Source organism: Malus domestica, chromosome 09 (genome assembly GCF_042453785.1).
Source record: "Malus domestica chromosome 09, GDT2T_hap1".
In the NCBI taxonomy this organism is placed as follows: Eukaryota; Viridiplantae; Streptophyta; class Magnoliopsida; order Rosales; family Rosaceae; genus Malus; species Malus domestica.
Window position 1 is genome coordinate 17,933,444 of NC_091669.1, and position 140,622 is coordinate 18,074,065.

The window sequence follows — 140,622 nt, forward strand, 5'->3', positions numbered from 1 at the left end:
CGTTGCATGATCTCATTATTCCTTGCTTGGTTGCTACTTAGAAGGTGTTTCATCATTTAGTTCCAAATGCTATAACTCATGCCTATTTCATTCAAAGCATGCTATTGATTTGCATAACACATATTCAAGATGAAGTTGTGTAGTGACCACCAAAGCCAAATTGTCGTGCCCCTATTTCATTATGTGTTTAAGTTTAACCCCGTTGAGCCTTGTTAAGCCTATGTTCTTTGTTAATCCACACTATCCTTACCTAACCTAGTTTTAGGACCATCCATACCCTTGTTCTTGAAGCATAGTAAAGCATGACTTAAAATGAACTCTTTTTTTTATCAATGCATTGCAGAAAGCAAGTGTGGGGGAAGTGATTCTTGTGTGTGTGTGTGTGTGTGCCAAAGTCCTTAATAAGGCACGGGTAGAAAAGAAAAAAAAAAGTGAAAAGAAAAAAGTTTGTTAAAAAATGGTCCAAAACATTGAATTTGGCCTTAAGTGTTGCATAAATCTTCCCTTTGTATTTAAAAGTTGATTATGCATTCTAAAGTGAATTCCAAGTGTCTATTTCATTGCTTTGCTTGCTATCACTTTAAGAACGTTTGTTATTCTTATCCTTTCTTTATTAGTCATTACCCCCAAGCCCTGTTACAACCCTTGACTTCAATCTTGAGTGTTATGTGTTTCAATTTGTGGAGTTCGAAATTGGTTGAGCATATGGTGTCACTGGTTCTCGCATCTAAGTAGTAGCATTTCATTCATGAGATCATATCTAAACATGCTTAATAACTCCAGAAAATTGCTTTCTTTGTTATAACATATGTGAGTCCTAATCTTTCGTGTTTACATTAATCTTCTCACATATACTAGTGTAGGGTATATAATCAGAAAATGTGTGTGAAAATAGAAAGTATCTTGTAAGAAATTGAGCAAATTCTCTAAGGCATGTTACTACATTCAAAACATCATTTTAATTGGTTAATTGTGAACTAGTAAGTGGTGACTGATTAAGTATGTGCTAGTGTAAAGATGACCAAAATCTGTGGGAATGATGATTTTTAACATGTCATGTTTCATTAAAAATCCCTGAGGCAAATGTTGGAAGGTCTAGGTTGTGTTTTGTTTGTGTCGTTTGTTTTGTTTTGCTCGAGGACTAGCAAAAGCTAAGTGTGGGGGAATTTGATGGGAGCATATTTATGCGACTGAGTTAGCTTGTTCTCATGCATTTATGTTGTTAATTCTTAGTTAATTATGTATTTTAAGCTATTTTTGTGTGTTTGTAGGTCCATAGGCCTTATGAAGCAATAAGATGCATTTTGGTGCATTTTAGAGCAGTTTTGGGCTTGGAATGAATAGCACATGCATGGAGCAAGGTGGATGGACGAAATTGAAGACTAAAGAGGCTAGGAATGTGTTAAAGAGACAGAATAATTAATGTAAAAAGGACAAAGAGCTCAGCCACAAAGGCATGTCACTCCACCATTCACCTTTCCATAATTGCCGTGCACCACCATTGCACTCCCTTTGGATTCCTATGCCATGCATCATCATCCATGTTCCCTCCATTAACTCATTTGTTGCATCATTCCACCTCCCTTTCCTTTCTCTACCATGTGCACAATCATTCATGTTCCCTAGCTGCAACACCACTCCATTTTACCCCCATGCTTTGCATCATCACTTCACTTTCACCTTTGAATCATTTCAAACACCACTCATTGCACTCATTTGCTACATCATTCCTTGTTCCCTCCATCATTTCAAATTCATGCATCATTACATTGAATCATTGCACTCAATCGCTACACCATTCCTTGTTCCCTCCATCATTTCAGATTTCATGCATCATTACATTGAATCATTGCACTCAATTGCAACACCACTTCATTTTACCCCCATGCTTTGCATCATCACTTCACTTTCACCTTTGAATCATTTCAAACACCACTCATTGCACTCAATTGCTACACCATTCCTTGTTCACTCCATCATTTTAGATTTCATGCATCATTACATTGAATCATTGCACTCTATTACAACACCACTCCATGTTCCCTTCCATTGCCATGCACTTCCTCTATAAAAGGAAGTGTGTGTAACATAAATTTAGTTCATACTTGGTTAGATCATTCACTCCCATTTCAACACAACCTTCATCCAAACACATCCATTCATCTTCACATCCATTCCTCCATACAAACAAACCTTCAAACACTCACCAACACCTTGTGCCGTAGCAAAGGAAAGGAAGGAAAATGCTTGGACGTGCTTGCTGTCCAACTTGGATCATTGGAGCGTTTAGGTGTTTTCTTTCTCTTGTTTTTAATGTTTAAATTCATTTCCTTTCGTTTTGTTGTAAATATGAGTAGTTAGACCCCTTTTGGCTAGGGGTGATTTCAAGGCCATGATTATGTATGCAATATAATTTGATAAATTCCAGTTATGAACTCTTGAATCGTGAATGCAATTGGCTTAACTATTTGATTGATAACTTATTTGTATTTGTTAATTAATGGTCGACACTTAATTGGCATGCATAAATCCGTTGCTAGAATATAAGGAAGTTTCACATAATCGTTACAAACTTATATTCACATGTAGTGAAGGTCGCTTATAAACGATCGCGTTAAGTTCGATTCCTAGCATGAGTGACATGATGTCATAGTTGCAAGTGCTTTGTCAATGCTTATGATTTTCATTAAACGTAATGATCTTTGATAGTATCTCTATTATGATGTCATGTAGGGAACTTTTGAAGAATGTTTTGGGTTGTCGAATGATGTCATCCAATTCAATAAAACAAGGAAAATCTGAGAGTTAACTAGTGATGTCACGATTAATTTGGGGCATTGTCATTCATAATTCAATGAAGTAATAACTGGAAATTAAGTTATTTGCATACATGTCATGTGTGGAGAAAAAGCCTCTAGCTATCCCATCCACCATCTTATTTCTCACATTCTTTTTACAATCTGTCTAGTTTTTCATACTTGTTTGTTTGTTTCAACTTCATCCAAATCAAAACCCCCATTTTAGTTTCTTGTTTCAAAGTGTTTCAAATCTGTTTTAGTTTGTGTTTTTAAGTGTTTTGATTCAAGTAAAAGTCAATTTTGGTCCAAAGTCATTCCTAGTGTCTAATTTAAGTTTATTTGGTTGTTTTAAGTTGTTTTGAGTATTTTAAGTTTGCTTTGAGTCTTGTGAGTCTTGTTAAGTGTTTTTAAGTTTAGTTTTATGTTTTTGAGTTAGTTTAGAGGTTATTAGCAAGCCATTCTAATCCCCGGTCCAGAACGATCCCTACTTATACTTGTACTACAATCGTCAACGATCATTTCATTTCGATTCCAAACCTTATCCAATACTGCATAGTGGATCAAAATCTCACGATTCTCGAGATGTCGGGTTGCTTCATCTAAGACATCACCGTAATCTATAATAACTTTATGTTTTGGAACAGATGAGTGAGCAATGGTCAGATTCAAACTAGGGTCACTATTTTGTGTCGTTTTCCTCTTCTGGGGTTATGAATCTTTTGAACCATAGGGTCTGCCACAGTTCAGGGTAGAAGTAGATGATTGGCTAGCCGCCAATGTACCAGGCTGCGTGGAAGGTGCGGCCTCCCTATCTTTGGGGACGGTTCGATCTAACCAGGTGCTATTTCGGCATACTCGAGGTCCATTATCCTTACAGGTGTGTTTATAGTAGGTATATGTGATCTTGTCACCTTCGCTACAACAGTAAAAACATCTGTCTATAATTCGTCGCATTTCAGTCTCATACTGGGCAGTGAGGAGATTTAAATGAGACATAATGGGAGTATACCACAACAATTTGCTATGTTTTACAGGAATGTTAACATGCTTATCTCCCCCCTAACGACGGGAAGATTGTCACATCAAAGTGACAATCCACAAAACGTGCAGTAAAGAGATCTTCTGTAAAGGGCTATAAATAGCGAATAATTGATGGCGAATCATAACCGTCATAGATTCCCATTTTTCTCTAAAAAACCATTTTGGTACGTAGTGGCGACGTTATTGGTACATATACCGCGCACCCAAACATATGTAAATGCAAGACGTTAGGCTCGTATCCAGTAACCAACTGTAACAGTGAATGAGGTTGCGTAGTGATGGGCCTCAGGCAGACCAATGTAGCTGCGTGCAATATTGCATAGCCCTAGGCAGATGTCAGCAGTTTGGTTCGCATAACCAAAGTCCGAGTTATCAATTGAATGCGTTGTATGAAAGCTTCTACCAAGCCATTTTAGGTGTGAACATGGGGTACATGATGTTCAACTTCAATCCCAACTGACATGCAATAGTCGTCAAAAGTCTATGACGTAAACTCTCCAGCGTTATCTATTCGAATTGACTTGATCAGATAATTAGGGTGGTGAGCCTTAAGCTTAATAATTTGTGCTAGGAGTTTTGCAAATGCAACGTTGCGTGTGGATAATAAGCAAACATGTGACCAACGTGTCGATACATTAACCAACACCATAAAGTCCACAAATATCCCCTTGAATCCTTTTAAATCCTCTAAATCCTCTTAAGAAACTTATGAGGGTTGTGAATAATCTTTGTAATTGAGGGTTAAGTATTCAACTTCCCTAAAGAACAAGCTTTGCATGGTGGGAATCCAACGTAAGGAGGTAAATGATGCCCATGTGATGATTTGAGGATATGACGCATCATGTCACGTCCGGGATGTCCTATACGGTCAGGCCAAAGCAATAAAGTGCTACGGATTCCCGCCATGCACATGTCAAAGCAGTAAATGATGCCCATGTCACGTCCGGGTCGGCCACATGGTGGTTCTTTATGTTGCAAATGGTTGTGATGTTCAATCCACTTGGGAAACGTTCCAGCTTCTTGTCAATACGTTTCTGGCCATACTCGTAAGAAGGGATACAAAGAAATTTAGATCCATTCTCTTTAGTGGTTTCAATATGATATTGATTATCTCGAATGTCTCTAAAACCCAACAATGTTCTTCCGGAATGTGGAATATGGAGGCTTTTTCAATGGTTAAGACATTACCATTAGACAACATTATACGAGCCTTTCCATATCCTTCAATCAGGTTGGATGAGCCTGAGAGGGTTGTCAGATGTGCTTTCTTAGGTACAAAGTTAGTAAAATAATGTCGCTCACACAATGTGGTATGTGTAGTAGCATTATCAGCCAGACAACTAACTTCCCTACTAGACATGCCTAAAATAAATTGATTGAATTGGTCACATGCATAAATATAATTCCATTCATTCAATTAATCAATTCGAGAAATAATATCCATAAAATAATTATCTATAATTCAAAACAAACCAAAACCAAACAAATTATTATAAATACTTAGAAAAATTGTCCAAAAATTAAACCATAAACCTAAAAAATAGAGGGGTTTCAACCATACCTAGTGGGTTCGGCCAGTGGCGAAGTTAGGAATTGTCGGGAGGAGGGGCGAACTTAAAAGGAGTGCAAAGGTTAACAAATGACAAACGAACGAGGGATAAAACATCAACTGTTGCTAACTTTCCTTGGCATGATGTGAGATTTAGGTTGACAAGGGTTATTTTGGAGATAGTGTCTACGAATTGCTTCGCGATAATTAAGTGGATAATCAACCATTCGATGTCTATGTCCAAGGTCTTATAGTATTGTTTTATTACGTATCTGTATAATGGAAATAAAAAAAAAATCTTAAACTCTTAATCCTAAAGCAAACTATACTAATATGACTAATAACTAATTAAACTAACAATTCAATTAATCAATACCAAAAAATTCAATTCAACTAATCAATATGAATAAGCATATACATTATTCAATAATTCAATTAATCAATCAATAATCAAGAATTCAACTTTTACCGTAAACAACAATTTCATTCATCAATACTCATAGAATTGATATTGATTATCACTAATCAATAATCATATTAGTGTATTATCCTATAATTATATATTAATTAAATAAAAATAATCAATTAGAATTTGAAATAATATAAATTTAGAAAATAAAAAATTTACCTCAAATTTGGGAAAGGGCTGCTGGCATGGCGTTTAAATGCTTTATAGGATTATGGCACAGTGGAACACATTTGAAAATTGAACGGGTTGGATGGGAAAGGCGACAGTGGTCCCCACTCAATATTTTTTTTCACATAGCAAGTAAAACAATGCCGTTTTACTTTTAAAATTAAAAAACAGAAGCCTAGCACTGCTCGCAAGGAGCAACTCAGCAATATGAACAAACAGAACAACCACCATGTTTTTCAGTTTCCGGCCTCACCAGTTTATGACTCTCCTAGGCATGTTTTCTGATGAGCGGAGGGGCAACCGCCCCTCCTCGGCCCTATGTAGCTTCGCCACTAGGTTCGGCTAGTAAAGGTAAAAACACCCTAACAACATGTCTAGAAGAATAAAACTTATTCATCCAAAGGAGTTGATGCCTCCTAAAAATATGATATCTTTATGGATGTAGTAGCATCTTCAAGATGTTCCACATGGGCAAAGTCAGACTCATGACGGGAATGATACTTGGCAATTTGGTGGGGGGGGTAGCTCTGCATTTGCGTGACCAAAGATCCTTTGATCCACATTGGTAGCACATGTCCATTTCATTGGAAGCCAATTGAACGATAGCTTTTCCCTTGTTCTTGAAGTTTGGGGACTTTGGGGCAAATGGTTAACGCTTCTGGGTCAAATTTCCTCCTTTGGGTGGCCCTTGGCTCTGTTGACCTTGGGCCCGTGGTTGGGCTTACCGCCCATTACCATGGCCACGATGATGTTTTCGTCGTTTGTGGTTGCTAGAATTGGTCCCATGCGCTTTAGGTACGGCGTTCGAGCTAATGGGTCGAGCTTGATGATTTGTCATCAAAAGTTGGTTCTACTTTTCAGCGAGAAATAAAACAGAGATCAAATCCAAAAATTTGGTGAACTTTTATGCCCTATATTGTTGTTGCAGGACAATATTGGTGGCATGGAAGGTCGAATAGGTATTCTCCAGGAGATCTGCATCTGTTACGTCCACATTACAAAACTTAAGCAGTGATCGGATTCTACAAATTCAAAGTTGTATTCATTCACAGACTTAAAGTCTTGGAAGTATAGATGCTGCCAGTCATGTCTTACTTCAGGCAAGTAAATGTCTTTCTGGTGATAGAAACGGTCGGCCAGAGCAAGCCAGATGGTGCGTGGGTCCTCCTCAGCGAGGTGCTCGGTCTGCAGTGCATCATGGATGTGTCTTCAAATGAAGATTATTGCAATAGCTTTTTGAGCTTCATCGATGGGTTTGGCATCGGTAGGTGCCTCGGTGGTGGCTCTAATACCCTTTGCAGTAAGATGGAGTTTCACATCTTGAACCCACTTCAAGTAGTTTCTTCCAGAGACTTCCAGAGCGGTGAATTTGAGCTTGTTCAAGTTCAACATGTCCCTAAAATAGAGGCTACAATAAAACATGGTTAGTCATAAGGTAATTCATAGACCTCGAGTTCTATAGACATGTATTGGTTTAATTTAAGCATGAAACTTACAAGTTTCACGTGGCATAAATATGGCCGTCACGTTAGCTCTTAACTGATCAATGGATGGAAAATGTAACAGATGTATTATATTGAAATAAATCCACCTCTCGCAATCGCCCACCTCTGCAAACAAACCCAGAAACCTTCCCCTATCACCCCCACCCCCCGGCGACCTACCTCATTCTCCTCTACTCTCTTCACCTCCCATCCTATCCAAAGACCCATCACACCCTACCTCCACCTCCCCCGCTTCCATTACATTACAAAAATACAATCCCAAATCAATGTCAGAAACCCTAATTCAAAATTTCTAGGCAAGATGTATTTTGTTAACAACACAAGGGTATGATGGAGCTCCTAACAAACTTTGATTAATAACTCCAAAAGCCCTCCTAGTTTGCCCAATTTGCTGCTGTCCACGAATAGTCCTCCTTTATGTTAGTCGAAAACCGAAAAAAGTCAGAATCTTTGGAAAATTTTAACTCTCAAAATCTAAATGCCCAGATTGCAAAAAAAAAAAAAAAAAAAAATCATTTCAGTGATTTATTACCTCGCATATTTATAGGTCTGATTAGACTAGAATGGTTCTCATTAGAAACAGCCATCTTTGAAGTTTATGATTTCCTTAAGGAACAATCAATCAATCAATCAATCAAATCAAACCCCGAGCAAAGAGGCTAAGAATCCTCAGTCACCTTAAATTTCTTCCCTCCAAGAAAGCCTATAGAGAGATAAAGAGAACAGAGAGAGAGAGAGAGGGATTGAAATCTCTGCAAAATACCACTTGTAGCGGGGGAGGTGAGAACTGGAAGGATCGGTGGAGAGGATATCGTGCAGAGAGGGAGGGCTTGGTAGAGAGGAGATCGTGGTAGAGAGAGAGCGGAGAAGGACCCACTGACACTGCCGCTGGTGCGTCTTCTCCGAAGAGGTGGGGTGGGATGGGGTAGGTTTTTGGATGGGATGAGAGGTGAAGAGAGTGGAGGAGAGGTAGGTGGGTCGGGGGGGCGGGGCGAAGTTTCCTAAATATTTATTTGCTACTTGGCACAAATGTAGCAACTACATCAGCTCTTAACGGATCAATGGATGGAAAATGTAACGGATGTATTATATTGAAATAAAATAGTACGTAAGGTATGAAAGTGAAATGTTTTGAAGATATTGTATGAGGTTGTAATAGACCTTAAACCTGAGGTGATAAAGTGTAATTTACCTAATTTTATTTTTTTATTGATTTAAAATATATTTTCTTTAACGGATAATGAGTCATATTACCTGATAATATTAACGGGTCGATTTCGGATCAGGTCATATTACTCGTTTACTTTAACGAATGTTACACGACACGACCCATATCGGATGTGTTACGAAAACGACATGAACACGAATGTCATGTCTAGCTAATAGTACCATATATATGCACTACCTCTCTATTCTAATAGTGTTTTTTTTTTGTTTTTTTTTATTACTGTTAACCCTAAAAACTACCAAGCCTATGTGGCGCGCAGGCCGAGTAATCTATGAGCTAACTACATCCTTCGGTTGTGTGCGGGGCGTGCCAACTCGTCGGCTGAGCTCGGTCGAGGAGTAAAATATGTGATGTTGCGTTGGGTGTGCGGCTGACTTCTGCTTCTTGTAATTGCGGCCGAGGATGAAACTTGTCTCGGCCTTCGGGTTCTAGAGCCTGAAGACAAGGCTGCTAACTTAGCGAAGTTCAATATCAAATTCGGCTTCCAATGTGCCGAATTTAGTAACTCGTAACACCTCACTTCAACGAGAAGGCTGATAAGATGACCTCGACCAACAAGGATTCGAAAATCATTCTCGACCGAGACTTGGATAGGTAACCAATCGGCCTCGACGCAGTGCTGTTTATGCCAACTGAAAATGCTGCGAGATCGGCTGATTCTACAGCGACAATGCTGTTTATGCCAACTGAAGATATCACCGGTTGCCTCCACAGTGCTGTTTATGCCAACTGAAGATGTGTCAGCGAAAAAGAAAAGAAAAAAATCTCAAGGTTGTTGAGAGAATTTGTACAGGGCAGTTGTGTGTTGAATTGGAGGTCCCTGATGCGTTGCTCATGTGTCTGTATTTACCTTTGCACGGTCTAATAATTAAGTAGAGTTCATCTGCAACTCAAACTAATGCAATTGATCTGTGCCGTAGGCTAAGGCCTATCCCCCCTTTTTAGGCTTGGTATCACATCACCACAAATAAACTAGTTTATCTCCATAAAATAAACAAGTTTATATCCATGTAATCACCTCACCAATCAAATCCATCATGTATATTTCCCCTAACAAAGACCACATGCATGCATGATGATCCCTTCATCAGCTTAAACTCTAAAAAACAATTGATGAAATTCATCATCATATCTCAAGACAAGGCTACGTGCTTCAACCCTGTCCATGAATTCAAAGTCCATTTGAATTGTACCATCCACATCAAATATATCACATATTAAGTTTAAATATCATAGTTATTATTAAGAGATAATATTATGGTTAAAATCACAATATCATTCCTCAATACTAACTAAAAATCATTTTAACCACTTTATCATTCACCGGTCTAAAATCCTTCTCATTCAATGGCCTCGATTGCACGGGCCGATAGTGTAAAAACGGGTTCAAACAATTACAAACAATATTTTATACTAATTTACATTAAGAATAAGGTTTGAACCCTATCGTGATACAGTGTGTTGAATAAAATGAAATTGTAGTATAACACTGGAGTGGATAAAGTGTTATGTTTTAGTATTGTTAGTTGTACTTATTTGATTGTCATATTTTGTGTTTCATAATATATCAGCCTCATATATACCCTGTTGCTTATGCATATATAATTAAGAAAATGAACGAAAACAGCTTGAAAATTTTAAATTTTAATGATAATGATAAAATAAAAGGTAAAGTTAATAGTACCAGAATTGACTTTTTAGTGTAAAAATATAGTTTTTTTTATTAAAGTAAACAATATCATAAACTTTTCGTTAAAATTCCTATAATAATTACAATCTTAGTGTGTGAGGCTAAAATTTGAATGTGCCCATATCATATTCTCATTCCAAAAACAACAAAAATAATATATCAAGAAAAACGTGGTTAAAATTGTCGAATGAAATAAATAAAATTAAATTAACAAAAAACATGAGCAAGATATAATGAGATTGTAGATGGGACAATTATAATATCTTCTTGTTATAGATGTCCTCATATTTTTGTTTTGTTTGTGCGTTCTTGCTTTTCTTTCAGAGACGTGCTGAAAGGACCCAATGAAAAAATGAAGCGACAAGTAGCTGCAAAAGCATTGAGTGGTCCTTGTTTGCTTGCCGATCTTTGGTGGTTTGTGTTGATTGCAGTCGATTTGGGTGGCAGGCAAGATCAGCAGGGCAGGCCTCTGTGTAAGGATGGTACATCCACATGAGAAATATTGCATTTTGATCCAATGCTACATCACATATTTTATACAAATGATGACAAATTTTATTTTTTTAAATTATTAATTTTTTAATACATATATTTTATTATTTCTATAATGACATATAGTGTATCATCTTATGTACCGATCACATTAAAAAATTTCTTTATCTGCATGATGCATTAGATAGGATACAAAAAATAAAACAAGGGTAAAAAAAATTTAAAAAATTTTTGAAACACAATCACGTAACGTTATTATTGTATTTAAATTTTAACCTATAAATTTGCTTTTATTCGTATATATGTTTTAAATTGAAATCTATCATCAACTATGTTGATAATTGATACTTATTATAACTTATACCACGTAGAATAATTTATCACGTGATTTATGTTTTCAATATCTATAAAAGTTTCTCTGACGTACAATAATGCTAAAACAAATCAGACAAAGAACTAACACAATGTAACAATCAGCCACGTAAGGGAGATCCTTGAAATGATTGTTTTTTGGGGAAAAATGTCGGCAAATGGATAAATCCAGAAACCCTTTGTCCACAGGCATCCAATGATTGCTGCAGAATTAGTTCAATTCAATGTGGGAATTCCTTTATTTTTCAGGCAATCTTTAAATATTTTCGGGCACGTTTGAATGATGGATTACAGGTTCAACTGTTCAAGCGATCGTAGATATCTTTGAATTAGCAAGAGATATGCTTAATGTTAATCCTTGAAAGAATTAAGAATTAAGAGAGATTTGGCAAGATTATACAAATTGTCAGAAATATATGCAACTCGATTAATATAACATATAAGACTAAATTCGGCAAAGAAAAAAGATTAATGTAAGACTAAATATGGGAACGTGGTAGGCGCGTTGTGTATATACATACAGATAGAGAACCTTATCTTTTTATATGCGGCTTGTTATGCATGCATGTTATATAATTATGCAGATAATATCATCTCTTTTGACGTCTCGCCCTTCCATTTTAAGCTTCTTATTTTTAAGGGAAATACTTTTTAAACACTTGTTTAGCCTTCCACATAACTCTGTATAATTTAGATTATTGATTTTGTTTGACTTATACAATTTGATGATTATAAATAAAAAAGTGTAGGTGAGAAGCTAAAAAAAAGTGTGAAAATTACCTTCATTATGTGATGGAATTCTATTGTTGTGCATCGATACCCTTCGTTCTGTGATATAAAAGATGCTTTAATTTTAGGCTTTAATAAGCTCTTATCATTACCTTTCAATTATATTATACATAACTTTTTATGAGTGGTGGGAGAGGGTATTGATGTGATTTACATAAAAACAAAGGATAGTTTACACTAATTTATACTACAAGCAGAGACATATTTTGAACATGAAACGCAATGGATTGAAGAGAAAGATCATAGCCACCATAGTTGTGTTAAGAATATTCAACTTCCAATCTTTCTATTACAATGAAAAGAATGGAAATTAGTAAATTCCTACATCTATATTTATTTGGAAGTAATTACCTCTTCATTTTTATTTTACTTTAGTCTTTTTTGTAAGGAAAACTAATGAAACTGACTTGAAAACTTTGAATTTGAATGATAAGGACAAAATAAAGGGTAAAATGAATAGTACCAGGTTTGACTTTTTAGTGTAAAAATGTGGTTTTTCGTTAAAGTGAACATTACCGTGGGCCTTTCGTTAAAACTCCATTTTTTGTAATGATGTATCTTATTGTATGCAATTTTTTCTTTTTATTCTGAAAATATATGCAATATTTTTATTAATTTTCTACTAAATCTTTTACAACTATGCAATTCTTGCCACTTTCTTCGGGAGCATTTTTGCTCACCACTGTAACTATAATGTATGATCACTATACATCTAATAATTTATCATGTGTTATTTTACCTTACTAGTTTTCACATTAAATGTTACTTTTAAAAATTTTAAAAAAATTTACTAAGATTAAATAAACGAACACCTAACAAATAATTAGATATATGATGAGTATACACTAAAGTTTGGGGCGATAGCAAAAATGGAATGGCATTTGGAGAATTAAATAATTTACGAATATTATTTTCAAAAAAGCATATGCCAACCAATTATTATTTTCAAAAAAACATATGCCAACCAACAGTGATATCTTTCTTGGGTAAGTAAACAACAACATATATTATTACTATTTATGTTACGTTTTGCACATGGAAATATATTATTACGTTATTACTTGTAAGTCCTTTTGCCTTTTGAAGTTTTCTGTTTGGTTGCTTTCAACTTTTCTTGCATGAGTAGGTCAAATAATTGAAATAAAACAGAAAACTGCATTTATTTTAACAAATAATATTATCTATATTAAGAGGGAAGTGATTAGTTTAGCCTTATAATGAGTTAATAATAATGTGGTTCAAACTCGTCTTTGGTGAGAATCGAACTTAAGACCTCTCGCTTACAAGTGAAGAGGAATACCACTAAACCGTTGTACTAGGTGGCCAACAGAAAACACCGTTAATATTGTAACATTGATGTGAAAAATGTGAAACGTGGGAACGTTAATGAAAAAGAGACTCACAAAAGAGAAATGTTAAGAAGACTCTTTCAAAGTGAGGCTCTCTATAACTCCCAGTCACCTCACAATTTACCATCAAATCTCATGCGAATATTATAAAATATTGTGTAAAAAACATGGATAGCAAAGAGTTCATAGAGAATCCCACTTTGGAAATAGCTCCTTAGCATTTTTTTTAACAAACGATATTATCTACATTAAGGGGGGAGGGGAAGTGGGCTTAGCTTCATAATGGGTTAGCAATAATATGATACAAATTCACTTTTGGTGAGAATCGAACCTAAGACCTCTCACTTACAAGTGAAGAGAAATATTATTAGACTGTAGTACTAAGTGGCAGCTATCTCATTAGCATTTATCTTCACAAATTTGAAAAACATAGGGCCCAACGCCCTAGGACCACGTGCACCTATAAAGGCCAGTGTGCAGGACCACGCACACATTTGAAAAATATTAAAAAAAAGAGCACATCACGGGCACATTTTAAGTTTATGGTTATTATTATTAACTCTGAGAAATATAGCTATGAGAAAATGAATAAGAAGAACAGAAGCTTAAGAGACGGAGAGTTTCTGAATTCTTTGTATTATTCTATCTAAAACTATTACAAGTGTTTACATTGTGTTATATAGCCTCTCAGCATACATGGACTATTACAAAACTACCCCTTTGTAACTAACTCTCTAACAATCCAAATGGCAGTTATAACCAATCAACAGAATAACAGATAACAATGGCTAATACTCCCCCCTCAAACTATGCTAGGTTTCATCTAGCACAGTTTGGAAAGACAAAACACAACTCTGTGCCATTGTACAAGGGAATTAACTCGGGACTGAAGTACTGGAAATTGCAGATTGGGATCCTAGGCTCAAGTTGTGACAATGCTTCACAAAAACAGGACTATGTAATCCTTTAGTTAGGACATCAGCAACTTGCTCTTCTGTAGAAATGTATTGAACACGCAGATCACCTTTTTGTACTTTCTCCCTCACAAAGTGATAATCAGTATCGAGATGTTTGATCTTAGAATGAAAAACAGGATTCGAACATAGAGCAAGTGCGGACAAGTTGTCACAATAAAGAGAAGGAGGTGAGGGAAGACACTGATGTAGATCTCTAAGCACTGATCTAATCCAACAAACATCAGCTGCACAGTGAGCTATTGCCTTATATTCTGCTTCGGTTGAGCTTCTCGAGACAGTGGATTGCTTTTTGGACTGCCATGAGATAGGATTAGAGCCTAAGTATACCACATATCCGGTAATTGATCTCCTAGTATTAATATCTGCTGCCCAGTCTGAATCTGAATAGGCAGCTATAGAGATATCTTCACTTTTAGTATAGTTCAAACCACAAGTGAGAGTACCTTGTAAATACCTCAGAATTCTCTTGACCAAATGAAAGTGTGAATCTGTTGGACTTTGCATAAACTGACACACCATATTCGCTGCATAAGCTATATCAGATCTAGAGAAGGTTAAGTACTGTAAAGCTCCCACCAAGCTTCGATAGAGAGAAGGATCTGTCATTGGTATGCCTTCAGATTCAAGCAACTGAGTATGAGGTTTATAGGGTGTAGATGTAGGTTTACAATGTTCCATACCAGCCCTTTTCAACAAATCTCGTGCATATTTAGACTGGTTAATGAATATAGATCCATCCTGATTGTACTGGATATGAAGACCAAGAAAATAGGTAAGTTTTCCCATATCTTTAAGATCAAATACTGCAGCAAGGCTTGTAATCATTGATTGAATCTTTGAAGCATTAGAACCAGTCACAATTATGTCATCAACATATAATAGGAGTAGAATAACATCCCCATGATCTTCTTTGACAAACAAACTGGTATCGGATAAGGATGTAACAAACCCCAAAGTAGGAAGATAGCTAGTAAACTTTGAATTCCAAGCGCGTGGAGCTTGTTTCAAACCATAAAGCGACTTTAGTAATCTGCAAACATGGTTTGGATGTTGTGAGTCAACAAACCCCTGAGGCTGCTTCATATAGACTTGCTCTTCTAACTCTCCATGTAAGAAGGCGTTTTTAACATCTAGTTGCCTCAAACACCAACCAAATTGAACTGCTAAGGCTAAAATCATTCTGACAGTGGTATGTCTTACCACCGGACTAAACGTTTCAAAATAGTCCAAACCTTGCTCTTGGCTATACCCTTGTGCAACTAGCCGAGCCTTATACCTAGAAATTGATCCATCAGGGTTCTTCTTAATTTTGTATACCCATTTGCTTCCCACTATACTTCTGTCAACTGGAGAAGGAACTAAACACCAAGTTCCTTGTGCCTTTAAAGCATCAAACTCATCCTGCATAGCTCTTTGCCATTCAGCCTTGACACTAGCAATTTTAAAATTTTTAGGCTCCTCTATATCAGCTATATCAGCTAAGAATGAAAACCCGCTGGAAAAGTCATCCATAACCCCCAAAGAAGCAATCTCAGGAACAGTTGCTAAATATGCTGCATAATTTTTTCTGGAAAGTGCACCGGTTTGTAGCCTTGTCTGAATTGTAGAACTTTGACGCACATGAGTAGTTGTGGTTGTATGTCCTATACCTGATGGAGAAGAATTTGAAGAGAGTGGAAGTATCACCTGAAGTTGGTCGGGACTAAAGACAGGAAGCAAAGAAGATGTATCACTTGTTATGGAAAGAGTATGGCCCGATGTACTGTGACTGTGCGAATGTCCTGAGGTTGAACTTAATGTCTCAGATTGATCAACTGAAGACGAAGCAATTCCATCATTCCCACTGTATATCTGAGTAACTTCAGGAGGACTAGGAGTATGAGTAACAGGAACATGAACCAAAATTGGAGAATATGTAGCCTGTGGATTATCAACCTGTGCATGAACTTGTTTCTGTAACCTGTGTTTACCAGGGAACATCATCTCATCGTGTAAGACATGTCGAGAAATAATGCATTTCTTGGACACTAGATCATAACATATGACACCTTTGTATCCTGAAGAGTACCCGAGAAAAACACATAATGTTGATCTTGGTTGAAGCTTATTAGAATTATAAGGCCTAAGCCAAGGAAACACAGCAGTTCCAAATGTCTTCAAAGATGTTAAGTCAGGAAGTGTCTTGTAGAGCAGAGTATAAGGAGATACCATAGACAGAGATTTACATGGCATTCGGTTGATAAGAAATACTGAGTGAGCACAAGCAAAATACCAAAACTCCAATGGTAAACCAGCATTAGTGAGTAATGTAATTGAAGTTTCAATTATATGCCGGTGTTTTCTCTCAGCAATTCCATTTTGCTGAGGAGTATATGGACATGACAGCATCTGAACAATCCCTCTATTATTCAAAAACTTTGTAAAAGCACTACTAATGTACTCTCCACCCCCATCAGTTTGTACACACTTGATTGTTGTTCCATACTGATTGAATACAAACTGATAAAACTTTACAAAAATAGAGAAGACATCAGATTTATTACTCATTGGAAATACCCAAGTGTATCTTGTATATTCATCAGTAAACAGTACATAATACCTATAACCATCAACAGACTTTATAGGAGACGGTCCCCAAACATCAGAGTGAATCTTATCAAACGGAGACAGACACTTTTCATTTCTCTCAGGAAATGGCAATCTAGACATTTTGCCCTGTATACATGATGCACAAACACTCTTCATATCATCTGGTTTATATGCTCTACTACACTTTCTTAACATACAAGAAAGTACTTCATTTGTAGGGTGACCCAATCTTTGATGCCACATATTTGACTTCACCAATTGTCCAAGCAAAGCTGTTGTAGTGGGAAATGTAGACTGCACCCCTTTAGCATTGTGAAACACTGGAATCTGAAACAACTCCTTGGGCCTACTCTTTCCGTGATACAGGACCTCATTTGTCTTCTTGTCCTGTAAAAAGAAGTTGGACTCATCACAAATAAACCAACTGTTGTTATCAGCATATATTTGTTTAACAGATAACAAACTTCGAGCAATCTTTGGAACATGTAAAACATGAGTGAGTAATAAGGAATGATCCTTCGTATGAAGAGTAGTAGAACCAGTATTTTTTTATTGATATACTAGAACCATTACCAATAGTAATTGTCTCATTGCCTTCATATGGAGCAACCTGTGCCAAGCCATGAACATCAGCAGTCATGTGATGAGAAGCACCAGAATCCACGATCCATGAATCTGTAGGCATAAACTGAGATGATTGTTGTGCATTCATAGCAGTTATGGAAGATGGAGGAGATTGACTTTGATACGAGTAGTTGCTTCTGTGATGACAGTTAAGAGCAACATGACCCTTCTTCCCACAAATTTGGCACTCGATCAAAAAACCAGGAGTTGAATTGGTGTTGTTCATGTGAAAACAATTTACTGCTGTATGACCTCGTTTGTTGCAGATTTGACATTCAATTACTACATTCATCCTTATGTCTGTATTGCCCGACCAACCACTGTTATTGGAGTTCTGCCTATATCCTCCAGAATTGAAACTCTTCCCCTTGTAACCATTATTGGACCTATAATTGTGTTGACCCTTGGAATTCGAGCCATTGAAAGGTCTAAACCCAGAATTTGAACTTTGATTTCTTGTATCTGAATGAGAACCAGAATTTCCAAAGAAACCAAAACCATATGGTACAGGAGGATAAAATCCGTCAGGAGGTTGTTGTGTAGAATAGAACTGAGAGGACTGCATATTAGGTTGAAACTGTGATGACAATGGATACTGCAATGTCCCATTAAAAGGAACCCGTGACAAAACACCACCAGTAGAACCATAAATGTAACTATGATTCTGTGGATTAGAAGAAGAACCATTGACCATTGAAGATCCGGGATTTGTACCAGTCCCTTTCACATACAAGGCTGACAAACTTTGAGACAACACATTGATTTCACCATCAATTTCCTTTTCAGCACCAAGAAGTTGTGCTCTGAACTCTTTGAGAGTAATTGATGACTCTCTAGCAAGAATAACCGTTCTGATTATTGCATATTCTTTTGGTAACCCAGCCAATCCTGCAATTATAACATCATTGTCCGAGACATACTCCCCTGCAGCACTTAACTGCTCTCTAATATTTTTCAATCTCAGCAAATACTTATCAATTGAGTCAGTTCCCTTTTGTATAGTATGCAATTCAGTCTTTAGATGATTCACTCGTGATTTTGATACAGAGGCAAACCTATCGACAAGATTCACCCAAGCCTCATGAGCATTCTTGCAGCCAAGAACATACTCCATCGCTTCATCAGACAATGTGGCAAGCAAAAGACTTAACAAAGCCATATCAGTTGACTCCCAATCAATATACGCTTTAGTAACTTCTTCAGTAACTCCAAGATCAGTAGTCAAAACAAACTTCGGGGGACACACATCAGTGCCATCAAAATGACCAAACAATTTATACCTCTTTAACACAGCTTTAAACTGAAATGCCCATTTGACAAAATTATCATCCTTCAATCTGATAGTAAGCATCCCCAACAAATTTTCTACTTTAACAGTCGGATTAGTCATCTTAACACAGATCACAAAGACACACAATTCCAATTATGTAATGAACAGGAAGAAATTAACACTCATTGCAATTGAAACAGACTGCAAGACTTCAAAGAGACTGAAACTCTTGATCAAGAAAGATCGATACTTCCCAAAATGCACAAGAAAAATACCACTGTTCGAAGAGACTGAAACTCTTTCCCAAAATTCACAAGAAAAATACCACTGTTCGAAGAGACTGAAACTCTTTACCAAGAAAGATTGAAACTTTCCAAAACGAACAAGAAATAATGAAACTTTCTCAAATATGCTAACTGCACAAGTATTTCTGCATCACAACCTTATGAACATTTGACTATACAATCAATCAGTAAAATTTCTCAAACTTTACACCGAACACTGTCTTCAAGAATCTCAAAAAACAAAAAACCAATACCCATGATCAAAATTAGCTCCAATCACCGAAAGAAAAATATCACCTGAATCAAGCTCAACAATCGAGGAACACACCCAACTTCAATAGCCTTCCGTAACCTTCAGAATCGCACTCGAGCCCTTCGAACTTGTACACAACAGCTTCAATCTTCCAGAGCAGCGGAAAAAATACCAAGGATCGGCACGGCGACGAACCAAACCGGCGATGATACCATATTAACTCTGAGAAATATAGCTATGAGAAAATGAATAAGAAGAACAGAAGCTTAAGAGACGGAGAGTTTCTGAATTCTTTGTATTATTCTATCTAAAACTATTACAAGTGTTTACATTGTGTTATATAGCCTCTCAGCATACATGGACTATTACAAAACTACCCCTTTGTAACTAACTCTCTAACAATCCAAATGGCAGTTATAACCAATCAACAGAATAACAGATAACAATGGCTAATAATTATAACAAAATTTTGTCAATTGGCAAGGTGGTGTGCCACACAATTACCATGATGAGGAATATACGCTATTGAGCACTTAACAAACTTAGTCATCAACTCCCTAATATCAGAAGTAATAAAACCAAGACTTGTGAGTAATCTATAGTTCCTCCTTTGCAAGCTTCAACTGCTTTCACCAAGACAATTTCAAACTGGACCAAACTACATCCAGTGTGAATAGCAAGCTACAACCTAGCTCTTATTGCTAATAGCTCCACCTATTTCACGGAGTAGATCCCTTGGAACCTCCACACACCCGTTGCTCGAAACAAGCCTCCATCACCACGAAGTACTCCTCCCCCGCCACCATTCTTGACCTCCAACTTTGCCGCGCCATCTACATTTAATTTAAACCACCCTTCACTAGGTATCATCCACCTATATGCTTGCGGCTCCTTAACATGGCTAGGGCTGCAATTAGCCTCTTGGAACTTCTAAAGCCAACACAACGCCCGTTGCAGTACCTCTAAAGGCTCAGCAAATGTCCCCTCCCAGACCAACCTATTATGCTCCATCCAAAGCGCCCATATCAGCATTAATATTATATCAATATCTACCCCTTGATGTAGTATTCATATTTCATAGATGCGTTTTTATCATAAATGGTCCCTGTAATTGACCATCATCATCAAGATGGTCCCTGAAATTGAAAATCAATCAATATAATCCCTGAAAATATGTGTCGCAAATCAATGTGGTATTTTTGTCACAATTCTGTTAAAAAATCCATTAAGTGCTGATGTGGCCCATAAATGGGTCCCATAAGATTTACGGGTGTTATCACAAATGGTCCTCGAAATTGACTCACACCATCAAGATGGTCCCTGAAATTGACTGACACCATCAAGCTGGTCCCTAAAATTGAAATCGATGAATGTAGTCCTTGAAAGTAGGTGTTGCAAATCAATATGATGCTTCTGCCACAATTATGTAAATTTTTTGTTATGTGCTGATGTGAGTATAATAATTAATTAAAAAAGTTGTCTGAATACTTTTTTGCACAATAGAATTTTTTTTTTGTAATAGGACCTACTCCTAAGAGAGATCCATTCCATAAATTCTCAAATGCACAAGGCTTAACCAAGGTCTAAGATGGGGTTTGAAAAAGTTTTCAACCAACAATAGACGCACCTTGGTTATAACCTCATTATCTCAATGCAGACATCGTCGTTTTTTGAGTCACCAGACCACATGGAAGCGCCGAACAAGCTCCCCAAGATTAAAGTTATGAGGATGATGATCCCCTAAATGCTAACAGTCATGTCCCATAAGTTGTTGCCAATTAGCCAAGCCGTCACCAAAGTTGATCTCGATCCAGGTTCAATTCGGTGAAGGGTGTCGAAGTGTTTAAAGTTGGATGTGTTGGGATTTTATTTTAGAGAATAGACAGCGAAGGAGGTAGAAGAATGTAGACTGTGATTAGAGGTGATTGTACGAATGGGATTTTGGGTTTACAATTTTTTATTAACAATTAAATTATTAAACTTATTTGTAATTTTTTTTTAAATTTAATTAGGCTTGTGTGATCCAATTATGTGTCACATTAGCACATAACAAAATTTTTGATAGAATTGTGCCAGAATGACTACATTGATTTGGGACACTTATTTGAGGGACTACATTAATCGATTTTCAAATTCAGGGACCACTTTGATGTCACAGGTTAATTTCAGGGACCACTTTGATGTTGTGGGTTAATTTCAAGGACCATTTGTGAGAAAATAGGACATATGGGACTAATTTATGTGCCACATTAGCACTTAATGAAAATTTTAACAAAATTGTGATAGAAGGACCACATTAATTTGCGACACCTATTTTCAAATTTCATAAATAGCGAGTTTAATACTAATTTATTCTCCCATCTTTTAGTGTAAATATATCTTTACATCATAAAAAAAAAAAAAAAAAAAACTTATCCTTATAATTAATTTCAAAAACAACTCGGGGTCTTGTGCATCTTAACCATTGTGATTCCTGAATTTTATTGGAATTGGAGTTTGATCCCAAAACTAGAAATTTATGAGTATTGAATTATAAAGTTGAAGCAATATTCCTTTTAGATGACACCAATTAAGTGGAAAAGTTCAAGCACTAATATTCCTCCAATTTTCACTTATTGTACACCAGCATAACTAAGGGGCACCGACGTAATTATCCCTAAAACCAAAGGTCAATGTCTTGATTAAACCCTATTTCAAGAAGGAAACTTATCAATCTAATGCAACGTAGTCTCCACTCACCAAAGTCCTCACATACCATGGAAAGATTGCCAGGAGTATTACTCTTCTTTCTTGCCATATTTTTCTCAACAACTCAAGCTTATGAGCCACTTATAAACCACCAAATCCATCTCCTCAGGCCGAAATCCGGGGCGGGTGGCAGCAGCGTTCCCGGCCTGTCTTGCCTGAGTTGGCGTTTGGCGGTGGAAGTTGGGAACATTATCAACTGGAAGACTGTTCCGGCACAATGTGGAAGCTACGTTGGGCACTACATGCTTGGGCACCAGTACAGGAAGGACTCAAAATTGGTCACTGATGTGGCTTGGCTCTATGCCAAGAGCCTCAATCTTAAAAAGGATGGCAAGAACGTTTGGGTCTTTGATATAGATGAAACCACACTCTCTAATCTACCGTATTTTGCTCGTCAAGGATTCGGGTAAGTTGCTAATTGAGTAAATATTACCAAAATCGTGATATTAATTTTCTTTCACGCAAGTAATTTCTTTAACGTTTATATAATACATTCAAATTGTCAAATATTAAATTATAATAAAAATTTTCAACAAAAACTTGTAGTAACCAATGATATATTATTTTTATCGCCTTCATGATAGTATTCACTATTTTATTAATGTTGAAATAAACAATAATAAGGACCCTTCACGGCCGGGTTTTGCTTTATTTTTTTTCTGTAAGGAGGACCCCAGGATTGCATAATGCTTGTTTGATAGATAAACGAATAATGAAGTTTATATACCGCAAATCGTTTGATTAATAAAAGAATAATAGTGTATGACATCGGCGGAAAACAATCGTACTTATATATCTTAATGCGGATTCGACTACCACTGATTCTCTCATTTCTCATAACAATTAACTGTTTAACTTACTAGCAGTATAACTCTACTAAAAAATATTGTATGAACTCACTTATATGTTAATAATGTGACCAATAATGTGGTACCTAAGCTCTAGCTAGTCTAACTAACGAGAACTTTTTTATTGTGACGAAAATACAAGTGGTACATCATGTGTTATATTATATAAGTGGTGGAAAATTTTATTTTTTAAGTTATTAATTTTTTAACACACATATCTCACCATTTGTACAGTAACACGTGATGTACCACATCGTGTACCGGTTACTCTAAAAAATATCTTCTAACTAACAAATAGATTTCAAAGATTTTATTAAATATAAAGCATGAGGATGCACATGACCCAACGCATAATATAAAAATAAGGGTAAATTACATAGTAGCCCCTCAGGTTTGAGGTCTATTACAACCTCATACAACAACTTTAAAACATTTCACTTTCATACCTCCAGTACCATTTTATTTCAAAATAACACCTCCGTTAGATTTTCCATCCATTAGTCTGTTAAATGCTGACGTGACTGCCACATTTGTGCTGATGTGGCTGCCAAATGTGTGCCACGCTAGAAGAAAAAAGCTCATCTATCACGGTGAATACCCGTGATAAATTGCAATCTACCACGGACACTGTGCCCGTTAGTATTCTGGATGTGATAAAAAGTCTCAGTTTCTACCACAGGCTATGTCCGTTGTCAAATGCAATATAACCACGGATTGTACCCGTGGTAGATTGAGATCTAACACCACATGCTATGACCGTTGTCGATTACTAATTGACCACATCTAATGCCCGTTATAAATTATTTTCCAAAATTAAAAAAAAAATATTTAACAAATATATATATATATATTGATTTATTTATTTATATATTTTAGTACAGAATAATCAACAAAATTGCATATTTACTACAATATAATAATTACATAAAAAAATACTTGATAATATTATAACATAATTTAAAAATACTTGAGTTTCCAAATGAATACATAAACAACAAAAGTCATAAAGTACTATCCATGTAGTGCCTAATGAATACATAAACAACGGAAGTCATAAAATACTATCCATGTAGTGCCAAAGTACCATTTTCTAGTCTAAGTACGAACTAAAATTACTCTCCAACTCAGACGTACTTTGATGGCCAGGCAATTGTACTAGATATAGCATCCTCCACGACACGAAATTCACTTGTAGGGCGGTACAAAGATATATTCTCCACTCTTACCCAAACTTTCCATCAATCAGGATCAAGCACCATGTGATGAACTTTCACCTCAGGATTTGTTGATTCTATTTCTCCAGTTGCAACAACTTGTCTATTTCCGAGCCAATTTAGTAACTTGCATGAAGACCCTCGTAAAATACCAACAGGTTTAACTAGCATAAAGAAACCAAATAAGAACATCAATTTCAAATGATTAAGTTATGAAACTATTTAACAATTATTATCAAGCGTGTGTTACTACCTGAGAAGTGGCTTTAGACCTTTCTTTTCTCTTAATGCTGTCTCTTTCTATGTTTGGACTACTTCTCTGTGACAATCGAACATGGAAGACACAAAATTCGAACAACTTATATCAAAATATCATAAGTTTCATAAGCTAACTATTTAGTACTTGTTCTCGTATACTTGGGAACTAGCTTTGGAAGCTTGTCTAGAAGCATCGTCAGCTTCTCGTGCACTTCTTCTATCACATTGTATCTAATAACAAAACAAAAATAGTTGAATTATCAACATCTGCTATGTCTTAATATATTAATTTGTACACAGGAATGGCCTCACAAAACAAAAATAATTTAATTATCTAATAACAAAACAGAAATTTGCTCTGCCGCCGATGGAGCCACAAAGAAGGAAATTGGCCGAGCAAAAGAATACATATTGAAACAACTGGGATTAGAGAATGGTTAGTGGAGATGCAAACAATACATGCTGGGGACTTTATGGTGAAATTTTTTTTGTGAAAAAGGTAGAGAAATTCATACAAAAAGACACATAGAAACCATCTTCTTAGCAATCAATATTATATAAAAAAAAAAAGTGAACAAGCATTTTCTTTACAATGTTTACACTAGTATAGTCGAATTTGCAGTTTCAATTGATCGAAGTATTACTACTGCATATCTTTTTTCCTTATATATAACTGGTTCGTGCTCTGTGTGTGTGTGTATATATATATATATATGCACGTGTATAAATAGAGTAAAGCAGAACGTAAACTTCATGGGCAAGTCATCAAAATCTGAACAAATAGTTTTCAATTCAACAACCACAAATTCAAAAAGCATTCCAGCCGATGGCTACATACCCCAATCGCAATCATGCATATACAAATCACAAATTCAAAACCCTAGCTCCCAAATTAACCAGCTCAAAATCTGAACGAAAATTGAATTAATTTAAATTAAAACCTGCTAAGAATAGGAGTGCCGACCCTCGCAAACAGGGCTTTCATCGAAGTTCTTAGAGGGGTACTTGGCGGAGACCATGCCGACCTCGAACACCAAGTTGTCGCCGCTCGACCGGATTCCCGTGATCGACCACCACTGGAAGAAGGCCCGGACGCTGATGCCGTTGATCTTGGCGATTTATGACGATTCGAAGATGAGGGGGAAGGGTGGATGGATGACGAGTCGATGAGGAGAAGAGATGAGGGTTTGGTGGGTTGGTGCAGAGGAGTGGAGGGATATGGGAAGGTGGGGGAGATAGAGGACGATAAAAAAGGATTGACGGTTTCTTTTTAGGGTTTTCGTCCAGTTTCACGTGAGGGGAAAATAATTGGGATTTTAGATTTTAATATCTTTCAAAATATTAAAAAAAAAACAAAAAAACATCCACCACGGGCCAAGGGCGTGGTGAATTGTCAAAAGGTGGTGTGTGGTCGTTTGAAGTAACCACTACGAGCATATCGCGTGGTGGTTTTGATATTCCATTATGGGAATAAAAACCGTTGTAAATTATTCACTTTTAACAACGGGCCAGAACTTGACCGTGGTGGATTAATGTTATCTACCATGAGCTACACTCGACCGTGGTAATGAAATAGTTTCTACCACGAACTGTTGATGCCCGTGATGGAATTGATGTGGTAAATATGATGTTATGTACTTGTGGTGGCAAAAAAAATAATTTTTTAATTTTTTTTAGAAAAAACCTAAATCTTCTAAATAAATTATAAAACCAAAAAAAAAAAATCAAAATAAAAAACCATACAAACCCAGAAACCCCCTAACCCACTTCTCCATCTCCTCCCTCTTCACCCTCCCATCCCATATCCCCGCAACACCCCCCCAACCACCAAAAACAAACCCAGATCTTTTTTCCCCCACCCCCCACCTCACAGAAACTTCATTCCTCTTCCTCACCCCCTCCTCCTCCTCTCTTCTCCCTCATATTCATCTTCTTCCCACTGCAACCCAGCCCACCCCACCCCCACCTTCCCCGAGCGCACCCGCACCCACCCTATTCCCTCCTCTACACACCCCACTACTTAAATCCACACCCATTCCTCTCATTTTCACCTCACGAACCCGACGATGGAGGACGGGATCTGGGTTTTTTTTTTTTTTTCTAGGTTGCAGGTAGGGGTCGGGGGAAGAAGATGAAGATAGGGGAGAAGAGAGGGGAGGAGGAAGGGGGGAAGACGAACTGAAGGGGTGTATTTTTTTTTCTGGGTTGCGGGGGAAGAAGATGAAGATGAAGATAGTCATCGGAATTCTTCATCCAGTTTTGGTCCTTCTTGTACTCGACGAGCTTCGGGTGAGGAACATTGTCATACCATATCTAGAAACAGAGAACATCACCAATACATTATTGAGTGAAAGTAAACAGAATAAGCCAACAACCACTTCACACTTCCACAAACACTTTCCCATAAAGGAAAATCATGATTTTTTTTTCTCGGAAAATTAAATTCAAAGCCAACTGCTTCAAGTATCAAATCCAACAACGAATGGAATCACCCATCTTCTTCATTCAAATCAACAAACCCTTTTGAGAAAATCCAAGAACAAACCAAATCACCCACCTTTTTGAATCAAATCAACAAAACCCATTTGAGAAAAACCAGAAACAAATCTTACCAAAGTACAAATCTCACCATGTCCCTGCTCTGAGGCCACGGAACCGGCACCGCGGGGGCGCTTGGGGGTAATGCCGCTCGCGGTGCTCCATATGCCGGCGCGACTTCAACGCCTTGATCGCCTCGGAATTGTCCAAGCACGGAATGTAATCGACGGCCACCAGACCCGTACAGAGGTTCCAATTGGGAATCCCAAAAACAGGGAAAATGGGTTCCTCCCAAACGAGTTCGTCCCCTTGGGGTGGCTCTCCAGCAGGGTTGAAGGGTGCGGGAGGAGAGATGGGTTGGGAGGAGGAGGGGGAGGTCTGGAGATCGGAGTAGAAGAAGAGAGGGTAATGGGCGTTGGTGGTGGTCTTGGTGAAGAGGAGGATGGTGATGCAAGCGAGTGGGAGTAAGAGTGTGAAAATGAAAGGGAACTTTCGTTCTTTGAAAAAGCTGGGGACTGAGATTCCCATTGTTGTTGGTTGATAGCTCTGTGTGTAGAGAGAGAGGAGAGAGGGGTTGCGGGGAAATGGGGTGGGTGCGGGTGCGCTCGGGGAAGGTGGGGGTGGGGTGGGCTGGGTTGCAGTGGGAAGAAGATGAATATGAGGGAGAAGAGAGGAGGAGGAGGGGGTGAGGAAGAGGAATGAAGTTTCTGTGAGGTGGGGGGTGGGGGAAAAAAGATCTGGGTTTGTTTTTGGTGGTTGGGGGGGTGTTGCGGGGATATGGGATGGGAGGGTGAAGAGGGAGGACATGGAGAAGTGGGTCGGGGGGTTTCTGGGTTTGTATGGTTTTTTATTTTGATTTTTTTTTTTTTGGTTTTATAATTTATTTAGAAGATTTAGGTTTTTTATAAAAAAAATTAAATTTTTTTTTTTTTTTTTGCCACGGCACACATTTGGCAGCCACATCAGCACAAATGTGGCAGCCACGTCAGCATTTAACAGACTAATGGATGGAAAATCTAACGGATGTGTTATTTTGAAATAAAATGGTACTGGAGGTATGAAAGTGAAATGTTTTAAAGTTGTTATATGAGGTTGTAATAGACCTCAAACCTGAGGGGCTACTATGTAATTTATCCTAAAAATAAAGTAGCAATACATCAAAGAAGTTGATCATCCAAATGGAAATTTTGCTAAAAAGCAAAACAATAATTGAGAGATCTTAGAAATACAATCTTTTTAGATAATGTAGATTATTGGAACATCACGTGATGAATTAATTAATGAAGAAGTTTGTTGTTGTTTGGTAGGGTTTAATTAGCACTCATAGTTTAAATAGAATTTTTGGGAATTAATATTTTCAGGACGAAGCCATTCAATACCACTGCATTCAATGAATGGGTGTTGGAAGGCAGAGCCCCGAGAGTCTTCAGCTGTACAAGAAATTGTTGAAACTTGGAGTCAAGGTCGTGTTCATAACAGGTAGAGAAGAAGATCAGAGAAGTGTCACAATCACCAATCTCAGAAATGTCGGATATCGCACTTGGGAGAAGCTTGTCTTAAAGTAAGCATCTACCAACGAGTTAACTTAACACTTGACGGATAGTGGTTCAACCCTAATTTTTTCTATTTCCGCGTGTATACATCTTGACCTACTTTAACTTATATCTTGCCTATTATTTAACTTTTCATGGAAAAAATCAACCTAAATGTATTTGTGGTCCTCCAAATGGTTCCTAGCAAACATACATTTTTGTTGCTTTATTGCAGTTTCGAGGAGGGCTAGTGTTAGAAATCAAGCGCTCTTCTGGTCCTCCTTATCCAAATTCGAGGATTCTCTACCTCATATTCTCATTCCTCCGTCATAACCCTACATATCTATTGACAAATGATTCATAGCAAAACTACATTTTATTGTATTGTTTTTATTGCTGTCTAAATTTAAGTAACATTTTTGGTTGCAGGGGACCAACTTATTCTGGTAAGACATCATACGAGTATAAATCAGCAGAGAGGGAGAAGCTTGAGAAAAGTGGATTCAGAATAATTGGGAACATGGGCGATCAATGGAGCGATATATTGGGGACAAGTGTCGGCAACCGGACCTTCAAGTTGCCTGATCCGCTCTACTACGTTAGTTGATCACTGGTTTTTCGCTTTTCTGCAAGTGTTGAATAATCAATTGAGGTTTTAATTGAATAAATAAGGGGGGAAAATGTCAATGTGCTGCATAAATGGTACTATAAGTGAAATTTGACCAAATGTAAGCACTTTTTCTTTTTCCTTTTCAGGAGAAACTGTAGACGAAAAAATTATGAAGCGCACTTAATTGTTACCAACGCATTTAATTGTCATGAAGCACAATTAATTTTCTAGAAGTAATCTCAAATGGAACTTTAAAATGAACAACTAGAAAGCAAATCATGCTAAAAATAAAGGGGGAAAATGTCAATGTGCTGGATAAATGGTACTCTAAGTGAAATTTGACCAAATGTAAGCACTTTTTCTTCTTTGCTTTGAGGAGAAACTATAGACGCTTTTCGTTTACCTGATGTAAATGAGTTTGATTATATTGTTAGCAACGCATTTAATTGTCATGAAGCGCACTTAATTTTCTACAAGTAATCTCAAATGGAACTTTAAAATGAACAACTAGAAAGCAAATCATGCTAAAAATAAAAAATTCCTCTACATTGAAGGATATAAAAGACACAAAAAAAAAAAAAAAAAAAAAAAAAAAAAAAAAAAACAAGACAAATCACCAATTAATTAAACAGTTGCAGTTAACCTTTACTATCCTTAGTACAAAATATACCTATGAAGTAAATACAATCTTTCAATTTTTATACATTACTGCCTAAAGTATTAAAATGTTAACATTATAAGTGACCATTGCATCTCATCGTGAACACGAATAAATTATTAATGTGACAAATGCAGAGCCCATTTCTAGAATCTAAACCCAATCATACCACAATGCAACTCAATTTTGGTTTGACACAAGTCGCACTCCTAAAGTAAGACCCGCTCCGATTTAAGGTTAAATACAGTTTAAGACTTGAGCTTCTTGTTGGACCTAAATTGAGCAAGAAAACATATTCAACCTTCTCTTCTATTGAGAGCTATTCTTACCGCCTATGTGAGTTTACAGATTCAAAAAATCAATCAGCTACCAGCCCTTGCTAAGCAAGGGTTGGTGGCAACCCCGGTTTCCTTTCGATTTCCTTTCTCTGTGTGTTTATTAGCCTAATTTTCCTCCTATTCTTCTACCAAATTTTCTCCGACCCCAAACCTCAACTCCTTCGTCATAGATCAGAAAGGCCCCAATTTCAACTTTCCTTCTCCTATTCTCCGCACTATTTGTTCAATTACATGTCTTCAAACAATTAATTTTCTTCCTTTCCATTATGGCTTTCTCATCCCTTTGTTTCCTCCATCCTACATCCTTTCCCCTTCTTCTGTTGGATCCATCACCTCTTGACCCACATGCACTGTGTTTTGTCGAAGATCTATGAGAGGGTGTGTAGAGCTTTGGGCTCCAATCTTGGTGATGGATTGGAATTTTTCCTCTAATGTCTTGGAGGTTGATATTTTGCTTTGTGCTTCCTTTGTGATTGGGCATTCGTTTTGTATATGTGTTAATAAGCAATGAATGATGCCTTTGACCAAAAAATAAAAAATAAAAATTGAGCAAGAAAACAAAAACAAGGATACAAAAGTGTGGTTTGATATTTTTCTAAAAGTGGATTGTACACCTACCATGTATGTAAATAATAAAGGCCTATATGGTAAATAAAAGAGGGATAAATTACATGAAATTACCTTAACTATAAGTCGAACTCTAATTTCATACCTCATGTTTTAAAAATTACAATGTCATACCTCATTTTACGAATTTGTTGAAATGTCATATCTCTGTCAGTTTTTCTGTTAATTTTTTTATTTAATGATGACGTGGTTTGAGGTGGGACCCACTTCCAAGCCCAACTAAATTAAAAAATTAATTAAAGATTAAAAAATTTAAAATAAAATCATTTGAATATTTTTATAAAAAAAATATGGAACCCACCCTACAAACTCATCAACCTCACCCTTCTTCCCTAGTTCACCCGTCTCGCCCAACCCTCATTCACCACCAAAACCAGAACCCACTCCCCCACCGCTGCCCTCACCCGCCAATCACCACCCTCTCTCATTGCTGCTCTTCAACCCAAATTATTCACTACCTATTATTTTACCATTTCATTCCCCAATTTTGTAATTTGGTCAAACAAATCAAATCCCGGAATTTCACAAACTGGGTGTAATCTGTTGCTATGCCCCTTTGACACCTCTGCCACCACCACTAGCAAATCCCCGTGCATCCATCTTTTTCTTTCCTTTCTATTTTGAACACGTGGTGGCGTGTTCGTCAGTCTTTGCACATACAATTAGGCGAGCATCATCTTGGGCAACGACACTGGGGACATCTTGGGCAATGGCAATAATCTTCTTATCTTCCTAAACTACCATAACCAACAACACTTAATTTATTAAATTATATATAATGAATTGATTGAATGAAAAATTTCAGTAAAATCAACAAGAAACAAACTTGTTTGTCGGATTCGGGTTTAGATTCGAATTCAGAGCTAGCATCATCTTTGGCAACGACACTAGGGATTGATCGTTGCTGTAGGGCTTTGGAGATCTTGAAATCGATGGAGGTGGCTGCGCTGGAGTTGGGGTCGAAGGGACAGCGGGATCAATCGGGTTTGGGGTCCAGAAGAGGAGGTGGGGACGATTAATAGAAAAAATGACGGAGGATCTGACATTACAACAAATTCGTAAGATGAGGTATGACATTGATATTATCTGCACTAAGAGGGAGGGGATGAGTTTAGCCTCACAATGAGCTAGCAATAATGTGGTTCAAATTCACTTTCGGTGAGAATCGAACTTAAGATCTCTTACTTGCAACTGAAGAGGAATACCACTAAATCGTAGTACTAAATATTTGTAATTTTTAAAACATGAAATATGAAATTGTGATTCGACTCATAATTAAAGTAATTTTGTATAATTACCATAAAATAGTGATTTCAATTGTTAAAGATTTGAAAATTGTAAATGACTCAATCTCTTTTTGAAAATTACATAAAGTCTTGACAAGTTAAATCACGTGGGTCTCACATGACCATGAATGTATGCAGGAATTTTCAAGCACTTATAATCATATACGTTAGGGCCGGGCATTGTTCAGGTTAAATTGATTTCACAAAAAAATTGCGACCAAACCAATGACATTATAATAGTTTTTCTTTCTTTTCCCTTTTTTTTACAATATTGTTAGCCAAAATTCAACATGTCGTCAATCTTCAAAATTTCACTAACATTAAATTCAACATTCTTATCTAGTTACCGCCGCTTGAAATTATGCTTCGTACCGAGGGTTGGATGTAGGTATTTCATAAGTGGCACAAGCCAATGGCGAGGAAGGCAAGCCGAGAGCATCAGAAGTGGGGGAGACCTGCGGAGGGATGGGTTAAGTGCAACTTCGATGGAGCTTGGAACAATAGAAGTAACCGGGGAGGTTTTGGGGTGGTGATTCGAAATCATTTGAGGGAGTGTCTTGTCGCTGCTGTTGGGCCTATTGAGAGGGCAAACTCTGCATTGCATGCTGAATTCTTTGTAGCTCGTAGAGCTGCAATATTGGTGGGCACCATTTGTACAGTGGAGGGGAAAATTCAATTCGATGGATACTCTGCGTTGGTGTTGGCTTCCACACAGGGGAGTGGGGACGACAACTCTGCCTTAGGTCCTATAATCAGTGATCTGGGATGCCTTCTCATGGAGTGGTCGATTCGGTGGTTAGTCATATTCAACGAGAAGGGAACTCAGCAGCCTATCAGCTTGCTCGGTTAGGAATTAATAGTGCTCATGAGGTTATGTGGTTTGAGGAGCCTCTAGATTTGATCTAAGATATACTTCTAGAGGAGGGGTTGTAATTCTTTTCCATTGTTCATTTGAGGATAGTTTTCTTGTTGTGCAAGACATTTTTTTCCTTTGACTAGGTTAAAATCTCCAGCAAGGTTTTATCAAGGCCCATTATGCGCACTATCCTCAATCTGTACGAATTCTAATTTACTTAATGAATATCGTACCTTCGCTTCAAAAAAAAAAAAAAAAACCATTTTTATTTCAACCAGTAAGAAGATACATCTAAAATAAAAACTCAAAACTACAGCCGAACCAATTTATTTTACAATTCCATTCGATTTTCAACCATTTGATTATTCTTAAGAAACACTTAATTGTACCAATGGTTTCTGAACGTTACTCCTAGTTTAATTTTGGTATCTAAACTCTCATATTAGTTTTTTAGTCTTCGAACTCTACAATGTGTTGTACCATTGATCATTTTCATTAAAGCCATCATTTTTTTTTGTTAAATTTAGGAGTATATTAGGAACTTTATCCCACGTCACTCAAAATGACAAAAAAAAAAAAAATCTAATAAACCAGAATTTTTTTTTGTGTGTAAGAAAATGGAATACATAACCATTTTCTCCGTAGCTTAATATGTGATTTGTTAGTTATTTAAGTCCAACCATAGTTCGATCTCCTTTGAAATCGCATTGCCTAATATTTACAAGTTGCTAAAGTCCAACCATTTTCACTTTGTATTTTTATAGTTCAATTTTCATTTGTTTTAAGTTTTAGATATTAACTAGATAGTGATGTCCGCGTGTTGTTGGGGATTATAAATTGGATGGATAATTATATTTCTAACATTGCAGTATATAAATTTTAATTAATAAATGTGTGCAAAGAAGCAATTTGTCATGATATAGTGAATATTTGCTAAACTATGCCATGAGATCGTCTCACTGGGGATGAAAAGAAATTTATACAAACAATTAGAAATCATATAACTGTAAATGCCAAGTCCTGTGATCTAATGGTTAAAAATTATGTAAATTGTATTATCTAATGGTTAAAGATTATTAGGCTAATTCAGATTTATAACATTTGAGGTAGAAAATAAGAAATTGAAATAGATATTCACTTTTTAACACTCGAAAACTTGCAAGCCAGTGGCTCCAAGATGAAAAAAAAAAAAAACTACATAAACCCAAATCAACTAAGTTACAAAACAACTAAATATGCAAACAACATAATAGTCTGTGTAGTGATCTAGTTTTTTTTATTTTGTAATTAAATTTAATCTAAAATTTTTGCCCAACAATGGAACCATCAGAGATTGTGCAACAATAGTTTAGTAAACACCATACGAGAATGGGGATAAATTGAATACTAATACATACACATCTATCTATATAGTACAACTAAAAGAAACTAAACATGTAACATAATTTCTTACATGTTAGTGGAGAAATTAAACCCTAATATGTTAGTAGAGAACAATTTCTTACATGTTTCAATTTATCCAAAAAAATGGTTCTTACACGTTTCAATATATCCAGAAAAATGGTTCTTTTTCCTTATGAATATGGCATGGACACCTGCAACACCCCTATAGAAATGAAAAAAAACAACTTGAAAAATTAAAGGGAAATGATTAGACCCAATACTCTTTGATGAATTCCAGCAAATTGAACTGGGGTTCAGATAAATTAGCAAGAATAAAAATAGTGCATTCAAATACATGAACAAAAGATATTAGAACAACAAAAAAATCATGAGAATTCAACTTTGCAATAAATTCTGGATCCCAAAACTAAATGAATTATCCCTTCTCTATTTCCTTAGCTAGCCACCACTCTCAAAATTCCTCAACCCCTTATATCTCATAATGATAAACACATGCATGTCCATTTCAACTCTTAAAACCGAAAGAAATGTTAGGGTTTCTTAGTTTCTTACCCAAATCCACCAATTTGAATCAAATCTCTGCAACATAGATGTGCAACTATCAATGGTTCTTCTTCTGCGTCTTCTTCAGAAGAATATAACTAACTGTATAAAGGCTAAAATTGTTCCTTAATACCATTTGGCATCTGCATCCAAAATATTGAAGAAATGAACTTAATGATTATGCAATGCAAGTGTGATATGGTTGATTGGTGCTTGATGTGAAGGACATTCAACCACATTTTAAGATGCAATTTGGACCAAGAAATGAGAATGACAAATAGGTGCTATGATGTGCGAGATTATATAACTGCTGAAATTTTGGATTGAAGGAAATATAGTACTTACATAGAGAAAAAGGTTCACCTTGAACACTCCATATCCAGTGAATGAGAAACTCACTAAGAAAGTTGCAAAGAAAAGATTAAATGGCATGAACTCAACGGATTTTGTTTAGATCACCAAATTTTGAAGAAAAAAAGGGCATGAGTGAGAACAAATTCAACCATCTAAGAACAATTTGAATGAGGATCATTTGACACAAAGTTATGATGACAATCAATGGCAAACATACATGAAAATTAGTGAAGCAGTACTCAAGTATCCAACGAATAATTGCCTCCCATTGTAGTCCAAGAACTTAAGCTGACAAAGACAATGGACACCAATAGAACAAAAACTGCAATTAATTAACAATGTCAACATTCTCATCTACAATAAACATTTTAAAGAACAACAAATAGTTAGTAATGCAGAGTTGTAAAAGGTACCTTAATAAGAAGAGATGCAAGTAGATTACCTTAAGAGCTCTTTCAGCGTAAGAAATGAAAATGCTCAAGTAGGCTAACTAGAAAGCAGTCCAACTGAATTAGAACATTCAACAAAATTATTTTGTTAACTTTTCCATGATAAATCTGTTAAATGTTCACCTGGAATAGAACATCAAAGATTCAACAATCAGTAGGGAAGTGCAAAATATTGAATATTAATTCAGTCCAGGAATTAAAAATTTCATAAATGGTTCTTAAATATTGAACACTAAAAATTCAAACATCAAAGATAACATATCTGAACAATGAAAGATCAAGTCAATTACGAACCCGAGGTTACTACAACATGAAGCACAACCACTTTGCATTACTCATAAGAGAAATACAAAATTTTAACAAAACCCCATTAGTCAAAATTGAAAATTTCATAAAAAATTGAGAAAGAAACACAAATTTACTGATAAAATTCAAGAATTTTAGTCAAATCCAAAACACAAAAATCCAAATTTCATAAGAAAATCAAGAAAAAAAATATTAAAATTACTAGTAAAAATCAATAATTTTTTTTTTTTTGTAAATATATCTTATGAGAATTGCAGCATTGCTTTGTGAGATATAAAGGAGGCAACTTTGGAATCAAAAGTATCAACTTTGGCCGCGACGAACTCGTCCTCGGAACTTTAGAAACCCAAATAAAAAAAAATCAAATTTTCAATCTATAGACGTAAAATTATAGCAGAAATCGATTATATGTATGTACATAATTGTATCAATAGATATACCTGTGAAAGAAACAGAGCAGATGACCGACTGAGAGGAGAGAGGTTGATTTGAAGCTGCTAAGAAAAAAATCTTCAATGGGGTCAAACTACCTCTCTAAAAATGAAACAGTCCCTACAAAATTCAAGGCTTGAAAATAAAATAAAATAAAATATAAATTCAAAAGAAATCTGAGAAAAAATCATGCCGTCAAACAAATCTGAGAAAAAAAAAAGAAATAAATTCAAGTTAAAAATTACTTGCCCACAAACCCAAACCACATCCCTAAACATTACACACCGTAAAACTCTAGAAATCACCAGAATTGAAAACCAGCGCCACTGGGATCATTCACACGGTGACAAACTCCGATCACTCTCACCGATATTCACACCAGTCATGACCTTTATCTTTCATAAGGAAAAAAAGATCAATATCATTAAAGTATTGTGTTATAGTCTTATAGATATCCTCTGCAGTTAAAAAGTGCATAAACTAATAACTAACTAATCATCAGAGAAAACTGATCGAAATATGATTTTGAAGGGAGATAATAGGCATATCTAGAAGAACAAAGAGCTCTTAATTGGCAAACTAAATTATTTTATTATGATATTTTTGGCTGGTTAAATGCTAACATGTATGTAGTAGAATTAGTTACTTCATTCTAGACCATATATATTGAACGGAAAAAAAGAGAGAAATAGAGAATTGCAAATAAACTTCTACAGAGGGCCAGATGACTCACCGTGAATTCAAAGCCGCTTGAAGAATTTTCTTCAAATCGAGACAGGATTTGCGTCAGGTCGTCACCGTTGACAAAGAGCGTATGAAATCTTCTTCGATATTGAGACCTTACGAAACTTAGTGTCGGGTACGTCTTTGACAGAGTGCTTCTTGACCTCGAACTGGAGCTGGTGACCACTGGGGAGTTCGATGTTCTATTTGGCCAAGAATTTGGAGCTTCAAAGAGAAAGAAAAGCAGGAAAGTTAAAGTAGATGGAGTTGACGAAGGGTAGCTAAATCAGAGTTGAATGATAAGGACAAATGAAGAACGAAGGGTTTCTAGTGATCATGCTTTCTGGAAGCGACTAGAGATCGAATAGCCTCGAATAGCCTTTTCGTCCCCTTTCCCTCTCCAAGATGGCCAACACGTGCGGAACAGTGCTTTGTCGTACCAGAAGGTGCAGCGATGATAACACAACTGCCTTGCGCAAATTCTCTCAACAACCTTGAGATTTTTTCTTTTCTCTTTTCGCCGACACACCTTAAGTTTGGATAAACAGCACTATGAAGGCAACTGGTGATATCTTCAGTTGACATAAACAGCATTGTCGCCGTAGAATCATCTGATCTCACAACATCTTCAGTCGGCATAGACAGCACTGCGTCGAGGGCGACTGGTTATCTATCCAAGTCTTGGTCGAGAAGGATTTCCGAATCCTTATTGGTTGAGGTCATCTCATCAGCCTTCTCGGCGAAGTGAAGTGTTACAGTTTATTGGGCTCGGCACATTGCACGCCGAGTTATTTTATGATTGGATACTCTCAAGTGGGATTTAAAGTTTAGCACTTCGACGGCCGAACCACGTTTACGTTAAGACTTATATCCGCTTTGAATATTTGTGCCCTTACACTTTGGTGTCGATTCGGTGTGAGTTTACTCTGACGAATACCATCACTGTGACCGAATCCAACAACGACGATCTGTGAACTTCGTAAGAATAGTAGCCTTGTCTTCAGGTTCGAGAACTCAAGAGGCCGAGACCTGTTCCTTCCTCGGTCGCAATCGCAAGACACAGAAGTCAGACGTGCACCCAACGCAATATCAACACATTTTACTCCTCGACCGAACTCGGCCGACGAGTTGGCACGCCCCACATTCAACCAAATTATGTAGTTAGCTCATAGATTACTTGGCCTGCGCGCCGCGTAGGCTTAGTAGTTTTTAGGGTCAACAAAACCCAAATAAAAAAAAATTAAATTTTCATTCTATAGACGTAAAATTATAGCAGAAATCGATTATATGTATGTACATAACTGTATACATAGATATACCTGTGGAAGAAACAGAGCAGATGACCGACTAAGAGGAGAAAGGTTTATTTGAAGCTGCTATGAAAAAATTCGTCAATGGGGTCAAACTACCTCTCTAAAAATGAAACAGTCCCTACAAAATTCAAGATCTTTCATCCGAATAATCCCTACAAAATTCCTACAAAATTCGTCAATGGGGTTAAACTACCTCTCTAAAAATGAAACAGTCCTTAAAAAATTCATCAATGGTGTAGTTCGATTGATGTACTAGGATTTCATCCGAACAATGCTCGATCTCCAAGCCTAGACAATATCAAGATCTTTCATCTCAAATGCTGATTTCAAGTGATCATCAATTTCCTTAAGCTTTGCGGGAGATCCGATGAGGTTCATGTCGTCAACATAAACTACAACGATCGCAAATCGGAAATGTGACTTCTTTATGAACACGCATGGGCATAATTCGTTGTTCACATAACCCTATCTTGTTAAATATTCACTCAGACGGTTATACCATATTCGGCCGAATTGTTTCAATCCGTAGAGTGATCTCCCCAATCAAATAGAGAAAGTGTTCTGTGGTCTAGAACTATTTAAACCAGTCAATGGAAGTCCTTCTGGAACTTTCATGTAGATTTCCGTATCTAGATCCCCATAAAGATACGAGGTTAACAAGTTCATAAGCTGCATATTCAGTTTTTTGAAAACTACCAAACTGATAAGGTAGCAGAACGTTATGATGTCCATTACAAGGGAATACATCTCCTTGTAATCAATCTCAGGATGTTGAGAAAAGCCTTATACTCTCTATTTCTAGCCTTCTGAAATTAACAGATTTAGGGGAAGAGCGCTATGAAGCGTGCTTTGTATCGCATTATTTCATTATTCACATTACGCTTCCTCATGAAAACCCATTTGTAGCCCACAGGCTTCACATGTGGTGGGGTAGGAGTTATAGGTCAAAACACCAAAGCTAATCAAGTTCAACCTGGATTGCTTGTTTTCAATTTGACCAATTCGTTCTACGTCGGCATTCAATAACGGAATGTGGTTCTATGTCATCGCTAAGCATGATGTCAGTAGTTACTGTGTACGTAAATGCATCGTCAACGATCATCTCATTTCAATTCCAAACCTTATCCAATACTGCATAGTGGATCAAAATCTCACGCTTGGAACAGATGAATGAGCAATGGTCAGATTCAAACTAGGGTCACTATTTTGTGTCGTTTTCCTCTTCTGGGGTTATGAATCCTTTGAACCATAGGGTCTGCCACAGTTCAGGGTAGGAGTAGATGATTGGCTAGCCGCCAATGTACCAGGCTGCGTAGAAGGTGCGGCCTCCCTACTTTCGGGGACGGTTCGATCTAACCAGGTGGTATTACTGCATACTCGAGGTCCGTTATCCTTACAGGTGTGTTTATAGCAGGCATATGTGATCTTGTCACCTTCGCTACAACAGTAAAAACATCTGGCATGCTTTGAAGATATATAATTCGTTGCATTTCAGTTTCATACTGGGCAGTGAGGAGATCTAAATGAGACATAGTGGGAGCATACCACAACAATTTGCTATGTTTTACAGGAACGTTAACATGCTTATCTCCCCCTCTAACGACGGGAAGATTGTCACATCAAAGTGACAATCCACAAAACGTGCTGTAAAGAGATCTTCTGTAAAGGGCTATAAATAGCGAATAATTGATGGCGAATCATAACCGTCATAGATTCCCATTTTTCTCTAAAAACTCATTTTGGTACGTAGTGGCGACGTTATTGGTACATATACCGTGCACCCAAACATATGTAAATGTAAGACGTCAGGCTCGCATCCAGTAACCAATTGTAACAGTGAATGAGGCTGCGTAGCGATGGGTCTCAGGCAGACCAATGTAGCTGCGTGCAATATTGCATAGCCCTAGGCAGATGTCAGCAGTTTGGTTCGCATAACCAAAGTCTGAGTTATCAATTGAAGGCGTTTTATGAAAGCTTCTATCGAGCCATTTTAGGTGTGAACATGGGGTACATGATGTTCAACTTCAATCCCAACTGACATGCAATAGTCGTCAAAAGTCTATGACGTAAACTCTCCAGCGTTATCCAGTCGAATTGACTTGATCAGATAATTAGGGTGGTGAGCCCTAAGCTTAATAATTTGTGCTAGGAGTTTTGCAAATGCAGTGTTGCGTGTGGACAATAAGCAGACATGTGACCAACGTGTCGATACATTAACCAACACCATAAAGTCCACAAATATCCCCTTGAATCATTTTGAATCCTCTGAATCCTCTGAAGAAACTTATGAGGGTTGTGAATAATCTTTTTAATTGAGGGTTAAGTATTCAACTTCCCCAAAGAACAAGCTTTGCATTGTGGGAATCCAACGTAAGGAGGTAAATGATGCCCATGTGATGATTTGAGGATATGGCGCATCATGTCACGTTCGGGATGTCCTATACGGTCAGGCCAAAGCAATAAAGTGCTACGGATTCTCGCCATGCACATGTCAAAGCAGTAAATGATGCCCATGTCACGTCCGGGTCGGCCATATGGTGGTTCTCTATATTGCAAATGGTTGTGATGTTCAATCCACTTGGGAAACGTTCCAGCTTCTTGTCAATACGTTTCTGGCCATACTCGTAAGAAGTGATACAAAGAAATTCAGATCCATTCTCTTTAGTGGTTTCAATATGATATTGATTATCTCGAATGTCTCTAAAACCCAACAATGTTCTTCCGGAACGTGGAATATGGAGGCCTTTTCAATGGTTAAGACATTACCATTAGACAACATTATACGAGCCTTTCCGTATCCTTCAATCAGGTTGGATGAGCCTAAGAAGGTTGTCAGAAGTGCTTTCTTAGGTACAAAGTTAGTAAAATAATGTCGCTTACACAATGTGGTATGTGTAGTAGCACTATCAGCCAGAAAACTAACTTCCCTACTAGACATGCCTAAAATAAATTGATTGAATTGGTCACATGCATAAATATAATTCCATTCATTCAATTAATCAATTCGAGAAATAATATCCATAAAATAATTATCTATAATTCAAAACAAACCAAAACCAAACAAATTATTATAAATACTTAGGAAAATTGTCCAAAAATTAAACCATAAACCTAAAAAATAGAGGGGGTTTCAACCACACCTAGTGGGTTCGGCCAGTGGCGAAGTTAGGAATTGTTGGGAGGAGGGGCGAACTTAAAAGGAGTGCAAAGGTTAAAAAATGACAAACCAACGAGGGATAAAACATCAACTGTTGCTAACTTTCCTTGGCATGATGTGAGATTTAGGTTGACAAGGGTTATTTTGGAGATAGTGTCTACGAATTGCTTCGCGATAATTAAATGGATAATCAACCATTCAATGTCTATGTCCAAGGTCTTATAGTATCGTTTTATTACGTATCTGTATAATGGAAATAAAAAAAATCTTAAACTCTTAATCCTAAAGCAGACTATACTAATATGACTAATAACTAATTAAACTAACAATTCAATTAATCAATACCAAAACATTCAATTCAACTAATCAATATGAATAAGCATATACATTATTCAATAATTCAATTAATCAATCAATAATCAAGAATTCAACTTTTACCGTAAACAACAATTTCATTCATCAATACTCATAGAATTGATATTGATTATCACTAATCAATAATCATATTAGTGTATTATCCTATAATTCTATATTAATTAAATAAAAATAATCAATTAGAATTTGAAATAATATAAATTTAGAAAATAAAAAATTTACCTCAAATTTGGGAAAGGGCTGTTGGCGTGGCGTTTAAATGCTTTATAGGATTGTGGCACAGTGGAACACATTTGAAAATTGAACGGGTTGGATGGGAAAGGCGATAGTGGTCCCCACTTAATATTATTTTCACATAGCAAGTAAAACGATGCCGTTTTACTTTTAAAATAAAAAAACAGAAGCCCAACACTGCTCGCAGGGAACAACTCAGCAATATGAACAAACAGAACAACCACCATGTTTTTCAGTTTCCGGCCTCACCAGAGGGGCTTAGGACTCTCTCCTAGGCATGTTTTCCGATGAGCGGAGGGGCAGCCGCCCCTCCTTGGCCCTATGTAGCTTCGCCACTAGGTTCGGCCAGTAAAGGTAAAAACACCCTAACAACATGTCTAGAAGAATAAAACTTATTCATCCAGAGGAGTTGATGCCTCCTAAAAAATATGATATCTTTATGGATGTAGTAGCATCTTCAGGATGTTCCACATGGGCAAAGTCAGACTCGTGACGGGAATGATACTTGGCAATTTGGCGGGGGGGGGGGGGGGGGTAGCTCTGCATTTGCATGACCAAAGATCCTTTGATCCACATTGGTAGCATATGTCCATTTCATTGGAAGCCAATGGAACGATAGCTTTTCCCTTGTTCTTGAAGTTTGGGGAATTTGGGGCAAATGGTTAACGCTTCTGAGTCAAATTTCCTCCCTTGAATGGGCCTTGGCTCTGTTGACCTTGGGCCCGTGGTTTGGCTTACCGCCCATTACCATGGCCACGATGATGTTTTCATCGTTTGTGGTTGCTAGAATTGGTCCCATGCGCTTCAGGTGCGGCGTTCGAGCTAATGGGTCGAGCTTGATGATTTGTCATCAAAAGTTGGTTCTACTTTTCAGCAAGAATAAAACAGAGATCAAATCAAAAAATTTGGTGAACTTTTATGCCCTATATTGTTGTTGCAGGACAATATTGGTGGCATGGAAGGTCGAATAGGTATTCTCCAGGAGATTTGCATCTGTTACGTCCACATTACAAAACTTAAGCAGTGATCAGATTCTAGAAACTTCAAAGTTGTATTCATTCACAGACTTAAAGTCTTGGAAGCATAGATGCTGCCAGTCGTGTCTTGCTTCAGGCAAGTAAATGTCTTTCTGGTGATAGAAACGGTCGGTCAGAGCAAGCCAGAGGGTGCGTGGGTCCTCCTCAACGAGGTGCTCGGTCTGCAGTGCATCATGGATGTGTCTTCAAATAAAGATGATTGCAGTAGCTTTTTGAGCTTCATCGATGGGTTTGGCATCGGTAGGTGCCTTGATGGTGGCTCTAATACCTTTGAACCCACTTCAAATAGTTTCTTCCAGAGACTTCCAAAACGGTGAATTTGAGCTTGTTCAAGTTCAACATGTCCCTAAAATAGAGGGTACAATAAAACATGGTTAGTCATAAGGTAATTCATAGACCTCGAGTTCTATAGACATGTATTGGTTTAATTTAAGCATGAAAGTTACAAGTTTCACGTGGCATAAATATGGCCGCCACGTTAGCTCTTAACTGATCAATGGATGGAAAATGTAACAGATGTATTATATTGAAATAAATCCACCTCTCGCAACCGCCCACCTCTGCAAACAAACCCAGAAACCTTCCCCCCTCACCCCCACCCCCCCAGCGACCTACCTCATTCTCCTCTACTCTCTTCAGCTCCCCTCCCATCCAAAGACCCATCACACCCCACCCCCACCTCCCCCGCTTCCATTACATTACAAAAATACAATCCCAAATCAATGTCAGAAACCCTAATTCAAAATTTCCAGGCAAGAGGTATTTTGTTAACAACATAAGGGTATGATGGAGCTCCTAACAAACTTTAATTAATGACTCCAAAAGCCCTCCTAGTTTGCCTAATTTGCTGCTGTCCATGAATAGTCCTCCTTTATGTTAGTCGAAAACCGAAAAAAGTCAGAATCTTTGGAAAATTTTAACTCTCAAAATCTAAATGCCCAGATTGCAAAAAAAAAAAAAAAAAAAAAAAAAAAAAACCCATTTCAGTGATTCATTACCTCACATATTTATAGGTCTGATTAAACTAGAATGGTTCTCATTAGAAACAACCATCTTTGAAGTTTATGATTTCCTTAAGGAACAATCAATCAATCAATCAATCAATTAAATCAAACCCCGAGCAAAGAGGCTAAGAATCCTCAGTCACCTTAAATTTCTTCCCTCCAAGAAAGCCCATAGAGAGATAAAGAGAACAGAGAGAGAGAGAGGGATTGAAATCTCTGCAAAATACCTCTTGTAGCGGGGGAGGTGGGAGCTGGAAGGATCGGTGGAGAGGATATTGTGCATAGAGGGATGGCTTGGTAGAGAGGAGATCGTGGTAGAGAGGGAACAGAGAAGGACCCACTGCCACTGTCGCTGGTGCGTCTTCTTCGAAGAGGTGGGGTGGGATGGGGTAGGTTTTTGGATGGGATGGGAGGTGAAGAGAGTGGAGGAGAGGTAGGTGGGTCGGGGGGGGGCAAAGTTTCCTAAATATTTTTTTGCTACGTGGCACAAATATAGCAGCTACGTCAGCTCTTAACGGATCAATGGATGGAAAATGTAACGGATGTATTATATTGAAATAAAATAGTAGGTAAGGTATTAAAGTGAAATGTTTTGAAGATATTGTATAAGGTTGTAATAGACCTCAAACCTGAGGTGATAAAGTGTAATTTACCTAATTTTATTTTTTTATTGATTTAAAATATATTTTATTTAACGGATAATGAGTCATATTACCTGATAATATTAACGGGTCGATTTCGGATTGGGTCATATTACTCGTTTACTTTAACGCATGTTACACGACACGACCTATATCAGGTGTGTTACGAAAACGACATGAACACGAATGTCATGTCTAGCTAATAGTACCATATATATGCACTACCTCTCTATTCCAATAGTGGTTTTTTTTTTTATTACTATTGACCCTAAAAACTACCAAGCCTATGTGGCGCGTAGACCGAGTAATCTATGAGCTAACTACGTCATTCGGTTGTGTGAGGGGCGTGCCAACTCGTCGGCTGAGCTTGGCCGAGGAGTAAAATATGTTGATGTTGTGTTGGGTGTGCGGCTGACTACTGCGTCTTGCAATTGCGGCCGAGGAAGGAACTTGTCTCGGCCTTCGGGTTCTAGAGCCTGAAGACAAGGCTGCGAACTTAGCGAAGTTTAATATCAAATTCGGCTTCCAATGTGCCGAATGTAGTAACTCGTAACACCTCACTTCGCCGAAAAGGCTGATAAGATGACCTCGACCAACAAGGTTTCGGAAATCATTCTCGACCGAGACTTGGATAGGTAACCAATCGGCCTCGACGCAGTGCTGTTTATGCCGACTGAAGATGCTGCGAGATCGGTTGATTCTACGACGACAGTGTTGTTTATGCCAACTGAAGATATCACCGGTTGCCTCCACAGTGCTGTTTATGCCAACTGAAGATGTGTCGGTGAAAAAGAAAAGAAAAAAATCTCAAGGTTGTTGAGAGAATTTGCGCAGGGCAGTTGTGTGTTGAATTGAAGGTCCCTGATGCGTTGCTCATGTGTCTGTATTTACCTCTGCACGGCCTAATAATTAAGTAGAGTTCATCTGCAACTCAAACTAATGCAACTGATATGTGCCATAGGCTAAGGCCTATCCCCCCTTTTTAGGCTTGGTATCACATCACCACAAATAAACTAGTTTATCTCCATAAAATAAACAAGTTTATTTCCATGTAATCACCTTACCAATCAAATCCATCATGTATATTTCCCCTGACAAAGACCACATGCATGCATGATGATCCCTTCATCAGCTTAAACTTTAAAAAACAATTGATGAAATTCATCATCATATCTCAAGACAAGGCTACGTGCTTCAACCCTGTCCATGAATTCAAAGTCCATTTGAATTGTACCATCCACATCAAATATATCACATATTAAGTTTAAATATCCTAGTTATTATTAAGAGATCATATTATGATTAAAATCACAATATCATTCCTCAATACTAACTAAAAATCATTTTAACCACTTTATCATTCACCGGTCTAAAATCCTACTCATTCAACGGCCTCGATTGCACGGACCGATAGTGTAAAAACGGGTTCAAACAATTACAAACAATATTTTATACTAATTTACATTAAGAATAAGGTTTGAACCCTATCGTGATACAGTGTGTTGAATAAAATGAAATTGAAGTATAACACTGGAGTGGATAAATTGTTATGTTTTAGTATTGTTAGTTGTACTTATTTGATTGTCATATTTTGTGTTTCATAATATATCAGCCTCATATATACCCTGTTGCTTATGCATATATAATTAAGAAAATGAACGAAAAGAGCTTGAAAATTTTAAATTTTAATGATAATGATAAAATAAAGGATAAAGTTAATAGTACCAGAATTGACTTTTTAGTGTAAAAATATAGTTTTTTATTAAAGTAAACAGTATCATAAACTTTTCGTTAAAATTCCTATAATAATTACAATCTTAGTGTGTGAGGCTAAAATTTGAATGTGCCCATATCATATTCTCATTCCAAAAACAACAAAAATAATATATCAAGAAAAACGTGGTTAAAATTGTCGAATGAAATAAATTAAATTAAATTAACAAAAAACATGTTCAAGATATAATGAGATTGTAGATGGGACCGCGCTTATTTAATTATAATATCTTCTTGTTATAGATGTCCTCATATTTTTGTTTTGTTTGTGCGTTCTTGCTTTTCTTTCAGAGACGTGCTGAAAGGACCCAATGAAAAAATGAAGCGACAAGTGGCTGCAAAAGCATTGAGTAGTCCTTGTTTGCTTGCCGATCGTTTGGTGGTTTGTGTTGATTGCGGTCGATTTGCGTGGCAGGCAAGATCAGCAGGGAAGGCCTCAGTGTAAGGATGGTACATCCACATGAGAAATATTTCATTTTGATCCAATGCTACATCACGTGTTTTATACAAATGATGACAAATTTTATTTTTTAAATTATTAATTTTTTAATGCACATATTTCATTATTTCTATAATGACACATAGTGTATCATCTCATGTACCGATCACATTAAAAAATCTCTTTATCTGCATGATGCATTAGATAGGATACGAAAAATAAAACAAGGGTAAAACAATTTTTAAAATTTTTTGAAACACAATCACGTAACGTTATTATTGTATTTAAATTTTAACCTATAAATTTGCTTTTATTCGTATATATGTTTTAAATTGAAATCTATCATCAACTATGTTGATAATTGATCCTTATTATAACTTATACCACGTAGAATAATTTATCACGTGATTTATGTTTTCAATATCTATAAAAGTTTCTCTGACGTACAATAATGCTAAAACAAATCAGACAAAGACCTAACACAATGTAACAAACAGCCACGTAAGGGAGATCCTTGAAATGATTGTTTTTTGGGGAAAAATGACGGCAAATGGATAAATCCAAAAACCCTTTGTCCACAGGCATCCAATGATTGCTGCATAATTAGTTCAATTCAATGTGGGAATTCCTTTATTTTTCAGGCAATCTTTAAATATTTTCGGGCACGTTTGAATGATGGATTACAGGTTCAACTGTTCAAGCGATCGTAGATATCTTTGAATTAGCAAGAGATATGCTTAATGTTAATCCTTGAAAGAATTAAGAATTAAGAGAGATTTGGTAAGATTATACAAATTGCCAGAAATATATGCAGCTCGATTAATATAACATATAAGACTAAATTTGGCAAAGAAAAAGGATTAATGTAAGACTAAATATGGGAACGTGGTAGGCGTGTCGTGTATATATATACAGATAGAGAACCTTATCTTTTTATATGCGGCTTGTTATGCATGCATGTTATATAATTATGCAGATAATATCATCTCTTTTGACGTCTCTCCTTTCCATTTTAAGCTTTTTTTTAAGGGAAATACTTTTTAAACACTTGTTTAGCCTTCCACACAACTTTGTTTAATTTAGACTATTGATTTTATCTGACTTATACAATTCGATGATTATAAATAAAAAAGTATGTGAGAAGCTAAAAAAAAGTGTGAAAATTACTTTCATTATGTGATGGAATTCTTTTGTTGTGCATCGGATACCTTGTGATATAAAAGATGCTTTAATTTTAGGCTTTAATAAGCTCTTATCATTACCTTTCAATTATATTATGCATAACTTTTTATGAGTGGTGGGAGAGGGTATTGATGTGGTTTACATAAATACAAAGGATAGTTTACACTAATTTATACTACAAGGAGGGAGATATTTTGAAAATGAAACGTAGTGGATTGAAGAGAAAGATCATAGCCACCAAAGTTGTGTTAAGAATATTCAACTACCAATCTTTCTATTACAATGAAAAGAATGGAAATTAGTAAATTCCTACATCTATATTTATTTGGAAGTAATTCCCTCTTCATTTTTATTTTACTTTAGTCTTTTTTGTAAGGGAACTTTAACAAAAAAAACTTCTGGTACTGTTCACTTTAACGAAAAATCACATTTTTGCAATAAAAAGTCAATCCTGGTACTATTCATTATACCCTTTATTTTGTCCTTATTGTTAAAACTCAAAGTTTTCAAGCTTTTTTTCATTAGTTTTCCTTTTTTGTAATGATGTATCTTATTGTATGCAATTCTTTTTTTTTATTCTGAAAATATATGCAATATTTTTATTAATTTTCTACTAAATCTTTTACAACTATGCAATTCTTGCAACTTTTTTCAGAAGCATTTTTGCTCACCACTATAACTATAGTGTATGATCATTATACATATAATCATTTATCATGTGTTATTTTACCGTACTAGTTTTCACATTAAATTTTACTTTTAAAATTTTAAAAAAAATTTACTAAGATTAAATAAAAGAACACTTAACAAATAATTAGATATATGATGAGCATACACTAAAGTTTGAGAACATAGCAAAAATGGAATGGCAATTGGAGAATTAGATAATTTACGAATATTATTTTCAAAAAAAGCATATGCCAACCAATTATTATTTTCAAAAAAGCATATGCCGACCAACAGTGATATCTTTCTTTGGTAAGTAAACAATAACATATATTATTACTATTTATGGTACGTTTTGCACATGGCAATATATTATTACATTATTACTTATAAGTCCTTTTGCCTTTCGAAGTTTTCTGTTTGGTTGCTTTCAACTTTTCTTGCATGAGTAGGTCAAATAATTGAAATAAAACAGAAAACTGCATTTATTTTAACAAATAATATTATCTACATTAAAAGGGAAGTGATTAGTTTAGCCTTATAATGTATTAACAATAATGTGGTTCAAACTCGTCTTTGGCGAGAATTAAACTTAAGATCTCTCGCTTACAAATGAAGATGAATATCACTAAACCATTGTATTAAGTGGCCAACAGAAAACGCCGTTAATATTGTAACATTGATGTGAAAAATGTGAAACGTGGGAACGTTAATGAAAAAGAGACTCACAAAAGAGAAATGCTAAGAAGACTCTTTCAAAGTGAGACTCTCTATAACTCTCAGTCATCTCACAATTTACCATCAAATCTCATGCGAACATTATAAAATATTGTGCAAAAAATATAAGATAGCAAAGAGTTCATAGAGAGTCCCACTTTTGAAAGAGCTCCTTAGCATTTTTTTAACAAACGATATTATCTACATTAAGAGGGGAGGGGAAGTGGGCTTAGCCTCATAATGAGCTAGCAATAATGTGATACAAATTCACTTTTGGTGAGAATCGAACCTAAGACCTTTGACTTACAAGTGAAGAGAAATACTACTAGACTGTAGTACTAAGTGGCCGCTATCTCTTTAGCATTTATCTTCACAAATTTGAAAAACATAGGGCCCAATGCCTTAGGACCACGTGTGCCTATAAAGGCCAGTGTCCAGGACCACGCGCACATTTGAAAAATATTATAAAAAAAAAAAAGAGCACGACACGTGCACATTTTAAGTTTATGTGTTGTAAAATCGCCGGTGTGTGTGCAGTAGAATAAATAAACAAGACATAAAATTTACGAGATTCCTCTACAGTCAGTGTGACTGGAGTACATCCTCGGGGCACCAGTGATGCTTTCATTATAATATGAAATAATAAGAGTACAAAGATAACTCTCTCTATTATCTCATCTCCTCTTCATCTCTTCCTCTTCCGTGAGTCTCCCCTCTTCTTCACCTCTCATTCATTTTATAAACAAAGAGAACAATATTCACTTTACAAAATTTCCACAAATGAATAGTAAAAATAATGTGAATAAATAGTAGGCCTAGCAAACGGGTCGTGTCAGTCGTGTTCGTGTCGTTTTCGTGTAACACCTGTTATCTTAATGGGTCGTGTCGTGTCACACCTGTTATCTTAACGGGTCCTTAACAGGTCGGATCACTTTACCCAACGGGTAAAGTGACCTGACCCGTTATGACCTGTTAAGAAAAATATTTTTTTTTTCCTTAAATTTGCACATACCACACATTATCACATAAATATTACTTTAAAACATTAAAACACATTTGTCGTTTAAGTACTACATTTACACTCGAATATAAGAGCCTCATAAAAAATACATTCATACACTACTAATCTATTACAAATATTAAATGTGCAAGGATATGCAAAATGAAAGCGTTTTTGTTTTCAAGGTTGTGAAGCCTTTCTCAAAAGTTTAAACCTTGCCAATGGAACTCAATGCTTAATGAAAGTGACCCACTAGTGTGTTTATTCGTACTTTCATTAAGTATAACATAAGATTTTGTGGTATCCACTAGTGTAAATATTTTAAATTGAAGATTGAATTCATTCATTGTATTCATAAAGGGTCAAGGAGTGTAGTTGTAAAAAATCATCAAAATCAGAGTTAAAATAACCGTTAAATTGTGATTTTTCGTTTATAACCGTCGAAAAGTTTTGTCCCGTTACTTAATCTTTAAATGTTTGTTTTTTGCAATTTTTGGCGTATGCGATCTCGAAGGATATACAAACAAGTATGATAGTTAGATCGTTGAAACTAGTTTCGTAGAATGCATATCCCATCAAAACAATAGATTCACTAACACTTAAGGGTTTATTCTTACTTTTATTAAGTATAACATAAGATTTTGTGGTATCCACTAATGTAAATATTTTAAATTGAAGATCGAATTCATTCATTGTATTCATATAGGGTCAAGGAGTGTAGCTGTAAAAAATCATCAAAATCGGAGTTAAAATAACCGTTAAATCGTGATTTTTCGTTTATAACCGTCGAAACGTTTTGTCTCGTTACTTGATCTCTGAATGTTTATTTTTTTCAATTTTTGGCGTATGCGATCTCGAAGTATATATAAACATGTTTGACGGTTGGATCGTTGAAACTAGTTTCGCAAAATGTGTATCTCATCAAAACAATAGATTCACTAACACTTAAGAGTTTATTCATATTTTTATTAAGTATAATATAAGATTTTGTGGTATCCACTAGTGTAAATATTTTAAATTGAAGATTGAATTCATTCATTGTATTCATATTGGGTCAAAGAGTGTAGCTGTAAAAAATATCAAAATTGGAGTTAAAATAATTGTTAAATCATGATTTTTCGTTTATAACCGTCGAAAAGTTTTGTCTCGTTACTTGATCTCTGAATGTTTGTTTTTCGCAATTTTTGGGCGTATGCGATCTCGAAGTATATACAAACATGTTTGACGGTTGGATCGTTGAAACTAGTTTCGTAGAATGTGTATCCCATGAAGTTCAATGGGGTGTGTGTGTATATATATATATATTTATTTATTTATTAAGCAGATTTAAATCTATTTATTTTGTATGTATAATTATTATAGTTTTTAGGGGTATAAAATTTAATTTAAAATTTAATATATATATATATATATATATATATATATATAACTATTATAGTTAATATTTTGGGGGTATAATTATTATAGTATATATAGTTATTATAATTATTATAGTTAATTAAATATATATATATATATATATAATTATTATAGTTTTTAGGGGTATAAAATTGTTAAATTAATATATATAATTATTATAGTATTTTTTAGGGTTATAAAATTATTAAATTAATATTTTGTTTATCGTGTATCGTGTTACCCACGTGTATACCCGAACCAACCCGTTATCTTAACAGGTGCTTATCGGGTTACTCGATAACGATCTGTTTCGTTATCGTGTCGACCCGAACACCTGTTAATTTCGTGTCGTGTCGTGTTGGGTTATCGGATCGTGTCAGGAATTGCCAGGCCTAATAAATAGTAACAAATTATTCATGTGGGCCATCCACATATTATTCACAACATTATGGTTATTATAACAAAATTTTGTCAATTGGCAAGGTGGTCTGCCACACAATTACCATGACGAGGAATATATGCTATTGAGCACTTAACAAACTTAGTCATCAACTCCCTAATATCAAAAGCAATAAAACCAAGACTTCAGTAATCTATAGTTCCTCCTTTGCAAGCTTCGACTGCTTTAATCGAGACAGTTTCAAATTGGACCAAACTCCACCTATTTCACGGAGCAGATACCTTGGAACCTCAACACACCCGTTGCTCGAAACAAGCCTCCATCACCACGAAGTACTCCTCCCGCGCCACCATCCTTGACCTCTAACTTTGCCGCGCCATGTACATTTAATTTAAACCACCCTTCACTAGGTGTCATCCACCTATGTGGTTGCGGCTCCTTAACATGGCTAGGGCTGCAATTAACCTCCTGGAACTCTTGAAGCCAACATAACACCCGCTGCAGTACCTCTAAAGGCTCAGTAAATTTCCCCTCCCAGACCAACCTATTATGCTCCATCCAAAGTGCCATATCATCATTAATATTATATTAATATCTACCCCTTGATGTAGTATTCATATTTCATAGATGCGTTTTTATCACAAATGGTCCTTGTAATTGACCACCATCATCATCAAGATGATTTTTGACATTGAAAATCAATCAATATAGTCCTTGAAAATAGGTGTTGCAAATCAATGTGGTGTTTTTGTCATAATTATGTTAAAAAATCTGTTAAGTGCTGATGTGGCCTATAAATGGGTCCCATAAGATTTACGGGTGTTATCACAAATGGTCATTGAAATTGACTCACACTATCAAGATGGTCCCTGAAATTGACTCACACCATCAAGATGGTCCCTAAAATTGAAATTGATGAATGTAGTCCTTGAAAGTAGGTGTTGCAAATCAATATGATGCTTCCGCCACAATTCTGTAAATTTTTTGTTATGTGCTGATGTGAGTATAATAATTAATTAAAAAAGTTGTCTGAATACTATTTTGCACAATAGAATTTTTTTTTTGTAATAGGACCTACTCCTAAGAGAGATCCCTTCCATAAATTCTCAAAGGCACAAGGCTTAACCAAGGTCTAAGATGGGGTTTGAAAAAGTTTTCAACCAACAATAGACGCACCTTGGTTATAACCTCATTATATCAATGCAGACATTGTCGTTTTTTGAGTCACCATACCACATGGAAGCGCCGAACAAGCTCTCCAAGATTAAAGTTGTGAGGATGATGATCCCCTAAATGCTAACAGTCATGTCCCAGAAGTTGTTGCCAATCAGCCAAGTCGTCACCAAAGTTGATCTCGATCCAGGCTCAATTCGGCGAAGGGTGTCAAAGTGTTTAAAGTTGGATGTGTTGAGATTTTATTTTAGAGAATAGACAGCGAAGGAGTAGAATAATGTAGACTGTGATTAGAGGTGATTGTACGAATGGGCTTTTGGGTTTATAATTTTTTATTAACAATTAAATTATTAAACTTATTTGTAATTTTTTTCAAATTTAATTAGGCTTGTGTGATCCAATTATGTGTCACATCAGCACATAACAAATTTTTTGATAGAATTGTACCAGAATGACTACATTGATTTGAGACACTTATTTGAGGGACTACATTAATCGATTTTCAAATCCAGGGACCACTTTGATGTCACAGGTTAATTTCAAGGACCACTTTGATGTTGCGGGTTAATTTCAAGGACCATTTGTGAGAAAATAGGACATATGTGACTCATTTATGTGCCACATTAGCACTTAATGAAAATTTTAACAAAATTCTGACAGAAGGACCACATTGATTTGTGACACCTATTTTTAAATTTCATAAATAGCGAGTTTAATACTAATTTATTCTTCCATCTTTTAGTGTAAATATATTTTTACATCATTAAAAAAAATTAAAAAAAAAACTTATCCTTATAATTAATTTCAAAAAAACAACTCAGGGTCTTGTGCATCTTAACCATTGTGATTCCTGAATTTTATTGGAATTGGAGTTTGATCCCAAAACTAGAAATTTATGAGTATTGAATTATAAACTTGTCACAATCTGAAGCAATACTCCTTTTAGATGACAACAATGAAGTGGAAAAGTTCAAGCACTAATATTCCTCCAATTTTCACTTATTGTACACCAGCATAACTAAGGGGCACCGACGTAATTATCCCTAAAACCAAAGGTCAATGTCTTGATTAAACCCTATTTAAAGAAGGAAACTTATCAATCTAATGCAACGAAGTCTCCACTCACCAAAGTCCTCACATACCATGGAAAGATTGCCAGGAGTATTACTCTTCTTTCTTGTCATATTTTTCTCAACAACTCAAGCTTATGAGCCACTTATAAACCACCAAATCCATCTCCTCAGGCCGAAATCCGGGGCGGGTGGCAGCAGCGTTCCCGGCCTGTCTTGTCTGAGTTGGCGTTTGGCGGTGGAAGTTGGGAACATTATCAACTGGAAGACTGTTCCGGCACAATGTGGAAGCTACGTTGGGCACTACATGCTTGGGCACCAGTACAGGAAGGACTCAAAATTGATCACTGATGTGGCTTGGCTCTATGCCAAGAGCCTCAATCTTAAAAAGGATGGCAAGAACGTTTGGGTCTTTGATATAGATGAAACCACGCTCTCTAATCTACCGTATTTTGCTCGTCAAGGATTCGGGTAAGTTGCTAATTGAGTAAATATTACCAAAATCGTGATATTAATTTTCTTTCACGCAAGCAATTTCTTTAACGTTTATATAATACATTCAAATTGTCAAATATTAAATTATAATAAAAATTTTCAACAAAAACTTGTAGTAACCAATGATATATTATATTTATCGCCTTCATGATATTATTCACTATTTTATTAATGTTGAAATAAACAATAATAAGGAACCTTCACGGCCGGGTTTTGCTTTATTTTTTTTCTATAAGGGGGAGGGACCCCAGGATTGCATAATGCTTGTTTGATAGATAAACGAATAATGAAGTTTATATAACGCAAATCGTTTGATTAATAAAAGAATAATAGTGTATGAAACTCGGCAAAAAACAATCATACTTATCTATCTTAATGCGGATTCGACTACCACTGATTCTCTCATTTCTCATAACAATTAACTGTTGAACTCATTAACAGTATAACTCTACTAAAATATATTGTATGAACTCACTTATATGTTAATAATGCGACCAATAATGTGGTACCTAAGCTCTAGCTAGTCTAACTAACGAGAACTTTTTTATTGTGAATTCGTGACAAAAATACAAGTGGTATATCATGTATTTTTATATAAGTGTGAAAATTTTTATTTTTTAAGTTATTAATTTTTTAACACGCATATCTCACCATTTGTACAGTAACACGTGATGTATCACTTCGTGTACCGGTCCCGTTGAAAAATCTCTCCTAACTAACAAATATATTTCAAAGATTTTATTAAATATAAAGCATGAGGATGCACATGACCCAACGCATAATATAAAAATAAAGTAGCAGTAAATCAAAGATGTTGATCATCCAAATTAGGCCTGGCAAACGGGTCATATCTGTTGTGTTCGTGTCGTTTTCATGTAACACCTGTTATGTTAACGGGTCTTGTCGTGTCACACCTGTTATCTTCACAGGTCCTTAACAGGTCGGGTCACTTTACCCAACGGGTAAAGTGACCCGACCCGTTATAACCCGTTAAGAAAAATATTATTTTTTCTTAAATTTGCACATACCACACATTGCCACATAAATATTACTTCAAAACATTAAAACACATTTGTCGTTTAAGTACTACATCTACACTCGAAAATAAGTGCCTAATAAAAAAATAATACATACACTACTAATCTATTACAAATATTAAATGTGCAAGGATATGCAAAATGAAAAAGTTTTTCTTTTCAAGGTTGTGAGGTCTTTCTCAAAAGTTTAAACCTCAATTTACAAAATCCTCGATTTATATCGATCATCATGAAATTGTATTGGAACTTTGGCTTGATCTCAGCCAATCCAATGGTCATCAATTTTTTAAATTTAATTAAATATATATAATTATATTATATAATTATTATAGTTTTTAGGGGTATAAAATTGTTAAATTAATATATATAATTATTATAGTATTTTTTAGGGTTATAAAATTATAAAATTAATATTATGCTTATCGTGTATTGTGTTACCCACGTGTATACCCGAATCAACCCGTTATCTTAACAGGTGCTTATCGGGTTACCCGATAATGACCCGATTCGTTATCGTGTCGACCCAAACACCTGTTAATTTCGTGTCGTATCGTTTTGGGTTATCGGGTCGTGTCAGGAATTGCTAGGCCTAATCCAAATGGAAATTTTGCTAAAAAGCAAAACAATAATTGAGAGATCTTAGAAATACAATCTTTTTAGATAATGTAGATTATTGGAACATCACGTAATGAATTAATTAATGAAGAAGTTTGTTGTTGTTTGGTAGGGTATAATTAGCACTCAGAGTTTAAATAGAATTTTTGGGAATTAATATTTTCAGGACGAAGGCATTCAATATCACTGCATTCAATGAATGGGTGTTGGAAGGCAGAGCCCCAGCTTTGCCCGAGAGTCTTCAGCTGTACAAGAAATTGTTGAAACTTGGAGTCAAGGTCGTGTTCATAACAGGTAGAGAAGAAGATCAGAGAAGTGTCACAATCACCAATCTCAGAAATGTCGGATATCGCACTTGGGAGAAGCTTGTCTTAAAGTAAGGATCTACCAACGAGTTAACTTAACACTTGACGGATAGTGGTTCAACCCTAATTTTTTCTATTTCCGCGTGTATACATCTTGACCTACTTTAACTTATATCTTGCCTATTTTTTAACTTTTCATGGAAAAAATCAACCTAAATGTATTTGTGGTCCTCCAAATGGTTCCTAGCAAACATACATTTTTGTTGCTTTATTGCAGTTTCGAGGAATTCGAGGATTCTCTATCTCATATTCTCATTCCTCCGTCATAACTCTACATATCTATTGACAAATGGTTCATAGTAAAACTACATTTTATTGTATTGTTTTTATTGCTGTCTAAATTTAAGTAACATTTTTGGTTGCAGGGGATCAGCTTATTCTGGGAAGACATCGTACGAGTTTAAATCAGCAGAGAGGGCGAAGCTTGAGAAGAGTGGATTCAGAATAATTGGGAACATGGGTGATCAATGGAGCGATATATTGGGGGCAAGTGCCGGCAACCGGACCTTCAAGTTGCCTGATCCGCTCTACTACGTTAGTTGATCACTGGTTTTTCGCTTTTCTGCAAGCGTTGAATAATCGATTGAGGTTTCAAGTGAATAAATAAAGGGGGAAAATGTCAATGTGCTGGATAAATGGTACTATAAGTGAAATGTGACCAAATGTAAGCACTTTTTCTTTTTCCTTCGAGGAGAAACTGTAGACGCTTTTGGTTTATCTGTTGTAAGTGAGTTTGATTATATTGTTAGCAATGCATTTAATTGTCATGAAGCGCACTTAATTTTCTAGAAGTAATCTCAAATGGAACTTTAAAATGAACAACTAGAAAGCAAATCATGCTAAAAATAAAAAAATTAGTCTACATTGAAGGATATAAAAGAGACAAATAAATAAATAAATAAATAAAACAAGACAAATCACCAATTAATTAAACAGTTGCAGTTAACCTTTACTATCCTTAGTACAAAATATACCTATGAAGTAAATACAATCTTTCCATTTTTATACATTACTGCCTAAAGTATTAAAATGTTAACATTATAAGTGACCATTGCATCTTATCATGGACACAAATGAATTATTAATGTGACAAATGCAGAGCCCATTTCTAGAATTTAAAGCCAATCATTCCACAATGCAACTCAATTTTGGTTTGACACAAGTCGCACTCCTAAAGTAAGACCTGCTCCGATTTAAGGATAAATGCAGTTTTAAGACTTAAGCTTCTTGTTGGACCTAAATTGAGCAAGAAAACATATTCAAACTTCTCTTCTATTGAGAGCTATTCTCACTGCCTATGTGAGTTTACAGATTAGAAAAATCAGTCAGCTGCCAGCCCTTGCTAAAAGCAAGGGTTGGTGGCAACCCCGGTTTCCTTTTGATTTCCTTTCTTTGTGTGTTTATCAGCCTAATTTTCCTCCTATTCTTCTACCAAATTTTCTCCCACCCCAAACCTCAACTCCTTCGTCATAGATCGGAAAGCCCTCAATTCCAACTTTCCTTCTCCTATTCTCCGCACTATTTGTTCAATTACATGTCTTCAAACAATTCATTTTCTTCGTTTCCATTATGGCTTTCTTATCCCTTTGTTTCCTCCATCCTACATCCTTTCCCCCTTTTCCATTGGATCCATCACCTCTTGACCCACATGCGTTGTGTTTTGTCAAAGATCTGTGGGAGGGTGTGTAGAGCTTTGGGCTCCAATCCTGTGATGGATTGGAATTTTTCCTTGTAATGTTTTGGAGGTCCATATTTTTCTTTGTACTTCCTTTGTGATTGGGCATTCGTTTTGTATATGTGTTAGTAAGTAATGAATGTTGCCTTTGAACAAAAAATAAATAAATAAAAATTGAGCAAGAAAACAAATACTGTTGAAACCATTGGCAGTCAATATTGGCAGTTGAAAACATTAGCTGATGAAACCATCGGCTATCTGATGAATGCCCACATAAGTTCTTTGTCAATACCTACACAAATATGATGAAGACTTTGGAAACAAAATGTTGTAAATTTCGAACTTTAAGAATTTGTCGTATGGATTCGCTCTATAAATAGAGCACTCCTACTGCCATCGATGTATATACAGAGAGAACATACAGAACAAAAGAAATCTCTTCCTGCATCTTTTATTTGTCATTCACTTGAGCTATAGTTTTAGTGTGATATTTTACATCTGCTTCGCACCTATCTAAAATGTTATCCCTCTAACTTTTACATATTTATAACACGTTATCAGTACGAGTCTCTAAATATAACTATTTCTCATTCCTCTTTGCCGAATGAAAATCATTTCTCTTCGCCGAAAGAAAAAATGTTTCCTCTAAGGTTTTTACTGTTCATCTTCTTCCTCTACCTCAACTGTGCGGTATACCCTCGCGACGAACTGTTTGCTCCATGCCTGCTTCTAGTTCTCCAACTAGCGGTTACATACATCTTTGATTTCTTGTTTGGTATAGATATTGATTACTAACCAGTATTTATTTTTTACTGCAATCCAAGATGGTGCGGTACAATCGCCCATTTTGAACTGCAAATTTCATCTTACTGCGATCCAAGATGGTGCGGTATCATCTCCTATCTTGAATTACAGATTTAATTTTACTACAAATTTTAGGTGGAGCGATATAATTGCCCGCCCTACCCTGCATATTTAATTTTCCTGCAGTTTAATTTCATTGCAATTTTTAGGTGGTGCGGTATAATCGACCACACTGCTATGCATATTTAAATTTTTCCTGCTACTTGAGTGGTGTGGAATAATCGCCCATTCAATGTTACATTATTTCAATGAGAATGGTGCAGTACAATCGCCTTCCTCATTCACCCTGAAAATCGCGAGCCAAAAGTTTCGAGTGCTTATCATTTTAGCCTGAAGATCAAAATGAAAAAAAAAATTGTAAGAACCAGAAGTTCTAACACTATATTCCTCCAGGAATACATATTGTTGCAAGTTCTTACACATCTCATTTTTCTTTTAGAAAAGAAAATGGCGAACTTGGCAAAGCTTGAATATGTTGCCCTGGACATTATTGGGAAGAATTACCTTACATGGGTACTGGATACCAAGATCCATCTGGAAGCAGGGAATCTTGGAGATACCATCAGAGAAGTAAGCAGCTCATCCTCTCAAGAGCGGGCGAAGGCTACAATTTTTATTCGTTGCCATCTTGATGAGGCACTAAAGAGTGAGTACTTAACGGTTGAAGATCCGTTAGCTTTCTGGCAGGCTTTGAGAAGCAGATACAATCACCAGACAACGGTGATTCTTCCAAGAGCTCGCTATGAATGGACTCACCTAAGGATCCAGGATTTCAAGTCAGTGGCTGAGTACAATTCTACGTTGTTCAGAATTACCTCTCAGATGAAGCTCTGTGGGGATACTATTACTGAGGAAATGTTGCTGGAAAAGACCTTTAACACATTTCATGCCTCTAACGTGCTTCTACAGTAGCAGTATAGAGCGCGAGGCTACACTGAATACAACGAGCTGATATCTGTGCTCCTGGTAGTTGAACAGAACAATGAGCTCCTGATGAAAAACCATAATTCCCGACCTACTGGATTTGTTGTGTAAAACTAGCATTTCATATTCAATAAAAGTGGCATGTAAATTTCTTGTTATAACTTGCTTTTAACTCTGATTCCCTTACTCAGAGAGCATGGATAAAAATTATGGTCATTCTCAAAACATGAGAAATGGCAGAGATATCTGTCTTGCAAACTGCACAACAACGTATACAATACTTCGAGATCGAAAGTATTTCTCAAGCTTGATGTTTACAAAAGTAAAGGTAACAACAATATCAGGCCAATCAGATATGAGTGAAGGCTCAGGGGAAACCCATATTATGTTACCAAATGGAACAATATTATCCATACAGAATGCATTGTACGCTACTCGATCTACTCGAAACTTGTTGAGTTTTAAAGACATATGTTTAAATGGATACCACATTGAAACGAAAAGTGCAGAAAATGTGAAGTATCTATGCATTACCTCCAATGATACCCAGAAACGTATATTGGAGAAGTTGCGTAGTTTGTCGAGTGGATTGTATTATACATACATAAAGACAGTTGAATCACATACTGTCATGAACCAGAAGTTCATTGATTTCAAAGTTTACATACTTTGGCATGACCGTCTGGGTCATCCAGGATCCACCATAATGCGTAGGATCATTACCAACTCTAATGGACATCCATTATTGAGCAGAGGCATTGCTATCTCAAATGATAACCCTTGCAAGGCTTGTTCTCAAGAGAAAGTTGTAATTAGACCATCACAACTAAAGATTGATGCTGAATCCCCATCATTTCTGCAAAGAATTCAAGGGGATATTTGTGGACCTATTCAATCATCTTGTGGACCATTTCGATATTTTATGGTTTTGGTTGATGCATATACCAGATGGTCACATGTTTGTCTCTTATCTACTCGGAATGTAGCTTTTGTGAGACTTATTGCTCAGATAACTAAGTTACGAGCATAGTTCCCAAATTATCCCATTAAGTCAATCTGACTTGATAACGCTGATGAATTTACGTCTCAAACTTTGGATGATTACTACATAACATTGGGCATTGATGTTGAACACCCTGTTCCTCATGTCCATACTTAAAATGGTTTGGCAGAAGCATTGATCAAGCGACTTTAGTTAATAGCTCGCACTCTGCTTATGAAAACCAAATTGCCAGTTTCTGCATGGGGACATGTCATCCTATATGCTGCATCATTGGTTTGATTGAGACCTATAGCCAATCATCAATACTCGTCAATACAACTCGTGTTTGGACATTAGCTAAACATTTCATATTTACGAGTTTTTGGTTGTGTTGTTTATGTGCCTATTGCACCCCCACAACACACTAAAACGGGACCTCAGCGTAGACTGGGAATTTATGTGGGTTTTGATTCACCATCTATCATTAGATATTTGGAACCCTTGACAGGTGATATGTTTACAGCTCGTTTTGCTGATTGTCACTTTGATGAGACAGTCTTCTCGTCATTAGGGGGAGAAAAGACCATTCCAGAAGAACGGAAAGAGCTAACATAGGTTGTTCCCACCTTGTCTCATTTTGATCCTCGAAGCATTCAATGTGAAAATGAAGTAAAAAGGATCGTTCATCTTCAAAGCATTGCCAATCAAATGCCAGATGCATTTAATAATGATATGAAAGTGACAAAATCACATATACCAGCTGCAAATGCACTTGCCAGAATTGATGTCTCTGTTGGACAAAATAAAGTGGCAGCGAATGATTTATCTGGTGCACACCTAAAGCGTGGTAGACCACCATGTTCAAAAGATTTAGCCCCTCAAAAGAGAAAGATGAGGGCACAGCTGAATCCAAATGAAATCATTCAGGAAGAGAGAATGAATGACAAATCCACAATTCATGATTCTGGACTTCTAGAAGAAGAAAATGTCCTTAATGAGACACATGTCCCTGAAGAGATAGCAGTACATGAGAGCAAAGAAATCTCCGTAAATTATGCATGTAATAATGAATTGTGGGATCAAAATGAAATAATCATTGACGATATGTTTGCATTCGCAGTAGCCACTGAAATCATATTAAGTGATGATCTTGAGCCCCGCTCTGTTGATGAATGTAAACAGAGACAAGATTGGCCTAAATGGAAAGATGCAATCCAGGCAGAATTAAATTCCTTGGAAAGGCGAAGTGTTTTTGGACCAGTAGTCCAAACCCCGCTTGGTGTAAATCCTGTGGGTTACAAATGGGTATTCACAAGGAAACGCAATGAGAAAAACGAGATTGCAAGATATAAAGCAGGACTCGTTGCACAAGGTTTTTCATAAAGACCTGGAATTGATTATAAGGAGACATACTCTCCTGTAATGGACGCAATTACGTTCCGTTACTTAATAAGTTTATTGGTTTCAAAAAAGCTTAACATGCGACTTATGGATGTCATCATTGCGTATCTATATGGAGAATTAGATACTGACATATATATGAAAGTCCTAGAAGGACTCAAGTCGCCTGAAACAGCTAACAAATCACAAGGTATGCTCTCGATCAAATTAAGGCGATCATTGTATGGGCTAAAGCAATGTCATTTACCCTTGTGTGTATTTGATCAAAGAAGGGTATATCAACAATGTCATTTACCCTTGTGTGTTCATTAAGAAATCCAACTCTGGATTTGCTATAGTGGCAGTATATGTCGATGATATGAACCTAGTTGGAATTCCTGAAAAGTTACATAAAACTGCTGAATATCTGAAAAGCGAATTTGAAATGAAAGACCTTGGAAAAACGAAATTTTGTCTCGACCTGTAGATCGAGCATTGTGCTAGTGGAATTTTGGTCCACCAATAAGCTTACATTGAAAAAATCCTGAAGCGATTTGGTATGGACAATGCTTATCCACTCAGCACGCCAATAATTGTTCGTTATCTAGACATTAAGAAAGATCTATTCCGTCCAAAAGAAGATGATGAAATGGTCATTGGTCCAGAAGTACCATATATGAGTGCAGTCTGTGCTTTGTTGTATTTAGCACAATGTACTAGACCAGATATGGCTTTTTCAGTCAACCTGTTAGCTAGGTATAGCTCTGCTCCAACAATCCGTCATTGGAAGGGTGTCAAAGATGTATTACGATACCTTCGTGGGACAACAGATATGGGTTTCTTTTACAAAAAAAAAACTCCACAAATGACTAGGTTCTTGTCGGATATGCAGATGCTGGTTTCCTTTCTGATCTGCATAAAGCCTGCTCACAAACTGGATATGTGTTCAAGAATGGAGATACAACAATCTCATGGCACTCAACAAAGCAAACATTAGTTGCTACATCTTCAAATAATTTAGAAATACTTGCTTTACATGAAGCAAGTCGTGAATGTTCTTGGTTAAGATCAATGATCCATCATATTTGGAATTTATGTGGTCTACCTTCAAAGACAGACACTCCAACTGTCATTCATGAAGATAATGCAGCCTGTGTTACCCAAATGAAGAAAGGATTCATCAAGGGCGATAAAACTAAACACATATCTTCAAAGTTTTTCAATGCACAGGAGCTTCAGAAGGCTAAAGTTATTAAAGTCAGACAAATCCATTCTAATGAAAATCTTGCAGATTTGTTCACCAAATCTCTACCAAAATGCACGCTTCAGAAATTAGTGCAAAGTATCGAATTACGTCGACTTACCAAACAGTTAAATTTGGAGAATGCGGAATCAGTGGGAGATACATATTATGGGGAGCATCCATGATACATGCTTGTTGTACTCTTTTTCCTTCGATTAGGATTTTTCCCACTGGTTTTTCCTATCAAGGTTTTAACGAGGCAACATAAGCATACTTAACACTATATCAACAATCCAGGTAAAGTTGTACTCTTTTTCCTTCGCTATGGTTTTTTCCCACTGGGTTTTCCCAAGCAAGGTTTTAACGAGGCAACTGATGTTGATATGTGGGCATCCAAGGGGGAGTGTTGAAACCATTTGTAGTTGAAAACATTAGCTGATGAAACCATCGGCTATCTGATGAATGCCCACATAAGTTATTTGTCAATACCTACACAAATATGATGAAGACTTTGGAAACAAAATGTTGTAATTTCAAACTTTAAGAATTTGTCGTATGGATTCGCTCTATAAATAGAGCACTCCTACTACCATCGATGTATATACAGAGAGAACATACAGAACGAAAGAAATCTCTTCCTCCATCTTTTATTTGTCATTCACTTGAGCTATAGTTTTAGTGTGATATTTTACATCTGCTTCGCACCTATCTAAAAGGTTATCCCTCTAACTTTTACATATTTATAACACGTTATCAGCATGAGTCTCTAAATATAACTATTTCTCATTCCTCTTCGCCGAATGAAAATAAATTGATTGAATGAAAAATTTCAGAAAAATCAACAAGAAACAAACCTGTTTGTCGGATTCAGGTTTAGATTCAAATTCAGAGCTAGCATCATCTTTGGCAATGGCACTAGGGACTAATCATTGCTGTACTGCTTTGGAGATCTTAAAATCGATGGAGGTGGCTGGTTTGAGCTGGGGTCGAAGGGACAGCGGGTTCAATCATTTTTGGGGTCCAGAAGAGGAGGTGGGGACGATTAACAGAAAAAATAACGAAGGTTTGACATTACAACAAATTTGTAAGATGAGGTATGACATTATAATTTTTGATGAGGTATGCCTTATAATCAAATACGTTAGGGCCGGACATTGTTCAGGTTGGATTGGTTTCACAAAAAATTACGACCAAACCAATGACATTATAATAGTTTTTCTTTCTTTTGCCTTTTTTTACAATATTGTTAGCCAAAATTCAACATGTCGTCAATCTTCAAAATTTCACTAACATTAAATTCAACATTCTTATCTGGTTACTGCGACTTGAAATTGTGCTTCGTACCAAGGGCTGGATGTATGAATTTCATAAGTGGCATAAGCCAGCGACGAGGAAGGCAAGCCGAGAGCATCAGAAGTGGGGGAGACCTGCGGAGGGGTGGGTTAAGTGCAACTTCGATGGAGCTTGGAACAATAGAAGTAACCGGGGAGGTTTTGGGGTGGTGATTCGAAATCATTTAGGGGAGTGTCTTGTCGCTGCTATTGGGCCCATTGAGAGGGCAAACTCTGCATTGCATGTTGAATTCTTTGTAGCTCGTAAAGCTGCAATATTGGTGGGCACTATTTGTACGGTGGAGGGGAAGATTCAGTTCGATGGAGACTCTGTGTTGGTGTTGGCTGCCATGCAGGGGAGTGGGGACGACAACTCTACCTTAGGTCCAATAATCAGTGATCTGGGATGCCTTCTCATGGAGTGGTCGGATTCGGTGGTTAGTCATATTCAACGGGAAGGGAACTCGGCAGCCTATCAACTTGCTCAGATGGAAATTAATAGTGCTAAGGAGGTAATGTGGTTTGAGGAGACTCTAGATTTGATCCAAGATATACTTCTAGGCGAGGGATTTTAATTCTTTTCCATTGTTCATTTGAGGATAGTTCTCTTGTTGTGCAAGACACTCTTTTGCTTCGACTGGGTTAAAATCCCCAGAAAGGTTTTTATCGAGGCCCATTATGCGCATTATCCTCAATTTGTACGAATTCTGATTTACTTAATGAATATCGTACCTTTGCTTCAAAAAAAAAAAAAAACCATTTTTATTTCAACCAGTAAGAGGATACATCTAAAATAAAAACTCAAAACTACAGCCGAACCAATTTATTATACGATTCCATTCGATTTTCAACCATTTGATTATTCTTAAGAAACACTTAATTGTAATAATGGTTTCTGAACGTTACTCCTAGTTTAATTTTGGTCTCTAAACTCTCATATTAGTTTTTTAATCCTCGAACTCTACAATGTGTTGTACCATTGATCATTTTCATTAATGCCATCATTTTTTTTTTTGGTTAAATTTAGGAATATATTAGGAACTTTATCCCACATCACTAAAAATGAAAAAAAAAAATCTAATAAACCAGATTTTTTTTTGTGTGTGTAAGAAAATTGAATACATAACCATTTTCTCCGTAGCTTAATATGTGATTTGTTAGTTATTTAAGTCCAACCACAATTCGATCTCCTTTGAAATCGCATTGCCTAATATTTACAAGTTGCTAAAGTCCAACCATTTTCATTTTGTATTTTTATAGTTCAATTTTCATTTGCTTTAAGTTTTAGATATTAACTAGATAGTGATGTCCGTGTGTTGCTGGGGGATTATAAATTGGATGGATAATTATATTTCTAACATTGCAGTATATAAATTTTAATTAATAAGTGTGTGCAAAGAAGCAATTTGTCATGATATAGTGAATATTTGCTAAACTATGCCATGAGATCGTCTTACTGGGGATGAAAAGAAATTTATACAAACAATTAGAAATCATATAACTGTAAATGCCAAGTCCTGTGATCTAATGGTTAAAAATTATGTAAATTGTTTTATCTATCAAGAAATGAAAAGCATATGGAAAGTGAGTAGTTACTTGAGCGGAGAGTTTAGATAATGATTTTAAGAGCGGCAAAAGTTTTGTTGGATTGTGCTGGTTGCAAAACATGTCTTCTTTTTGCACACAGAGAAGTTTCAAATGTATGTTAAGATTATTAGGCTAATTCAGATTTATAACATTTGAGGCAAAAAATAAAAAATTGAAATAGATATTCACTTTTTAACACTCGAAAACCTGTAAGCCAGTGGCTCCAAGATGAAAAAAAAAAACCTACATAAACCCAAATCAACTAAGTTACAAAACAACTAAATATGCGAACAACATAATATTCTGTGTAGTGATCTAGTTTTTTTATTTTGTAATTAAATTTGTTTGTACCATACTTGACCAATCCCGAAACTATTGAGCACCGGTCAACGTTATACCGTCAAGGACCCAGAAGAGTTTTCCTCCAACCAAGAAGCCAATCACAGCGCGACATGTGTCGACATCAGAAGCCAATCATAGCGCGATACGTGTCAACGTCAGAAGTCAATCACAAGACGACACATGTCAATGTCAGAACAAAGCTAGAAACACTCTTTTATAAAAGGAGATCATTCTCCCACAATTTTTGCTAATATCATTTGTACTAAATCATTCACTAGTACTCACTAAAGGAGAGCTTGAACCTATGTGCTTGTGTAAACCCTTCAAAATTAATGAGAACTCCTCTACTCTGTGGACGTAGCCAATCTGAGTGAACCACGTACATCTTGTGTTTGCATCCCTATCTCTATCCATTTACATACTTATCCACACTAGTGACCGGAGCAATCCAGCGAAGATCACAAACTTAACACTTTCGTTGTACCAAAGTCCTCACTGATTTTGTGCATCAACAAAATTTAATCTCAAATTTTTGCCCAACAATGGAACCATCAGGATTGTGCAACAAGAGTTTAGCAAACACCATAAGAGAATGGGGATAAATTGAATACTAATACATACACATCTATCTATATAGTACAACTAAAAGAAACTAAACATGTAACATAATTTCTTACATGTTAGTAGAGAAATTAAACCCTAATATGTTAGTAGAGAACAATTTCTTACATGTTTCAATATATCCAGAAAAATGGTTCTTTTTCCTTAATGACATGGACACCTGCAACACCCCTATAGAAATAAAAAAAAAAAAAAAAACTTGAAAAATTAAAGGGAAATGATTAGACCCAATACTCTCTAATGAATTGGCAAGTTGAATTGGGGTTTAGATAAATTGGCAAGAATAAAAATAATGCATTCAAATACATGAACATAAGATATTAGAACAACAACAAAATCATGAGAATTCAACTTTGCAATAAACTCTGGATCCCAAAACAAAATGAATTATCCCTTCTCTATTTCCTTAGCTAGCCACCACTCTCAAAATTCCTCAATCCCTTATATCTCACAATGATAAACACATGCATGTCCATTTCAGCTCTTAAACTCAAAAGAAATGTTAGGGTTTCTTATTTTCTTACACAAATCCACAAATTTGAATCAAATCTCTGTAACATAGATGTGCAACTATCAATGGTTCTTCTTCCACATCTTTTTCAGAAGAATAGAACCAACTGTACAAAGGCTAAAATTGTTTCTCAGTACCATTTGGCATCTACATCCAAAATATTGAAGAAATGAACTTAATGATTATGCAATGCAAGTGTGATATGGTTGATTGGTGCTTGATGTGAAGGACATTCAACCACGTTTTAAGATGCAATTTGGACCAAGAAATGAGAATGACGAATATGTGCTATGATGAGCGAGATTATATAATTGCTAAAATTTTGGATTGAAGAAAATATAGTACTTACATAGAGAAAAAGGTTCACCTTGAACACTCCATGTCCAGTGAATGAGAAACTCACTATGAAAGTTGCAAAGAAAAGATTAAATGGCATGAACTCAACGCATTTTGTCTTGATCACCAAATTTTGAAGAAAAAAAAGGGCATGAGTGAGAACAAATTCAACCATCTAAGAACAATCTGAATGAGGATCATTCGACACAAAGTTATGATGACAATCAATGGCAAACATACATGAAAATTAGTGAAGCAGTACTCAAGTATCCAACGAATAATTGCCTCCCATTGTAGGTAGTCCAAGAACTTAAGCTGACAAAGACAATGGACACCAATAGAACAAAAACTGCAATTAATTAACAGTGTCAATATCCTCATCTACAATAAACATTTTAAAGAACAACAAATAGTTAGTAATGCAGAGTTGTAAAAGGTACCTTAATAAGAAGAGATGCATGTAGAGCTCTTTCAGCATAAGAAATGAAAATGCTCAAGTAGGCTAACTAGAAGGCAGTCCAACTGAATTAGAACATTCAACAAAATTATTTTGTTAACTTGTCCATGATAAATCTGTTAAATGTTCACCTAGAATAGAACATCAATGATTCAATAATCAGTAGGGAAGTATGGGTGGGTTGGAAAAACCGAAAACCGAAAAAAACCGGACCGAGGCCGAAAAAACCGAACCGAATCTGGTTGGTTCGGTTTCGGTTTCTAGGGTTCGGAAACCGAACCGAACCGAACCGAACCGAACATCTTCAAAACGACGTCATTTTATAATATTTTATTAATTAATAACCCTAATTCTAAAACGGCACCATTTTATTCCTAAAGTAAAACTGCAAGTTGCAACCCGTAAGAACCAACCCTAGCCCTCCTCATCTCTCGGTCTCTCTCCTATTTTCTCACTCCCCTGCCCTCCCTAGTTCGCAGTCGCAGTAGCCTCCGTCATCTGTCTCTCTCTCTCACAGCAGCAAGCAGCAGCCTCCGTCCGTCATCTGTCTCTCTCTCTCACAGCAGCAAGCAGCCTCTCTTTGTCTCTCTCATTCCCCCTTGCAGCAGCCTCACCTCATCAGTCTCTCTCTCAGCAGCATCCTCTCTCTCTGTCTCTCTCGCAGCAGCATCCTTATCTGTCTCACGGCAACGACGACTTCTTACTCTCAAATCTCAATCACAGCAAAAGGTTAGTTTCACATTTAATTTTCAGTTCTACTTATACAGTTTTAGAGATTTGATTTGTATTTTAGTGAATATATTGATTGAGTTGTAATAACAGATTGGGTATTTTTATGCTTCATAAAGTAATTGAATTGAGTTCCCACGATTGATTGTTCTTCAGATTGGGTATTTTTATGCAAACTGTACCGTGTGGATGATATAACAAACATAGGTCATATTAATTAGTTAGGAAATAGGAAGGATAGATTATCCGTGTGTTTGCATACAAGTTTAATTTATCCGTGTGGTTGCAGGTTATACATATATAATGGCTGCAGGTTGTGTATGTGTGATTCAGTTTTTATTATACATATATATCTGAATGGGTACGGTTATGACAATCTCATCCTCAGGGTTGAATGGGCCACGCCGAGGGCAAATTAGAGCCTTTACCCCTATCGGTTTTTTTAATCTTCTAAAGATATTCGCATTAAGAATGTTTTGCAAGATTTTGGTCCCTATAATGTTTCTGTTCAGATGCTTTTGTTCAAGATTTTGTTGCTCCTTTCGCTTATTCAAATGTACTTGTATGAGTACTAAATGATTAATTACTATGAGTTGCTTCCAGTATACCCTTAAAAATTGTGTGCCTGAAATTTTTACTTGTCCTAGAAAGATTTAGAGATGTGTCTGGAGATCTTAGGTTTATGCTGCAATGAACTCCGTTTCTTCTTAGGATATGAGTGTTGGAAAGTAGAAGCATAAATGGGGAATTGGATCCCAGACTGCAGGTTGTATATATATAATGGCTGCAAGTTGTGTATGTGTGTTTGAAACAATATCCCTAATGAAGGGAGTTTGGTTGCAGGTTATATATATATATATATATATTGGTTGCAGGTCGTCTATATATAATGGCTGCAAGTTGTGTATGTGTGTGTTTGAAACAATATCCCTAATGAAGGGAGTTTGGCTGCAGGTTATATATATATATATATATATTGTGAAGGGAGTTTGATTCTTGCCTTCCATATTTTGTCTTGATTTTGTATCATTGGCCTTTCATGTTTTAATTAACATTTACTTTTTTTATAAGTTTGTAGTACTAACTACTATCCTCTTATTATTTTGTTTGAATTAGATGAAGTCAAAGGCGTCAAAGGTCTCAAGGGCCTCAAGCTCAAGTTCAAACTCAATGAGATCAAAATCAACTAGCCCTCATGATCAAACGAACTCATCTTCGAGTATACCATCGGAAGTAAGTACTAAGTAGTCATATCTTTCTATTACCTTAGCCCTTATGTTTAATAATTAATTCATTAATTGTAATGATAAGAGTGAGTAACCAACCATAGCAAAAACCTACCATACCCATCTTATTTGAATAATTAATTGTATGATTCTCTTATTTTAGATGGACATTGTTGGTGAATCAACTCCGCCTCAAAACGCCGTGGTGGCACCTCGACAAACCCCTACTTCTCTTGGTGGATCCGGAAATCCCTCTGATGCATTGTGCAAGTATTGTGCCCAATCATATATGGCCAATCCGGATAAAAATGGTACAACTAATTTAAGAAATCATTTAGCAAGATGTAGAAGCTACGGTCCTAATAAGGAAATATTTGCTGCAAATAGGCAAAAGATCTTAACCTTTGCCGGCACGAAAGATAAGTTGGAAGCTATAGGTTTTTCTCAAGAGGAAGTAACTAAGGCTTGTGTTGAGATGATAATTATAGATGAGTTGCCTTTTACTTTTGTTGAGGGAGAAGGTTTTCGCCGTTTTTGCATGCAAGCATGTCCTATGTGGAGAGTGCCTAGTCGTAAGACAATTGCTAAGGATGTACTTAGCTTGTTTTATTCCGAAAAGGATAAATTGAAGAGTCAATTGAAGACATTTAGGGTGTGTCTAACAACGGATACATGGACTTCTATTCAACAAACCAATTACATGGTTCTCACCGCCCATTTTATTGATGATGATTGGATATTACATAAAAAGATTTTGAACTTTTGTGTCATTCCAAATCATAAAGGAGAGTCCATTGCTCAACTTTTGGAGGAATGTTTAGTGGAGTGGGGTATAGAGAAGGTGTTAACTATTACGGTTGACAATGCTTCCGCAAATGATTCCAGTTTAAGGGACTTGGTGCACCGAATAAGGGGGTGGGGGATTCCTAATACACTCTTGCATGATGGAAAATATTTGCATATGAGATGTGTTGCTCATATCCTCAATTTGGTTGTGAATGATGGCATAAAATTGTTGAATACGGCTATACAAAGCATTCGTAATGCGGTTAGGTATGTAAGATCTTCCCCTCAAAGGTTGGAAAGCTTTAAAAGGTGTGTTGAGAAAGTGAGAATAGATAGCAAAGGGCTTGTAATTTTGGATGTCCCTACTAGATGGAATTCCACATTTTTAATGTTGGAATCGGCTTTAAAGTTCAAGATGGCTTTTGATAGATTAAAAGTAGATGATGGTCATTACCTTCCATACTTTGTTAAAGACAATCATGATAGTACGAGGGAGGGGCCACCTTCGATGGATGATTGGAGTGAGGCGGGGATATTTGCAATCTTTTTTAGACCTTTTTATGAAGTCACTTTAAAAGTATGTTGTTCTAATACTCCAACCGTTCATACTACTTTTGGTGATTTGTTTAAGATCAAAAGTCTCTTGCATGAAAGGAAAAATGATGAACTTTTATCTATGATCTCCATGTTGATGCAAGAAAAATATGACAAGTATTGGGGTTCAATTGAGGACATGAATCAATATCTTTTTATTGCACTTGTGCTTGATCCTCGCCACAAATTAGAAAAAGTTGTTGATTATTTTGAGATACAATTTGGTGAGGATGAAGAAAAAGTTGAAAGTGCCACAAATGCGGTGAAGGACTTATTGATTGATCTTTACTAGATTCATGAAGATATGTCTTTTAGTACACAACAAAGTATAAGTAGTAGTGGTAGTTCTCAAACAATAAGTGGAGACTCTTCATCAAGCATGACCGAAATAGAAAGAAAGTTGAAAGAAAAAAGTGAAATGAGAAAAGCAAAGAGAGCTCGGGTTGTGCATAATGATGTCGACAAGTATCTTTCCGATCCTAATGAAGGAGAAGAAGAGGAGAACTTTGATATATTGAATTGGTGGAGGGTGAATGGGGTTTCTAAGTACCCTATTTTGGCACGTGTTGCAAGAGATATCTTAGTTATTCCCGTATCAACCATTGCTTCGGAATCTTCCTTTAGCACAAGTGGACGGATAATTGATACATATCGTAGTTCTTTAAGTCCAAAAATGGTGGAGGCTTTGATATGTACTCAAAATTGGCTTAGGTCTATTCATGTTGCATTATATCATGAGCCAACCATTGAGGAGATGGAGTTTTGTGAAGAAGTTGAGAAAGGTAATTTTATTTATTGCATTTGATTTTGTTAGATTATTTTAAATAACATTTTAATTAGTATCATTTGTTTTATTATTTGTATGTAGAAATGGCAAGTCGAAGTTCAAAAAAAAGGTGCTATGTTGCCCCCTAGGCCGCCCAACCGTTAGTAAGCAAATTGTCATTCAAACTTGAAATGGTTGAGTGTTGATCTTGAGAACTTGAAGAAGTATGTGCAAGGATGGAACTTTAGATGTTTATTGAATTTATAATCTTAGTTGTAATGTTTATTTAGGTGTGGAAGACTTCTTGAACTTTGAAATGTTTATTTTAGGTGTGGAAAACTTGAACTTTGATGTGTATTTTAAGTTTGGACTTTGATTTGAACTTTGATGTTTATTTTCATTATCTTTGTTAGTTTGTTTGATAATTCTATTAGAAATTTGGAATGCTTATGTTGAAATGAGACTTTGATTGACTTTGATTTTATTTATACTCCTTTGAAAGATGTATTACAAAATGGCTGCAATTTTCTTAGATTTTTTTTTTTTTTTTGCTGCTGAAAAAAAAAAAAAAAAAAACCGAACCAGGCCGAAACCGAACCGAATACAAACCGACAGAAAACCGAACCGAACAGTAATTTCGGTTCGGTTTTCGATTTTGGCAAAAAACCGAACCGAACCGAACCGAACCCACCCCTATAGGGAAGTGCAAAATATTGAATATTAATTTAGTCCAGGAACTAAAAATTTCAGAAATGGTTCTTAAATATTGAACCCTAAAAGTTAAAACATCAAAGATAACATATTTGAACAATGAAAGATCAAATTCACCTTCGGCGAGAATCGAACTTAAGACCTCTTACTTGCAACTGAAGAGGAATACCACTAAATCGTAGTACTAAATATTTGTAATTTTTAAAACATGAGATATGAAATTGTGATTCGACTCATAATTAAAGTAATTTTGTATAATTACCATAAAACAGTGATTTCAATTGTTAAAGATTTGAAAATTGTAAATGACTCAATCTCTTTTTGAAAATTACATAAAGTCTTGACAAGTTAAATCACGTGGGTCTCACATGACCATGAATGTATGCAGGAATTTTCAAGCACTTATAATCATATACGTTAGGGCCGGGCATTGTTCAGGTTGGATTGATTTCACAAAAAAAATTGCGACCAAACCAATGACATTATAATAGTTTTTCTTTCTTTTGCCTTTTTTTACAATATTGTTAGCCAAAATTCAACATGTCGTCAATCTTCAAAATTTCACTAACATTAAATTCAACATTCTTATCTAGTTACCGCCGCTTGAAATTATGCTTCGTACCGAGGGCTGGATGTAGGAATTTCATAAGTGGCACAAGCCAGTGGCGAGGAAGGCAAGCCGAGAGCATCAGAAGTGGGGGAGACCTGCGGAGGGATGGGTTAAGTGCAACTTCGATGGAGCTTGGAACAATAGAAGTAACCGGGGAGGTTTTGGGGTGGTGATTTGAAATCATTTGAGGGAGTGTCTTGTCGCTGCTATTGGGCCCATTGAGAGGGCAAACTCTGCATTGCATGCTGAATTCTTTGTAGCTCGTAGAGCTGCAATATTGGTGGGCACTATTTGTACAGTGGAGGGGAAGATTCAGTTCGATGGAGACTCTGCGTTGGTGTTGGCTTCCACGCAGGGGAGTGGGGACGACAACTCTGCCTTAGGTCCTACAATCAATGATTTGGGATGCCTTCTCATGGAGTGGTCGATTCAGTGGTTAGTCATATTCAACGAGAAGGGAACTCAGCAGCCTATCAGCTTGCTCGGTTGGGAATTAATAGTGCTCATGAGGTAATGTGGTTTGAGGAGCCTCTAGATTTGATCTAAGATATACTTCTAGAGGAGGGGTTGTAATTCTTTTCCATTGTTCATTTGAGGATAGTTCTCTTGTTGTGCAAGACACTTTTTTCCTTCGACTGGGTTAAAATCTCCAGGAAGGTTTTATCAAGGCCCATTATGCGCACTATCCTCAATTTGTACGAATTCTAATTTACTTAATGAATATCGTACCTTCGCTTAAAAAAAAAAAAACCATTTTTATTTCAACCAGTAAGAGGATACATCTAAAATAAAAACTCAAAACTACAGCCGAACCAATTTATTTTACGATTCCATTCGATTTTCAACCATTTGATTATTCTTAAGAAACACTTAATTGTCCCAATGGTTTCTGAACATTACTCCTAGTTTAATTTTGGTCTCTAAACTCTCATATTAGTTTTTTAGTCTTCGAACTCTACAATGTGTTGTACCATTGACCATTTTCATTAACGCCATCATTTTTTTTTTGTTAAATTTAGGAGTATATTAGGAACTTTATCCCACGTCACTAATAATGACAAAAAAAAAAGGAAAACTAATAAAAATGGCTTGAAAACTTTGAGTTTTAATGATAAGGACAAAATAAAGGGTAAAGTGAATAGTATCAGGATTGACTTTTTAGTGTAAAAATGTGGTTTTTCGTTAAAGTGAATAGTACCGGGTGCTTTTCGTTAAAGTTCCCAAAAAAAAAATCTAATAAACCAGAATTTTTTTTTTGTGTGTAAGAAAATGGAATACATAACCATTTTCTCCGTAGCTTAATATGTGATTTGTTAGTTATTTAAGTCCAACCACAGTTCGATCTCCTTTGAAATCGCATTCCCTAATATTTACAAGTTGCTGAAGTCCAACCATTTTCATTTTGTGTTTTTATAGTTCAATTTTCATTTGTTTTAAGTTTTAGATATTAACTAGATAGTGATGTCCGCGTGTTGCTGGGGGATTATAAATTGGATGGATAATTATATTTCTAACATTGCAGTATATAAATTTTAATTAATAAGTGTGTGCAAAGAAGCAATTTGTCATGATATAGTGAATATTTGCTAAACTATGCCATGAGATCATCTTACTGGGGATGAAAAGAAATTTATACAAACAATTAGAAATCATATAACTGTAAATGCCAAGTCCTGTGATCTAATGGTTAAAAATTATGTAAATTGTTTTATCTATCAAGAAATGAAAAGCATATGGAAAGTGAGTAGTTACTTGAGGTGGGAGTTTAGATAATGATTTTAAGAGTGGCAAAAGTTTTGTTGGATTGTGCTGGTTGCAAAACATGTCTTCTTTTTGTACACATAGAAGTTTCAAATGTATGCTAAGATTATTAGGCAAATTCATATTTATAACATTTGAGGCAGAAAATAAGAAATTGAAATAGATATTCACTTTTTAACACTCAAAAACCTGCAAGCCAGTGGCTCCAAGATGAAAAAAAAAAAACTACATAAACCCAAATCAACTAAGTTACAAAACAACTAAATATGCAAACAACATAACAGTCTGTGTAGTGATCTAGTTTTTTTATTTTGTAATTAAATTTAATCTCAAATTTTTGCCCAACAATGGAACCATCAGAGATTGTGCAACAATAGTTTAGTAAACACCATACGAGAATGGGGATAAATTGAATACTAATACATACACATCTATCTATATAGTACAACTAAAAGAAACTAAACATGTAACATAATTTCTTACATGTTAGTAGAGAAATTAAACCCTAATATGTTAGTAGAGAACAATTTCTTACATGTTTCAATATATCCAGAAAAATGGTTCTTACATGTTTCAATATATCCAGAAAAATGGTTCTTTTTCCTTATGAATATGACATGGACACCTGCAACACCCCTATAGAAATGAAAAAAACAACTTGAAAAATTAAAGGGAAATGATTAGACCCAATACTCTTTGATGAATTCCAACAAATTGAATTGGGGTTCAGATAAATTAGCAAGAATAAAAATAGTGCATTCAAATACATGAACAAAAGATATTAGAACAACAAAAAAATCATGAGAATTCAACTTTGCAATAAATTCTGGATCCCAAAACTAAATGAATTATCCCTTCTCTATTTCCTTAGCTAGCCACCACTCTCAAAATTCCTCAACCCCTTATATCTCATAATGATAAACACATGCATGTCCATTTCAACTCTTAAAACGAAAGAAATGTTAGGGTTTCTTAGTTTCTTACCCAAATCCACCAATTTGAATCAAATCTCTGCAACATAGATGTGCAACTATCAATGGTTCTTCTTCCGCGTCTTCTTCAAAAAAATAGAACCAACTGTATAAAGGCTAAAATTGTTCCTCAATACCATTTGGCATCTACATCCAAAATATTGAAGAAATGAACTTAATGATTATGCAATGCAAGTGTGATATGGTTGATTGGTGCTTGATGTGAAGGACATTCAACCACATTTTAAGATGCAATTTGGACCAAGAAATGAGAATGACGAATAGGTGCTATGATGAGCGAGATTATACAACTGCTGAAATTTTGGATTGAAGGAAATATAGTACTTACATAGAGAAAAAGGTTCGCCTTGAACACTCCATATCCAGTGAATGAGAAACTCACTAAGAAAGTTGCAAAGAAAAGATTAAATGGCATGAACTCAACGGATTTTGTTTTGATCACCAAATTTTGAAGAAAAAAAGGGCATGAGTGAGAACAAATTCAACCATCTAAGAACAATTTGAATGAGGATCATTCGACACAAAGTTATGATGACAATCAATGGCAAACATACATGAAAATTAGTGAAGCAGTACTCAAGTATCCCACAAATAATTACCTCCCATTGTAGTCCAAGAACTTAAGCTAACAAAGACAATGGACACCAATAGAACAAAAACTGCAATTAATTAACAATGTCAACATCCTCATCTACAATAAACATTTTAAAAAAGAACAAATAGTCAGTAATGCAGAGTTGTAAAAGGTACCTTAACAAACAAACCCAGAAACCTTCCCCCTTCACCCCCACGCCCTGGCTTCTCCTGTACTCTCTTCACCTCCCCTCCCATCCAAAGACCCATCACACCCAACCCCCACCTCTCCCGCTTCCATTACATTACAAAAATACAATCCCAAATCAATGTCAGAAACCCTAATTCAAAATTTCCAGGCAAGAGGTATTTTGTTAACAGCACAAGGGTATGATGGAGCTCCTAACAAACTTTGATTAATGACTCCAAAAGCCCTCATATTTTGCCTAATTTGCTGCTGTCCACGAATAGTCCTCCTTTATGTTAGTCGAAAACCGAAAAAAGTCAGAATCTTTGGAAAATTTTAACTCTCAAAATCTAAATGCCCAGATTGCAAAAAAAAAAAAAAAGACCCCATTTCAGTGATTCATTACCTCACATATTTATAGGTCTGATTAGACTAGAATGGTTCTCATTAGAAACAGCCATCTTTGAAGTTTATGATTTCCTTAAGGAACAATCAATCAATCAATCAATCAATCAATCAAATCAAAACCCGAGCAAAGAGGCTAAGAATCCTCAATCACCTTAAATTTCTTCCATCCAAGAAAGCCTATAGAGAGATAAAGAGAACAAAAAGAGAGAGAAAGGGATTGAAATCTCTGCAAAATACCTCTTGTAGCGGGGGAGGTGGGAGCTGGAAGGATCGGTGGAGAGGATATCGTGCAGAGAGGGAGGGCTTGGTAAAGAGGAGATCGTGGTAGAGAGGGAGCGGAGAAGGACCCACTGCCACTGCTGCTCGTGCGTCTTCTCCGAAGAGGTGGGGTGGGATGGGGTAGGTTTTTGGATGGGATGGGAGGTGAAGAGAGTGGAGGAGAGGTAGGTGGGTCGGGGGGGGGCGAAGTTTCCTAAATATTTTTTTGCTACGTGGCACAAATGTAGCAGCTACGTCAGCTCTTAACGGATCAATGGATGGAAAATGTAACGGATGTATTATATTGAAATAAAATAGTACATAAGGTATGAAAGTGAAATGTTTTGAAGATATTGTATGAGGTTGTAATAGACCTCAAACCTGAGGTGATAAAGTGTAATTTACCTAATTTTATTTTTTTATTGATTTAAAATATATTTTCTTTAACGGATAATGAGTCATATTACCTGATATTATTAACGGGTCGATTTCGGATCGGGTCATATTGCTCGTTTACTTTAACGAATGTTACACGACACGACCCATATGGGGTGTGTTACGAAAACGACATGAACACGAATGTCATGTCTAGCTAATAGTACCATATATATGCACTACCTCTCTATTCCAATAGTGGTTTTTTTTTGTTTTTTTTTAATTACTGTTGACCCTAAAAACTACCAAGCCTATGTAGCGTGTAGGCCGAGTAATCTATGAGCTAACTACGTCCTTCGGTTGTGTGCGGGGTGTGCCAACTCGTCGGCTTAGCTCGGCCGATGAGTAAAATATGTTGATGTTGCGTTGGGTGTGCGGCTGACTTCTGCGTCTTGCAATTGCGGCCGAGGAAGGAACTTGTCTCGGCCTTCGGGTTCTAGAGCCTGAAGACAAGGCTGCTAACTTAGCGAAGTTCAATATCAAATTCGGCTTCCAATGTGTCGAATGTAGTAACTCGTAACACCTCACTTCGCCGAGAAGGCTGATAAGATGACCTCGACCAACAAGGATTCGAAAATCATTCTCGACCGAGACTTGGATAGGTAACCAATCGGCCTCGACGCAGTGCTGTTTATGCCAACTGAAGATGCTGCGAGATCGGCTGATTCTACAGCACAATGCTCTTTATGCCAACTGAAGATATCACCGATTGCCTCCACAGTGCTGTTTATGCCAACTGAAGATGTGTCGGCGAAAAAGAAAAGAAAAAATCTCAAGGTTGTTGAGAGAATTTGCGCAGGGCAGTTGTGTGTTGAATTGGAGGTCCCTGATGCGTTGCTCATGTGTCTCTATTTACCTCTGCACGGCCTAATAATTAAGTAGAGTTCATTTGCAACTCAAACTAATGCAACTGATCTGTGCCATAGGCTAAGGCCTATCCCCCCCTTTTTAGGCTTGGTATCACATCACCACAAATAAACTAGTTTATCTCCATAAAATAAACAAGTTTATATCCATGTAATCACCTCACCAATCAAATCCATCATGTATATTTCCCCTGACAAAGACCACATGCATGCATGATGATCCCTTCATCAGCTTAAACTCTAAAAAACAATTGATGAAATTCATCATCATATCTCAAGACAAGGCTACGTGCTTCAACCCTATCCATGAACTCAAAGTCCATTTGAATTGTACCATCCACATCAAATATATCACATATTAAGTTTAAATATCCTAGTTATTATTAAGAGATAATATTATGATTAAAATCACAATATCATTCCTCAATACTAACTAAAAATCATTTTAACCACTTTATCATTCACCGGTCTAAAATCCTGCGCATTCAACGGCCTCGATTGCACGGGCCAATAGTGTAAAAACGGGTTCAAACAATTACAAACAATATTTTATACTAATTTACATTAAGAATAAGGTTTTGAACCCTATTGTGATACAATGTGTTGAATAAAATGAAATTGAAGTATAACACTGGAGTGGATAAATTGTTATGTTTTAGTATTGTTAGTTGTACTTATTTGATTGTCATATTTTGTGTTTCATAATATATCAGCCTCATATATACCCTGTTGCTTATGCATATATAATTAAGAAAATGAACGAAAAGAGCTTGAAAATTTTAAATTTTAATGATAATGATAAAATAAAGGGTAAAGTTAATAGTACCAGAATTGACTTTTTAGTGTAAAAATATAGTTTTTTTTATTAAAGTAAACAGTATCATAAACTTTTCGTTAAAATTCCTATAATAATTACAATCTTAGTGTGTGAGGCTAAAATTTGAATGTGCCCATATCATATTCTCATTCCAAAAACAACAAAAATAATATATCAAGAAAAACGTGGTTAAAATTGTCGAATGAAATAAATAAAATTAAATTAACAAAAAACATGTGCAAGATATAATGAGATTGTAGATGGGACCGCGCTTATTTAATTATAATATCTTCTTGTTATAGATGTCCTCATATTTTTGTTTTGTTTGTGCGTTCTTGCTTTTCTTTCAGAGACGTGCTGAAGGGACCCAATGAAAAAATGAAGCGACAAGCGGCTGCAAAAGCATTGAGTAGTCCTTGTTTGCTTGCCGATCATTTGGTGGTTTGTGTTGATTGCGGTCGATTTGCGTGGCAGGCAAGATCAGCAAGGCAGGCCTTTGTGTAAGGATGGTACATCCACATGAGAAATATTTCATTTTGATCCAATGCTACATCACATATTTTATACAAATGATGACAAATTTTACTTTTTTAAATTATTAATTTTTTAATACACATATTTCATTATTTCTACAATGACACATAGTGTATCATCTCATGTACCGATCACATTAAAAAATCTCATTATCTGCATGATGCATTAGATAGGATACGAAAAATAAAACAAGGGTAAAACAATTTTTAAAAATTTTTAAAACATAATCACGTAACATTATTATTGTATTTAAATTTTAACCTATAAATTTGCTTTTATTCGTATATATGTTTTAAATTGAAATCTATCATAAACTATGTTGATAATTGATCCTTATTATAACTTATACCACGTAGAATAATTTATCACGTGATTTATGTTTTTAATATCTATAAATGTTTCTCTGACGTACAATAATGCTAAAACAAATCAGACAAAGACCTAACACAATGTAACAATCAGCCACGTAAGGGAGATCCTTGAAATGATTGTTTTTTGGGGAAAAATGTCGGCAAATGGATAAATCCAAAAACCCTTTGTCCACAGGCATCCAATGATTGCTGCATAATTAGTTCAATTCAATGTGGGAATTCCTTTATTTTTCAGGCAATCTTTAAATATTTTCGGGCACGTTTGAATGATGGATTACATGTTCAACTGTTCAAGCGATCGTAGATATCTTTGAATTAGCAAGAGATATGCTTAATGTTAATCCTTGAAAGAATTAAGAATTGAGAGAGATTTGGCAAGATTATACAAATTGCCAGAAATATATGCAACTCGATTAATATAACATATAAGACTAAATTTGGCAAAGAAAAAGGATTAATGTAAGACTAAATATGGGAACGTGGTAGGCGTGTCGTGTATATATATACTAATAGAGAACCTTATCTTTTTATATGCAGCTTGTTATGCTTGCATGTTATATAATTATGCAGATAATATCATCTCTTTTGACGTCTCTCCTTTTCATTTTAAGCTTTTTTTTAAGGGAAATACTTTTTAAACACTTGTTTAGCCTTCCACACAACTTTGTTTAATTTAGACTATTGATTTTGTCTGACTTATACAATTCGATGATTATAAATAAAAAAGTATGTGAGAAGCTAAAAAAAAGTGTGAAAATTACTTTCATTATGTGATGGAATTCTTTTGTTGTGCATCGGATACCCTTCGTTCTGTGATATAAAAGATGCTTTAAGTTTAGGCTTTAATAAGCTCTTATCATTACCTTTCAATTATATTATGCATAACTTTTTATGAGTGGTGGGAGAGGGTATTGATGTGGTTTACATAAATACAGAGGATAGTTTACACTAATTTATACTACAAGGAGGGAGATATTTTGAAAATGAAACGCAGTGGATTGAAGAGAAAGATCATAGCCACCAAAGTTGTGTTAAGAATATTCAACTACCAATCTTTCTATTACAATGAAAATAATGGAAATTAGTAAATTCCTACATCTATATTTATTTGGAAGTAATTCCCTCTTCATTTTTATTTTACTTTAGTCTTTTTTGTAAGGGAACTTTAACAAAAAAACTTCTGGTACTGTTCACTTTAACAAAAAACCATATTTTTGCACTAAAAAGTCAATCATGATACTATTCACTATACCCTTTATTTTGTCCTTATCGTTAAAACTCAAAGTTTTCAAGCTTTTTTCATTAGTTTTCCTTTTTTGTAATGATGTATCTTATTGTATGCAATTCTTTTTTTTTATTCTGAAAATATATGCAATATTTTTATTAATTTTCTACTAAATCTTTGACAACTATGCAATTCTTGCAACTTTTTTCAGAAGCATTTTTGCTCACCACTATAACTATAGTGTATGATCATTATACATATAATCATTTATCATGTGTTATTTTACCGTACTAGTTTTCACATTAAATTTTACTTTTAAAATTTTTAAAAAAATTTACTAAGATTAAATAAAAGAACACTTAACAAATAATTAGATATATGATGAGCATTCACTAAAGTTTGAGAACATAGCAAAAATGGAATGGCAATTGGAGAATTAGATAATTTACGAATATTATTTTCAAAAAAAGCATATGCCAACCAATTTTTTCAAAAAAGCATATGCCGACCAACAGTGATATCTTTCTTTGGTAAGTAAACAATAACATATATTATTACTATTTATGGTACGTTTTGCACATGGCAATATATTATTACATTATTACTTATAAGTCCTTTTGCCTTTCGAAGTTTTCTGTTTGGTTGATTTCAACTTTTCTTGCATGAGTAGGTCAAATAATTGAAATAAAACAGAAAACTGCATTTATTTTAACAAATAATATTATCTACATTAAAAGGGAAGTGATTAGTTTAGCCTTATAATGTATTAACAATAATGTGGTTCAAACTCGTCTTTGGCGAGAATTAAACTTAAGATCTCTCGCTTACAAATGAAGATGAATATCACTAAACCATTGTATTAAGTGGCCAACAGAAAACGCCGTTAATATTGTAACATTGATGTGAAAAATGTGAAACGTGGGAACGTTAATGAAAAAGAGACTCACAAAAGAGAAATGCTAAGAAGACTCTTTCAAAGTGAGACTCTCTATAACTCTCAGTCATCTCACAATTTACCATCAAATCTCATGCGAACATTATAAAATATTTTGCAAAAAATATAAGATAGCAAAGAGTTTATAGAGAGTCCCACTTTTGAAAGAGCTCCTTAGCATTTTTTTAACAAACGATATTATCTACATTAAGGGGGGAGGGGAAGTGGGCTTAGCCTCATAATGAGCTAGCAATAATATGATACAAATTCACTTTTGGTGAGAATTGAACCTAAGACCTCTCACTTACAAGTGAAGAGAAATACTACTAGACTGTAGTACTAAGTGGCCGCTATCTCTTTAGCATTTATCTTCACAAATTTGAAAAACATAGGGCCCAATGCCTTAGGACCACGTGTGCCTATAAAGGCCAGTGTCCAGGACCACGCGCACATTTGAAAAATATTATAAAAAAAAAAAAGAGCACGACACGTGCACATTTTAAGTTTATGTGTTGTAAAATCGCCGGTGGTGTGCAGTAGAATAAATAAACAAGACATAAAATTTACGAGATTCCTCTACAGTCAGTGTGACTGGAGTACATCCTCGGGGCACCAGTGATGCTTTCATTATAATATGAAATAATAAGAGTACAAAGATAACTCTCTCTATTATCTCATCTCCTCTTCATCTCTTCCTCTTCCGTGAGTCTCCCCTCTTCTTCACCTCTCATTCATTTTATAAACAAAGAGAACACTATTCACTTTACAAATTTTCCACAAATGAATAGTGAAAATAATGTGAATAAATAGTAGGCCTAGCAAACGAGTCGTGTCAGTCGTGTTCGTGTCGTTTTCGTGTAACACCTGTTATCTTAACGGGTCGTGTCGTGTCACACCTGTTATCTTAACGGGTCCTTAACAGGTCGGATCACTTTACCCAACGGGTAAAGTGACCTGACCCGTTATGACCCGTTAAGAAAAATATTTTTTTTTTCCTTAAATTTGCACATACCACACATTGTCACATAAATATTACTTCAAAACATTAAAACACATTTGTCGTTTAAGTACTACATTTACACTCGAAAATAAGAGCCTCATAAAAAATACATTCATACACTACTTATCTATTACAAATATTAAATGTGCAAGGATATGCAAAATGAAAGCGTTTTTGTTTTCAAGGTTGTGAAGCCTTTCTCAAAAGTTTAAACCTTGCCAATGGAACTCAATGCTTAATGAAAGTGACCCACTAGTGTGTTTATTCGTACTTTCATTAAGTATAACATAAGATTTTGTGGTATCCACTAGTGTAAATATTTTAAATTGAAGATTGAATTCATTCATTGTATTCATAAAGGGTCAAGGAGTGTAGTTGTAAAAAATCATCAAAATCAGAGTTAAAATAACCGTTAAATTGTGATTTTTCGTTTATAACCGTCGAAAAGTTTTGTCCCGTTACTTAATCTTTAAATGTTTGTTTTTTGCAATTTTTGGCGTATGCGATCTCGAAGGATATACAAACAAGTATGATAGTTAGATCGTTGAAACTAGTTTCGTAGAATGCATATCCCATCAAAACAATAGATTCACTAACACTTAAGGGTTTATTCTTACTTTTATTAAGTATAACATAAGATTTTGTGGTATCCACTAGTGTAAATATTTTAAATTGAAGATCGAATTCATTCATTGTATTCATATAGGGTCAAGGAGTGTAGCTGTAAAAAATCATCAAAATCGGAGTTAAAATAACCGTTAAATCGTGATTTTTCGTTTATAACCGTCGAAACGTTTTGTCTCGTTACTTGATCTCTGAATGTTTGTTTTTTTCAATTTTTGGCGTATGCGATCTCGAAGTATATATAAACATGTTTGACGGTTGGATCGTTGAAACTAGTTTCGCAAAATGTGTATCTCATCAAAACAATAGATTAACTAACACTTAAGAGTTTATTCATATTTTCATTAAGTATAATATAAGATTTTGTGGTATCCACTAATGTAAATATTTTAAATTGAAGATCAAATTCATTCATTGTATTCATATAGGGTCAATGAGTGTAGCTGTAAAAAATATCAAAATTGGAGTTAAAATAATTGTTAAATCATGATTTTTCGTTTATAACCGTCGAAAAGTTTTGTCTCGTTACTTGATCTCTGAATGTTTGTTTTTTGCAATTTTTGGGCGTATGCGATCTCGAAGTATATACAAACATGTTTGACGGTTGGATCGTTGAAACTAGTTTCGTAGAATGCGTATCCCATCAAAACAATAAATTCACTAACACTTAAGAGTTTATTCATACTTTCATCAAGTATAACATAAGATTTTGTGGTATCCCCTAGTGTAAATATTTTAAATTGAAGATCGAATTCATTCATTGTATTCATATAGGGTCAAGGAGTGTAGCTGTAAAAAATCATTAAAATCGGAGTTAAAATAACCGTTAAATCGTGATTTTTCGTTTATAACCGTCGAAAAGTTTTGTCTTGTTACTTGATATGTGAATGTTTGTTTTTTGTAATTTTTTGCTGATGCGATCTTGAAGCATATACAAACAAGTTTGACGGTTTGATCGTTGAAATTAGTTTCGTTTAATTCGTATCCCATGAAGTTCAATGGGGTGTGTGTGTATATATATTTATTTATTTATTTATTAAGTAGATTTAAATCTATTTATTTTGTATGTATAATTATTATAGTTTTTAGGGGTATAAAATTTAATTTAAAATTTAATATATATATATATATATATAAATATAACTATTATAGTTAATATTTTGGGGGTATAATTATTATAGTATATATAATTATTATAATTATTATAGTTAATTTAATATATATATATATATATATATATATATAACTATTATAGTTTTTAGGGGTATAAAATTGTTAAATTAATATATATAATTATTATAGTATTTTTTAGGGTTATAAAATTATAAAATTAATATTTTGTTTATCGTGTATCGTGTTACCCACGTGTATACCCGAACCAACTCGTTATCTTAACAGGTGCTTATCGGGTTACTCGATAACGATCTGTTTCGTTATCGTGTCGACCCGAACACCTGTTAATTTCGTGTCGTGTCGTGTCGGGTTATCGGATCGTGTCAGGAATTGCCAGGCCTAATAAATAGTAACAAATTATTCATGTGGGCCATCCACATATTATTCACAACATTATGGTTATTATAACAAAATTTTGTCAATTGGCAAGGTGGTCTGCCACACAATTACCATGACGAGGAATATATGCTATTGAGCACTTAACAAACTTAGTCATCAACTCCCTAATATCAAAAGCAATAAAACCAAGACTTGAGTAATCTATAGTTCCTCCTTTGCAAGCTTCGACTGCTTTCATCGAGACAGTTTCAAATTGGACCAAACTACATCCAGTGTGAATAGCAAGCTGCAAACTAGCTTTTATTGCTAATAGCTCCACCTATTTCACGGAGCAGATACCTTGGAACCTCAACACACCCGTTGCTCGAAACAAGCCTCCATCACCACGAAGTACTCCTCCCGCGCCACCATCCTTGACCTCTAACTTTGCCGCGCCATGTACATTTAATTTAAACCACCCTTCACTAGGTGTCATCCACCTATGTGGTTGCGGCTCCTTAACATGGCTAGGGCTGCAATTAACCTCCTGGAACTCTTGAAGCCAACATAACACCCGCTGCAGTACCTCTAAAGGCTCAGTAAATTTCCCCTCCCAGACCAACCTATTATGCTCCATCCAAAGTGCCATATCATCATGAATATTATATTAATATCTACCCCTTGATGTAGTATTCATATTTCATAGATGCGTTTTTATCACAAATGGTCCTTGTAATTGACCATCATCATCAAGATGATTTTTGACATTGAAAATCAATCAATATAGTCCTTGAAAATATGTGTTACAAATCAATGTGGTGTTTTTGTCATAATTATGTTAAAAAATCTGTTAAGTGCTGATGTGGCCCATAAATGGGTCCTATAAGATTTACGGGTGTTATCACAAATGGTCATTGAAATTGACTCACACTATCAAGATGGTCCTTGAAATTGACTCACACCATCAAGATGGTCCCTAAAATTGAAATTGATGAATGTAGTCCTTGAAAGTAGGTGTTGCAAATCAATATGATGCTTCCGCCACAATTCTGTAAATTTTTTGTTATGTGCTGATGTGAGTATAATAATTAATTAAAAAAGTTGTCTGAATACTATTTTGCACAATAGAATTTTTTTTTTGTAATAGGACCTACTCCTAAGAGAGATCCCTTCCATAAATTCTCAAAGGCACAAGGCTTAACCAAGGTCTAAGATGGGGTTTGAAAAAGTTTTCAACCAACAATAGACGCACCTTGGTTATAACCTCATTATCTCAATGCAGACATTGTCGTTTTTTGAGTCACCATACCACATGGAAGCGCCGAACAAGCTCTCCAAGATTAAAGTTGTGAGGATGATGATCCCCTAAATGCTAACAGTCATGTCCCAGAAGTTGTTGCCAATCAGCCAAGTCTTCACCAAAGTTGATCTCGATCTAGGTTCAATTCGGCGAAGGGTGTCAAAGTGTTTAAAGTTGGATGTGTTGAGATTTTATTTTAGAGAATAGACAGCGAAGGAGTAGAATAATGTAGACTGTGATTAGAGGTGATTGTACGAATGGGCTTTTGGGTTTATAATTTTTTATTGGGGCGTTTTGATATAGACCCCTCACTTTTAGGCTTTTTAGATTAAACATCTATTCAATTTAACAATTTGATTAAACATTCTCCTACAATTTTGGTGCCATGTGTATTTTAATTAACCCATTGTAACGTACCTAAATTACATATTTTGCCATAGCCTTTAACATATCTCTTTGCCGTATCTAGTTTCTTCACCCCAAAATGCACGCAAGTTTCCTAGATTCTTGCTAACTATGTCTCAGAGTTTTAATCCGAGTAGAATACTTGTTGAATATCAGAAGGATTTGAATTTAAGGATATTAATAATGTTATTTTTCTAGTGAATTTTATTTTCCAACGACACTTCCTTCCTATGAACGTACCATAAATTTCAAAAGCCTTCTTTTCGTACCGAGGTTGACGTTGGTATTCAGGTTCCAGTTACTGATTTTTATTCAATTATCAGTTGGGTGCATTGATTTTGATTGTCTTTCGAAGTCGAAGGATTTGATTAAACGAAAAAATAAAAGATGAAAACTTAATTAATCTAGGTATAGCTGAAGCTGTTATCGAGTTAAAAAACATGATTCACACGTTAGGGTCGATGCATGTTGTGTATTAGCCAAATTATTAATTATGGTTTTAGTATTAATTGAATTAAGAATCCCATATGGAGCTTCGGTTGGATCTCATATCCATCCAACTTGTTAGGAGTTACACCGCAACGTACGTAGCTAGTATAAGAAGTTGAGGGTCCTGAGCAAGGCTATGATTAGTACATTATTAATGTTATGCTGACTCATATTGGACTGCGACTTTGTAATGTACCAGTTAACATTTTGAATTTGGTACATTATTGGACTGCAACTTTGTAATGTACCAAGAGTTTGGTATGTCATTTAATGTTATGTTGACACATATTGATCGTTTGGTACGTAAAGTTTTTATTTTTTAAACGTATTTGTTTGGAAAAACGTTATCAGTGTGTGTTTGTAATGTACCAAGAGTTTGGTACATTACTTAATGTTACACATACTCATATTGATCGTTTGGTTCATGATAGAATGTTAAATTAGATCATTTAAGGCGTTTGGTACGTAAAGTTTTTTTATTTTTGAAACTTATTTGTTTGGAAAAACGTTATACAATGTGTGTTTGTAATTTACCAAGAGTTTGGTACGTTACTTAATGTTACACTGACTCATAATGATCGTTTGATTCATGATATAATATTAAATTAGATCATTCTAGGCATTTGGTACGTAAAGTTTCAGTAATTTTTGAAACTTATTTGTCTGGAAAAACATTATACAGTGTGTTTGTAATGTAACAGGAGTTTGGTACGTTACTTAATGTTACACTGACTCATAATGATCGTTTGGTTCATGATATAATATTAAATTAGATCATTCCAGGCATTTGGTACGTAATTTATTTTTTTTTGAAACGTATTTGTCTAAAAAAACGTTATACATTGTGTTTGTAATGTACTAGGAGTTTGGTACGTTACTTAATGTTACACTGACTCATAATAATCGTTTGGTTCATGATATAATATTAAATTAGATCATTCAAGGTGTTTGGTAATAGGGGCAAAGTTATACTCACTGGTCATTAGCTCCTATCAAAACGAGATTATACAAAGAAATTAGACTAAAAGCTAGAAATGGACGACGCCATTGGGCTAGTATCGATATATGTAGTAGGCCAACTAAGAAATGTGGTTCTCTGTTCGGAGGCTTTGATTTTGAAAAAAAAAAAACGAAAAAAAAAAAAAAAAAAAAACCTGAGTAAGAGACTTTCATAGATGGGATTGAATTAAAAAAACGTGGGAGAACCGGCTTCCTAAAGAATAGGCACGTACAGAAATATATCTACATAAAAGGATATATATGGAATTTAATAATTAATATATTAAATTAAAAAAACACAATAATGATTTGTAATCTAAATAAATATAAAAATGTTGACATGACTATTGTTTAAGTGTCCTAATCAAATTTTGTATTATAACCAATGTTTAATCTAAAGAGGATTATAAAAGTGATGGGGATTCTAATTTTCCCTTTTTTATTAACAATTAAATTATTAAACTTATTTGTAATTTTTTTCAAATTTAATTAGGCTTGTGTGATCCAATTATGTGTCACATCAGCACATAACAAAAATTTTGATAGAATTGTACCAGAATGACTACATTGATTTGAGACACTTATTTGAGGGACTACATTAATCGATTTTCAAATCCAGGGACCACTTTGATGTCACAGGTTAATTTCAAGGACCACTTTGATGTTGCGGGTTAATTTCAAGGACTATTTGTGAGAAAATAGGACATATGTGACTCATTTATGTGCCACATTAGCACTTAATGAAAATTTTAACAAAATTCTAACAGAAGGACCACATTGATTTGTGACACCTATTTTTTAATTTCATAAATAGCGAGTTTAATACTAATTTATTCTTCAATCTTTTAGTGGAAATATATTTTTACATCATTAAAAAAAAATTAAAAAAAAAAACTTATCCTTATAATTAATTTCAAAAAAACAACTCAGGATCTTGTGCATCTTAACCATCGTGATTCCTGAATTTTATTGGAATTGGAGTTTGATCCCAAAACTAGAAATTTATGAGTATTGAATTATAAACTTGTCACAATCTGAAGCAATACTCCTTTTAGATGACAACAATGAAGTGGAAAAGTTCAAGCACTAATATTCCTCCAATTTTCACTTATTGTACACCAGCATAACTAAGGGGCACCGACGTAATTATCCCTAAAACCAAAGGTCAATGTCTTGATTAAACCCTATTTAAAGAAGGAAACTTATCAATCTAATGCAACGAAGTCTCCACTCACCAAAGTCCTCACATACCATGGAAAGATTGCCAGGAGTATTACTCTTCTTTCTTGTCATATTTTTCTCAACAACTCAAGCTTATGAGCCACTTATAAACCACCAAATCCATCTCCTCAGGCCGAAATCCGGGGCGGGTGGCAGCAGCGTTCCCGGCCTGTCTTGTCTGAGTTGGCGTTTGGCGGTGGAAGTTGGGAACATTATCAACTGGAAGACTGTTCCGGCACAATGTGGAAGCTACGTTGGGCACTACATGCTTGGGCACCAGTACAGGAAGGACTCAAAATTGATCACTGATGTGGCTTGGCTCTATGCCAAGAGCCTCAATCTTAAAAAGGATGGCAAGAACGTTTGGGTCTTTGATATAGATGAAACCACGCTCTCTAATCTACCGTATTTTGCTCGTCAAGGATTCGGGTAAGTTGCTAATTGAGTAAATATTACCAAAATCGTGATATTAATTTTCTTTCACGCAAGCAATTTCTTTAACGTTTATATAATACATTCAAATTGTCAAATATTAAATTATAATAAAAATTTTCAACAAAAACTTGTAGTAACCAATGATATATTATATTTATCGCCTTCATGATATTATTCACTATTTTATTAATGTTGAAATAAACAATAATAAGGAACCTTCACGGCCGGGTTTTGCTTTATTTTTTTTCTATAAGGGGGAGGGACCCCAGGATTGCATAATGCTTGTTTGATAGATAAACGAATAATGAAGTTTATATAACGCAAATCGTTTGATTAATAAAAGAATAATAGTGTATGAAACTCGGCAAAAAACAATCATACTTATCTATCTTAATGCGGATTCGACTACCACTGATTCTCTCATTTCTCATAACAATTAACTGTTGAACTCATTAACAGTATAACTCTACTAAAATATATTGTATGAACTCACTTATATGTTAATAATGCGACCAATAATGTGGTACCTAAGCTCTAGCTAGTCTAACTAACGAGAACTTTTTTATTGTGAATTCGTGACAAAAATACAAGTGGTATATCATGTATTTTTATATAAGTGTGAAAATTTTTATTTTTTAAGTTATTAATTTTTTAACACACATATCTCACCATTTGTACAGTAACACGTGATGTATCACTTCGTGTACCGGTCCCGTTGAAAAATCTCTCCTAACTAACAAATATATTTCAAAGATTTTATTAAATATAAAGCATGAGGATGCACATGACCCAACGCATAATATAAAAATAAAGTAGCAGTAAATCAAAGATGTTGATCATCCAAATTAGGCCTGGCAAACGGGTCATATCTGTTGTGTTCGTGTCGTTTTCATGTAACACCTGTTATGTTAACGGGTCTTGTCGTGTCACACCTGTTATCTTCACAGGTCCTTAACAGGTCGGGTCACTTTACCCAACGGGTAAAATGACCCGACCCGTTATGACCCGTTAAGAAAAATATTATTTTTTCTTAAATTTGCACATACCACACATTGCCACATAAATATTACTTCAAAACATTAAAACACATTTGTCGTTTAAGTACTACATCTACACTCGAAAATAAGTGCCTAATAAAAAAATAATACATACACTACTAATCTATTACAAATATTAAATGTGCAAGGATATGCAAAATGAAAAAGTTTTTCTTTTCAAGGTTGTGAGGTCTTTCTCAAAAGTTTAAACCTCAATTTACAAAATCCTCGATTTATATCGATCATCATGAAATTGTATTGGAACTTTGGCTTGATCTCAGCCAATCCAATGGTCATCAATTTTTTAAATTTAATTAAATATATATAATTATATTATATAATTATTATAGTTTTTAGGGGTATAAAATTGTTAAATTAATATATATAATTATTATAGTATTTTTTAGGGTTATAAAATTATAAAATTAATATTATGCTTATCGTGTATTGTGTTACCCACGTGTATACCCGAATCAATCCGTTATCTTAACAGGTGCTTATCGGGTTACCCGATAATGACCCGATTCGTTATCGTGTCGACCCAAACACCTGTTAATTTCGTGTCGTATCGTGTCGGATTATCGGGTCGTGTCAGGAATTGCCAGGCCTAATCCAAATGAAAAATTTTGCTAAAAAGCAAAACAATAATTGAGAGATCTTAGAAATACAATCTTTTTAGATAATGTAGATTATTGGAACATCACGTGATGAATTAATTAATGAAGAAGTTTGTTGTTGTTTGGTAGGGTATAATTAGCACTCAGAGTTTAAATAGAATTTTTGGGAATTAATATTTTCAGGACGAAGGCATTCAATATCACTGCATTCAATGAATGGGTGTTGGAAGGCAGAGCCCCAGCTTTGCCCGAGAGTCTTCAGCTGTACAAGAAATTGTTGAAACTTGGAGTCAAGGTCGTGTTCATAACAGGTAGAGAAGAAGATCAGAGAAGTGTCACAATCACCAATCTCAGAAATGTCGGATATCGCACTTGGGAGAAGCTTGTCTTAAAGTAAGGATCTACCAACGAGTTAACTTAACACTTGACGGATAGTGGTTCAACCCTAATTTTTTCTATTTCCGCGTGTATACATCTTGACCTACTTTAACTTATATCTTGCCTATTTTTTAACTTTTCATGGAAAAAATCAACCTAAATGTATTTGTGGTCCTCCAAATGGTTCCTAGCAAACATACATTTTTGTTGCTTTATTGCAGTTTCGAGGAATTCGAGGATTCTCTATCTCATATTCTCATTCCTCCGTCATAACTCTACATATCTATTGACAAATGGTTCATAGTAAAACTACATTTTATTGTATTGTTTTTATTGCTGTCTAAATTTAAGTAACATTTTTGGTTGCAGGGGATCAGCTTATTCTGGGAAGACATCGTACGAGTTTAAATCAGCAGAGAGGGCGAAGCTTGAGAAGAGTGGATTCAGAATAATTGGGAACATGGGTGATCAATGGAGCGATATATTGGGGGCAAGTGCCGGCAACCGGACCTTCAAGTTGCCTGATCCGCTCTACTACGTTAGTTGATCACTGGTTTTTCGCTTTTCTGCAAGCGTTGAATAATCGATTGAGGTTTCAAGTGAATAAATAAAGGGGGAAAATGTCAATGTGCTGGATAAATGGTACTATAAGTGAAATGTGACCAAATGTAAGCACTTTTTCTTTTTCCTTCGAGGAGAAACTGTAGACGCTTTTGGTTTACCTGTTGTAAGTGAGTTTGATTATATTGTTAGCAATGCATTTAATTGTCATGAAGCGCACTTAATTTTCTAGAAGTAATCTCAAATGGAACTTTAAAATGAACAACTAGAAAGCAAATCATGCTAAAAATAAAAAAATTAGTCTACATTGAAGGATATAAAAGAGACAAATAAATAAATAAAACAAGACAAATCACCAATTAATTAAACAGTTGCAGTTAACCTTTACTATCCTTAGTACAAAATATACCTATGAAGTAAATACAATCTTTCAATTTTTATACATTACTGCCTAAAGTATTAAAATGTTAACATTATAAGTGACCATTGCATCTTATCATGGACACAAATGAATTATTAATGTGACAAATGCAGAGCCCATTTCTAGAATTTAAAGCCAATCATTCCACAATGCAACTCAATTTTGGTTTGACACAAGTCGCACTCCTAAAGTAAGACCTGCTCCGATTTAAGGATAAATGCAGTTTTAAGACTTGAGCTTCTTGTTGGACCTAAATTGAGCAAGAAAACATATTCAAACTTCTCTTCTATTGAGAGCTATTCTCACTGCCTATGTGAGTTTACAGATTAGAAAAATCAGTCAGCTGCCAGCCCTTGCTAAAAGCAAGGGTTGGTGGCAACCCCGGTTTCCTTTTGATTTCCTTTCTTTGTGTGTTTATCAGCCTACCAAATTTTCTCCCACCCCAAACCTCAACTCCTTCGTCATAGATCGGAAAGCCCTCAATTCCAACTTTCCTTCTCCTATTCTCCGCACTATTTCTTCAATTACATGTCTTCAAACAATTCATTTTCTTCGTTTCCATTATGGCTTTCTTATCCCTTTGTTTCCTCCATCCTACATCCTTTCCCCTTCTTCCATTGGATCCATCACCTCTTGACCCACATGCGTTGTGTTTTGTCAAAGATCTGTGGGAGGGTGTGTAGAGCTTTGGGCTCCAATCCTGTGATGGATTGGAATTTTTCCTTGTAATGTTTTGGAGGTCCATATTTTTCTTTGTACTTCCTTTGTGATTGGGCATTCGTTTTGTATATGTGTTAGTAAGAATGAATGTTGCCTTTGAACAAAAAATAAATAAATAAAAATTGAGCAAGAAAACAAATACTGTTGAAACCATTGGCAGTCAATATTGGCAGTTGAAAACATTAGCTGATGAAACCATCGGCTATCTGATGAATGCCCACATAAGTTCTTTGTCAATACCTACACAAATATGATGAAGACTTTGGAAACAAAATGTTGTAAATTTCGAACTTTAAGAATTTGTCGTATGGATTCGCTCTATAAATAGAGCACTCCTACTGCCATCGATGTATATACAGAGAGAACATACAGAACGAAAGAAATCTCTTCCTCCATCTTTTATTTGTCATTCACTTGAGCTATAGTTTTAGTGTGATATTTTACATCTGCTTCGCACCTATCTAAAATGTTATCCCTCTAACTTTTACATATTATAACACGTTATCAGTACGAGTCTCTAAATATAACTATTTCTCATTCCTCTTTGCCGAATGAAAATCATTTCACTTCGCCGAAAGAAAAAATGTTTCCTCTAAGGTTTTTACTGTTCATCTTCTTCCTCTACCTCAACTGTGCGGTATACCCTCGCGACGAACTGTTTGCTCCATGTCTGCTTCTAGTTCTCCAACTAGCGGTTACATACATCTTTGATTTCTTGTTTGGTATAGATATTGATTACTAACCAGTATTTATTTTTTACTGCAATCCAAGATGGTGCGGTACAATCGCCCATTTTGAACTGCAAATTTCATCTTACCGCGATCCAAGATGGTGCAGTATCATCTCCTATCTTGAATTACAGATTTAATTTTACTGCAAATTTTAGGTGGAACGATAAAATTGCCCGCCCTACCCTGCATATTTAATTTGCCTGCAGTTTAATTTCATTGCAATTTTTAGGTGGTGCGGTATAATCGACCACACTGCTATGCATATTTAAATTTTTCCTGCTACTTGAGTGGTGTGGAATAATCGCCCATTCAATGTTACATTATTTCAATGAGAATGGTGCAGTACAATCGCCTTCCTCATTCACCCTGAAAATCTAGAGCCAAAAGTTTCGAGTGCTTATCATTTTAGCCTGAAGATCAAAATGAAAAAAAAATGTAAGAACCAGAAGTTCTAACACTATATTCCTCCAGGAATACATATTGTTGCAAGTTCTTATACATCTCATTTTTCTTTTAGAAAAGAAAATGGCGAACTTGGCAAAGCTTGAATATGTTGCCCTGGACATTATTGGGAATAATTACCTTACATGGGTACTGGATACCAAGATCCATCTGGAAGCAGGGAATCTTGGAGATACCATCAGAGAAGTGAGCAGCTCATCCTCTCAAGAGCGGGCGAAGGCTACAATTTTTATTCGTCGCCATCTTGATGAGGCACTAAAGAGTGAGTACTTAACGGTTGAAGATCCGTTAGCTCTCTGGCAGGCTTTGAGAAGCAGATACAATCACCAGACAACGGTGATTCTTCCAAGAGCTCGCTATGAATGGACTCACCTAAGGATCCAGGATTTCAAGTCAGTGGCTGAGTACAATTCTACGCTGTTCAGAATTACCTCTCAGATGAAGCTCTGTGGGGATACTATTACTGAGGAAATGTTGCTGGAAAAGACCTTTAACACATTTCATGCCTCTAACGTGCTTCTGCAGTAGCAGTATAGAGCGCGAGGCTACACTGAATACAACGAGCTGATATCTGTGCTCCTGGTAGTTGAACAAAACAATGAGCTCCTGATGAAAAACCATAATTCCCGACCTACGGGATTTGTTGTGTAAAACTAGCATTTCATATTCAATAAAAGTGGCATGTAAATTTCTTGTTATAACTTGCTTTTAACTCTGATTCCCTTACTCAGAGAGCATGGATAAAAATTATGGTCATTCTCAGAACATGAGAAATGGCAGAGATATCTGTCTTGCAAGCTGCACAACAACGTATACAATACTTCGAGATTGAAAGTATTTCTCAAGCTTGATGTTTACAAAAGTAAAGGTAACAACAATATCAGGCCAATCAGATGTGAGTGAAGGCTCAGGGGAAACCCATATTATGTTACCAAATGGAACAATATTATCCATACAGAATGCGTTGTACGCTACTCGATCTACTCGAAACTTGTTGAGTTTTAAAGACATACGCTTAAATGGATACCACATTGAAACGAAAAGTGCAGAAAATGTGAAGTATCTATGCATTACCTCCAATGATACCCAGAAACGTATATTGGAGAAGTTGCGTAGTTTGTCGAGTGGATTGTATTATACATACATAAAGACAGTTGAATCACATACTGTCATGAACCAGAAGTTCATTGATTTCAAAGTTTACATACTTTGGCATGACCGTCTGGGTCATCCAAGATCCACCATAATGCATAGGATCATTACCAACTCTAATGGACATCCATTATTGAGCAGAGACATTGCTATCTCAAATGATAACCCTTGCAAGGCTTGTTCTCAAGGGAAAGTTGTAATTAGACCATCACAACTAAAGATTGATGCTGAATCCCCATCATTTCTGCAAAGAATTCAAGGGGATATTTGTGGACCTATTCAATCATCTTATGGACCATTTCGATATTTTATGGTTTTGGTTGATGCATATACCAGATGGTCACATGTTTGTCTCTTATCTACTCGGAATGTAGCTTTTGTGAGACTTATTGCTCAGATAACTAAGTTACGAGCATAGTTCCCAAATTATCCCATTAAGTCAATCTGACTTGATAACGCTGATGAATTTACGTCTCAAACTTTGGATGATTACTACATAACATTGGGCATTGATGTTGAACACCTGTTCCTCATGTCCATACTTAAAATGGTTTGGCAGAAGCATTGATCAAGCGACTTTAGTTAATAGCTCGCACTCTGCTTATGAAAACCAAATTGCCAGTTTCTGCATGGGGACATGTCATCCTATATGCTGCATCATTGGTTTGATTGAGACCTATAGCCAACCATCAATACTCGTCAATACAACTCGTGTTTGGACATTAGCTAAACATTTCATATTTACGAGTTTTTGGTTGTGCTGTTTATGTGCCTATTGCACCCCCACAACACACTAAAATGGGACCTCAGCGTAGACTGGGAATTTATGTGGGTTTTGATTCACCATCTATCATTAGATATTTGGAACCCTTGACAGGTGATATGTTTACAGCTCGTTTTACTCATTGTCACTTTGATGAGACAATCTTCCCGTCATTAGGGGGAGAAAAGACCATTCCAGAAGAACGGAAAGAGCTAACATAGGTTGTTCCCACCTTGTCTCATTTTGATCCTCGAAGCATTCAATGTGAAAATGAAGTAAAAAGGATCGTTCATCTTCAAAGCATTGCCAATCAAATGCCAGATGCATTTAATAATGATATGAAAGTGACAAAATCACATATACCAGCTGCAAATGCACTTGCCAGAATTGATGTCTCTATTGGACAAAATAAAGTGGCAGCGAATGATTTATCTGGTGCACACCTAAAGCGTGGTAGACCACCATGTTCAAAAGATTCAGCCCCTCAAAAGAGAAAGATGAGGGCACAGCTGAATCCAAATGAAATCATTTAGGAAGAGAGAATGAATGACAAATCCAAAATTCATGATTCTGGACTTCTAGAAGAAGAAAATGTCCTTAATGAGACACATGTCCCTGAAGAGATAGCAGTACATAAGAGCAAAGAAATCTCCGTAAATTATGCATGTAATAATGAATTGTGGGATCAAAATGAAATAATCATTGACGATATGTTTGCATTCGCAGTAGCCACTGAAATCATATTAAGTGATGATCTTGAGCCCCGCTCTGTTGATGAATGTAAACAGAGACAAGATTGGCCTAAATGGAAAGATGCAATCCAGGCATAATTAAATTCCTTGGAAAGGCGAAGTGTTTTTGGACCAGTAGTCCAAACCCCGCTTGGTGTAAATCCTGTGGGTTACAAATGGGTATTCACAAGGAAACGAAATGAGAAAAACGAGATTGCAAGATATAAAGCAGGACTCGTTGCACAAGGTTTTTCACAAAGACCTAGAATTGATTATAAGGAGACATACTCTCCTATAATGGACGCAATTACGTTCCGTTACTTAATAAGTTTATTGGTTTCAAAAAAGCTTAACATGCGACTTATGGATGTCATCATTGCGTATCTATATGGAGAATTAGATACTGACATATATATGAAAGTCCCAGAAGGACTCAAGTCGCCTGAAACAGCTAACAAATCACAAGGTATGCTCTCGATCAAATTAAGGCGATCATTGTATGGGCTAAAACAATCTGGACGAATGTGGTATAATCGTCTCAGTGAGTATTTGATCAAAGAAGGGTATATCAACATTGTCATTTACCTTTGTGTGTTCATTAAGAAATCCAACTCTGGATTTGCTATAGTGGCAGTATATGTCGATGATATGAACCTAGTTGGAATTCCTGAAAAGTTACATAAAACTGCTGAATATCTGAAAAGCGAATTTGAAATGAAAGATCTTGGAAAAACGAAATTTTGTCTCGACCTGCAGATCGAGCATTGTGCTAGTGGAATTTTGGTCCACCAATAAGCTTACATTGAAAAAATCCTGAAGCGATTTGGTATGGACAAGGCTTATCCACTCAGCACGCCAATGGTTGTTCGTTATCTAGACATTAAGAAAGATCTATTCCGTCCAAAAGAAGATGATGAAATGGTCATTGGTCCAGAAGTACCATATATGAGTGCAGTATGTGCTTTGTTGTATTTAGCACAATGTACTAGACCAGATATGGCTTTTTCAGTCAACCTGTTAGCTAGGTATAGCTCTGCTCCAACAATCCGTCATTAGAAGGGTGTCAAAGATGTATTACGATACCTTCGTGGGACAACAGATATGGGTCTCTTTTACTAAAAAAACTCCACAAATGACTAGGTTCTTGTCGGATATGCAGATGCTGGTTTCCTTTCTGATCCGCATAAAGCCCGCTCACAAACTGGATATGTGTTCAAGAATGGAGATACAACAATCTCATGGCACTCAACAAAGCAAACATTAGTTGCTACATCTTCAAATCATTTAGAAATACTTGCTTTACATGAAGCAAGTCGTGAATGTTCTTGGTTAAGATCAATGATCCATCATATTTGGAATTTATGTTCAAAGACAGACACTCCAACTGTCATTCATGAAGATAATGCAGCCTGTGTTACCCAAATGAAGAAAGGATTCATCAAGGGCGATAAAACTAAACACATATCTCCAAAGTTTTTCAATGCACATGAGCTTCAGAGGGCTAAAGTTATTGAAGTCAGACAAATCCATTCTAATGAAAATCTTGCAGATTTGTTCACCAAATCTCTACCAAAATGCACGCTTCAGAAGTTAGTGCAAAGTATCGAATTACGTCGACTTACCAAACAGTTAAATTTGGAGAATGCGGAATCAGTGGGAGATACATATTATGGGGAGCATCCATGATACATGCTTGTTGTACTCTTTTTCCTTCGATTAGGATTTTTCCCACTGGTTTTTCCTATCAAGGTTTTAACGAGGCAACATAAGCATACTTAACACTATATCAACAATCCAGGTAAAGTTGTACTCTTTTTCCTTCGCTATGGTTTTTTCCCACTGGGTTTTCCCAAGCAAGGTTTTAACGAGGCAACTGATGTTGATATGTGGACATCCAAAGGGGAGTGTTGAAACCATTTGTAGTTGAAAACATTAGCTGATGAAACCATCGGCTATCTAATGAATGCCCACATAAGTTATTTGTCAATACCTACACAAATATGATGAAGACTTTGGAAACAAAATGTTGTAATTTCAAACTTTAAGAATTTGTCGTATGGATTCGCTCTATAAATAGAGCACTCCTACTACCATCGATGTATATACAGAGAGAACATACAGAACGAAAGAAATCTCTTCCTCCATCTTTTATTTGTCATTCACTTGAGCTATAGTTTTAGTGTGATATTTTACATCTGCTTCGTACCTATCTAAAAGGTTATCCCTCTAACTTTTACATATTTATAACACGTTATCAGCACGAGTCTCTAAATATAACTATTTCTCATTCCTCTTCGCCGAATGAAAATAAATTGATTGAATGAAAAATTTCAGAAAAATCAACAAGAAACAAACCTGTTTATTGGATTCAGGTTTAGATTCAAATTCAGAGCTAGCACCATCTTTGGCAATGGCACTAGGGACTAATCATTATTGTACTGCTTTGGAGATCTTGAAATCGATGGAGGTGGCTGCGCTTGAGCTGGGGTCAAAGGGACAGCGGGTTCTATCATTTTTGGGGTCCAGAAGAGGAGGTGGGGACGATTAACAGAAAAAATAACGAAGGTTTGACATTACAACACATTTTTAAGATGAGGTATGACATTATAATTTTTGATGAGGTATGCCTTATAATCAGTACAATATTGTTAGCCAAAATTCAACATGTCGTCAATCTTCAAAATTTCACTAACATTAAATTCAACATTCTTATTTGGTTACTGCGACTTGAAATTGTGCTTCGTACCAAGGGCTGGATGTAGGAATTTCATAAGTGGCATAAGCCAGGGACGAGGAAGGCAAGCCGAGAGCATCAGAAGTGGGGGAGACCTGCGAAGGGGTGGGTTAAGTGCAACTTCGATGGAGCTTGGAACAATAGAAGTAACCGGGGAGGTTTTGGGGTGGTGATTCGAAATCATTTAGGGGAGTGTCTTGTCGCTGCTATTGGGCCTATTGAGAAGGCAAACTCTGCATTGCATGTTGAATTCTTTGTAGCTCGTAAAGCTGCAATATTGGTGGGCACTATTTGTACGGTGGAGGGGAAGATTCAGTTCGATGGAGACTCTGTGTTGGTGTTGGCTGCCATGCAGGGGAGTGGGGACGACAACTCTACCTTAGGTCCTATAATCAGTGATCTGGGATGCCTTCTCATGGAGTGGTCGGATTCGGTGGTTAGTCATAGTCAACGGGAAGGGAACTCGGCAGCCTATCAACTTGCTCAGATGGAAATTAATAGTGCTAAGGAGGTAATGTGGTTTGAGGAGACTCTAGATTTGATTCAAGATATACTTCTAGGCGAGGGATTGTAATTCTTTACCATTGTTCATTTGAGGATAGTTCTCTTGTTGTGCAAGACACTATTTTCCTTCGACAGGGTTAAAATCCCCAGAAAGGTTTTTATCGAGGCCCATTATGCGCACTATCCTCAATTTGTATGAATTCTGATTTACTTAATGAATATCGTACCTTTGCTTCAAAAAAAAAAAAAAAACCATTTTTATTTCAACCAGTAAGAGGATACATCTAAAATAAAAACTCAAAACTACAGCCGAACCAATTTATTATACGATTCCATTCTATTTTCAACCATTTGATTATTCTTAAGAAACACTTAATTGTATTAATGGTTTCTGAACGTTACTCCTAGTTTAATTTTGGTCTCTAAACTCTCATATTAGTTTTTTAATCCTCGAACTCTACAGTGTGTTGTACCATTGATCATTTTCATTAATGCCATCATTTTTTTTTTGGTTAAATTTAGGAATATATTAGGAACTTTATCCCACATCACTAAAAATGAAAAAAAAAAATCTAATAAACCAGATTTTTTTTGTGTGTAAGAAAATTGAATACATAACCATTTTCTCCGTAGCTTAATATGTGATTTGTTAGTTATTTAAGTCCAACCACAATTCGATATCCTTTGAAATCGCATTGCCTAATATTTACAAGTTGCTAAAGTCCAACCATTTTCATTTTGTATCTTTATAGTTCAATTTTCATTTGCTTTAAGTTTTAGATATTAACTAGATAGTGATGTCCGTGTGTTGCTGGGGGATTATAAATTGGATGGATAATTATATTTCTAACATTGCAGTATATAAATTTTAATTAATAAGTGTGTGCAAAGAAGCAATTTGTCATGATATAGTGAATATTTGCTAAACTATGCCATGAGATCGTCTTACTGGGGATGAAAAGAAATTTATACAAACAATTAGAAATCATATAACTGTAAATGCCAAGTCCTGTGATCTAATGGTTAAAAATTATGTAAATTGTTTTATCTATCAAGAAATGAAAAGCATATGGAAAGTGAGTAGTTACTTGAGCGAAGAGTTTAGATAATGATTTTAAGAGCGGCAAAAGTTTTGTTGGATTGTGCTGGTTGCAAAACATGTCTTCTTTTTGCACACAGAAAAGTTTCAAATGTATGTTAAGATTATTAGGCTAATTCAGATTTATAACATTTGAGGCAAAAAATAAAAAATTGAAATAGATATTCACTTTTTAACACTTGAAAAACTGTAAGCCAGTGGCTCCAAGATGAAAAAAAAAACCCTACATAAACCCAAATCAACTAAGTTACAAAACAACTAAATATGCAAACAACATAATATTCTGTGTAGTGATCTAGTTTTTTTATTTTGTAATTAAATTTGTTTGTACCATACTTGACCAATCCCGAAACTATTGAGCACCGGTCAACGTTATACCGTCAAGGACCCATAAGAGTTTTCCTCCAACCAAGAGGCCAATCACAGCGCGACATATGTCGACATCAGAAGCCAATCATAGCGCGATACGTGTCAACGTCAGAAGTCAATCACAAGACGACACGTGTCAATGTCAGAACAAAGCTAGAAACACTCTTTTATAAAAAGAGATCATTCTCCCACAATTTTTGCTAATATCATTTGTACTAAATCATTCACTAGTACTCACTAAAGGAGAGCTTGAACCTATGTACTTGTGTAAACCCTTCACAATTAATGAGAACTCCTCTACCCCGTGGACGTAGCCAATCTGGGTGAACCACGTACATCTTGTGTTTGCATCCCTATCTCTATCCATTTACATACTTATCCACACTAGTGACCGGAGCAATCTAGCGAAGATCACAAACTTAACACTTTCGTGGTACCAAAGTCCTCACTGATTTTGTGCATCAACAAAATTTAATCTCAAATTTTTGCCCAACAATGGAACCATCAGAGATTGTGCAACAAGAGTTTAGCAAACACCATAAGAGAATGGGGATAAATTGAATAGTAATACATACACATCTATCTATATAGTACAACTAAAAGAAACTAAACATGTAACATAATTTCTTACATGTTAGTAGAGAAATTAAACCCTAATATGTTAGTAGAGAACAATTTCTTACATGTTTCAATATATCCAGAAAAATGGTTCTTTTTCCTTAATGACATGGACACCTGCAACACCCCTATAGAAATAAAAAAAAAAAAAACTTGAAAAATTAAAGGGAAATGATTAGACCCAATACTCTCTAATGAATTGGCAAATTGAATTGGGGTTTAGATAAATTGGCAAGAATAAAAATAGTGCATTCAAATACATGAACATAAGATATTAGAACAACAACAAAATCATGAGAATTCAACTTTCTAATAAACTCTGGATCCCAAAACAAAATGAATTATCCCTTCTCTATTTCCTTAGCTAGCCACCACTCTCAAAATTCCTCAATCCCTTATATCTCACAATGATAAACACATGCATGTCCATTTCAGCTCTTAAACTCGAAAGAAATGTTAGGGTTTCTTATTTTCTTACACAAATCCACCAATTTGAATCAAATCTCTGTAACATAGATGTGCAACTATCAATGGTTCTTCTTCCGCATCTTTTTCAGAAGAATAGAACCAACTGTACAAAGGCTAAAATTGTTTCTCAGTACCATTTGGCATCTACATCCAAAATATTGAAGAAATGAACTTAATGATTATGCAATGCAAGTGTGATATGGTTGATTGGTGCTTGATGTGAAGGACATTCAACCACGTTTTAAGATGCAATTTGGACCAAGAAATGAGAATGACGAATATGTGCTATGATGAGCGAGATTATATAATTGCTAAAATTTTGGATTGAAGAAAATATAGTACTTACATAGAGAAAAAGGTTCACCTTGAACACTCCATGTCCAGTGAATGAGAAACTCACTATGAAAGTTGCAAAGAAAAGATTAAATGGCATGAACTCAACGCATTTTGTCTTGATCACCAAATTTTGAAGAAAAAAAGGGCATGAGTGAGAACAAATTCAACCATCTAAGAACAATCTGAATGAGGATCATTCGACACAAAGTTATGATGACAATCAATGGCAAACATACATGAAAATTAGTGAAGCAATACTCAAGTATCCAACGAATAATTGCCTCCCATTGTAGGTAGTCCAAGAACTTAAGCTGACAAAGACAATGGACACCAATAGAACAAAAACTGCAATTAATTAACAGTGTCAATATCCTCATCTACAATAAACATTTTAAAGAACAACAAATAGTTAGTAATGTAGAGTTGTAAAAGGTACCTTAATAAGAAGAGATGCATGTAGAGCTCTTTCAGCATAAGAAATGAAAATGCTCAAGTAGGCTTACTAGAAGGCAGTCGAACTGAATTAGAACATTCAACAAAATTATTTTGTTAACTTGTCCATGATAAATCTGTTAAATGTTCACCTAGAATAGAACATCAATGATTCAATAATCAGTAGGGAAGTGCAAAATATTGAATATTAATTCAGTCCAGGAACTAAAAATTTCATAAATGGTTCTTAAATATTGAACCCTAAAAGTTAAAACATCAAAGATAACATATTTGAACAATGAAAGATCAAATTCACCTTCGGCGAGAATCGAACTTAAGACCTCTTACTTGCAACTGAAGAGGAATACCACTAAATCGTAGTACTAAATATTTGTAATTTTTAAAACATGAGATATGAAATTGTGATTCGACTCATAATTAAAGTAATTTTGTATAATTACCATAAAACAGTGATTTCAATTGTTAAAGATTTGAAAATTGTAAATGACTCAATCTCTTTTTGAAAATTACATAAAGTCTTGACAAGTTAAATCACGTGGGTCTCACATGACCATGGATGTATGCAGGAATTTTCAAGCACTTATAATCATATACTTTAGGGCCGGGCATTGTTCAGGTTGGATTGATTTCACAAAAAAAATTGCGACCAAACCAATGACATTATAATAGTTTTTCTTTCTTTTGCCTTTTTTTACAATATTGTTAGCCAAAATTCAACATGTCGTCAATCTTCAAAATTTCACTAACATTAAATTCAACATTCTTATCTAGTTACCGCCGCTTGAAATTATGCTTTGTACCGAGGGCTGGATGTAGGAATTTCATAAGTGGCACAAGCCAGTGGTGAGGAAGGCAAGCCGAGAGCATCAGAAGTGGGGGAGACCTGCGGAGGGATGGGTTAAGTGCAACTTCGATGGAGCTTGGAACAATAGAAGTAACCGGGGAGGTTTTGGGGTGGTGATTTGAAATCATTTGAGGGAGTGTCTTGTCGCTGCTGTTGGGCCCATTGAGAGGGTAAACTCTGCATTGCATGCTGAATTCTTTGTAGCTCGTAGAGCTGCAATATTGGTGGGCACTATTTGTACAGTGGAGGGGAAGATTCAGTTCGATGGAGACTCTGCGTTCGTGTTGGCTTCCACGCAGGGGAGTGGGGACGACAACTCTGCCTTAGGTCCTACAATCAATGATTTGGGATGCCTTCTCATGGAGTGGTCGATTCAGTGGTTAGTCATATTCAACGAGAAGGGAACTCAGCAGCCTATCAGCTTGCTCGGTTGGGAATTAATAGTGCTCATGAGGTAATGTGGTTTGAGGAGCCTCTAGATTTGATCTAAGATATACTTCTAGAGGAGGGGTTGTAATTCTTTTCCATTGTTCATTTGAGGGTAGTTCTCTTGTTGTGCAAGACACTTTTTTCCTTCGACTGGATTAAAATCTCCAGAAAGGGTTTATCAAGGCCCATTATGCGCACTATCCTCAATTTGTACGAATTCTAATTTACTTAATGAATATCGTACCTTCGCTTAAAAAAAAAAAAACCATTTTTATTTCAACCAGTAAGAGGATACATCTAAAATAAAAACTCAAAACTACAGCCGAACCAATTTATTTTACGATTCCATTCGATTTTCAACCATTTGATTATTCTTAAGAAACACTTAATTGTACCAATGGTTTCTGAACATTACTCCTAGTTTAATTTTGGTCTCTAAACTCTCATATTAGTTTTTTAGTCTTCGAACTCTACAATGTGTTGTACCATTGACCATTTTCATTAACGCCATCATTTTTTTTTTGTTAAATTTAGGAGTATATTAGGAACTTTATCCCACGTCACTAAAAATGACAACAAAAAAAATCTAATAAACCAGAATTTTTTTTTTGTGTGTAAGAAAATGGAATACATAACCATTTTCTCTGTAGCTTAATATGTGATTTGTTAGTTATTTAAGTCCAACCACAGTTCGATCTCCTTTGAAATCGCATTCCCTAATATTTACAAGTTGCTGAAGTCCAACCATTTTCATTTTGTGTTTTTATAGTTCAATTTTCATTTGTTTTAAGTTTTAGATATTAACTAGATAGTGATGTCCGCGTGTTGCTGGGGGATTATAAATTGGATGGATAATTATATTTCTAACATTGCAGTATATAAATTTTAATTAATAAGTGTGTGCAAAGAAGCAATTTGTCATGATATAGTGAATATTTGCTAAACTATGCCATGAGATCATCTTACTGGGGATGAAAAGAAATTTATACAAACAATTAGAAATCATATAACTGTAAATGTCAAGTCCTGTGATCTAATGGTTAAAAATTATGTAAATTGTTTTATCTATCAAGAAATGAAAAGCATATGGAAAGTGAGTAGTTACTTGAGGTGGGAGTTTAGATAATGATTTTAAGAGCGGCAAAAGTTTTGTTGGATTGTGCTGGTTGCAAAACATGTCTTCTTTTTGTACACATAGAAGTTTCAAATGTATGCTAAGATTATTAGGCAAATTCATATTTATAACATTTGAGGCAGAAAATAAGAAATTGAAATAGATATTCACTTTTTAACACTCAAAAACCTGCAAGCCAGTGGCTCCAAGATGAAAAAAAAAAACTACATAAACCCAAATCAACTAAGTTACAAAACAACTAAATATGCAAACAACATAACAGTCTGTGTAGTGATCTAGTTTTTTTATTTTGTAATTAAATTTAATCTCAAATTTTTGCCCAACAATGGAACCATCAGAGATTGTGCAACAATAGTTTAGTAAACACCATACGAGAATGGGGATAAATTGAATACTAATACATACACATTTATCTATATAGTACAACTAAAAGAAACTAAACATGTAACATAATTTCTTACATGTTAGTAGAGAAATTAAACCCTAATATGTTAGTAGAGAACAATTTCTTACATGTTTCAATATATCCAGAAAAATGGTTCTTTTTCCTTATGAATATGACATGGACACCTGCAACACCCCTATAGAAATGAAAAAAAACAACTTGAAAAATTAAAGGGAAATGATTAGACCCAATACTCTTTGATGAATTCCAGCAAATTGAATTGGGGTTCAGATAAATTAGCAAGAATAAAAATAGTGCATTCAAATACATGAACAAAAGATATTAGAACAACAAAAAAATCATGAGAATTCAACTTTGCAATAAATTCTGGATCTCAAAACTAAATGAATTATCCCTTCTCTATTTCCTTAGCTAGCCACCACTCTCAAAATTCCTCAACCCCTTATATCTCATAATGATAAACACATGCATGTCCATTTCAACTCTTAAAACCGAAAGAAATGTTAGGGTTTCTTAGTTTCTTACCCAAATCCACCAATTTGAATCAAATCTCTGCAACATAGATGTGCAACTATCAATGGTTCTTCTTCCGCGTCTTCTTCAAAAAAATAGAACCAACTGTATAAAGACTAAAATTGTTCCTCAATACCATTTGGCATCTACATCCAAAATATTGAAGAAATGAACTTAATGATTATGCAATGCAAGTGTGATATGGTTGATTGGTGCTTGATGTGAAGGACATTCAACCACATTTTAAGATGCAATTTGGACCAAGAAATGAGAATGACGAATAGATGCTATGATGAGTGAGATTATACAACTGCTGAAATTTTGGATTGAAGGAAATATAGTACTTACATAGAGAAAAAGGTTCACCTTGAACACTCCATATCCAGTGCATGAGAAACTCACTAAGAAAGTTGCAAAGAAAAGATTAAATGGCATGAACTCAACGGATTTTGTTTTGATCACCAAATTTTGAAGAAAAAAAGGGCATGAGTGAGAACAAATTCAACCATCTAAGAACAATTTGAATGAGGATCATTCGACACAAAGTTATGATGACAATCAATGGCAAACATACATGAAAATTAGTGAAGCAGTACTCAAGTATCCAACAAATAATTACCTCCCATTGTAGTCCAAGAACTTAAGCTGACAAAGACAATGGACACCAATAGAACAAAAACTGCAATTAATTAACAATGTCAACATCCTCATCTACAATAAACATTTTAAAAAAGAACAAATAGTCAGTAATGCAGAGTTGTAAAAGGTACCTTAATAAGAAGAGATGTAGGTAGATTACCTTAAGAGCTCTTTCAACGTAAGAAATGAAAATGCTCAAGTAGGCTAACTAGAAAGCAGTCGAACTAAATTAGAACATTCAACAAAATTATTTTGTTAACTTGTCCATGATAAATGTCACATCCCGGCCCGGGGTGAACCACTTCCCGGGCCCGCTCCACCACCGTAGCACAATATTGTCCGCTTTGGGCTTACCATTCACTCACAGTTTTGTTTTTGGGAACTCACGAGCAACTTCCCAGTGGGTCACCTATCCTGGGAGTGCTCTGGCCTCCTTCTCGCTTAACTTCGGAGTTCCTACGGGACCCGAAGCCAGTGAGCTCCCAAAAGGCCTCGTGCTAGGTAGGGATGAGAATATACATTTAAGGATCACTCCCATGGGCGATGTGGGATGTTACAATCCACCCCCCTTAGGGGCCCGACGTCCTTGTCGGCACACTTCCGGCCAGGGATTGGCTCTGATACCATTTGTCACATCCCGGCCCGGGGTGGACCACTTCACGGGCCCGCTCCACCACCGTAGCACGATATTGTCCGCTTTGGGCTTACCATTCCCTCACGGTTTTGTTTTTGGGAACTCATGAGCAACTTCCCAGTGGGTCACCCATCCTGGGAGTGACCTGGCCTCCTTCTCGCTTAACTTCGGAGTTCTTTCGGAACCCGAAGCCAGTGAGCTTCCAAAAGGCCTCGTGCTAGGTAAGGATGAGAATATACATTTAAGGATCACTCCCCTGGGCGATGTGGGATGTTACAGAAAATTTCATAAAAATTTGAGAAGGAAACACAAATTTACTGATAAAATTCAAGAATTTTAGTCAAATCCAAAACACAAAAATCCAAATTTCATAAGAAAATCAACAAAAAAAAATTAAAATTACTAGTAAAAATCAATAATTTTTTTTTTTTTTTTTTGTAAATATATCTTATGAGAATTGCAGCATTGCTTTGTGAGATATAAAGGAGGCAACTTTGGAATCGAAAGTATCAACATTGGCCGCGACGAACTCGTCCTCGGAACTTCAGAAACCCAAATAAAAAAAATCAAATTTTCAATCTATAGACGTAAAATTATAGCAGAAATCGATTATATGTATGTACATAATTGTATCAATAGATATACTTGTGAAAGAAACAGAGCAGATGACCGACTGAGAGGAGAGAGGTTTATTTGAAGCTGCTATGAAAAAAAATCGTCAATGGGGTCAAACTACCTCTCTAAAAATGAAACAGTCCCTACAAAATTCAAGGCTCGAAAATAAAATAAAATAAAATATAAATTCAAAAGAAATCTGAGAAAAAATCATGCCGTCAAACAAATTTGAGAAAAAAAAAGAAATAAATTCAAGTTAAAAATTACTTGCCCACAAACCCAAACCACATCCCTAAACATTACACACCGTAAAACTCTAGAAATCACCAGAATTGAAAACCAGCGCCACTGGATATTGTGTTATAGATATCCTCTGCAATTCAAAGTGCATAAACTATAACTAACTAGTCATCAGATAAAACTGATCGAAATATGATTTTGAAGGAGATAATAGGCATATCTTGGAGAACAAAGAGCTCCTAATTGGCAAACTAAATTATTTTATTATGATATTTTTGGCCGGTTAAATGCTAACATGTATATAGTAGAATTAGTTACTTCATGATTCTAGACCATATATATTGAACGTAAGAAAGAGAGAAATAGAGAATCGCAAATAAAATTCTAGAGAGGGCGAGCGGAATCACCGTGAATTCAAAGCTGCTTGAAGAATTTTCTTCAAATCGAGACAGGATTTGCGTCAGGTCGTCATCGTCGACAAAGAGCGTATGAAATCTTCTTCGATATTGAGACCTTATGAATCTTAGCGTCGGGTATGTCGTTGACAGAGTGCTTCTCGATCTCGAACTGGAGTTGGTGACCATCGGGGAGTTTGATGTTCTATTTGGCCAAGAATTTGGTGCTTCGGAGAGAGAGTTGCGCAGGAAAGTTAAGTTGACGAAGGGTAGCTATATTGGAGTTGACGAAGGGTAGCTATATTGGAGTTGACGAAGGGTAGCTAAATCAGAGTTGACGAAGGGTAGCTAAATCAGAGTTGAACGATAACGGCAAATGGAGAACGAAGGGTTTCTAGTGATCATGCTTTCTGGAAGCGAACAGTGCTTTGTCGTAGCAGAAGGTGCAGCGATGGGGACAAAATCGTCTTTTTCATATGTAGAAGTGGTAAAAAATGGCTGATAACAAAGGAATTGGAGGGTACTTTAGTCTGTTTACTTTTAATGAACAGTGTTTTTGTGTTGGGTTTTAGTATAGTTATAAATTATAAATTTTCATTTGTGAGCTTCTTCTATTGTTTTTTGAAGATATAAGTTGAAGTTCCTATTATACCTCTAGATTTAACGGAAAAAAAAAGACAGCGTTAGAGAAAAAGACCAATGATGCAGTGCAACATATTGTTAAATTTGAGGGCTAAAAAAACTAATTTGAGAGTCTAGAAACTAAAATTAAACTAAAAGTAAAGTTTATAACTATTGTTATAATTAAGCTCCTAAAAAAAAATAATAAACCGGTCACCGTGATTCGGTTCGGCCGGTTTGGTCCATACCAAATTGATGGACGGCCCCACTCTACGCAGTAGCAGGACGTTTAAGGCACTCAACCGATCACGTTCATATCCAACGCCTGTAAAGAGATCACCCACCCAACACCAATGTGGTTATCTTTACACCAAGATTTAGTGGGCCCACCCCACCAAGTTCCCCCTCCTTTTCTCTTTCAAGTTTCAGGCCAACTCCTTGTGTGTTGTATAAGGAGTCGGAGCGCAAAAGAAAATTCGCAAAATTTTACAAAATCAAAGTTAATTCGAGGAATTTCGACGATCACGATTGAATCAGAAAATGTCGTGGCAGGCGTACGTCGACGATCACTTGATGTGCGACATCGACGGCCACCATCTGACAGCCGCGGCCATCCTCGGCCACGACGGTAGTGTGTGGGCCCATAGCTCCACCTTCCCTAAGGTTCTCTCACATTCTACAACTTTCTCTTTTTCCGATTACTCTTCATTGTCATTTTATTATTTGATCTGTGCTCTGTTTGTTTCCTCGGAAAACTTCAATTTTCTCGGAAAATGAAGTAATTGGATTGCAGATGCGGGACTTGTGAACCTAATGGATACTGATTTCAACATTTCAATTCAGATTCTGATAGGAATGGATTTTTTTTTTCTTAGTGATGATCGATATGGTTTGTGAATTGTGATTGATATTTTCTGTTTGGTTGCTGAGAAAATGTTCTCCGTTGTGGTAGTTAGTGAGTGATGGAGACTAATATTGGTTTGCTTATTTTATTATTTATGTGCAGTTTAAGCCGGAAGAGATTACGGCGATAATGAAAGATTTTGATGAGCCAGGGTCTCTTGCCCCAACTGGATTACACCTTGGTGGGACAAAGTACATGGTTATTCAGGGCGAGGGCGGAGCTGTGATTCGTGGCAAGAAGGTTTGTTTATTTTGTTCCTCTCCTTCATCATACACTAATTGGTCATTGATGTCATTGCTTTGAATTCTTTTTGGTGTAATTCGGGTTAGGTGTGTGTATTTCGAATGAAAACAATGTTTTCGAGAAAATTCCCTTTCGAAAGTGTGTTTCTTGATTAGGGTTTCAGTCCATGACTAACACAATGTCCGCAAAAGGTTTCAGGTCTTTGTTTCCTAATAGTAATAATGATTATGAACAAATAAACAATTTTGGGCAGAAATGAAATGACTAAGAAAATGCTCGTGTGTGTATTATCCAATATAACTTCTAAAAAACATGACATCCTTGATCAATCAAAGGCCTCAGAAGATAGCAGTTGTGCATGAGACAAGACTCTCGATTCGTCATGAGAGTATATTGTTAGGTTTCTAATGGAACATTTAGTAAATTATTCGCTATATAAGTAGAAGAATTTTGCATGAAAAACCCTACATTTTCAAGAAATCGCGTCTTTAGATTAGGCTTGCATTTCTCAAATGACAAGTGAAAAACAAATGGGGTCATTTTATGTTCATGTAATGGATCTGGCTGTAAAGTGTAAAGGAATTAATTCACTCATGAACAGCTTACTGTTTTTTTGCTCGATCCCATGGCTTCTTAATCGTCACCATGTGAGCTTTTAGGCAGAGCTTCATGGGTCTCAATTTGTGTATTTTAGATTATACAATTACATATCAAAATCATGTTATAGATACTCAATGATATGTTTATATTATAATTGTTCCCCAATTGAGCGTAATTCTCAGGCTGGTTTGAGTTTGGATCTAGACTCCTGGAAATGTAGTGGCTGAGCTTGAGTTTGCTAGCAGGCAAGACTCAATTTAAGTTCTAATAATAGCCATTTGTAATTGAAGATGTGGACGGTTTATTTGATAGTTTATGAAAGAAAGGTTCTTTTCAGGTCATTATTTGAGAATATAGGATTATTAGCCTAAATTGCTCATAAAGGTTTGCAATGAAAACTGTAAAGCAGTATACGTGCACCCATGTCATAAGTAGTGGTCCTCATGGTTGTTTCAGCTTTTTGACTTATAAAATTGTTCACCATCGATTCCATCTGTTGAAGTTTCTTCATATTGCAGTCAACATTCTGCCTTCTCATCTGTTGATTATTATAGGGCTTTAGATAATGGTATGTCCTTAAAAGAATAATAATAGAGCTTCAAGAGTCCCACAGGTGGACCGCTTAAATATTCCTTTTCTGTGCATCCAGATTTCCTTTTGGGTTCTTTGTTTTAAATTTTAATTAGTCCCTCTCGATAATAGTCTCACATAGCTAAAGTACACAAACACATGGTTGTCTAATTGCATATGATTTATCTGCTGTAAAGTTTACTACCAAACTCTTCCCAACAAGAGGATGCCCCTCATGATTATGAGGTCCCTAACTTTGCGGAAGGAGCTACGTACACTTGCAACCACCGAAGCTAATTTACACCGAATTGCCTTTTTCATGTGCCTTTATGATGTATTTCTTGCTGTCTATGCAAAGTTTTTCTGGTCTATATGTTATGACATGCTGGATTTGATTTCCTCTGCAGGGCTCTGGTGGCGTAACTGTGAAGAAAACCGGCCAAGCTCTGGTTTTCGGTATATATGAGGAGCCTTTGACTCCAGGACAATGTAATATGATTGTGGAGAGGTTGGGAGACTACCTGATTGATCAAGGCCTATAACTCATATCACCGTCATGATTTTCATACACTGAAGTTGTCTTTTTCGGCTTGCATATACTTGCTGGTTATATGGTTTGAATTGCCACTGTTGGTGGTGTTACTGAAAATAACCGTGCGCAGACGGATGCATTGCCTTTTGGTGTTCAAGGATTTGTTCATTTCTCCGTTTTTTTGTGTGTTTCTGAATGTGTGTATTTATTCGCTCAGCTCTTTGTTTGCTCCTAATCCTAAGTTCCGAGTATACTTGGATTTCACCTTAATACGATGTGGTAAAAATTATTTGTTCAATTCCGAAGAAGAACTGTTGTTGTATAATATATCGATGGCTGAAAAGGAGCCTTCCACGGGTGACGTTGCACAAAAAGGAGCCTTCCACGGCTGGAGAACAACTTGTCAATGCCGAACCCATCTCTTCTTGGCAGGCCCTGTGCTCCAAGTGCTCGAAAAAAGACCGCAATGTTTGGAGCTCGACAAAAGGCCGCAATGAATTTATACGGTAGTTGATCCATATGTTTGTATGTCATGCATTGCCGAGTCTAATAGCGTAAGTTTGTAACTAAACACGGCTTTAAAGTGATTGGTTGTATGAGCGGTTGAGTTTGGTCCTGAACTCACAAGGCACACCTTATCCACCATGGGCAGGTAGCAAATAATGAATGAGAGAAAAAAAAAAAGAAAAGATTGAAGCTAGTTTATGGTAAAACTACTACTTTCATTATGATTCGGATTGGTCGTAAATAACAATCAGTATATCTTATCCAATTAAGATTTTGATGGATTTTAAAAGATTTTAGAAATATAGGTGTATTGAAATATGATTTTAAATGAATCTGCCAAACTCTAGTGGTATTCAATATTGATTTCAAAAAGCATGTCAAAATCTAGTGGTATTCAATCTCGAGTTTTTAAAAATGTTTCAAAATCTGGTTGTATTCAAAATTCAATGAATTTGTAGGAATTTAGGAGTTGAAGGGTTTTGGTGCATTCTAGAGTGGAAAATATAAGAGTAAATTACATAGTAGCCCCTCAGGTTTGGGGTCTATTACAATCTCATACAACATCTTTAAAACATTTCACTTTCATACCTCAAGTACTATTTTATTTCAATATAATACATCCATTAGATTTTCCATCTATTAATCTGTTAAATGCTGACGTGGCTGCCACATTTGTGCCATGTGGCTGCCAAATGTGTGCCACGTGGCAATTTTTTTTTTTTAAACCTAAATCTTCTAAATAAATTATCAAACTTAAAAAAAAAAAAAAAAAAAAAAAAATCAAAAACCAAAGCCCACTTCATCTTCCCTCCCTCCCTCCTCCCCCCACCCCCCAAAACCCAACCTGCAACCTGCAACCCAGAAGAAGAAGAGGAGGAAAAAAAAAATCATCTTCATCTTTCCCGTGGCACCCATCGTGCACCCACCCCCTGCACCCACCATTTTCCCTCCTCTACACACCCCACCGCACCCATCTTCTTACCCGTCTTCATCTTCTCCGTAACCCAGAAAAAAAAAACAAAAAAAAAACGTCAGAGACACCTCCCTGCAACCCATACCCCCGCAAACCAAAACCCAGAAACTTTCCCACCCTTCCCCCCACCCCCCCCTCCCCGACCCCAACGAACTCGACCCACCACCAGCCTAGCCCAACCGGAAAAAAATTCACTCTCTTCTTCCCACCCTAAATCACCCACCATGAACCCGAGCTCTCCGACCTCGTGCATTGGAAGCTCACCCACGCAAATGGCTACCCCCCAAGGCTGCATCTTTTGAATCCCCTTTCCTCTCGATCCGGTCACGGCCTCCGACCCACCGCTCCTAATTGACGGGAGCTCGCATGCCCCGCTCCAAATCGACTATGTTCCCGACTGGCTTGGGTTTAATTGGCATTTCTGAATTTTTTGTAAAGATGTGAAATTGGTGTTGCTTTTGTTTTGTTTGATGGATTTGGATAAACAAAGCAGGGGGTTTGAGGAGGAAGATGGCGGCGGCGGGACACAGGTGAACTGGAGAAGAAGGGTGAGGGTGACGGTTTGTAAGGGATGGGAGGGTGAAGAGGGAGGAGATGGAGAAGTGGGTCGGGAGGTTTCTGGGTTTGTATGGTTTTTGATTTTGATTTTTTTTTTTTTTGGTTTTATAATTTATTTAGAAGATTTAGGTTTTTTATAAAAAAAAATAAAAAATTTATTTTTTTGCCACGTGGCACACATTTGGCAGCCGCATCAGCACAAATGTGGCAGCCACGTCAACATTTAACAGACTAATGGATGGAAAATCTAACGGAGGTGTTATTTTGAAATAAAATGGTACTAGAGGTATGAAAGTGAAATGTTTTAAAGTTGTTGTATGAGGTTGCAATAGACCTCAAACTTGAGGGGCTACTATGTAATTTACCCAAAATATAAATACCAAAAGCCCTCACAAATCATGCCTCTACCCCTAAGATTTCTTTGTGATTCCTCCCTCTACAAAGTATGAGCATGCCTCGATATGAACAAAATCTTCTTCTAAGCAGACATGTAAAGGTAACACGCCAAGAAATTTACAAAATTCCTTTTCAATTTTTTTGTCTTCTCTGTAAGGCCAAATCTTTCGTTTCTCTTCAAGAAAGACAACCAGTAATCAACAATTTTCTTGGCTTCTCATGGTCAATTTTGTTTATTATTTGTTTTAGGGAACCTTAAAATCTCAATTCAATTCAATCGAATTCTAAGCATCAATTTCTTTGGGTGTTCTTTTTTGTTCAATTTCCTTTCCTGATCTTGATATCTCATAATCAATATGTTGTACTTGCCAACACCACTCCCCTTCATCACCGTAGAAATCTTCTTCTTTTTTTGGCATCCCCGTTGTGACTTTTGGCATCTTCTGTAAATGCTATAAAAGCTCCATAACAAAATTCGTATAAAATTCCTTTTAAATCCACATGAAGTCTATGTGAATCCATTAAAATTCATGAGGAGTCTATATGAATCTATTAAAATTCATAGACTCCATGGGAGTCATAATTTCATTAGAATTCATCAAATTCTCTATTGAATACATCTCTCTATCACCTCAAGAATAAAATTATGACCCCGTCCCCAAAATTGATTACTTCTCCCAAGCTCTTAAAATATGATATTGATGGGTGGTTGAAGGTACAAAATATGGATAAAGGGGGAGGGAGATAATGGTTGGGCAGGCCACGGCTGCAAGGACTAATTCTGAATTGATGTGAGAAGGTTCGTTTGCCCATCTAGTCGTATCTATAATTCTTCTATACTATGTATCAAGATAAAAATGGCTTTTGGCATCATAGAATGTTTCTCATTTTCTTCACACGGAAATCTTACCAGGATTTAATTTCTCATGTGCACACACAACACACGAATGTGAACTCACCACTAGATCGTTGTACTAAGTAGTTGTGTCATTCACTTTTAACTTTGTTAATCATCTCAACTAGTTTATATTTTGAATTCATATATCTTTTGTAAGAAATTAGAAAATTAAAAAATTACTAAGACATCTAATTAATGTGATGAAAATAAACGAATATAGTGCTGCAAAGACATATAAAAAATGACTACGATTTAATCAAACTATCATATGGTTTCTAATTTTGGTAATTTTCGGTAGACATGATTTTTGAGGAAAGTCCTAAAAGATAAATGGTTGAATTGTTGAAATGCAATGTGAATTAAGCCTACAGTGTCCAAGGGTTTTTAAAGAATTCCTTAACAGAAGCTCATTATACAATAAGCAAGTCTTCGAGCACCACATAATGATATGTGGTGCACCACCCTATATTCTAGGGACATTGTATAATGATACAACCATTTATTTTTTCAAGTATCCTTCTATGACTAAAAAACTTTACTAGAACATGTCTTCGAGCACCTGGTGGGGATTGCTGATTCTTGCCGACATTTTCCAAAAGCTTATCCATATGTATATCGACAACTATTATGGTCTGTAGAGGTTTGTTGAGGGCAGTTGTAGGAAACTGTCGAATAGTGTTGAAGACTGTCAAATATAGGGATCAAATACAAATACACAGACAAATATACATAGAGATTTGAAGTTGTTGAGATCATCAGCAACTCATGATCTCATATTGGCTACACCACTAAACACACCCCATGTTAATGTGAGATGACCATACACCCCAATAATCATTTTCTTCAAGCTCTCAATATTACACTACTCTTACCCTCCATTGTAAAATAATGTAAACCATAACCACTAAATGTAAACAATCTCACCCCAACTATAATTTTCAGAGAAAACAAGAAGGGGGTTATACTTTAAGGGTATAACAATATTAAATTATTTTATTACATGTTATAACATGAATGAATTTTACGTATTAACTTAAAACTAAGGGAGACTTTGGATCTGGTCCCTAGCCACTAACATTCTTTGACTAAAACATTAATTGTATTCAATTTTTTTTTATCAAAGTCCTTTGACTTATGTTTGATGTTAATTACTTGACATATTATGGGATTTAAAATCATATATTATATGGCATATAAATTAAAAACAATTAAAATAAAAATGAAAATACTCAAAAATTTTGATTGAATAAATAGATAAAACAGGTAATAATATAACTTTGAAATAATAAATGTCAAATGAATGTACTCATAGTGTTAAATACATTATAAATAGAATATGTATACATTATAACTTTGAAGGAACATTTTATTATAGAATATGTATACATTATAAATATAAATAAATAGATTTTACATTAAAAAATGGATACATTTTACACAAAAAAAAGGTACATTTACAACAACAAAAAATTGGTATATTTTACATATAACAAAGCGGTACATTTATAAAGATAAATGAGTACATTATAAATTAAATTATGAGTATAAATAAAAATTTTAAAAATATGGGCACAAAATGAAATTAATATATGGGTACAAACTAAAACTAAAAAGAAAATTGGTACAAGTTAAAAAAAGGTTGCAAATTAAAAATGGTACAAACAAAAATAGAAATATATGATACAAAGTTTAACCATAAATATAAATATACCAAATGTAACGTTTCTAACACTAAATGAATATGTATTAAAAATAAAATTTAATTATGTTGATATGTAAATAATTTATAATTGAAATAATGACATTCGTTAAAAACTAGTGACACACCCCGACCCAGGATGTCCACTAGGAATCCGAATTGAGTTGTGCTGGCCGACACCTGGAAGGTGACGAAGCCATAAATTGTGATGATGCGGAAAAATGTGAATAAATTTAAACCTAAGAGTGCCTAAAAACCAGAGTGCGCTGGTGAGCAGGAACGAACCCACTTCACACGTGACGTTAGAGCATAAGTAAGTACAGTAGAGTGGATTGAGAATAATACCATCAAAAGAAATCTCCAACACTAAAATTTGTCATAAATCCTCGTTGATAAGAAAGCTCAGCTAATAAAACTTGGAGAGTGAAAACAAAACAAGGGTGAGTGGCCTTGGAAATAAAATCTTAATAGAAGCCTTCTAAAACGTTATAACTCCTCGCTGCAACACCTGTATAGTTTCCAGAAAAATCATACCACGTATCAATGTGAAATCCAAAGTATATCAACAGTAAATCCATAAATATACCACGACACAGCATCTCATCAGCAATATGTATTAAAAATAAAATTTAATTATGTTGATATGTAAATAATTTATAATTGAAATAATGACATTCGTTAAAAACTAGTGACACATTGATGCGAAAATTATCTTAACACACAAATTTAACCCTCTTTTGACAACTGTAGTATAAGTATAAGTAGGGATCGTTCTGGACCGGAGATTAGGAGGGCTTGCTAATAACCTCTAAATTGACACAAAAACATAAAACTAAACTTAAAAATACTTAACAAGACTCACAAGACTTAAAGCAAACTTTAAAATACTCAAAACAACTAAATAAACTTAAACTAGACACTAGGAATGACTTTGGACGAAAATTGACTTTTACTTGAATCAAAACATTTAAAAACACAAATTAAAATAGATTCTAACTAATTAGATATACTAAAGTAAAGGGGGATTGAGTTTTGGACGAAGTTGAAACAAACAAACAAGTATGAAAAACTAGATAGATTGTAAAACAAATTTGAGAAATAAGATGATGGATGGGATAGCTAGAGGCTTTTTCTCCACACATGACATGTATGCAAATAACTCGATTTCCAGCTACTACTTCATTAAATTATGAACGACAATGCTCCAAATTAACCGTGACATCACTAGTTAACTCTCAGATTTTCCTTATTTTATTGGATTGGTGACATCACTAGTTAACTCTCAGATTATGAAAGTGAAGTAATGATGCAAAGCATGGGTAAAACGGAGTGGTGTTGAAATGATTCAAAGGTGAAAGTGAAGTAATGATGCAAAGCATGGGTAAAATGGAGTGGTGTTGAAATGAGTCAAGAGTTAAGGTGGAGTGATGATTGATGCAAGAAATTTGGAATGATGGAGGGAACAAGGGTGGTGCAAGGTAATGAGTGAATGAAATAGACAAGGAATGTTGTTGGAACTTAGGGACATTGAGGATTAGGAAAGATTAAATCAAAATAAGGTAATCTTGACTCATGTTTCTTCTTTGGTTGCTGAGCTCTTTGTCCTTTTTAAATTAATTCTTCTTTCTCTTTAACACATTCATAGCCTCTTTAGTCTTCAATTTCGTCCATCTACTTAGCTCCAAGGATGTGTTATTTATTCCAAGCCCAAAACTGCTCCAAAAGGCTTCAAAATGCACCTTTTTGCATACTTTGTCTTTAGAACCTGAAATTGCACGAAAATGACTTTAAACACTAAAACAACTAAGGAATAACAATATAAATGCATGAGAACAAGCTAACTCAGTCGCATAAATATGCTCCTATCAAATTCCCCTACACTTAGCTTTTGCTAGTCCTCAAGCAAAACAAAACAAACGAAACAAACAAAACATAACCTATACCTTCCAACATTTGCCTCAGGGATTTTCAATGAAACATGACATGCCAAAGATCACCACTCATGTAGATTTAAGCAATCCTTACCCTCGAGCATACTTAATCATAGTCATCATTCACTAGCTTACATTTAATAAATTAAAACAACATTTTGAATGTAGTAACATGCCTTAGAGAAATCCCTCAATTCCTTACTAGATATGCACTCAATTTTCATTCAGATTTTCTGACTACACATTACACTAGGTATATGTGAGAAGATTGATGTAAACAAGAAAACTAGTACTCACATATGTTTTTCGACAAAGAAACAATTTCTGGAATTATTAATGCATGTATATATATGATCTCATGAACATATTGCCAGTACTTAGAAGCGAGAACCAGTGATATCATATGCTCATACGAATTTCAAACTCCACATATTGAAAAACACAACACTCAAGATGGAAGTCAAGGGTTGTAACGGGGTTAAGGACGTTGGCTAACAAAGAAAGGTAAGGGTAAACAAATGTTCTTAAAGCAATAGTGAGCAAAGTAATGAATTAGGTACTTAGAATTGTCTTTAGAATGCAGAAATCTACTTTTAAACACAAGGGAAAATTCATGCAACTCATGCATTTCTTTTTCTTTTCTTTTTCTTTTTTTTTTCTACGAATTTTTCTCTCTACCGTGCCCAATTTCTTTGGCACACAAAAAAAAAACACAACTTTGAAATCTAAATTCCCCCACACTTGTTTTCTGCAATAATGTTGATCAAAATGAATTCTTTCTAAGTTATGCTCCACTATACTTCAAGAACAAGGGTATGGATTGTCATATTCTAGGTTAGGTGGAGATGATGTGGTTTAACAAAGAAAATAGTCTAAACAAGGCTCAACGGGGTTTAAACCTACAAAACAAATGACAAAGGTGGGTTCGGCTATTTTCGCTTTGGTTCACTAAACAACTTCATCTTGAATATGTGTTATGCAAATCAATGTCATGCATTGAATGGAACGGGCATGAGTTCTAGTATTTGGATCTATAATGATGAACGCATTCTAGGTAGCATCCAAGCAAAGAATAATGAGATCATGCAACGACTTTAGAAAACAAAAATGCACAGATTAATAACTCTCCAAATAAACGTTTAGGCTCAAGTCTCTCAAGGATGTAGCGTTAGTTTGAGTTCCTTCTTTCAAGTATGTTACAAAAACTGATTTTATCCTTTGTGATTACATGTGAATTCATAAATTATAACTACAACCAAGCATAAACCAAAGAGCATATCAAACTTCAATCCATGTTTGTAACTTTCTTTAACAGTCATGCACTTAAAAACCAAATTCTCATTACTATGTTGGAAGGTATCCTAAGACAAACAATAACACAAAAACAACTCTTTTTGGTTTTTTCAACAAAGTTTTTCAAATTTTTATCAAATTTTCGGATTTTTATGCCAAAACACACTACAAACACTTAAAAACAGTGAAAAACAACATTGTAAGTGATAGGTGAATAAAACCCGTTTACCCCCCCCCCCCACACTTAAACCAAACATTGTCCTCAATGTTTCAAACATTGTCCTCAATGTTTCAAACATTGTCCTCAATGTTTCAAACATAGATTTATACTCAAACAAATGAACAACACAACTAATCAAACATGACAAGTATAGCAAAGTAAAAACCAGATAGAGTAGAGTTTAAGAACGCAAATCTGGTTTTGGAGATAGATGATCTTGTTGACTTTCCACAGCGTTGATCTTGAACTGATTTGGAATTCTGAGCGAGGAATATTAGAGTTCCTTGGTTGTGCAGTCTGCATTCTTCTCTGCTTGTTTCTTCTGCACGGCAGGTAGGCACAAGGTAGAGGTGATGGTCTGTTTCTTTCTTCAATCTTTCCAAGTGCCCACATTTTGCTTTCTTTCTCCTTGTCCCTAGCTGAGGATGAATTGGCAAATTGTCTCCAAATGCTTCGAGGTATCATTTTCACTTTCCTTATCTGTTCCCCAAGCAGATGTGGTAGACGAAGAGGAAGCATAAAATGATGAAGATGAGTACTCGAGAGCAAGCCTAGGTAAGCAATCAGGAAGGGGTTCCAGGCAGTCGGTTCCATATCGGAAGATTGATACCAAGTGCTGGCTGATTGCTCTCTTTCTCCTTGTCCCAAAACAACGACAAGGAGAAGGACAGGGAGAAAGCATGATATGAGATACTCTGCCTTTCAACCTTCATGATATGAAATACTATTGCTTTGGATGAGTTGTTTACAGAGGTATCCCAACGAATAAAGAACACTGAGTGACTCGAGAGGCTTTGTTGGGAAGGCATTCTCGAAGAAGAAGGGTTATGTATGTATGCATTGCAAGGGAGGGTGAAGGTCGACATTTATATGAATTAATAACCGGTACTATTCTTTCACTCTTGTCGGCAACCGTTGAATGATTGAATAGTAATTCTTCACATGCTTTCGACGTCACCAGAAATCTTCGACAAATTGCCCGTAATTTTCGCAAGGCTGAGTGTGCATGTGACAGGCGCTGACACGTTTGGAAAAGCAAGTGCCTCTTCGATATTTGGAATCGGCGCTTCGACAAACTGCCCGTGATTTCCGTAAAACTGACTCTGCGTGTGACAGATGCTGACACGTCTGGAAAAACGCTTCGACAAACTGCCCGTGATTTCTGCAAAGTTGACTCTGCATGTGACAGATGCTGACACGTCTGGAAAAGCAGATGCCTCTCCGATTTCTGAGCTTGCCTCTTCGATCTCTGAAATCCCATCGAGTGCAGAGGTTGCATGTGACAAGTGCAGACAAATCTGGAAAAGAATATTGGTCGTGGTTTCTGAGCAAGCCTAGCTTTTGAGAAAGCTAGCGCCTCTTTGATTTTTGAGTTGGCCTCTTCGATTTCTGAGCTCGCCTCTTTGATCTCTAAAATCCCATCGAGTGCTGATTTTTATAGAGATACGCAGGACGTTCAAAGCACACTTGAATTTCTGCCTGTAGAAACTCCCTTCTTGCATTTCTACGATCTTGACTTGTCCAACCTCTTCTTTCTTTAACACCTCTGAAAATGTCTGGCCTCTCCGACTGTCGTTTTGACTTGAACCTTGGTGAAGAGGCAGTTCCGCCTTCTCCAGACAACATATGGCGCCCATCCTTCATATCCCCTACTGGTCCCCTTACCGTTGGGGATTCGATGATGAAAAATGATATGACCGCTGCGGTGGTGGCCCGAAATCTTGTCACTCCCAAAGATAACAGACTTCTTTCCAAACGATTTGATGAGTTGGCTGTTAAGGATTCTTTGGCTCTCATTGTGCAGTGTGCAGGTTCTGTGTCCAATATGGCCCAACGTCTATTTGCTCGAACCCGTCAAGTTGAATAATTGGCGGCTGAAGTGATGAGTCTCAAACAGGAGATTAGAGGGCTCAAGCATGAGAATAAACAGTTGCACAAGCTTGCACATAACTATGCTACAAACATGAAGAGGAAGATTGACCAGATGCAGGAATCTGATGGTCATATTTTACTTAATCATCAGAGGTTCGTGGGTTTGTTCCAACAGTATTTGCCTTCGTCTTCTGGGGCTGTACCGTGTAATGAAGCTCCAAATGATCAACCTCTGATACCTCCTCCTTCTGTGGCTCCACCGACTGCTGAGGCTCTGCCGACTACTGAGACTTCTCCTAAGCAGCCTTTGTGAAGGCTCTCTCTTGTATTTTTCTGCCTCCTGTTCATTTTCAACGAATTTTAATGTAAAATACCTTGCATATCTATGAATGTTTCAAAAAATAAACCCACACCAAAAACAATTAAACAAGCAACAAATAAAAATGACAATCATGGCAAAATAAAATTGCAAAAAAGGGAAGGTTTTTAGGAACGCAAAACATGGGTTGCCTCCCAAGAAGCCCTTTCTTTAACGTCTTGCAGCCAGACGAAATTTCCTTCTAAGCTTGGATAGGGCCCACGGCACTGAGTGGGATTTCTTCCACAATCTGCCCCAAATCACTTTCATAGTATAGCTTCAGGCAATGCCCGTTCACTTTGAATTCATTGCCGTTCCTTAATCTTTTAACTTGAACTGCACCATGAGGAAAAACATTAGTGACAACAAATGGCCCAATCCACTTAGACCGTAACTTACCAGGGAACAATCGTATATGGGAATTGAATAGTATCACTTCCTGTCCAATTGAGAATGTTTTTCTCCGAATCATTTTGTCATGAATTGCCTTTGTTTTCTCCTTGTAAATTCGTGCATTCTCATAAGCTTCGTTCAGTATCTCTTCAAGTTCATTCAGTTAGAGCTTCCTATTCATTCCAGCAGCATATAAGTTCAAATTGAATGTTTTCACAGCCCAGTGCGCTTTGTGCTCCAGTTTCACAGGTAGGTGACACGGCTTGCCGTAGATTAGTTGAAATGGAGACATTCCTAGAGGTGTTTTGTAGGCAGTGCATCATCTAAACGCAAGCTCCAATCCTTCCGGTTTGGCCCAACAGTTTTTTCCAAGATTTGCTTGATTTCTCTATTCGAGACTTCGGCTTGGCCACTTGTTTGAGGGTGGTATGGCGTGGAAACCCGATGCTTCACATTGTACTTTTTAAACAGCGCCTCAATGGTGTGATTGCAAAAGTGGGAGCCTCCATCGCTTATGAACACCCTCGGCATGCCAAATCTGGAAAAGATGTTAGCCTTGATAAAATCTGCCACCACTTTAGAATCGTTAGTACGGGTGGCTTTGGCTTCCACCCATTTCGACACATAATCAACGGCCAGCATAATATAAGTAAAACCATATGAGGGCGGAAAAGGTCCCATGAAATCCATACCCCATACATCAAATATCTCCACATTAAAGATGGGGGTTTGCGGCATTTGGTCCTTGGCACCTATTGTACTTGTTCTTTGGCATCTATCACAAGTTATACAAAATGTTCTACCATCCTTAAACAATGTAGACCAATAGAAACCACTCTCTAAAACCTTAAGGGCTGTCATTTGGGTGCCAAAATGACCCCCACATGCATAACTATGGCAAAATGCAAGAATTGAATTAAACTCGGAATTGTGCACACATCTACGAATAATCTGGTCAGGACAATACTTCCACAAATATGGATCATCCCACACATAAAATCGTGCATCATTTTTAAGTTTATCATGCTTGTATTTATCTAGAGTGCTAGGAACTTGTTTTGTGACCAAATAATTGACCAAATCAGCATACCAAGGCTCACTTACCTCTAAGGATAGCAATTGCTCGTCACGGAAGGTCTCTAGAATGGGTAAGGAGTCCTCCTCGTGCACCAAACGGCCGAGGTGGTCAGCCACCACATTTTCACTCCCCTTTTTGTCTCTTATTTCAATGTTGAACTCTTGAAGTAGAAGCATCCAACGAATCAGCCTTGGTTTGGCCTCCTTCTTGGTGAGAAGATACTTCAACGCTGCATGGTCAGAATATACAATCACTTTAGTGCCAAGTAAGTATGAACGAAATTTATCTAAAGCAAATACAACTTCAAGAAGTTCTTTCTCAATAGTAGAATAATTCAATTGAGCATCGTTTAGCGTTCGGGAAGCGTAGTGGATGACATGGGGCTGTTTGTTCCTCATTTGGCCTAAAACAGCACCAATGGCATCATCGGATGCATCACACATTAGCTCAAATGGAAGGCTCCAATCTGGTGGCATGATGATGGGGGTTGAAGTCAACATGTCCTTGAGGGTTTTGAAAGCAGTCTCACACTCCTTGTTGAACTCGAAGGCTACTTCCTTTTGGAGTAAACGGCAAAGGGGTTGGGCGATTTTTGAGAAATCCTTTATGAATCTCCTATAAAATCCTGCATGGCCAAGAAAAGAACGAACCTCCCTCACAGAAGTGGGAGAGGGTAAGTGACGTACAAGATCTATTTTAGATTTATCAATCTCAATCCCTTTTTCTGATATGATATGCCCCAAAACTATACCTTGTTTTACCATAAAATGGCACTTTTCCCAATTCAAGACAAGATTAGTTTCGATGCATCGTTGTAAGATCAAAGTAAGATTATTCAAGCATGCATCAAATGAGTCACCAAAAACACTAAAGTCGTCCATAAACACTTCAATGATCTTTTCCACAAATTCTGAGAAAATACTTACCATACACCTTTGGAATGTGGCTGGTGCGTTGCATAGCCCAAATGGCATGCGTCGATAAGCAAAGGTACCAAAGGGACATGTGAAGGTAGTCTTTTCTTGGTCATCAGGAGCTATCACAATCTGATTATACCCCGAATAGCCATTAAGAAAACAATAAAATGAATGACCGGCTAACTTTTCCAACATTTGATCAATAAAGGGCAGCGTGAAGTGATCTTTTCTTGTCGTAACATTGAGCTTCCGATAGTCAATACAAACTCTCCATCCGGTTTGGATTCGGGTGGGCACAAGCTCATTATCTTCATTTTTTACCACAATGACTCCAGACTTCTTAGGAACAACTTAGACCGGCGAGACCTAATGGCTATCAGAAATTGGGTAAATCACTCCACAATCTAGTAGCTTGATGATTTCCTTCTTCATAACGTCTATTATGGGCGGATTGAGCCGGCGTTGTGCTTCTCTAGATGGTTTGGCTTCTTCTTCCAAGAGTATTCGATGCATGCAAGTGGTAGGGCTAATTCCCTTAACATCGGCCAATGTCCACCCAATGGCAGTTTTGTATTCCCGAAGCACCCTCACCAACTTGTCCTCCTCTTGTGCAGTGAGTGAAGAAGAGATGATGACGGGTAGCGTCTCTTGTTCTCCCAAAAACACATATTTCAAATGGCTCGGCAATAGTTTAAGTTCTAGGGAAGGGGGCTGGATTACAGAAGGAAGCAACTTGTTAGTCGAATTGGGAAATGAAATTAGGTTAGGAGACTTACCAATATGCCTTGGATTTGACTCTAGGGCAGCAACCATCTTCACCAATTCTTCTTGAATAGGCATGGCAAGATGTTCCTTGTTGTTGCCGTGTGCATGCCTAAGTGCTAACCCTTAGTTTTTTAGTCCAATGTTTTGCATGAAAGTCTTTTCAAGTGCATCCTCACTCAAATCATCAAGGAATTCATGCGCCCAAGAGTCAATCACATCAATAGAGAAACAAGAGTGACCATCATGAGGATATCTCATAGCATCAGAAATATTGAAATCAATAACTTCCCCATCAAATTCCATGGTCAATGTTCCCTTGAATACATCTATCTTTGTACGGGCAGTCTTCATGAATGGTCGGCCAAGTAATATTGGTAATTGAGGGGAATGGTTCGAGTCTTCCATTTCAAGCACGTAGAAGTCCACCGGAAATACTAGGTGATTCACCTGCACTAAAACATCCTCCAAAACACCCTTTGGATACGCATTAGATCTATCGGCCAGTTGAATGATCACACCATCATTTTTTAATTCTCCTAAGTTCATAGATGCATATATTGAATAAGGCATGACATTTATTGATGCACCTAGATCTAACATGGCATATTCAAAGCGAGTATTTCCTATAACATAAGGAATTGTAAAACTGCCTGGATCTTTGCACTTAGGAGGTAATTTTCGTTGCAACATAGCTGAGACATTCTCACTTACCCTTACCACCTCTTTGTTTGAAGCCCTCTTCCTTGTAGTGCACAGTTCTTTCAGGAACTTAGCATACTTGGGGACTTGTTTAATTGCATCTATAAGTGGAATGTTGACTTGCACATTTCTGAATGTGTCAAGGATGTCTTTGTCACTCTCATCCTTCTTTGATTGCATAAACCTGCGAGGAAAGGGTGCATTGGTTGGAATAGAATTAGAAGTCATGGAATTTGAGCCCAACTTACCTTTGGTGGTCGAATTATGATGTGTAAGTGGTTGCGGCAAAGATTGCTCAATCCTTGCCGAGGGCAGACCTTGGTCTTTCTCCTCAGATTGCATCTTTTCGTCCTCCTTTTGATTGGATTTAGATGGGCTGAGATCAGATTCAGCTTCTTTTCCATTTCGCAAGGTGATGGCTTTGGCAGATTCGAAGCCTCCCTTTGGATTTACATCCGTCGAACTAGGTAACTTACCTGGTTCTCTACTAAATTGCCCTATGAACTCAGCCATTTGTCTCATTTGTCTCTTTAATTCAGTCACCTCTCGAGCTTGATTTTGCACTTCCTTGGCGTAATTGTGCATATCCTTGGTTTGATTTTCCTGACCCTTAGCCAACGTAGTTAGTAACTGAATAACTTGAGCATTATCAAAAAATGAACCTAAGTTATTTTGGGCAGGTTGTGTTTGGGGTTGTGCGGGTGCATACGGCCTTTGATAGTATCCCAGAGGTTGCTATCTGAATGCACTTTGTTGTTTGGTTTGTTGGGGCTCCCTCCATTTGAAATTTGGATGATCTCTCCAACCTGGATTGTATGTATTTGAGAACGGATCATTCCTTGGTTGGTTTTGACTCCCAAAACCCACGGTGTTGGCAGATTCCCACCCTCCGTTCTCGATCAATTGAGGGTAATTATCCGTGAGATGTCCATTCATTGAGCACACGCCACAAACAGCTACACTTTGTTCTTTTCGTTTTTCAACCATCTGTGAAAGAAGAGTAGTAAGATTAGCCATTTGATTTTGAAGTTCGGAAATATCATTTACCTCATTAACTTGTTGCTGCCGTGGGTTGTCTCTTTGACCAACGTGTTCATATTGTTGAGCATTCAATGCTCGATTAGCAATTAAGGTCTTGGCAGCCATGGGTGTTTTGTCCACCAAAGTTCCTCCTGCTGAGGCGTCTAGCATTTGGCGTTCAATTGGTAGAAGCCCTTGGTAGAAATATTGAAGAAGAAGCTCCTCCTTCATCTGGTGCTGTGGACATGAAGCAACAAGGGTTTTAAAACGCTCATAGTAAGTGGGAAAGGATTCACCTTGGTTTTGCCGAATGTCACTAATCCTTTTGCGTAGTAGAATGACTCGAGAAGTTAGGAAAAAATTCTCCAAAAATGCCCGTTTCATACTCTCTCATGATGTGACAGTTCCGGGGGCTAGCTCATACAACCAATCTTTAGCCTTTTCTAAGAGAGAACAGGGAAAAGCCTTCATTTCCAGAATGCTCCCATCAACATTCACAGGGGTCATGCTCGAACAAACAACCTCGAACTCCTTCAAATGTTTATTAGGATCTTCCATGGACAACCTATGGAACTTAGGAATATGGTGCAATAAACTGGACTTTAATTCGAACTCGTCGGTCTTGTTTTGGGCCGCCCTTGGATATTGAATGCATAAAGGTAGAGCATTGTCCAATCCCGAAGCGGAAAGCTCCTTAATTGTTCGATTGTCTACTGCCATATCTTGGGCTTCTTCAAAAGTCCTTGTCGTGGCCTCCTCTTGCTCTTCTACTTTGTCTTCTTCAAGATCTGGTGCAGGTTGAGATAGTTGGGGATCTTGTTGATTCCTTGCTCGTCTCAAAGTTCGTTCAAAATCGTCGTCAAAGTCAAAGATGTGCTTATGAACAGGTTGAGAACTTCGAGTCATAAACCACCTAAAACAAGAAAACAAGTAAAATCAACAACTAGGAACAAAAACACATGAAAATAAACAAAAAGAAACAATAAGGGATTAGCAAAGTTGCTAAACCCCAGCAACGACGCCAAAAACTTGATGCGAAAATTATCTTAACACACAAATTTAACCCTCTTTTGACAACTGTAGTATAAGTATAAGTAGGGATCATTCTAGACTGGGGATTAGGAGGGCTTGCTAATAACCTCTAAATTGACTCAAAAACATAAAACTAAACTTAAAAATACTTAACAAGACTCACAAGATTTAAAGCAAACTTTAAAATACTCAAAACAGCTTAAAACAACTAAATAAACTTAAACTAGACACTAGGAATGACTTTGGACAAAAATTGACTTTTACTTGAATCAAAACATTTAAAAACACAAATTAAAACAGATTCTAACTAATTAGACACACTAAAGTAAAGGGGGATTGAGTTTTGGACGAAGTTGAAACAAACAAACAAGTACGAAAAACTAGATAGATTGTAAAACAAATTTGAGAAATAAGATGATGGATGGGATAGCTAGAGGCTTTTCTCCACACATGACATGTATGCAAATAACTCGATTTCCAGTTACTACTTCATTAAATTATGAACAACAATGCTCCAAATTAACCGTGACATCACTAGTTAACTCTCAGATTTTCCTTGTTTTATTGGATTGGATGACATCATTCTACAACCCAAAACATTCTTCAAAAGTTCCCTACATGACATCATAATAGAGATACAATCAAAAATCATTACATTTAATGAAAATCATAAGCATTGACAAAGCACTTGCAACTATGACATCATATCGCTTATGCTAGGAATTGAACTTAACACGATCGTTTATAAACGACCTTCACTACATGTGAATATAAGTTTGTAACGATTATGTGAAACTTCCTTATATTCTAGCAACGGATTTATGCATGCCAATTAAGTGTCGACCCTTAATTAACAAATACAAATAAGTTATCAATCAAATAGTTAAGCCAATTGCATTCACGATTCAAGAGTTCATAACTGGAATTTATCAAATTATATTGCACACATAATCATGGCTTTGAAATCACCCCTAGCCAAGAGGGGTTTAGCCACTCATATTTACAACAAAACGAAAGGAAATGAATTTAAACATTATACACAAAAGAAAGAAAACACCTAAACGCTCCAACGATCCAAGTTGGACAGCAAGCACGTCTAAGCACTTTCCTTCCCTTCCTTTGCTACGACACAAGGTGTTGGTGAGTGTTTGAAGGTTTGTTTGTATGGAGGAATGGATGTGAAGATGAATGGATGTGTTTGGATGAAGGTTGTGTTGAAATGGGAGTGAATGATCTAACCAAGTATGAACTCCATTTATGTTACACACACTTCCTTTTATAGAGGAAGTGCAAGGCAAAGCATGGGTAAAATGGAGTGGTGTTGAAATAATTCAAAGGTGAAAGTGGAGTAATAATGCAAAGCATGGGTAAAATGGAGTGGTGTTGAAATGATTCAAAGGTGAAAGTGAAGTAATGATGCAAAGCATGAGGGGTAAAATGGAGTGGTGTTGAAATGATTCAAAGGTGAAAGTGAAGTAATGATGCAAAGCATGAGTAAAATGGAGTGGTGTTGAAATGATTCAAAGGTGAAAGTGAAGTAATGATGCAAAGCATGGGTAAAATGGAGTGGTGTTGAAATGAGTCAAGGGTTAAGGTGGAGTGATGATTGATGCAAGAAATTTGGAATGATGGAAGGAACAAGGGTGGTGCAAGGTAATGAGTGAATGAAATAGACAAGGAATGTTGTTGGAACTTAGGGACATTGAGGATTAGGAAAGATTAAATCAAAATAAGGTAATCTTGACTCATGTTTCTTCTTTGGTTGCTGAGCTCTTTGTCCTTTTTAAATTAATTCTTCTTTCTCTTTAACACATTCCTAGCCTCTTTAGTCTTCAATTTCGTCCATCTACTTAGCTCCAAGGATGTGTTATTTATTCCAAGCCCAAAACTGCTCCAAAAAGCTTCAAAATGCACCTTCTTGCATACTTTGTCCTTAGAACCTGAAATTGCACGAAAATGACTTTAAACACTAAAACAACTAAGGAATAACAACATAAATGCATGAGAACAAGCTAACTCAGTCGCATAAATATGCTCCTATCACACATCCCGACCCAGGATGTCCACTAGGAATCCGAATCAAGTTATGCTGGCCGACACCTGGAAGGTGACGAAGCCATAAATTGTGATGATGCGGAAAAATGTGAATAAATTTAAATCTAATAGTGCCTAAAAACCAGAGTGCGTTGGTGAGCAGGAATGAACCCACTTCACACGTGACGTTAGAGCATAAGTAAGTACAGTATAGTGGATTGAGAATAATACCATCAAAAGAAATCTCCAATACTAAAATTTGTCATGAATCCTCGTCGATAAGAAAGCTCAGCTAATAAAACCTGGAGAGTGAAAACAAAACAAGGGTGAGTGGCCCTGGAAATAAAATCTTAATAGAAGCCTTCTAAAACGTTATAACCCCTCGCTGCAACACCTGTATAGTTTCCAGAAAAATCATACCACGTATCAATGTGAAATCCAAAGTATATCAACAGTAAATCCATAAATATACCACAACACAGCATCTTATCAGCAATATAAATAATCATGTGATCAATAATCTATATTAGCACGCAAGTCGGAGTCACCTAATGTGACCTGTACGACTAAACCTATAGCTCATCAATCAATGCTAGCACATAAGTCGGAGTCACCTATAGTGACATGTACGACTCCTCCACATCTCATCAATCAATGCTAGCACATTAGTCGGAGTCACCTATAGTGACTTGTACGACTCATATCAGAGTTGCCTATATAGCTCATCTACCAATTCCTGCACACGAGTCGGAACCACTTAATGTGGCATGTACGACAGGCTGGGTGTAAATAAATACACTCAAATGCTACGATCACGTGAAGCTGTGCAAAGATTCGCAAGTCACCTACGAGTCGAAACCACCTAATGTGGTTTGTACGACAGGCTAACACCTGCCTTGGATCCAATGTGAGCGTGTGGTGCAGGAGGTGAATGATCACGTGAAGGCTAGGCCCTACCTCGGGCGGAGCACTAACACCAGGGTGCAAGACAATGAGCTATAAATACATCTCAACACAATCATACTCACTACCATTAATATACTCACTTGAAGCTTATCGGGGCATCCGCAGCGTCATATGGCATAAGCACTTTAACGTCCCAACATTCTTAATCAGAACTAAACCCAGTGATAGACCAGAATAAAATCATGGTTAATCTCTACACTGTTAATCATCATAACTTCTTTCCTTAAAGAAACCAAGTACCCTATTAAATTTGGATTGTTTTATGACTGCATATAATTGTCTTGTTAGACTGCCTATGTACCATCAAATGGGATCAAACCATTCGTAGTTCAACTTAGTACGTCAAAGCATTCACAGTCATTATATGTAGGTAATATGCATATAGATATGCCCTAATGCAATCTAACACTCAACCATATCCTAGTATCTTAGACTATATAAATATATGTATGACATCGCATAAATATACATAAATCAAATTAAAAGCGTTTGCAGAATTATCAATCATATATATATACGATAAAAGGAAAAGACCCACTTACCTCAGGTCCGTGCTATGACTCCCTAACACGAATATCAAGACATCACGAATCATCGTCGCCTAGAACAATTATCAAATCACGTCTCAGAGTTTATAACAATAGAACACATAATTTATGTAAAACACATCCCTACGTAATTCAATCCGGAAGATCCGCAACACTCAAATCCGAGAAAGGCTCCAATTTCACTCAAACCCGCCGGAACCCTAAAATGGGTGAACTTCGATTCTCCTTCCTCAGTGTTCCAACGCCCCTACAACCAATTGGGTCTTGTTCCTGGGTCCAAGGGGAGTTAGTTAAGGGTGGTGGTGGGTGGTGAAACTCGCCAGATTGAAGGAATCATCGTCGAAACCTCACGGGTCACCCCCACGGTTTTACACGGTTTTGGCCTAAAAAATCTTCAAATTTAGATGGAGATAGAAGATGGGGTATTGTGGAATAGGTTGCAGGTGAGGGATGGGTCAAAATCACCTTAAAATTGGTGGAAATGGCCGGAATCAGAACCGGGTCGCCGTCGGTTTTGTCTGCATGGATGAGTATCGACGGGAAGGGATGGGGACAATTCCCCTTTTTCTCATTGGCTGATGCATTTTCCTCATTGGCTGATGCCTTTCTCCTTCCTTAACATTAATTAGTCAGTTTTCCCACAAGGTGGGAGTTTAACACTTTATAATTTAAAATATAAATAATCAATTTCAAACGTCTGTAACTATACCGTTATAATCTGGATTCGCAAACGGCTTTCGCCTATGCGTTCGTACCAACGAGTACTACACAAATACGTTAAAAGAATAAGTCTTACGTTTCTCTAGACGATGGTCAATGCAAGTCAAAGTCCTTGCCTCTAGGGTATTTTCGTGAATTCCCTCGATTAAAATAAATAAAAACGTAAATTTAGGAACGGGTTGTCACAACTAAGGACCTTGATCAAAACGTAAAAAGAAATATGGGTTTAATCAATGCAATAGAAGAAATAGGAATGAGAACCTAATTTCTCCTAAAATTAAACTAGTAAAAGAAAACAAATTAACAAAGAATTGTCGACGACTCTATATGAAAACCCTCTAATTATTAACTATATATTTGGGCGTCTCTATGATCATGAACAACAACAAAATTTCATTAGGTTTTTTACTCCAATATGATTCTTGATAAGGAAGTAGGTTAAGGTCATATGTTGGAGTAAGTCCATCCCTATCCAAACTATATATGTACCTCATGTTGGTACATCTAGAACAACCTTCATTTTTGACCCACCCTTGGAAGTTAGAAGCAACGAGAAAATTACATTAGAAAATTAGACACTATGGTCCAATGCATGGTGACTCAGTAACGTACGTGGGTGGGTGGGTAGCTTAAAGGATGTAGAGCTTATCCTCTTTTGTTCGTACCGTATAACATAAGTCAATAATTTCAAACCATGTGTGAGAAGATAAGAATCTGTTGGATAAGGCAATGTATGAAAAGGAAACAACCAAGGCAATGCGTAACTTCAATAAGCATGATTTTTAATTTTATTAAAAAAAAAAAATTGGGAGACAGGTGGAGTGCATGGATTCTTGCATGGTGTCTAGATTAGCTAGTGGTCCATATTTGTACCCATAATTAAAAATAAGAAAAATTATCAATTGCATCTTCCATTTATTTTTTAACAATATTTGCATTCATGTCTCATTCATTGCGAATAATGTATCTTCATCGTATAACTTTTTGTATAATTAGAATAGTTAAATTTCTTAATCTTCATTTAATTATTTTCCACAAAATTTAAATTAGAGATCGTTTAGTTGTTTGAATGTTTCAAATAAATATATAGACTAGGGTTCATGAATATGTTATTTGGTACTCACACTACCTATTTGTTCCATATATTTGGATGCATAAACAATATTTGATCTGAATATTTTTTTTGTAGAAATAATTTTCAAATGTAGAATAGGAATTTTGATTATAAAATATATATGGTGGAGATATGTTAATCGCAAAGGTTTGAAGTATTATCCTTTCTATTTTTTAGAATTTAAAGCCATTGTATGTGTTGCCTCCTTACCTAAAACTCATAGAATTTCCATGTAATCACCTGTCATAGGTATGCACTTTTATAGGAAGCAAGCAATCTAATCCACAAACTCTTTATGAAAATGGAGGGCATTTTTGCTCGCCAACATTTAGTGTGATGTATGCTCACCACCTTATTTTTCATCATTAGATGAGTTTAAATATTGAGATTTGTGCTTATCCACTACACGAATCTCGAAATTCAAACTTATCTAACGGTGATAACTAGTGTGATGAGCATACACCACACTAAATGATGGTGAGCAAAAATGCTCCCATGAAAATGTGTTATATATTCTTTTGTATACATATATATGCGCCAAAGGAATGTGCCAATTAGCTCAAACTTAATTACATTTACATGAAACTTCCTTGAAATTATTATCCACAAGTTTCTTTTGTTATTCTTCTTCTTCTCCTTGTCTTTTCTTCCTGAAGATCTATGGGTGCAGGTAGTGAAGAACAAATGCTTCAAGCTCCATGCTCGATCACAAAATATGACAACTACACAAAAAGGGAAGATAGCTGGGTGATCATGAATGAAGATGATGGTCATGATGATGATCGTGATGAGATGTACATAGATCATCGACATCTTCATCGGACTTAGTAGATTATGCAGCATCATCATCAACATCATCATCGTGTTCTTCCTTGCATTCGCATGGATCGTTGTTCGACTTGTCAGATCTCATAGCTCAGCTACCCATCAAGTAAGAATAAAGAAAAAGAAAACCCATTTTATCAATATAATATATTTCTAATTTCTTTTCCATTAATTTATAACCACGATATGTGGAATTATATTTTGGATGTTGGATGGTTTTTCCATTCACATATATTAATACATATTTTGCAATTTTTATTAAATGTAATGAAAAAAAATGAAAATTTAATTTAACTAGCATCATAAGGTTCCATTTTCCACACAATATATGAAAGAATAAATATCTAACTAAGAAGCATAAATAATATATAGCTTAAACTAGTCGATCATGGAAGTGTGTTGGCTTAGTTACGCCCAAACTCAAATCCTGTGTCTCATAAATAAAAATAGTTTAGAATATTGTCTTGTTAGAAATTTTGATTAGCATGATATGTGCAGGAAAGGACTTTCAAAGTACTTTGAAGGCAAGTGCCAATCCTTTACATCTTTCTCAAAGGTCAAGAGCGTTGAAGATCTTGTAAAGAAAGAGTTACCATATAATCAAAGAAAGGCACTAAAAGCAAGCAAGAGCTATGGCGGTGGCTTGGGTTCTTACCGACCGTACACACTTCCGAAGGCCGCCATTTCTAAGAGTAACAAGGCATCAACTACCTCATCTTTTCCGACCAGATCAAGAAGCAACTCTTTAGGTAATAATAATGCTACAATCCCTCCAATTCCAACAAGAAAGAAGTTTTAACGTATCGTACGTGCGCCGGTCTGCATGTAAAGTTGTAAACTACACAATGTAATGTATACTTGTTAATATTTCTTTTTTTTTCTTTGGGTGGAAGTATATACTGGTTAATATTTTGAACCTCCTGCTGTTGATCTTGCTACTGGCTTTTACACAGAGAAAACAGATATTATATTTGTTCTTCAGCTGCGTATATTTCTACAATTTTTAATTAACATCTAGAATTTAGAAATAGTAGGCATAAATTCCAGGCATGATTTGAAAAAGAGGAAAGAAGGTTGGGTTAAATCTTAGAAAACTTGACATGTATAAATAGAGATGACAATGGAGCGGAGCGGATTGAGTTTGCTTTTAACAATATAATATTAAGTGTCAGTGGTACTATGGTTTAATTATATATTTCTCCATTTATAAGTGAGAGTCTCAAAATAAATTGTAATTGAGAAGCTTTAATGAAAAAGAGAGAAAAGTTGAATTAAACTAAGAATGAAGTACGACTTGAAAATAGAATGCATGAAATAATTAAATTAAAAACATAAGAAAAATGAGACCTAGGGCATCTAAATTCACCGTAACCATTTCTACTTAATTCCCTTAATATGTTATGCTCAAGTAGTTCTCCAATATTAATGATCGACTTCCCCTAAATTATTCAACGGCCATGGCTTCTGGTTGCATCAAAAGTATCCTTACATGTTAACCCTTTATGGCATCTAGATGGATTTAAACAAGTAAGAACCCATTAAGCTCTATGGAAATTGTTGAAAAATCACATAAACCCTAATTGCATGGCATCTACAAATAGGTGTTTATGGCACCGATTGCAAGAAGCTAAACCCAAGTTAAATATGGCATCTACTCTAACTTGCATCAAATCAACTTAACTTAAACCTAGATGGTGATCAAGTATCTAAATAAAAATCATGTGTATTACGAATAGCAAAAGATACTCAATATGGAATAAAAACGTGATAATAATAATGCCACAAGGCAATTAAGTATTCATGATCATGCTACATCTTAGCCCTAGCAAAGAAAAAACTCCAATGTAGCTCTTCCTCTTTGCCCTTCATTGCCGCAGCCCCTATTTAGACTTGTGCTTTTTTTTTCTAGTTGTTGGCTGACTCACTCAAAAGGAGAATGAATCTCCTTATATTAACACCCACGGCAAGCATTGGAAATACCAAGAAGAAATAGTCAAATAAATGACCACTAATCCTAGCTCTAATGGACTTTTAAGTCCTTATCAAACAAAATGAAAAATAAACCAAAAT

General features: G+C 36.0%; 6 protein-coding genes, 6 long non-coding RNA genes and 1 pseudogene across 30 annotated transcripts; 8 read left to right on the forward strand and 5 right to left on the reverse strand.

Moving 5' to 3' along the window:
- The first annotated feature begins 22,154 nt into the window (after nucleotides 1-22,154).
- On the forward strand, nucleotides 22,155-29,389 carry LOC139187986 (acid phosphatase 1-like; annotated as a pseudogene).
- On the reverse strand, nucleotides 23,964-24,742 carry LOC139187988 (uncharacterized). Its single transcript, XR_011571042.1, has 2 exons — nucleotides 24,511-24,742; nucleotides 23,964-24,421 (listed from the first exon to the last, which is right to left on the reverse strand). It is a non-coding gene; the product is annotated as an uncharacterized lncRNA (long non-coding RNA).
- Nucleotides 29,390-36,242: 6,853 nt separating the features above from the next.
- On the reverse strand, nucleotides 36,243-37,302 carry LOC139187990 (uncharacterized). The gene is made up of 3 exons (XR_011571044.1): nucleotides 37,182-37,302; nucleotides 36,457-36,510; nucleotides 36,243-36,352 (listed from the first exon to the last, which is right to left on the reverse strand). It is a non-coding gene; the product is annotated as an uncharacterized lncRNA (long non-coding RNA).
- A 17,204-nt stretch (nucleotides 37,303-54,506) lies between these two features.
- Nucleotides 54,507-58,033, forward strand: LOC103411638 (acid phosphatase 1-like). Its single transcript, XM_029108323.2, has 3 exons — nucleotides 54,507-55,221; nucleotides 57,064-57,273; nucleotides 57,628-58,033. Exons 1-3 carry the CDS (start codon nucleotides 54,785-54,787, stop codon nucleotides 57,803-57,805), a joined length of 825 nt encoding a protein of 274 aa, XP_028964156.2. The 5' UTR covers nucleotides 54,507-54,784; the 3' UTR covers nucleotides 57,806-58,033.
- A 1,841-nt stretch (nucleotides 58,034-59,874) lies between these two features.
- On the forward strand, nucleotides 59,875-60,886 carry LOC139188231 (uncharacterized). The gene is made up of 2 exons (XR_011571535.1): nucleotides 59,875-60,158; nucleotides 60,241-60,886. It is a non-coding gene; the product is annotated as an uncharacterized lncRNA (long non-coding RNA).
- Nucleotides 60,887-68,161: 7,275 nt separating this feature from the next.
- On the reverse strand, nucleotides 68,162-69,646 carry LOC103428898 (uncharacterized). Of its 2 annotated transcripts, XR_011571047.1 has the most exons (4): nucleotides 69,499-69,646; nucleotides 69,299-69,407; nucleotides 69,072-69,176; nucleotides 68,162-68,382 (listed from the first exon to the last, which is right to left on the reverse strand). It is a non-coding gene; the product is annotated as an uncharacterized lncRNA (long non-coding RNA). The 2 variants fall into 2 exon arrangements; XR_003776188.2 differs by lacking the exon at nucleotides 68,162-68,382 and having other exon boundaries at nucleotides 69,026-69,176.
- Nucleotides 69,647-77,681: 8,035 nt separating this feature from the next.
- Nucleotides 77,682-78,383, reverse strand: LOC139187991 (uncharacterized). The gene is made up of 3 exons (XR_011571048.1): nucleotides 78,290-78,383; nucleotides 78,019-78,071; nucleotides 77,682-77,816 (listed from the first exon to the last, which is right to left on the reverse strand). It is a non-coding gene; the product is annotated as an uncharacterized lncRNA (long non-coding RNA).
- A 13,158-nt stretch (nucleotides 78,384-91,541) lies between these two features.
- Nucleotides 91,542-95,069, forward strand: LOC103421827 (acid phosphatase 1-like). Its single transcript, XM_008359862.4, has 3 exons — nucleotides 91,542-92,256; nucleotides 94,100-94,309; nucleotides 94,664-95,069. Exons 1-3 carry the CDS (start codon nucleotides 91,820-91,822, stop codon nucleotides 94,839-94,841), a joined length of 825 nt encoding a protein of 274 aa, XP_008358084.3. The 5' UTR covers nucleotides 91,542-91,819; the 3' UTR covers nucleotides 94,842-95,069.
- A 2,183-nt stretch (nucleotides 95,070-97,252) lies between these two features.
- LOC139187810 (uncharacterized) lies at nucleotides 97,253-97,717 on the forward strand. Its single transcript, XM_070804407.1, has one exon. It carries the CDS (start codon nucleotides 97,253-97,255, stop codon nucleotides 97,715-97,717), a length of 465 nt encoding a protein of 154 aa, XP_070660508.1.
- Nucleotides 97,718-100,198: 2,481 nt separating this feature from the next.
- On the forward strand, nucleotides 100,199-103,143 carry LOC139187811 (uncharacterized). Its single transcript, XM_070804408.1, has 3 exons — nucleotides 100,199-100,301; nucleotides 102,208-102,338; nucleotides 102,598-103,143. Exons 1-3 carry the CDS (start codon nucleotides 100,199-100,201, stop codon nucleotides 103,141-103,143), a joined length of 780 nt encoding a protein of 259 aa, XP_070660509.1.
- A 1,923-nt stretch (nucleotides 103,144-105,066) lies between these two features.
- Nucleotides 105,067-112,603, reverse strand: LOC103414405 (uncharacterized). Of its 18 annotated transcripts, none has more exons than XR_011571045.1 (9): nucleotides 112,279-112,537; nucleotides 110,363-110,422; nucleotides 110,092-110,144; nucleotides 109,756-109,889; nucleotides 109,338-109,405; nucleotides 106,400-106,481; nucleotides 106,200-106,308; nucleotides 105,974-106,078; nucleotides 105,067-105,287 (listed from the first exon to the last, which is right to left on the reverse strand). XR_011571045.1 is itself a non-coding variant. In XM_070804738.1 (9 exons), exons 1-5 carry the CDS (start codon nucleotides 112,453-112,455, stop codon nucleotides 109,343-109,345), a joined length of 426 nt encoding a protein of 141 aa, XP_070660839.1. In that variant the 5' UTR covers nucleotides 112,456-112,603; the 3' UTR covers nucleotides 105,067-105,287; nucleotides 105,974-106,078; nucleotides 106,200-106,308; nucleotides 106,400-106,481; nucleotides 109,338-109,342. The 18 variants fall into 18 exon arrangements, 16 of the variants coding, with proteins under 16 accessions (XP_070660839.1, XP_070660837.1, XP_070660835.1 ...); XM_070804738.1 differs by having other exon boundaries at nucleotides 109,338-109,394; nucleotides 109,756-109,825; nucleotides 110,110-110,144; nucleotides 110,363-110,454; nucleotides 112,279-112,603; XM_070804736.1 differs by having other exon boundaries at nucleotides 106,200-106,274; nucleotides 109,338-109,394; nucleotides 109,756-109,825; nucleotides 110,363-110,454; nucleotides 112,279-112,603.
- Nucleotides 112,604-113,340: 737 nt separating this feature from the next.
- LOC103428897 (profilin-1-like) lies at nucleotides 113,341-116,420 on the forward strand. The gene is given in 3 exon segments (NM_001404979.1): nucleotides 113,341-113,550; nucleotides 113,894-114,031; nucleotides 115,612-116,420. Coding segments are annotated over 3 exon segments (396 nt in total). The 5' UTR covers nucleotides 113,341-113,427; the 3' UTR covers nucleotides 115,747-116,420.
- Nucleotides 116,421-138,026: 21,606 nt separating this feature from the next.
- Nucleotides 138,027-139,533, forward strand: LOC114827011 (uncharacterized). The gene is made up of 2 exons (XR_011571451.1): nucleotides 138,027-138,658; nucleotides 139,051-139,533. It is a non-coding gene; the product is annotated as an uncharacterized lncRNA (long non-coding RNA).
- The last annotated feature ends 1,089 nt before the right edge of the window (nucleotides 139,534-140,622 follow it).

Bases quoted from the DNA above. Each gene is read 5' to 3' on its own strand.
- LOC103421827 (XM_008359862.4), top strand. From the start codon at position 91,820: ATGCAACGAAGTCTCCACTCACCAAAGTCCTCACATACCATGGAAAGA. The intron at 92,257-94,099 runs GTAAGTTGCTAA...TAATATTTTCAG, and splicing joins TTTGCTCGTCAAGGATTCGG to GACGAAGGCATTCAATATCA. The intron at 94,310-94,663 runs GTAAGGATCTAC...TTTTGGTTGCAG, and splicing joins TGGGAGAAGCTTGTCTTAAA to GGGATCAGCTTATTCTGGGA.
- LOC103414405 (XM_070804724.1), bottom strand. From the start codon at position 112,455: ATGGTCACCAACTCCAGTTCGAGATCGAGAAGCACTCTGTCAACGACA. The intron at 110,455-112,278 runs GTGATTCCGCTC...TGTTTATTGTAG, and splicing joins CAAGCAGCTTTGAATTCACG to ATGAGGATGTTGACATTGTT. The intron at 110,145-110,362 runs GTAATTATTTGT...CAACTTTCTTAG, and splicing joins TTCTTGGACTACAATGGGAG to TGAGTTTCTCATGCACTGGA.
- LOC139187811 (XM_070804408.1), top strand. From the start codon at position 100,199: ATGGATGTCATCATTGCGTATCTATATGGAGAATTAGATACTGACATA. The intron at 100,302-102,207 runs GTATGCTCTCGA...TATTGGATTCAG, and splicing joins AACAGCTAACAAATCACAAG to GTTTAGATTCAAATTCAGAG. The intron at 102,339-102,597 runs GTTCTATCATTT...GGCTGGATGTAG, and splicing joins TGGGGTCAAAGGGACAGCGG to GAATTTCATAAGTGGCATAA.
- LOC139187810 (XM_070804407.1), top strand. From the start codon at position 97,253: ATGGCGAACTTGGCAAAGCTTGAATATGTTGCCCTGGACATTATTGGG.
- LOC103411638 (XM_029108323.2), top strand. From the start codon at position 54,785: ATGCAACGAAGTCTCCACTCACCAAAGTCCTCACATACCATGGAAAGA. The intron at 55,222-57,063 runs GTAAGTTGCTAA...TAATATTTTCAG, and splicing joins TTTGCTCGTCAAGGATTCGG to GACGAAGGCATTCAATATCA. The intron at 57,274-57,627 runs GTAAGGATCTAC...TTTTGGTTGCAG, and splicing joins TGGGAGAAGCTTGTCTTAAA to GGGATCAGCTTATTCTGGGA.